Source organism: Tasmannia lanceolata, unplaced genomic scaffold (genome assembly GCF_043159265.1).
Source record: "Tasmannia lanceolata isolate RefF3 unplaced genomic scaffold, GAP_Taslan_0.1 ptg000018l, whole genome shotgun sequence".
In the NCBI taxonomy this organism is placed as follows: domain Eukaryota; kingdom Viridiplantae; phylum Streptophyta; class Magnoliopsida; order Canellales; family Winteraceae; genus Tasmannia; species Tasmannia lanceolata.
Genome location: NW_027518695.1, coordinates 2653810 through 2775098, shown reverse-complemented (window position 1 = coordinate 2775098; position 121289 = coordinate 2653810). Strand labels below are relative to the sequence as shown.

The 121289-nt window shown below is 39.3% G+C and overlaps 11 protein-coding genes across 15 annotated transcripts in view; 4 read left to right on the top strand and 7 right to left on the bottom strand.

Annotated features, from left to right (window-relative positions):
• Positions 1 to 1287: 1287 nt before the first annotated feature.
• On the top strand, positions 1288 to 13530 carry LOC143849469 (pyruvate dehydrogenase E1 component subunit alpha, mitochondrial-like). Its single transcript, XM_077358479.1, has 8 exons — positions 1288 to 2542; positions 2654 to 2733; positions 6614 to 6691; positions 11603 to 11698; positions 11796 to 11867; positions 12035 to 12088; positions 12223 to 12288; positions 13113 to 13530. Exons 1-8 carry the CDS (start codon positions 1834 to 1836, stop codon positions 13155 to 13157), a joined length of 1200 nt encoding a protein of 399 aa, XP_077214594.1. The 5' UTR covers positions 1288 to 1833; the 3' UTR covers positions 13158 to 13530.
• Positions 13531 to 14108: 578 nt separating this feature from the next.
• Positions 14109 to 14980, bottom strand: LOC143851465 (germin-like protein 3-1). Its single transcript, XM_077360916.1, has one exon. The coding sequence runs from the start codon at positions 14978 to 14980 to the stop codon at positions 14318 to 14320; it is 663 nt and encodes a 220-aa protein (XP_077217031.1). The 3' UTR covers positions 14109 to 14317.
• A 1819-nt stretch (positions 14981 to 16799) lies between these two features.
• Positions 16800 to 38145, bottom strand: LOC143851464 (ATP-dependent DNA helicase DDM1-like). Of its 4 annotated transcripts, XM_077360912.1 has the most exons (14): positions 37624 to 38145; positions 37445 to 37528; positions 34194 to 34540; positions 33922 to 34108; positions 33658 to 33833; positions 28387 to 28456; positions 27972 to 28161; positions 27685 to 27789; positions 27499 to 27593; positions 27297 to 27416; positions 25598 to 25717; positions 25414 to 25512; positions 25222 to 25323; positions 16800 to 17195 (listed from the first exon to the last, which is right to left on the bottom strand). In XM_077360912.1, the coding sequence occupies exons 1-14, from the start codon at positions 37801 to 37803 to the stop codon at positions 16917 to 16919; spliced, it is 2154 nt and encodes a 717-aa protein (XP_077217027.1). In that variant the 5' UTR covers positions 37804 to 38145; the 3' UTR covers positions 16800 to 16916. The 4 variants fall into 4 exon arrangements, with proteins under 4 accessions (XP_077217027.1, XP_077217028.1, XP_077217030.1 ...); XM_077360913.1 differs by lacking the exon at positions 25598 to 25717; XM_077360915.1 differs by lacking the exons at positions 37445 to 37528; positions 37624 to 38145 and adding an exon at positions 35596 to 36386 and having other exon boundaries at positions 34194 to 34465.
• Positions 38146 to 39667: 1522 nt separating this feature from the next.
• Positions 39668 to 52388, top strand: LOC143849634 (pyruvate dehydrogenase E1 component subunit alpha, mitochondrial-like). Its single transcript, XM_077358733.1, has 8 exons — positions 39668 to 40923; positions 41035 to 41114; positions 45425 to 45502; positions 50454 to 50549; positions 50647 to 50718; positions 50886 to 50939; positions 51084 to 51149; positions 51971 to 52388. The coding sequence occupies exons 1-8, from the start codon at positions 40215 to 40217 to the stop codon at positions 52013 to 52015; spliced, it is 1200 nt and encodes a 399-aa protein (XP_077214848.1). The 5' UTR covers positions 39668 to 40214; the 3' UTR covers positions 52016 to 52388.
• Positions 52389 to 52964: 576 nt separating this feature from the next.
• On the bottom strand, positions 52965 to 53830 carry LOC143852015 (germin-like protein 3-1). The gene has a single exon (XM_077361524.1). It carries the CDS (start codon positions 53828 to 53830, stop codon positions 53168 to 53170), a length of 663 nt encoding a protein of 220 aa, XP_077217639.1. The 3' UTR covers positions 52965 to 53167.
• Positions 53831 to 54516: 686 nt separating this feature from the next.
• Positions 54517 to 73328, bottom strand: LOC143851935 (ATP-dependent DNA helicase DDM1-like). 2 transcript variants are annotated; one of them, XM_077361444.1, is made up of 16 exons: positions 73196 to 73328; positions 72968 to 73044; positions 72220 to 72567; positions 72041 to 72124; positions 69913 to 70259; positions 69640 to 69826; positions 69376 to 69551; positions 62836 to 62905; positions 62419 to 62608; positions 62131 to 62235; positions 61945 to 62039; positions 61743 to 61862; positions 60052 to 60171; positions 59868 to 59966; positions 59676 to 59777; positions 54517 to 55137 (listed from the first exon to the last, which is right to left on the bottom strand). In XM_077361444.1, the coding sequence occupies exons 2-16, from the start codon at positions 73034 to 73036 to the stop codon at positions 54901 to 54903; spliced, it is 2349 nt and encodes a 782-aa protein (XP_077217559.1). In that variant the 5' UTR covers positions 73037 to 73044; positions 73196 to 73328; the 3' UTR covers positions 54517 to 54900. The 2 variants fall into 2 exon arrangements, with proteins under 2 accessions (XP_077217559.1, XP_077217560.1); XM_077361445.1 differs by having other exon boundaries at positions 72220 to 72564.
• Positions 73329 to 76776: 3448 nt separating this feature from the next.
• LOC143851936 (uncharacterized) lies at positions 76777 to 83344 on the bottom strand. The gene is made up of 5 exons (XM_077361447.1): positions 82769 to 83344; positions 82408 to 82669; positions 80382 to 80480; positions 80056 to 80264; positions 76777 to 77007 (listed from the first exon to the last, which is right to left on the bottom strand). Exons 1-5 carry the CDS (start codon positions 83212 to 83214, stop codon positions 76932 to 76934), a joined length of 1092 nt encoding a protein of 363 aa, XP_077217562.1. The 5' UTR covers positions 83215 to 83344; the 3' UTR covers positions 76777 to 76931.
• Positions 83345 to 86199: 2855 nt separating this feature from the next.
• Positions 86200 to 89792, bottom strand: LOC143851594 (two-component response regulator ORR3-like). The gene is made up of 5 exons (XM_077361062.1): positions 89494 to 89792; positions 89317 to 89393; positions 89125 to 89202; positions 88737 to 88807; positions 86200 to 86747 (listed from the first exon to the last, which is right to left on the bottom strand). Exons 1-5 carry the CDS (start codon positions 89642 to 89644, stop codon positions 86492 to 86494), a joined length of 633 nt encoding a protein of 210 aa, XP_077217177.1. The 5' UTR covers positions 89645 to 89792; the 3' UTR covers positions 86200 to 86491.
• A 3753-nt stretch (positions 89793 to 93545) lies between these two features.
• LOC143849812 (uncharacterized) lies at positions 93546 to 103822 on the bottom strand. Its single transcript, XM_077359015.1, has 4 exons — positions 103668 to 103822; positions 103260 to 103436; positions 94084 to 95211; positions 93546 to 93884 (listed from the first exon to the last, which is right to left on the bottom strand). Exons 1-4 carry the CDS (start codon positions 103680 to 103682, stop codon positions 93852 to 93854), a joined length of 1353 nt encoding a protein of 450 aa, XP_077215130.1. The 5' UTR covers positions 103683 to 103822; the 3' UTR covers positions 93546 to 93851.
• A 711-nt stretch (positions 103823 to 104533) lies between these two features.
• Positions 104534 to 113927, top strand: PTAC2 (plastid transcriptionally active 2). The gene is made up of 5 exons (XM_077359014.1): positions 104534 to 106106; positions 106214 to 106626; positions 112430 to 112744; positions 112834 to 112941; positions 113068 to 113927. Exons 1-5 carry the CDS (start codon positions 104652 to 104654, stop codon positions 113408 to 113410), a joined length of 2634 nt encoding a protein of 877 aa, XP_077215129.1. The 5' UTR covers positions 104534 to 104651; the 3' UTR covers positions 113411 to 113927.
• A 6697-nt stretch (positions 113928 to 120624) lies between these two features.
• Positions 120625 to 121289, top strand: part of LOC143851560 (transcription factor MYB1R1-like) — a 1249-nt gene continuing 584 nt past the window's right edge. Inside the window, exons 1-2 of the mRNA XM_077361027.1 lie at positions 120625 to 120956; positions 121053 to 121261. Of these exons, the coding sequence (XP_077217142.1) occupies positions 120680 to 120956; positions 121053 to 121261 (486 nt within the window). The 5' untranslated portion in view covers positions 120625 to 120679. The remainder of the gene's footprint in view (positions 120957 to 121052; positions 121262 to 121289) is intronic.

Below are 121289 nucleotides of genomic sequence, written 5' to 3'. Positions count from 1 at the left end.
TGCAACTACTGCTTCCAGTCAAACCGAGTACTCTAATTATTCGATGTGACAACTACTGCTTCCAGTCAAACCGAGTTGCTAGAGTTTGTGTCGAAATAACTGCCGAAAGCCCCCTTCCTGATGTTGTCCACATCCAAACTCCTACTGGAGATGAAACTCAGGTTGTAGAATATGAATGGAAGCCCAAACCTTGCAAAACCTGTCTTGATTTTAGTCATTCTTCTGAAGGATGCCCTAAGAACCAAATGCCTCCTCCCCTTCTCTCTCAGCCCATCTCGTTTCCTGTTCAAAACATAAAGGAATGGAGGCCAATCACTAAGGATAGTGATAAAGCTGTTCAGCTAAGTTCTGATTCTCCAATTGCTCATAATAGGATCAGCTTGGATCATCCTGAAACCCCTTCTACCAATAGTGCCTTATCTAGAAATAAATTCTCAGTCATTGGCTCTGATATCCCCGAGACATCTACAAAGCAGACCAAGCCTCCGGACCTTTCTCTCTCTTTATCGTCCCCATCGTCTGAAGGTCCTTGGAATTTAGTTAAGAGCAAGAAGAATAAAAAGGGAAAGTCAGCTGCTTCCCTCCTTAAGCCGCCATCCATATCCCCGATCCCCTCTACTGGAATAAGGTCCCCATTTCGTGGGCTCATTCCGGGAGGCTGATCATGAATTGGGGTCTGCTTTTGGTGCTGGTGTTTTTGGGTCTGCTGTTAGCTCTGGTGCTGTTTGTTTTTGTGGTAGCTGTTCGAATTTTGGCAGTGTTGTGGCTGTTGTTTTCATTTTGCTGAAGCGGTTAGGTTGTTCTCCTTTGTTTATCTTTGCCGTTTTGTTGGGTGGCCTTTGGCTCCCTTTTGATAGTTTGTTTGCCCTTCTTCTGATGTGCGAGGGGCTTGCTTTTCTGTTTTCTTGTAGTATCTTTATTGATCTTTCTTAATATATCTGGTCGGGGTCCGCCTAACCCCAGCTTACCTATTTCAAAAAAAAAACTACTGCTTCCAGTCAAACCGAGTACTCTAATTATTCGATTTGACTTGGCTTTACTATGCCGAAAGATAAAATATGAGCTACAGTGACTACAGTCTATGCGTGTAAGGAAAGTTTTTTCATTCACACAAATAAAATTGAATGTGCTCTGTAGTATTTTGAAAGTGAAATGATACATTCATTTTATTCACCCCTCTTTTTACTTGTGAGGGTGTAAAATAAACGAAAGGGGTGTCCCGGGTAATAAAAAGGGGGTGAATAAATTAAAACCTAAAAACTTAGGGTTTTTTTTTCTTTTCTGTTCACTTTATCTCACAAAAAAGAGAGCTAGGGTTTCTTCATCTTTACCCATATTCTTCATCACTTTATCTCACAAACCGATATAACTTCATCTCTACCCATATTCACCCTCAACCTCCATATCTGACCACCCCTACTCCCATTTTCACCACCATTGCAGATCCATCTCCCTGAAATTTGTTAGATCCCATACAACTCCCTTCCCAAATCTGTCAGATCTAAGGTATTACAGGAGCTTTTAAGGTTTACAAGGAGGAGCAAAGGAAAAGAGAAAGAGCTGATAGCCATTTCCTAATCCTCTCCTGTAATTTTATCATTTCTGAGAAAAGGGTTTGCTCGGGGCTCCAATAGAAGGAAGAAAGGGAGTCAACTACACCAATTTTAGATTTATTTATTTTTCCTTTTCATTTGATTAATTTGTTGGTGGTTTTTGGGAGCTCCAGCCTCCATCAGATTCATCTATTTTTCCTTTTCGTTATTCGGTTCCATCAGCTCCAGCTCTCTCTCTCCTCGTTTTCCAGACGAAGCGATCTTCAGTAGTTCCTCAACGATGGCCATGAATCGCATCGTATCGTCATCGTCTTCAATTTCCAATCTCCACCTTCTCAGATCTCTCTCCCAACCTCTCCTCCGCCGTCCATTCTCCTCCCACGCGGACGACGACAAAACAATCCTGACCGTCGAAACCAGTGTCCCCTTCACAGGCCACAGATGCGAACCCCCATCTCGATCCATCGAAACAACCCCAAAAGAACTCCTCAGCTTCTTCAAAGATATGGCTCTCATGCGTCGGATGGAAATAGCCGCCGATTCACTCTACAAAGCCAAGCTGATTCGCGGCTTCTGCCATCTCTATGACGGCCAAGAAGCCGTCTCTGTAGGTATGGAAGCCGCCATCACAAAAAAGGATTGCATCATAACCGCTTATCGTGATCACTGCATTTATTTGGGCCGGGGTGGAACCCTAGTTGAGGCTTTTGCCGAGCTCATGGGCCGGAAGGGTGGTTGTTCTAAAGGGAAGGGTGGATCTATGCATTTTTATAAGAAGGATAGTGGATTTTATGGTGGACATGGGATTGTTGGGGCTCAGATCCCTCTTGGTGTTGGCCTTGCTTTCGCGCAGAAGTACTCTAAGGATAATACTGTTACCTTTGCTCTATATGGTGATGGGGCTGCGAATCAGGGGCAGCTTTTTGAAGCTCTTAATATAGCTGCTCTTTGGGATCTTCCTGCGATCTTAGTCTGCGAGAATAATCACTGTAAGAAGATTTTTTCTTGAAGTGATTTATGCCAATTTAATTTATTTTATTTCTTTATTTTTTTGCATTTTTGCATTGCTGGGTTTGTGAGTTTGTCTTTGGATTTTGTAGATGGAATGGGAACGGCGGAATGGAGAGCAGCCAAGAGTCCAGCTTATTATAAGAGGGGAGATTATGTTCCGGGGTTAAAGGTGGAGTGATTTAATTAATTCTCTATGTCTTTGATTCGTTTCGGTGTCATTGATTTTTGAGTTAGGTTTGATTTGTTTTTTCTTATTTTCTTCTGTTAAATACGTGAATTATTAAAGTGTATATGTCATACACTGCAGTGTTTTGGAACTCATATTATATGTCTGATATCTTCTCGTTTAAAAATTTCGTATGTGGGTTTGATTTTGTGTTTAGTTATGTGGATTGGCATCAATGTTTTGCATGATATTATCCACTCCACTGACATTGGGAAGCTCAACATTATTGAAACTTTGCTAGACAGGTTTTTTAGCAGCCATAATTGCCGAAAATGAATGGGTGTTCTGCTTGTGGTGATAGTTCCATCTCATATCTGCATCTCTTTTAACTCATAGATTTGAAGAGATTCCTATTTGTGTTAACCCAAGGGCACAAGAAGCCATGGGAGGTTAAGTGGGTGGAATAAATATGCTCAGGCAATGAATTGGTTGCAGGTTTGGGGGATTATTTTTCTTACATGGGATATGTATTCAAGTGCCATCATTTGGATTTTGGAATCATTAGCAATGCCAAAGCAGCTAAAATTCCCGATGCAGAAAAGAAATACCTTATGTGGGCTGAACCATCTTGTGGTTTGATGTCTGGTTTCTTAGATGCTTTGACAATCAACATCTTGTTGTTTTTTTTTATTACTTGAAGCAAGTGTGCTTGGGCTAGCTCCTTGATAGCTAGTTGATATTTTGGGTTGGATTCAGGAGGCATCAGGCATGGTTTGTTAGTATGCTTCTATTAGGTCATGTAGCAGCTACATCATAAGCTTAGGTGAGTCAGGTGACCTCTTTCAATCATTTAGACTAGTGTAAAAGTTTTCAATTTTGTAAAGGACTACTTCCATGTCTTCACCACAGAGGGCTTCTTGCGGTTGATGGATGTATGTTGTTCAATACCCCATTCAATTCATTCTTTTGCTAGGTTTTTGCCTGCTCCTTGAAAGTTTTCACGTGCAGGTTTCATCGACTTTGGTGTGGTAGTCCAATTTCATGTGGTGCCATTTATCTAGCAATAGTTGGCTGAGCAATCGTGGCTTTTTATTGCCATGGGCATTTGGTTGACAGTTTATCAAGAAGGAAATTGTATTTTAGTTGGTTCAATGTCCAATCTGCTGGGGAGGTATGTTGCAAATAGCTCGTCATTCTCCCATAATGAATAGGAACTACTCTTTAACGGCTAATCAGGAAGTTGATTTCTGAAATTTATAACTAGTGATGCACACCCTAGATCTTTGGAGTCCTATTACATGTCTGTGATATTGTACAGTCTAGGCAGGCAGGTGGACACTGAACTTATGCTATGTTAATTTTATTTGATAGCCAAAATCTTTTAGAGTTGAGCCAAGCAGTTTTTTTTCTATTCTGACAGTCCACCAGTAGTAACAGTTCACCAGTAGTGGAATGTGATCATCCCTGGGTAACCAATAGTTACTAATCTGTTTTTCTTTGATCTTTCTCTTACAAAAGCTACCTTTCCATTGACCATCTGCAATGTCCTAATGATACACCCCTTATTTAACTCTTTAAGAGTTTCATTATTTACCCTCATTCTTTATCCAAAGAATGAGAGAATTCACTCCAAGTCAGTCACTCCTTCCAACTTTCCATGGCATTTTGTTGTTGCATTGTTCTCTCCATTTTTCTTTTAAAATTAAAACCTATTTGAATATGATGTGTTGATCTCCAATCGGCCAAGTTTGCAGAGTAGAATTTGTATGGATTTACATGTTTATTAGTGAGATTTATGGGATTGAGTTATTTACACGCACTCTCTCTTTCCAAAATCGTGACTTTATCCTACATATTTTAATAGTCAATTTCTTAGTTGCGGGAATCTGCGACCCAAGAAGACATTCTGAATCTAGAATCCTCCTCGTGCTTTCAAACATTCTGGAACACTCCAACTATCAACTACTGCTAACATGGCCTTATGAAATCACCTTTTACTCAGCCAATTTTGTACTGTGTGTAATTTTTATCATTTTCTGAATCAAGATATTCTATATGATAAAAACTGCAATTACTAGACAAGTTTTAACTGCTCGTGCTTTCAAACACTCTGGAACACTCCAACTTTCAACTACTGCTAACATGGCCTTATGAAATCACCTTTTACTCAGCCGATTTTGTATTGTGTGTAATTTTTATCATTTTCTGAATCAATATATTCTATATGATAAAAACTGCAATTACTAGACAAGTTTTAACTGCTCGTGCTTTCAAACACTATGGAACACTCCAACCTAAGAAGCACGGGTACTCTCCGGAGGCCCACGCACCCGTGTCGGGTGCGTGTCGGGTGCTCTTGGGTACTCTTTGGTACTCTTTGGTACTCTTTGGGTGCGTACCGGGTACGCACCCAAACAACAAACAAAACGAAAATCCAGTTTGGGGGTTTGGGTACGTATCGGGTGTGCTTGGGTGCGTACCCGTTTCGAATTAAATCCAAAATTACAGATTTACAATAGAGGGGCTGTCCCAATTAACAAAGGGGGTGAATATATCAAAAAATATAATATATATATATATATATATATATATATATATATATATATATAGAAATGATAACACTCCAATGTATAAATATCATGCTCTACTTGCTTGTCTTTTAGTATTTAAAAGGCTGTCCACAAGTTATTACAGTTCCCAAAAAGCTCTCACAAGCCCATTAAATACTAAAAGACAAGCAAGGAGAGAGTGGATATCGAAACAGGAAATGATAAATGCGCCCCTTCTCATCACTTGGGACACCCTTTTAATTTTTATAATTATATAATAAAATATAAAAATATATTATATTCAGCGTACCCCCAACGTACCCGTATCATATTTTTAAAAAAAATTACGTATCCACGTACCCGTATCGTGTCGTACCCGCACCACGTACCCGCATCCGTGCTTCATTCTCCAACTATCAACTACTGCTAACATGGCCTTATGAAATCACCTTTTACTCATCCAATTTTGTACTGTGTGTAATTTTTATCATTTTCTGAATCAAGATATTCTATATGATAAAAACTGCAATTACTAGACAAGTTTTAACTCCTCGTGCTTTCAAACACTCTGGAACACTCCAACTATCAACTACTGCTAACATGGCCTTATGAAATCACCTTTTATTCAGCCAATTTTGTACTGTGTAATTTTTATCATTTTCTGAATCAAGATATCCTATATGATAAAAATTGCAATTACTAGACAAGTTTTAATTCCTCTATTTTATTAAATTTACGGACATATTTGTTGGTTATTTGAAGGTAAGGACATATTTGTTGGTTATTTGAAGATATTTCTTAGATACATATTGCCTACTCGCAAAGGATGCTTTTGTTTCTGAAACTTGCCTCACTCCACACCCAAATCTACTCCCACTTCTGCTCCCGCTTCGTACAACTAAGGTGCATGTGCCACTCTAGGAATGCATATTAGGCACCTGAGAAAGTTTTCACTGAAGTTAACATTATAGAGAGATCAAGATGATCCACAGTTCTCTAGAACAGTTTGCTCTGTAATTAGATGATTGCTAAGTCCTTTACTTTGTCGGTCTTCATTTCATTTCAGCTAAGCAATGAATGTGGGTTGAGTAGTATGTGGTGTACTTTTCATTTCAAAAAAAAGTATGTGGCGTACTTTCTAAGCTAACACTCTTGGTAAACTAAAACTTCTGCCTTGAAATTACGGGTGCCACATGCTCATACATTATATTGGATGGCTCTGTGTAGAAGCAGAATACTGGGTCTAGGATAGAAAGAAATTTATGAGATTATATTCTGTTAATTATCCAGTGAAACTGGCCACAAATCCTCATATTTCTCATATTCTGTAACAGGTAGATGGAATGGATGCACTTGCTGTGAAACAAGCATGCAAATTCGCTAAGGAGCATGCTCTGAAGAATGGACCCATTGTGAGTATGTTTCATTGGTTATTATGTTGACTTAATTGTGAGTTTTTTTTTAAATTTTAAAACGACTTACAGTGAAGTTTGCTAGTAATGTTGCATCTTTGGTGTTACAATTTGAATGTCTTGTGAGCCTTGCTGTCAATTGGAAACTGTTAGAGAGGTTGATGTCGGTCCCATCATATTAATGTTTTGGTGTGACTCTTTAGTTGTTTTCTTAAATTTATTTGATGGGCCCATCATTGGATGGCCCCAAGGGCATTTTATGTAATTCGTGAAGTTTCACTTATATAAAAAACATGGGACATGAGGCTAGAGTAACAACAGTGTGATTTCTCTTCCTTTTTTCTCTTCTCCTTCTCTCTTATGCTTTCTCGTCCTTTCTCCATAGGAAGTGGGTGTATGGGTGATCCATCATGAACAATAAAATGGTATCAGATAATTTAGATATTCTCTTTCTCCATAGGAAGTTGATATGCGTTTCGATTTCATTGGAGATGGAAATAGAAACATTTTGGTCGTTTCGTATTGGTTTCGGTGGAAATTTAAAACCATAATTAGAACTACTGCATTGCCATGTGCGTTGTGCTGCCCATTTGGACTATGGAGTTGATGGGCTATCTTGGTCTATTGTATAGACTTCTTTGTGGACTATGGTATATTCGTGATGTGGGCTATTATGCATTCTTATAAATACTATTATGTCTTACTGTGGTTATGCCATTTGTGTGTTGTGTATGCCATCTGTATCGCTATTATGCTATTTTTTATGTCACGTAGAGGTCCTAAAAATTGATATCTACTTAGTAGTCAATATGAAAGATTCAAAGTCAATTAGAAGTTTTTGTTCCATGTTGGGCATGATGTCATCTATGCTCCAGCTTGAGGGGGACTGTTAGAGAGTTGAGTTAGTGTAGGTCCTATCATATTTATGTTTTAGTATATCTCTTTAGTTGTTTTCTTTAGTTTATTTGCTTTAGTAGGATGAGTCTCAAGCACAGGCCTATCCACTTTAGCACGGGCATGCTGGTCCACCTCTCCATTGGCCAACCTCCGAACATGCTGAAAGCGAATGGGGTTCCCCTCATCGCGGTCCAGAATCCCATCTGTCAATTCTGAGAATCTCCAGGGGTGCAGGTGACTCCCATTTAACCATATGACAACGTTAAGGGAGTCTCCTTCCACAATAAGATTATCCAAATCGCTGAAGGCCGTTAATCTGATGCTCCAAAGAATGGCCCGGAATCTCCTTCCACAATAAGATTATCCAAATCGCTGAAGGCCGTTAATCTGATGCTCCAAAGAATGGCCCTCTCTCTCTCTCTCTCTCTCTCTCCATACAAAGTGGGTATGTGGGTGGTCCATCGTGATGAACCCTAACAAAAACCATTATGCAGACTTGCTTCCTTGATTTCAGGTGTAGTACTTGTATGATGAAAATAAGGAATGGAACCATGACATCCCAAATGAGACTATAAAAGAACTTGATTTAGTTGATGTTGTAGCCGTGTAGGTAGGTCTCTGGAATCAGCTTCACTGAAAGTGAAATGGGTGGAAGGAAAAGTGTGATATTATTATTTGGGATAAAGGTCATAAAGAGAAGAAGAAATCCAAGTTGGCTCCTCCACCTCCCAAATCCCTAGAGTAATCCAATACTGGCAGGCATTGGAGGTGAGGTTAGAAATCAAATGAACAACATTTCACTCTACTTTTCCATGTCAATTGGTCGTATGGAATCCAAAGAGGTTGAGACTCATACCCCCTTCATGACTCTCCAACATCATATCAACAAATTTTGTAATTCTCTTCTTGTTGAAGGGGACTCGTCTAATGTTATCTTTTGGCCAAATCACACATGTATGGTTTTCCTTTCTGCATATTCCTCATAGTGATATCGTTTTTCTTTCTGTGAATATCAACATATTATAGACAGGTGTCGAAGGGGAGAGTGGTGGTTCAACTTTTCTGCACTTTGGAGTCATACTACATTCATCCGTATGGGATTGATAGGCAGGTGTCCAAGTTGTATCTTTGGGGGCTTAGTTTCAAAACTCCCCCATGTCATGGACTCCCCCAAGTCGACTACCTTTTTACTTTAGTTGAGTTCTTGTTTGAGTCCGCGTTTTACGCTACAAAGTCAATCAAAACTCCTTTGACTCTCCCGAGTTATTACTGCATCAACATCGTTCTCAGCCTTGTCAACCGAGTACTTGACCGCGTCATCCCGAGTCGACTAGGATTTGCTTTGGCCGCATTTGACCTGCATCCAAGTTTTGAAATACAGTTTGGGGGCAGTCTCGGTGAGCTCATTATACATTTTGATTTCCAAAACTGATAGTGCCTCAAGGCTATCCTCTGTATTGTGGATCACCTCCTTCATTGGCAACAGATCATTGTCAAACACTCCTCAATGTGTATGGCGGACGCAAAGGTGATTGATAACCTCTTGCTCCATTGTGCTTAGGCCATCATTTTTGGGCATTTGTCCTTAGGCTCTTCGGCATACAATGGGTCTTCCCTAGCACGATTATTGAGGTGATTGTGTGTTGGATTTTCTATCCAGGCTCAGTGAAAGGGAGTCTTATGGAAACACTTCTCTGCCATATCAATGATCCATATGGAAGGAGACGAATGTCGATGGTTGCTCTTGTCGTGACCCCGACGATGCTGGCATTGGAAGAATTTTTTGAGATTCGAAGGGTGGCATCATCGTTTCTTTTTTTGGTCTGATTGGTTTATCTGATTCGAGAAATGCCGAGGCTCATAGTCTCAATTTGGTATGCGTATCTTTCATGATAAGAAGGATGACAGACTAGAGTGGAAGGGGACTCCTTTAATGTCATTTCGTGCGTCAAGGGCAACAGTGATGGCATGTCGACATTAGTCAATTTTAATTTTTTTGATGAGATCATAGACTTGCAGAGGGAGAAATCTTATATTTGTTCATATTCCCAGAAATGCAATGGTTGATCGGCTTGCCAAATCGGGCATCTTGAGGGATTCCTTGTTTATTGGGCGTGCCCTACCTGTTGAAGTAAATTTGTAATCCTCTTCTCCTATTAATATTTGCTATCCTTTAAAAATAATGTGGAAGGGGATGGAAAAAAGGATGTTCCAAGGGGGTGACAAGGACAGGTAAGGGGATACACCCCTTGATCTTTGGTTTGGTGATCTCTTGGGTCACGTAGTCGAAGACCTTTGTGGGAGTGTCTGCAGTCTGGCTGAGGCATGCTTGGGAATTTTATAGGTGTAGTTTGCTTCATAAGGAGAGACCTGCTTCTAGATGGAGCCCTCCCCATATGGTCTCCTATAAGTTCTACTTCAATGGGTCCAATAGCTTATGTAACCTTGTGCTAGCTGCGGTGGGGGTCTCGTTCAGGACTACGATGGGAGGCCTAGAGTTGTTTACTCCAGGGAAGCCGAGATTACAGAATCTAACTCGGCTGAGCCTACGGCCCTTAACGTGGATTCCTCATGTGCTAGAACTCTTGGCTATGTTGCGAGATTTTAAGAAGAATGTCATATGGTTGAAGGGTCCTATTCCTCGACATGATTGATGATGTGCTCTGGATTATCTATCTGGGAAATATGTATTGTTCCTCCATGTTAGATGATCGGTGACTGTGAAGGCAGAGGGCTCCTCCTTGACTATCTTTGATTCCTTCTCCTTGCAGTAGGGTTTTTTTTTGCTGCGTTTCTTTTAGTTTTTGTGGGACCTCCTCCTTCCGTGTGTTAGGTGTTCCATTTCTTTTTTAATATATTTTTTTGGAAAATAGGTAACTTTATTGATTAAGAAAATCCATAGAGCCAGATGACGGGGAAGAAGGTGCCCCACCCACCACCACGACACACACACACAAGTAATAATAATAATAGTAAATGAAAAAAACACCCCACACACGAACAAATGCCTCCACCCTGAAACACGGCCTAGCACGACTGAGCAATAGAGGGTTGAATCACCTCCACTTGTAGTTTGTCCACACCGGCTTTTGCTGACTCATGGGCCTTCTCATCAACTTAAGCTTGGACACCCTCCTCTCTGAAGTAGTTGTGGCATTTCACTTTCTGTTACTTTTCAAGAAATTTACTGTGGCAGCTCACTGAAGAATGCCGAGTTTCTATCACCATTTCATGACTCATGACTCTGGCTACTGTTTTACTTTGATTCTTGTATTGCTTAATTCCTTGGGAGAGGAACATCCTCATCTGTAAGGGTTTTTTAATTGCTAACTGTTCTTTAATGTAACCGTGGCCTGTTTTTGGTTCATTGAGACCTTATTCCATTTCCTGATATTTTTTGTCACAAGTAGGTGCAGTCCCACAAGGGAGGGTCTGGTAGTACACACACTTACTTTTTCTTTTTCTTCTCTTTGTTGTTCTGGCCATCTCGGTCCCTTCTTTTCAATAAAATTTTTCCATCATTCAAAAAAAAAAGGGGGGGCAGTACCAGGTCAGGCCTTGAATAGCTTTTTGCTCCAACACTACCATAAATGTCAGAAGCCATAATCACATTAGCTCCAGCTGGGGAGGACAAATGTTTTCTTAGACTACAATCAGTATCCATGATGGCATTGTTTTGTTTGAATATATGTCAGATGCAATAATCACATTAGCTCCAGCTGGGGAGGACAAATGTTTTCTTAGACTACGGTCAGTTTCCATGACGGCATTGTTTTGTTTGAATATATTAGGAGAAAGCCCCACACAAATAATCTAGAATGACAAATACACCCCTGCACCTGTTATGACAATTTAATGTGACTTTGAGGTTTTTTAATTTCACAATGTCACTTGTCTAATTCTATGAGCAAGTTTTTTTATCCATTTTTAGCAGGCTGACTTCTTTATGTTTTCTCTGTGTAACCAAGGGCTAAATTACTGAACTGATATATTTCTCTTGATGTGGTTGTTCAGATTCTTGAAATGGATACTTACAGGTACCATGGGCACTCTATGTCAGATCCTGGGAGCACCTACCGCACACGTGATGAGATCACTGGTGTGAGACAGGTCAGATGATTCTGTGTAATCTGCTTGCTTAATTGTTTAGCCTTTTATTTTGTAAGTAGAGAACTGAGAATATTTTTGTGCCATGCGAGATTTGCAGGAGCGCGATCCACTTGAAAGAATAAGGAAGTTGGTCTTGTCTCATGACCTAGCCACTGCAGCTGAGCTCAAGGTATTCTGCTCAGATTTCCAATGGAATGATTTTAGATTGTCGGGCATTTATAGCTCGGGCTGGAAACTTGATATGCTTTGGTTGCTATTAGCTCAAATTTAAGAGACTCCATTTGTAGACCGGATTTAATAACATATTTCCGTGCTAACATGGAATTTTTTATGCAGGATATTGAGAAAATTTTCAGAAAACAAGTAGACGATGCCATTGCTGAAGCTAAGGTATGCACTTTGATATGTTGACAAATTACATGCTTCAACATTAAGCTTTGTGTTATTGGAGTATGGCCCAAGTATTGCCTGTCCCCATGCTTGTGTTGTTCTGCGATAAACATTTGACGCTTTTGTATTTTCAGGAGAGCCCGATGCCTGACCCTCCTGAACTCTTCACCAATGTATATGTGAAAGGTTTTGGAGTGGAGGTAAATTATTTTCCCTATGAATCTATCTCTTTCTCCATTCTCACGGGCTTGGCTTGTTTTGCACATTGTTATTAGTTGTTTCAATAATATTCTCATAAAATCTTGACAGAAAATATTCTTCAACTGATTTTTACTAATTTTGTGCCTGGCTTCATTTGGTGCCTCGGTCGATCAGGGCAAGTCCTAGTTAGCTCATTATTATTAGAAAACTTGCTCCTTTGACAATCACTGTTAGGAAAAATGCAAAACGACTGATCAATTGTTGCCACATCATTGACTGAATGGACTTTGAAAATCCCACAACACTATTCCCGGTTCTTTATGGTGTCGACACAAATGATTTGTACATTTTTGGTTCGTCTAGCATTAATCGTTATCTTAGTCCAACTTTTTTATTTATATTAGTTAATAATCTTGACTAGTGGACTTGTAATTCGGTGATTTTGCTTGCTGTACCATCTGAGGGAGTTGACTAAGGCCCTGTTTGTTTTTTTATTGTGAGATCTGATTGTCGGTCCAATACTGATTATTGGTCTCAAATTTATATTTAATTTTGAGTCCAATAATCAGTTTTGGACTCACAATTGTTTCTCAAAATCCAAAACAAACAGGATCTAAGACATACTCTTTGGAAATTGTGATACCAAGGAATGATGGTCGGGTCGATTTTGGCTAACAAAATTCGATGAATCACATCCTTAGAACTGTGGCGAGTGGTATGTTTTATCATTGGAAGAAGGAAAAAAGAACTTACTTTTGGTTTGTGTATGTTATCAGATAGGGTAGAATCTATTATACTGATGTTAAAGATTATATTGTTGCAGGCATACGGACCCGATAGGAAAGAGGTGAGAAGTATTCTTCCTTGAGGGATTCGCCGAAGTCCGTGGCAATAAATGTGGAAGTTAAAATTGTGATCGGATCGTGGCTTCCCTCCCTAATCCATTTCTCTGTAGAGGAAGCTATAGATTTTTTAGTTTCGAGTTGTGCAGAGATTTTGTTCTTTCATTTGGGTGACAAATTGCATGTTTGATCTTTTGATGGATTTAACACATTTTTCTTCTGTTTTTCCTACTCCTTAATAGCACTTTTGTCATCAATGGCCAGTAGTCCTTATGGGCTCCATCCACTTTGATTGATGGCTAAGGGTTTTAGAGTTTTGAGTTCTATTTTCGAGACAATAAGTCACTTTTACAATCAATGGTGAACTGCAATTTTCAGGGTCTCACTTTGAGACACAGAGATCAAGAGCATCATCGATCATATAGAATATCATGTGGCGACCCAGATGGTTTTGGTGGCATCCCCAAGGGACATCGATGTAGGACTGCAGAACTCATCTGTTTAACATTTCTATGGCTTGTGGCCGTGAAGTCGCTGTGATGATCTAAACTGTTAATTTGTTGGGCCACAACGTAAATAGGGTGTACCCTAAAAATCATTTCCATAATGTGCATTCCCTCTTTATATAAGTTTAGGATCATGGTTTGGATTATGGAATAGACTGAGCTGTCCTCATTGTATATAAAAAAAAGGAAAAAGAAAATTCGTGCATGTGGGTGTGGGTGTGGGTGTGGACACTCAACAAATGGGTTCTTATGAGTTTTTGTATAATCCGGGCGTTCATGAGCGTGATGGGAGATATTGGGAAGGGGTAGAAATCAGGGGTAAATAGCCACTTTGGGAGGGAAAAGTTTTGCCACGTCTCTGTACCATTATTCTATACCTTTTTTCTTATAATGCACTAAAAATCACTTTGATCAAACCATCTGATTTCTAGACTTTCTCGATAGAACTCAAATAGTAATTCCAAGCGTTGGTGATTGGCCATATTATTGCAAATAATGATGATGAAACCACAATCGGCACAAATCAAGAGGGTTAGGTTAGGCTAGAGATTTTCTAGGCATGGCCCACCCATAGTGGGGCCCAACAGATGAGGGTTAACTTTGGTAACATGGAAAGTCAATATAAATTTTGCCTTCCATAGTTCTTAATTGAAATTAGCTTATGCTAAACGAACATATAATCATCCACCAAGGTTCTTCCGAATCCTCTCAACATCTTTCGCGCTAATTTGAAATGATTTCTTCAAAACATCATAGATGATCATCGGCTTCGTCATGAAATTGGCGAGCGGAGAGAGCTGCGCACCGGGGTTTTGGCTACTAAGACCGGACACGGCAAGAGCCGGTGCCAGAGAATTTAGATTGTAAAGATAGTGTAGCATTCCTCTAGGGAACACGAAAGAATCACCAGCTCGAAGCTGTTGAGTGAAGAGACGGTTACTAGTATCTACGAATCCAACAAGAAGATTGCCACTAAGAAGAAGAGTTACCTCCGAGGCTCGTGGGTGCGAATGGGGTGGCACGAGCCCATTTGGGGCAATGTCGATCCGAGCCATGGTTAAGCCTTGGGTGTTAGAGCCAGGCAAGTTTTTGGCATTAGTTAAGGTAACATTGAAGCCAAAGGGGTTGGCTCCAGTGTCCCCGGCTTTCGATAGAATGGAGGTCGTGAAGTGCGAGGGAATGGCCAGAGCCGGGTCCAGGCAGGGTGCACCATTGAAGAAGAAAGGTTGGGTGGTGGCTACATCGGTGACACAAAAGTCTTGGAGGGGGTCAGGGTCCGATTGTGCTACTTGTATTAGTAAAATTAAGGGTAGTAAGATCTTCGGTAAGAAGGTGTTTCTCATTTTTCTTATTAAGAGAGTTTCAGGGTTTTCTCCTCCCCTTTTTCTCTATATAGTGTTGTTATATGAAGCTTGGGTAGCCGAGGATTTGGAGTGAAGTCACGAAGAGATGAGTAGCGTGTGGGAGTAGAAAATGTTGGGAAATAACGTAAGTTTGTAAATTGTAAAAGGGAGACTCGTTGCCTATCTTTACACGAATACATTGGTTTCTATGTTTTTATTTGTTGGGAGTCTCGGGGCAAAAGACGGTCAGATGTAGACCTGACAAAAGCAACCGGTGCCCGCGGGTCGACCCGACCCACCCGCAAATTTGCGGGCACGGGTCTGACTTTTAGTGACCCGTCAAATTTAACCCGCGGGTTAACCCGCAAAAACACAGGCCGGGTCAACCCGCGGGCACCCACATTTTTATAGGAATTTTTAAGAATTTCTTGGAGAATGTTATCAGCACTTGGGAAATCATCCTATAGAAATGATTTTTGGAGCATAACCTATTTAGGCTATTGCCCATCTAATGGACGGTTTGGATCATCTGATGGTGTGGGCCATACCATACTTTTAATAAAGTGAGAGTGCCCTTAGTAGTGTTGATAACATTTCGTTTTGTTTTTTTTTTAATAGGTGGGTTGTGCAAAGATGCGCACACGGCGAAGGTTTCTAGCAAAAGCAAAAAGCAAAAAAAAAAAGTAATCATTACGAAAAAAAAAAGTTAAATAACTGGCTTATAAAGTTTTAAATGAAAAATTACTTATAAATGGTTGTGAAGTTATAAAATTACGAGAAAAATACCAAGCAAAGAGTTATGACAATTACTGGAAAAACTTCTGCGGTGCAGTCAAATCATGAGAATTGGTCAAATCATGAGAATTACAATCCCATATTATATTTGCCATATTATATTTGGGGGTGACCCACGGGTTGACCCGGCCCACCCGCAGGCCGCGCGGGTCACCAAAATTCTGACCGCAAAAATGCGGGTCATCTCTTGACCCGACCCGTGTGACCCGCACCCGCATCACCCGCGGGTTTACCCGGCCCGGCCCACCTGTTTGCCAGGTCTAGTTAGATCTTTTAATACAATTAAATAAGAGCTGTCAAGGAGCCTATACAGTCCGACGGATCCTACCGGGATTGAATATGGATCCATATTTCAGGATCTGATTAGGTTTTATAAATTTTGAATCCAAATACATGATCCTTGGACTTGTCCAATTAGGGTCTGACAAATTACAAAAATGACGAATTAGTATAAATTATAAGGTTGTTATAGTAATTGAATTATAGAATGGCTTAATATAGATTAGGGCGATAATATTTTCACTCCCCCTGCGCTACGCATTCGCTCCCCTCATTACCGCTTTTTGACGTCAAATCACGTTAGAAGGGGAGCGAATACTTACATTAGGGGGGAGTGAAAATATCATCGCTCTATAGATTATAATGTTATTTTAGTATTTTTTTTCATAATATTTAAAATTTATATTTTTTTGGTCTAGATAATAATACCATAAATTGTATTAAATTCGTACTAGGGGTAGAATATTGTTTGATGTTTTAATTTGTATAAATTTTGTAATGGGGGTAGAATATTGTCCAAACCAGAGAGAGTTTGAAAGAACAATGCCAAACAATTTGATCAGTGGCCTCACAGTCCAACAGAAGTTAACCACAAGACCAGGGACTTCAAAGTCACCAAACCTATCAGACTCGATACATTAAACATCTTTAAAAAATCAGGCAACTTTACAACCTGATTTTTTCTCGTCCACCATGGAATAGAACCGGGGGGGGGGGGGGGGGGGGGGGGGTGGGGTGGGTGGGGGGGGGAGGGGGAACCGAAAGCCTCGATAGCTTTTTGAAGTACTGAATACAAAACAAGAGGCCAATGACTATTTTCCTCTCACAAAAAAACTCCCATGGAATTTGAAACCTCTTACCATCAAAACCAGCAGAAGGCCAATTTCTGCATTTCAATACTACCCCGCCAAAAAATAACCACCAAAATAAGTAAGTCTATACTTTCCAGTACTTCCAAATACTCAGCTAGTGACTGAGGAAGAGGATCAACTGTAGTGGCCTTCCTATTATCATCTGCAGTTGCCACAACTAGGTCGCTGCGGTCCATAACCCTGTCCAGCTCTCCGTCGCTTATATCAATCTGAATAAACTTCTCTTCTGCGTCTTCTTCATCACGAAGCAATGCAAGAAGCTCCAATTCCTGGACCAAGCCCAAAGACATGAATAAGAGACTACAATGGCATCATGTCTTTTCTTTAGCAAACGAAATGCACATATTGATAAAGACGAAAATACAGTCAATTACAGTGAGAAGAGAATGATAGTGGTCACCTCAAATTTTATACCAAAAGTAAAGAAATACAACATGAGTTCAGGCCTCTCTAAGATGCCTTCTTACTTTGAAAACAATATTACTTTAATTTAATCTTATTTACAAAGAGGGCTTTAAGGCCTCTTTGCAAGCCTTATTTGCAAATAAACATATTTACATTCAAAACCATATCAATATAAGATTATGAGAAATGATATTTCCACCTCCTTTTCCAGCACTTCCACCCACTTTTGTTCGCCTTGTTTTCTAAAAATGACTGCAATTCCACCACCTTCGTGTCTTTTCCTAAATATGAAATTGTTTTCAGAAAAAAAAAAACGACAAACAAATCAGGGTGGAAATGCTCGGAAAGTGGGTGGGAATGTCATTTCCCTAAATATTGTATGCAAAGAGTTTTTACAGTATCCAAAACGGCCCTTGTACTTTCTGCATGAACTAAAATTCTACATTTCTATTCTCTCCTTGTGGCTGATCTTGGTTACTAAAATTTGGTGCTTGTACTTTATTCAATGAATTTGACAAATTTGTCGACAGTAAATCAGATATAAATAATCTGTTTTGGATAAGGAAAGGCCTCTTCAATGGCATATACAAATGTATAATATTTCAGTTCATGCAAAAAGTATATGAAAAGAAGAGTTTCTGTTGTACATTGTGGAAATAAAGTACAACTTGGGTACTAAAGGATCTGAGCCAAATATGATTCATGGATGTCACTGGTATCTTCCAACATGGCAGTGGATTTGGGCTAAAGCAAAAACATACATATTAGCAAATAAGTTCCCAAATAAATCTTTTTTTTTTAATAATGTCCAATCAATCATTTCTGAAAGGAAATTATTGATAGCAATCCATTAATAATGTACACGCTATGGATACCATAAGTAACTAAAAAAGGAGCAGGAACTTTAAGAACGATAATTATTGGATAGCAATTAGTTGATAAATAATATAGAGCACCCTAACGACGATATTAGCAAAAGACGCAATTATAATCACAAGAGACTAAAGGCCTGTTTGTTTTAGATTATGACAACCAATTGTGGAGTCCCCAACCGATTATTGGACTCAAATTTAGTGCAATTTCCAGTCCAATAATCGGTTGAGGACTCCACAATCGCTTGTCATAATCTAAAACAAAGAGCGCCTAAATGGCAAAAGCTTTTATTGGAACAAATTGCCAAAAGAGAGGAAAAAAAAGAATGCCCAAACACCCTTCAAACTTTAAATGTGAAAAGAGTGAGTTAAACCTACAATTTGATCAGTTCAAACACTACGGTCAAACATTAAGTGTAACATGTGCATTGCACGCATTTGTAATTGAACCAATTGCAATGAAACCTGAGGGCTTGATTTGGTGAATTGTTTCATCAGGGGGTCCCAACGCACCACCTTAGCTAAAATGAATTTGAAGGAAAAATCCCAAAATTCGCTCAAGATTCCTAGGCGTTAGGAATGCATGTAGCTGGGATGTTTATTCCCATTTACGTAGTATTGCTCTTTATTTGCCTCTTATCTTTTGCACAGGCTCTTCCTGATATGACCTGGTGTGGACCCCAGATCCGGGACGGGCGTGAGGGGACGGGCCCCCGCGCGAGTCTCTCTAGATCGTCCACGTGAAGGAGAGCCCCACCAAGGAACTCTCGAAAGAGTGCCCCTCACAGCATGAGCGGCGATGTAAAGCGAGATACCTCTCGATTCGGGGACTAGCCCAGATTCGAGGCGTACCTTAAACAAAGAAGAGTCGCCATCCAAGGAAGTGGGCCCTGGATCCCATGCTGTGCTCTGTTGCAACGGATAACCAGAGATATAAAATAGGGTTCGTGCCTGATGACGAATGGGGAAGGGATTAGGCGCCCCCAATTCGCCCAAGTGCTAGCACCTGGTCTCTTATGCCATTTATTATTAATTTTGAAGAGTTTTGGGCGAAAATCATGCGAAATGGGAACGAATATCTCCGAGATAACGTCTAGCTAATCATGCATGTCTCGGAGATGAATAAGAAGCACACACAAAAGAAATGAAAGATATGTCGCCTAAGAATAGCTAGGTTATGAGTGCCATGCCTAATTGGTGTCTAAGTTCTGGTGGACAAGCACATGCATGTTACAGCTAAAGGTATAGGATCTGTACATAAAAATAAGAGAAACACAACAAAATACATAACACAAATAAACTATATATATAACAGGAAAACAAATCCTAACTCTAATGCAGGACTTGACTCGGACCAAGATGGCCATCCATCCTAGCTGCACTACGTATCCCGGCCTCGGGAAGAATCAGAGCCAACGTAGTTCGGTGCCCTATTCTAAACTACGATGCCTAAAACTCTAGGACCGCTATCCTAGACTCGATCCACTAGACTCGACTGATGTTTAAAGCTTTTTGTGCGATTGCTTAAATTCAAGTGGATTGTGATTTTTAGGACTCTCTATATGTCCTAACTAATGCAGGTTGTTTAGCCTTAAGCTAATGCAGGTGGGCCCTACATCCTATGTGTATCTAGGCTGTGCAACATAAAGAAAACCATGGGCTGACTATATGCTTCCTAGTCTAGCCATCGGTTCGACTAAGTGTCTGACCGATCGACTCGAGGCCTCCTAACTCTAGGGACACTCACACGACAGGACACACCACATCAATACAAATCAAGACCGACTCCTAACTCTAAAACACCCTAAATATCTAGGACAGACTCCTAACTCTAGGGGAAGATCTTTTTGAAAAGGTTTTGAAGTTTTTTGTATTTTTTGGAGGTTTTGAAGTTATGAAAAATGGTGAAAGTTGTGAGAAATATTTACAAAAAATGGTGACTGAAAATGGTGAAAGGGTGTAAAAATGGTGTCTAAAAATGGTGACTGAACTCAGGGTGCCAGCAGCACGCCTGAGCTGCCTACGTACCCCTCAGCTAGGGATCAAGCCATCCGTAGTTCGGACCAGAATTCCTAACTACTCTGCACATGACTCAAGATTTTTTGAGATTTTTGATTTTTAAAATGTTTTTGGATTTTGAATTGTTTTTGAGATGTTTTTGAATTTTCAAGTGTTTTTTGGAATGTTTTTGTTGTTTTCAAGTATTCAAAACTACTATTCATAATTACTATTTATAAGTACTATTCAAAACTACTATTCATAGTAGGACTCGTTGTTGTGGGACCCGCTGCGGGACCCGCCGATGTGGGACCCGCCGATGTGGGACCCGCCGATGTGGGACCCATTGATGTGGGACCCGCTGTGGGACCCACTGATGTGGGACCCGCTGTGGGACCCGCTGTGGGACCCGCTGTGGGACCCGCTGTTGTGGGACCCGCTGTGGGACCCGCTGTTGTGGGACCCTCTGTGGGACCTACTGATGTGGGACCCCGCTGTGGGACCCGCTGTGGGACCTGATGTGGGACCCGCTGTGGGACCCGCTGATGTGGGACCCGCTTGTGGGACCCGCTGTGGGACCCGCTTGTGGGACCTACTGATGTGGGACCCGCTGTGGGACCCGTGTAGTGCGAAGAATGAATAATTATAAAATAAAATAAAAAAATGAATTTACGCCAGCTATGGGAGGAACAAGAGATCCAGGAAGGTGTTGACAGAGTCGTGCTTGTGTGGGGCCCGCTGATGTGGGACCCTCTGATGTAGGACCCGCTGATGTAGGATCCGCTGGAGGTGGGGCCCGCTGGAGGTGGGGTGGAGGAGATGTGGATGCCGGTGGAGCTCCAGTGGTTGGTTGGGAGGATGCCGGAGAAGGTGGTGGTGATCGGTGGATGGCCGGTCGGAGATGGGTTTGGCCTCGCCGGATTCCGGCTGGATTGCCGGAGGAGAAGACTCTCTCTCTCTCTCTCTCTCCCTCTCTCTCTCTACAGATCTCTCCTCTCTCTCTCTCTCTCTCCCCTCTGCAGATCTCCCTCTCTCTCCCTCTCCCCTCTGGTTTTTCCTTCTTCTTTTTTTTTCTCTCTGGTTTTTTCTTCTTTTTTTTTTCTCTGGTTTCTCCTTCTTTTTTCTTTCTCTGGTTTCTTCTTCTTTTTCTTTTTTTTTCTTTTTTTTTTCTTTTTTTCTTTTCCTTGGTCTTTCTCTGGTTTTTTTCACTGTCCTCTCTCTCGTTCTCCCTTCTTTTCTTTTTTTTTTTTTTTTAGAAGGGTTTTGGAGGGAGGTTGAGGGTGGTGGTTGGGAGATTAATGGTGGCTGTGCCGGATTCCGGTGGTCGGATTCCGGTTGGGTTGCCGGAGATTGGAGGGTGGTGGGATTGGAGGTCGGCAGTGGGTTTGGTGGTGGATGGGGTAGATGGAGGTGGGTAGTGAGATAGGTGGTAGTGGTGGTGGAAGTCGGTTGGCCTCTCCCCTCCCCCTTTTCCTTTTTTTTTCTTCTGCTCTTTTTTTTTTTCCTCTCTGGTTTTTCCCTTGCTGTTTTCCCACCCGTTTTTTTTTCTTTTTTGTTTTCTTTCTTTCTCTGAGAGAGAGAGAGATCAGAAGACCCATGATGACGAGTCATCATGAGGGGAGAAAATGAGAGTCTTTTGTCCCCCTCTTGTCCCCCCTAATTCCCTTAAATTTTGCAAAAAAATAAATAAAAAAATAGAAAACAATTTTCAAATGGCATCGGATGCCATACGAAAACCAAAACTACTCATTACGCCCATTTTTAAAACCAAGGAAAATGATAACTGTCCTTATTCTCTCGTTGAATAAAGCGGATCCCACATCAGTGGACCCCACAACAGCGGGTCCCACATCAGCGGGCCCCACACAAATGGGTCCCACACAAGCGGGTCCCATATCAGCGGGCCCCACATTCATTCATTTTCCGCCTGACCTCGGGATTTCATTCGAATACGCGGGTTTAGGGTCCTGTCAAAATGGGGTGTTTACACTTAGCTCGTTCGCTAGGCAAACGTGGTCGGATCTTGACGAAATTTCACAGGGACCTCGGTGGGACCCTAAGCTAGCTCAGGGTGCAATTTGGGACCCCAACTCACTGATTTGACGAGACTCGCACAGACAACGCAAACTTGGGTCTGGTCAAAATGGGGTGTCTACACCTGGAGAGGGTCAGTGAGAGATGCCCGGACGAGATGGGAGAACTTGCACGTCAGAGCCCAGATGTATGTGCAGGGGACAGTATTAGACAAGGTGGTCCGCACAGATTCAGAGGGCTTAGGGGCAGGCTTTGTGTTGGCTCTGGCTGAGCGATGATGGGACACGACCCACTCTTTTCACTTCCAGTTCGGAGAGGTTGGGATGACTCCTGTGGCTTTCTCAGCGCTGACAGGACTTCGGATGGGAGGGATCCCCATCCAGCTGACTCCAGGTTACGGAGGCGGAGCTCAGAGAGACTCTGGGAGTGCCAGAGCATGATCCCTTGGACCGGCCTTGGGCGCCTCCATACGCTTCTTAGCCGAGGTTACGGATGTCTATACTAGATCACTAGCCAGTGAGACCAGCGGAGCCAGATGAGGGATACTATCGCCGATTAGCGATGAGTTTTGTGATGTACCTTCTGGGATGCACCCTGTTCAGTAGTACAGGGAACACCATCCACAGGGATTTTTTTAGTATAGTTCGCCACATCGACAGACTGGCGGACAATGATTGGGGAGGAGCAGCTTACGCCTTTCTGATCAGAGATATGGACGTTTTTGTCTCGAGGAGGGACGAGGTCCATGTGCGGGCTCTGGTACATCTGGGCGATACACTTCTTACCCTTCTCTCTTCAATTCTGAATTTGTTCTGCTTGCTCTTTTAATTCATTGCTTATGATATGAATTGTTTAAGCAAGTTTGAATTGATTTTGATGACTCTCGTACAGGCATGGGCCTATGAGTGCTTTGGTCTTCTTGCCCATATGCCTAGAGTGCCAGAGAGAGTTTACTTTCCAGCGCAGAGACGCGCTGGGCTTCCAAAGCCCAAACACCAGCAGTTTGTGGATAACATCGGTAAGCTCAGCTTGTAGAGCACTCCAGAGTCCAAATGATGGGAAGTATCCATGACAAAGATCACCAAGAGGGCTAAATATGATGACTGGGCCCATCATTAGTTCAATAGAGTATTAGAAGTAATTGAAGTCTTCAGGAGTATTCCAGTGACCTTGTCTCCTTTTTCCTTCAGGTCAATTTAATCACTTAAGTGATTTGATAGTGAAAGATGGGGTCCAATTCCCATGACATGTTTAAGTAGAGACAGCTTTAAGTCATATATTTTAGAGGAATGGGTTTTTATTTTGGTTGGGTTCTGCGTGGGAACGTTGTAGAATTAGGGGTCTAACTGTTTAAGTTAAAAAGGGGCCCACATGTTTTATGTTTTAGGTGTAGGAGAGTCTCTAGAACTGCGAGGAGAGGTCAACATATTTTAAAAGCCTTAGGGCCATCAAATTATGATATTCAAATGAATGAAAGAAAACCCATTTTGCCTTGTTCAACCTGGGATTCTGAATCCTCCTTGATCTTGGCCTGATGCCTTGATCAAATATAGCGGTGTGATGCTCTACGATACCTTGGTGTGATAGCTTGGTGACTATCTTCTTCTTCTTCCTATCTCTATATCTATGTGAATTATTCTTATTCTCTTATTCTCATCCTTGATACTCCCCTGTTTTTGTGATTCAAATATTTTAAAGTTCCCAAGAACTATTGTTTTTTATTACTCTTAGGGCCATCGAATTAGGATATGTTATCATTTTGCCTTGTTCAACCTGGGATTCTGAATCCTCCTTGATCTTGGCCTGATGCCTTGATCAAATATAGCGGTCAATGCTCTAGGATACCTTGGTGACTATCTTCTTCTTCTTCCTATCTCTATATCAAAGTGATTTATTCCTATTCTCTAATTCTCATCCTTGATACTCCCCTGTTTTTGTGATTCAAAAATTTTAAAGCTCCAAAGAACTATTGTTTTTTTATTTCGATCACTAAAGTAAAGACTGGAAATATACATTTGAAACTGAAGATCAATTTGATTTGAGTGAATCTCCCCTTCATCGAAAATCAGATCTCATTTCCTTCAAAGGTATCCTTCAATCTCTTGAACAGTCCCAATATCGCTAAAGTAAAAAAAAATGAAAGTTTGGAGAGATGAAAAGAGGAAACGCGGAGAAGAAAATTGAAGTTCAAAGGTAGCAGATATGAGCCTTGGATGTGATTTGAAATTCCTAGGTAGTTAAACTTGTCATTAAATTGATATTCACACCCAAATAGTCCTAATCAGTCCTATCGAAGTTCTCTACAAATTCCATTGGATTCCATCCAGTTCAAAACACTTCTAAAATGCGATCCCGTAAAGACATTGGTGAAAATGACCATTGATATGGTCATTTCACGTGATTTTTGCATTCCGTAGAGATGTGAGCTCACTTTCTTGTCTTATACGCATGTGTCACTTCAAAGGACTTCATTTTTTTCCTCAAACGGGATCCCGTTTTGCTAGCAGCACTCATCCACTAAATAAGTCCCATTGTTTTTTTTTGTTTTTTTTTAAATCCTTCCAAAGACCCATCCTACGTCAGCAGACATCTTCAGCTTACGAGACCCACAGGCATAGCTGACAGTGATAGGCATGCAAGACCCTTCATCAGACATGCTTTGAAAAGGACAAGTTTGGAAACAAATAACCTGAATTTATAAAAAGTTATGGCACTCACGATCGGATTGATAAATAGATAGTAAACAATAAATGGCCTATCTTGGGAAGGGGGAACCACGGCTAGACAAGTTGTTAAACCAGAGCAAATAAGACACTTGGTTCCTTTCCCTCACTCCCCTCCCAAGCACATTTGCTAGCAAGTCACTCTTGCATTACTAACAGAAAGCAAAATAGTACCATGAAATAACTATAAAAAAACCTTTCAAAAAAAAAAAAGCTATAAAAAAAGACATGTCAAATTAGCAAAATCTACACAAGAAATTCACCTCTGCGGCATTAGATTTGGTTCTCTCTTGCTGGAATTGTCCTTTCCCAATAACCAGGTGCTCAAGCTTCAATTTACTAAAAGCTCTCTTCAACATGCGGCCCTGTTGAAGATATTGCTTTGTCAGAATCTTTCAAATAACCAAAAAGTAAATAAAGATAACCACCACAAAAAAATCTGATTCATGGCGCACTTCAACAAAATGAGATGTTGCGAGCCTGTAAACATGAACAGGGCGGGTTTGCCCTATCCGGTGGCATCTATCCATGGCCTGCAAGTCCATTTGAGGGTTCTGGATTTCACAAGCAATAAAATGATTCAGTTGAATATTACAAGGATTCTCCTGCATCTAGAGTTAGAGAAAAAAATTGAATTACACAATCACTGTCATATGGAATACATGTATCGGCGGCAGTGAGGTTGATACCCAGGCCACCAGCACGAGTGCTGAGAAGAAATATTCTAACATCGCTGTTTATGTCATTAAATTCCTTTATCTGGTTAAAATGTAAGCAATTTTAGTGTTAGCTACTTAGGTGCAATTGCCCATTACATGAACAAATCAAAACAAACAAAGGAAAAGGTAAAAGGAAAGGATAGAGGAAAAAGGAAAGAAGCTTGCTGAAATAGAAATCTCAAACTTGTACTTAGGGCCCGTTTGGATACCTCATATTTTGTATTTGGATTTGGAATTGAGTTTTGTATATGTTAAAGTATAAAAGATAAATAACGCCTTTCTCCAACAGCTTAAGCTTTTGGAGAAGTTGGTTAGTTAACATGGTATCAAAGCCAAAGGTCTCGAGTTCAAACCTCCCAGATAGCAAAAATTCACATGTGATGGTCGGCCCAAAGTGGGACCACATGTGCCACGTGTTTGCAGAGTGGGCCACACGTGTGGGGGAGTGTTAAAGTATAAAAGATAAATAACGCCTTTCTCCAACAGCTTAAGCTTTTGGAGAGGTTGGTTAGTTAACGGTATACAAAATGAATAGATCTGCCAGCTCATGCTAATGGAGACAGAAGGGAAGGGGGTACTTCCTACAGGAGGGGAGAGGTTGAGGAGCAAAGAGGCCAAGAGGGTGAAGGAAACTGCCACATCTGTGGATTTCCAATTACTTATTTCCACAGCATATTTGTAAATCTGATTTTTTCCACTGTCAGTCGCTGAATTGGAAATCCAAGAATTTGATCCGGATCCAATTTACAATGCAAAAAGAGCTGAAAATGTGAGAAATCCAAAACAAAATCTTCTCGGCATCCAAACAGGCCCTTAATATATTTTAGAACGAAATTTTGGATGAGCTAAAATGAATGACAGACACTATTCCCTGTATAATCACTGTCCACTTGGGAAGTCGGAAGCTTTTATATAAGTGTACTGCAACAAAATCAACGTTCTTAAACAGAACAAAATGAGTGCTTACCAACAAACAGCTAATTAATTCAATGAGAATCCATTTTTTCAACTATGACCTTATAAGCAAAACACTCTAACCTTGAAAAAGAAAAAAATGAATAGCTTTCATGCTGTGAATAAAAGAAATCTTAGGATGATAAAAAACATGTTAGTAATAAAACAATATTCGTCTAAGAAAAATTTGGGCAAAAAGGTCCAGAGTTCAACAAAGATGATACAAGAGGGGAAGGATTGGCACAAACCTGAGAACGAAGCATCATGATAATGCCAATAGTAGGTCCTATAAGGTGAATTCCTAGTAGAGCAGTAGTTTGCTCGCATCAAATACATACCAAGCTAATGATACAATAAGAAATCTTTAGCTAAAGTGAATGTATCGAGGCTGGAGTTGAGCATTGTTGATCAAGATCCAAAAAAAGACGAAGGAAGTTTCTGTTCACAATAAATAATTCTGAAAACATGTGCAACAATGCGCAAAAATCAAAGTTAATCAAAACCATCATTACTGTGTTAAAATGTATTATATTGAGGATAACACCATCACATTATTTAATTAATAAAAGGAAGCACTTGGTCGTAAATTAGAAAAGAGAAACAAATATTTTGCTAGGAAAGACAGCAACGCGACCAGAAATATTTCTCCAGCAAAATTCACCTACCTGTCTTTTTCTTTCATCGAGTTTGACACTGCCATCAATTCGACAAACTTCAAGCCCTTTCTCACTAAAATAGTAATCGATTATGTCCAAAACCTTAGTCCACTGTGAGAAAACCAGGACCTGGAAATCACACAATTTGCAATTTTGAGTGGATGGAACAATGATATTTTTTTTCAAATAAACTAACAGATCATGAGCATACTTTATGCTTCCGGGAAAGAAGTTTCGCCAATAGTCTGTCTAGCAAGCGAAATTTGCCACATTGTTCCACTAACTGTTCAACAGGTGGATACGAGACTGTAGTGCAACATGAGCAAGTAGAAAATATTAGGATGATAGTGTATCCTACTTACTAAAATTAAAGTTACTCGGATTGCAAGGAGCATACATGACCCATCAAAATCAGATTCTAGAAGGTCGGGATGGTTGCAGTTCTTCCTAAGCTGAATTACCAAATTATTCAGCTTTCCTTTCATGCCAGGCCGTCCAATTACTGCAATAAAACTTAACATTAGTACAGAAAATACGACAGAATAAAGGGCTGCAAACTCAATTTTAATATATATTTCTTTTCTGAGAGCTTTTGATTGAATCGGGAGAATGCTACTTTTTATTATAAATGATAGTTCCCTCTTATGCAGATATATTTCAATTAAACAAAGATATCATTCTTACTATTGTCTGGTCTCTCCCGTAAATAATCCTCCAATGTCCTGTTAACTAATAAATCCTGAAATTGCTTTTGGTGCTCGGTCATATTAGCATATAAAATGATTTCCTTTTTCCGAGGAAGCATATGCTCAACATCCTCCTTCAATCTTCGTAGGAGAAATGGACGTAATATTAAATGGAGCTTTGATATCACCTGCAAATAGCTGTTTTCCTCTGAGCATAAATGGAATGGCTAAAGCACAAGATGTAAACAGGGTTTCAAATTTCAGATTTCGGCCGGCACCAATCTGAAATTTATACCGAAATTACCAAGATTTACACCGAAATTTTAATAAATTTTGTTTTCGGCTGAGGCCGAAACAGAAACTGAAATTTCAAACCTTGGATACAAATACGGATATACAAAAAGGGCCCATACCTGAGCCCTTCTTTTTTCTTTTGTCTCTTCCTGCGAGACCTCACTGTTGCACTTCCCTGACAGATCAAACCTGTGCGATGAAAATTCATGTTATAAAATAAGGCAAAAGCAGTACTAAATTCACTCACCCACTACATAAGTTTTCGATACACAAACATTTTGTAGGACCACCAATTGATAAATAGAAAAAAAAGCGCAAATATAAAGTAACTTCATTTGGAGACTCCTTGGATCAACGAAACTCCAAGCCATATGAAAGTTGTAGTGAACCATAGACTACCAAACTTTTGGCAACAAAATAAAAATCTATTCGGTAATTAGTCGCTTTTGACCATGTATTGCCTCTATATTTTTTAATCTCAGACCCTAGCTTTTATCATCTTCCCCATATTATAATTCCCAAAGAACTACCATTCAGTACTCTTGAATCATAATTATTGCACTGCCTAGCTTTTCCCAATTCTAAAACATGTGAAAATCCTAACAATGATGTTTCTGAGAACTGAAAAAAACTTCAATCAAGTCACTCAAATCAATTTGAGGCATATGAGCAAGTGAAACAACTAACACATGGGGATTAAGCAAAAGTAAATCCCATTGTGCTCCACGAACTCCTGGAGTATATGATGAAAGAGCATTCTAGATTCAAAGTGCTTCACCAGATGGAAAAAGTGGAGAAGCAAAGCCGATACCATGATTAGTGAGCTGCATACCGTAAGGAATCAGATATGATGAATAAAACAAAATCGAAGCAGGAAAAATCAGAGAGCCAGATTTAAGCTAATCAATTAGCTAAAATCACATATATCTCAATCCCAAATGACAAGGAGAGGAAACAAGGCTGCACAAGCGAGCAAAGGCTTCAAAATCCATATCTGATTACTCTATTACAGGAATGGACAATTTTAATATAAGAGCAATAGGGTTGCCCGACAAAAACAGATCGTGGGCCTCTTTTTCATTTCTAATCTTAGGACTTCAAATAAGAATCAAAACAAAATGGCTAAAATTAACTAAAATACCCTTAGTGTTAGTGAAGTCACACGCTTCACTTAAGTCACATGACCTGAAAATAAAACGAAGAATAAGAATAAAACGAAGAATAAAAATTGATTAACATCTGATTTATATTCATTTTGAAGCAGTACGAAACTAGACAAACCTGGCAAATTGCTTTAAACTAATCAAAGCTTTTTCTATTTGTGTAATTTACAGTTACAGGCTTACAGCAACAGCAACAGCAACAGCAACAACAACAACGACGACGACGACGACGACAAAAAATCCCCAATCCTGCTTCAACCCATCCATTCGCATCACTCGTGATCATCCAAATCTGTCTTGCAGCTTCAATTGCCTTCTCGTGATTGGCGAAGGAAGAGAAATGAGGTTTTCTCTCATAGAGAAAGGGGCTTCCTCTCGTCCAAAATCTTGTAGAAACAGGGATGCATACAAAGAGGCAAGAGGGTTTTGAGAGAGAGGAGAGAAGTGGCAAGAGCAAGGGTTCCCATGTTGCAATTGGGGGAGGGAATAAGGATCCCACTCCTTTCTTGGATTTTCTGGGATTCTTTGTTTGCAGAGATGTATACATTGGAAACTTTGAAAAGTTCTGACTTCGGAAGATTTCATGCCGAGAATGATGAAAGGATGATCGTAATGAATATAGGAGAGCAACTAAATTTCAGACTGCGGTAAGGAAGCGTGTGGGAAGCGTGCATCCCCTAACTTTGGAAAGCGAGAAGAACTTAGGCTCCGAAGCAAGCTTCTCATTCAACTAGGAAGTTTCTAGTAACTATGGTTTTGAGTTTGATTCGTAAGTAATTGACCCGCCTGCACCAACACACAATGGATCACATCACGTTTTAATTCGAGGTAAGAGTAACTATGTTCCACGGAGGCAATAGTCTTGGCTTGCCCAAAATAGCATGCTTACCCTCTACTAAGACGCAAAAAACCCTCTACTAAGATGTTCGGGGATAAGGCTCCCGCGTAGAGTATCCTAAGGGATACACAAGCGAGTACGATAAATCGAGAAATCATCCTGATCAAGATGTAGCGTTGTAGGACCGGAAAATTGATATGTAGGATAGTTATCCTGAAGAGATTCAAAATTAGACATGTTGCAAGTGACCTCAAATTTATACTGACTCATAAATAATGGTAACGCCATTTCTTTGAGCTAACATTTTCTCTCCAGAGATTTGAGCTAATATTACTCGTTATCAGCAAAGATGTCGACACATCCTATGACGGCCTAGGGGCCTACCTTACAAGGTTTTACTTAACTTTCATGTCGTATTTTATACCCATCATGGCTGGTCTTACGATCATATTGCCTTGGACGGCCTAATAAAATACGACAAACCTCGAGTTGAGTGACAACACACAAAACCATGTCTTTATAAGCATCCCAAATCACAAGGTATCGGGTTTTAACCAAAACTTTGCCCACACCTTTGATCCACGTGATGTTATATGGCCGAGCTAGTGTGTGTATCAGTTTCCAGCTTCAACTTATCCATCATCATATGCGAGAACAAATTCTCAGTACTTCCACCATCAATGATATTAGAGCAAAATGGAGTGAAAAATGGTGCCCCTCAACCATTTATTTGTCCTTGGGTTCTTAGAGAATATGACGCTACGACGGATCATACAGACTGCCCCCTCATGATCCCTATCCAGTATGGCCAAATATCACATTGCGACGGATCATACAAGCAGCCCCCTCATGATCCCCATCCAATATGAGCTCTGAAATGATTTCAATATTGGACCTTGGACATATTGTAATGCTTGTCCAAGCTTGCTCACCACTCCCATTATGCGGAACACTACTAACTTGTTTGTGTGTGAGTGTGTGTGGTTGGGGGGGGGGGGGGGGGGGGGGGGGGAGCGCTATTTGCTTCAACACTAGTTCCATACTCATCATCTATTGGTTATGCTAAGGCATGGCAAGTATGATTGGTCTGGCATTATACACCTACGATCGTGCCTTCCATCCCTGTTTGGGATTGGAATACGATTGAAATCAACAAACATTTGAATGTAGTACTTTGTGGTTTGAGTCCTAGAAGTCCACGACTAGTGTTCGCCTCACCTGGAGGTGGCCTCATCGCAGTGCTCTCAGGAGGAAGAGTGGGGTTCAGGCGGCTAACCATGGGACCTATGTTGGTTGAGCTCAAGAGGCTTCTGCAAGTGTCCCTTCATAGAACACTATGTCATTTTTTTTATTTTCAGTGCCAGAAAGATATCATCAACCGTGAGAAGAGTGTGAAGGGAGACTAAGTTATAGAATCACAACCAGTTAATAAATATAGCAATAGGTTGTCCTATGTCTTCAATGATAGAATTATGAGCGATCAAGAGATGAAATTCTTCAATGCATTCCCTCATGGGTCTAGCCCCTTGTTAAGGCCCAAAAGTCTCTGGTAAAGAAATGCCCTACAGCCAGGATGGTAAGTATTTACTTTTAGTATTTCCTTCATCTTGGCCCTTCTCAGTCTTGGACTTCTTTGAGTTCTCCCAGTTTGAATTTGTTTCCACCAAATAAGGGCAGCACCCTTTATTTCATAGTAATAAATTAGACTTTCTTGAAGCTCTTTCCACTCAAATGAACAATTTGTGTTGTCCGCTCACTCAAGGGATCAACCAGGGTCGAGATGACGCTTCAAATCCCTAACATCTACTCTAACTCTGAAATCTCTAGACCTTCCTAAAGATCGCACTAGTCTACCTACCAAATGATGCCCGGGCTTGTCATAGAAACATCTTGGCTCGTCATAATGTACAAATTCCTCATCATGTTCTGACCCGCCTCCAAAGAATTCATGCAGACCAAAACCTCGACTACTCAATTTGCCTTGCACTGTGGATAGGGTGACTATGTATGATGTATTCCAAGGGGTCTTGGCATTCCTGGGAGACTAAAGCTTAATATGTTCACAAGTGAGGTTTAGAACGATTGTAATCTCAACCAACATGTCCAAGTGTTGGTTCAATGTGGCCTGAGTGCTTTGCTACTATGTCGCTCGGGATTGGCCTCAACCTTGCCCTTTGTGTGGAACATTGGCCCTATTAGACATGAATCAAATGTGAATCATCGATGTGTAAGACAAATCTACAAACTTCGGAGAGATAATAAGACACCTAAAAAATAATGGAAGGATGAAAAAATAGGTAACAGGCACTCCTAGAATGCCCGGCATATTCCCCGTAGACTGACTGGAACAGTACAGACCATGGTTTCAAATTTCGGTTTTGGAATGCGTTTCGTTCCTCACCGAAACCGAAATTTCGGACGAAATCTAACGAAATCAAATAAAATAATATTTAATCTCGTACAAAATTGCGAAAAAAAATTACCAAAATTTCTGTAAAATATTAAATAAAGAATAAAATCCAGATTTTTTGGAGATTTTCCTTAAATTTCAGACCGAATTTTCAGGGAAAACGAAGTTTCGACCGAAATTTTGTGACGTTTCTAGTTTACCCAACTTCAGTTTCGGGGTTGACGGAAACCTGAAATTTCGGAATTTGGTCGAAATTTAGAACCTTGGTACAGACTACCCTTAAATTTTTTGTTTAAAAAAAGTACAAACCACCCTTAAATTATATTGCAAACTTATAAAAGTACCATGTTCCATGGTTACTTTTCAAATGTGTGACCCCGATTACATTGATGGTTTTCGATCACAACATGAGGCTGGTGTCAACCCAAGTCTGACCACTTAATACAACTCTGAAGGACAATTTGGCTGGCCAAATGAGGTCCACGGTCAACCGGGAAACCTCTCCCCTCTCATGAGGTAAAAGATGCAAGGGTAAATCATCTTTTTCACTTTTCCTTTTCAAAATCACTTACCGGTTTTATGGTTCACTCAGTTCAACTAACATGTGGCAAGTATAGGAGCCATGTTTTCAACATAGGGAACACAGCCATCTTCATATCACTTTTTCATGGCTATAGACATAACTTGTGATTTTGCGTATCACAATTAATGAAACTACAATCCTTTCTCCAGATCCAACTTGCAGAGACAAAACATCAGCAAGCAGCCCACATATGTTTTTAGCATAAAAACTAAGGATACATCTAGCCAGATAGCAAATTCATTGAGTCAATTTCATCGAAAGAAACATAAAAATGTACAAACTATACAAAATCACATGGCGGTCAGCAAGGAAAACAAAAAAATGAAAAGGACAAGCCATAAAAAAAAAAAATTCAATTATCAAATAATAAAATGGATAAGCAAGAAAAATACTTACCATGACTCAAATTCTTCATGGGACGAGAAGATGTCTGGCAAAAGAAAGTTCAGCAACGACCAAAGCTCAGCCAAATTGTTTTGCAAAGGTGTTCCAGTGAGCAGAAGCTTATTCTCAATATGCAAGCGTTTCAGTTCTCTCAATAGTTTGCAATTTGCATTTTTAAGTCGGTGACCCTTGAACCAAATGATATCAATATGTAAGCTCGTGCTTCAGTAGAATAAAAAATGAAAAAATAAATTTATAATTCCACTTGATTATTACCTCATCAACAACAACATATTTCCAACTATAAAGGGACAATGGTTTTGCATCATTCATTGCAATCTCATAGGAAGTAACAAAAACTGGAAATTTAGGACCGATAGCCTTATGCTTGAACTTCTGCCTTATCTCATTCCTCTCTTTTCTCCCTCCATGGTAAAGAACAACATTTATTGACGGAGCAAACCTGAAAATCAGACTGCCCGAAATTAAAAAAGGTTGACATGTGGTAACTAATAGGAAAGTTAGAAAGTGCATAGTGGAAATTATACCTTGAGAACTCATTTACCCAATTTGAAAGAGTTGATAGAGGAGCTACAATTAAATAAGGGCCGTCTAAACCCTTCCCTTTCAAATGTGCAAGAAAACCAATCGTCTGAACTGTCTTGCCAAGCCCCATTTGATCTGCTAGAATCCCATTAAGTCCATTTTGCCATAATGAGATAAGCCACTTCACACCTTTAATTTGATAGGGCTTCAATTTTCCACCAGTCAACAACGGCATCAGTTCAGCCTGTTCTTTTTCAGCTTTCTCTTCCACAGTAAGGGCAGCATCTTCAGGAGCTGTGCCTTCTTGGGATCTTGTTAACATGGCTTCCACAGCTGTTTTCGCCTTCCTCTATAGAAGAAGAGGACACAGATACATGTTAGAACAAAAGAGTAGAAAAAGACAGAAAGAAATGTGAGTGCACGAACAACATATCAGTGCAGAACCCAAGTATAATGAAGAAAGGCAAAAGGTTTTTTGGGTAGGTAAGCTACGATTGAGCCTCTGAACTCAAGGTTGCAGAACAGAACCTTGACCAATTGAGCTAGAGGCTCAATCCCAGAATGACAAAAGATAACATAACATGAAGTGAAAAATAGTTAACAGACACAAATAAACCGCATGCAATTCCAACTGTAGCAAGGAGCGATAATTATGAAGAGATTAAAAAAATCAAAAGAATTAGGAAGTACATGCTGCCCAAATTTAGAGATCTCAGATCGCATCTTATTCAGAAAAATGCAATACCAGAAATTAAATATCATTAAGGTCCTACCATGGCCCATGCGTTGTTGAGTGTACTAGGGCTGGTGGAAAGCAAGGACAACATTGAAAAATTTTCCTAGGATGCTGACACAAAGATATCCTATAATTTGGCTTTCAATAGTCAGGTCACACTAGTAAACAACACAGCAATGAAATTACAGTCTTGTAGTGTATTTTACTAGAGTATATCAAATGATGAATTCTGTATGCATCTATGCTCTGATTGATACTGGCAACGGATCTGTGTTTCTGGAAGTCACTCACATATCAAGTTCCACTCTCAATTTTAATTTAACAGAAAAAATAAGTACATGTCATCAAGATTTCCTAGGTTAACTGCCATGTGTGTATTAAAGTTCATGGGAAACATCAGTTTAGTTCCTTACCAATAAATCCAGTAGATTGTGGCAAACATCACAAGGAATTAGATAAACAAGACCTGAGATGTGTAATTTCACCCAGATAAAATTGGCAAAACATTCAACATGGGCAAAAATATGAATGTGGAAGTTGTAACTTCGGTTGTTGTTTTTTTTTTGGAATAGGAATCTCTTCCAAAGAGAAAAAAAAAAAAAAAAAAAAACCCTTACATTTTTCAAGGACAAGATGAACATGTGAAAAAAATGCATGAAGGCCCCAGTCGACTTGGATGTTAAACCCAGTCGCGTTATAATGACTGCATTTTACATAAAAATTACACTAAAAATGCAACTGGGTTGCAAATCCAAACTGACCACAAATTCCGATGAAGTTACTTCCATTCAAGGTCAATCCCTGATAAACTTTTCAATTTGCCTAGAGCTGTAACATGTCTCACCCACAAGGACTCAATAAAGGTACCTGCTCTGACCCTCAATGTCACAACCAGAACCTTTGAAACGTTTACTCTGTACAAGCACATTACCCAAAAGTCACTCCCCTGTCGACTTGGATGTTAAACCCAGTCGCGTTATAATGACTGCATTTTACATAAAAATTACACTAAAAATGCAACTGGGTTGCAAATCCAAACTGACCACAAATTCCGATGAAGTTACTTCCATTCAAGGTCAATCCCTGATAAACTTTTCAATTTGCCTAGAGCTGTAACATGTCTCACCCACAAGGACTCAATAAAGGTACCTGCTCTGACCCTCAATGTCACAACCAGAACCTTTGAAACGTTTACTCTGTACAAGCACATTACCCAAAAGTCACTCCCCTGTCGACTTGGATGTTAAACCCAGTCGCGTTATAATGACTGCATTTTACATAAAAATTACACTAAAAATGCAACTGGGTTGCAAATCCAAACTGACCACAAATTCCGATGAAGTTACTTCCATTCAAGGTCAATCCCTGATAAACTTTTCAATTTGCCTAGAGCTGTAACATGTCTCACCCACAAGGACTCAATAAAGGTACCTGCTCTGACCCTCAATGTCACAACCAGAACCTTTGAAGCGTTTACTCTGTACAAGCACATTACCCAAAAGTCACTCCCCTGTCGACTTGGATGTTAAACCCAGTCGCGTTATAATGACTGCATTTTACATAAAAATTACACTAAAAATGCAACTGGGTTGCAAATCCAAACTGACCACAAATTCCGATGAAGTTACTTCCATTCAAGGTCAATCCCTGATAAACTTTTCAATTTGCCTAGAGCTGTAACATGTCTCACCCACAAGGACTCAATAAAGGTACCTGCTCTGACCCTCAATGTCACAACCAGAACCTTTGAAACGTTTACTCTGTACAAGCACATTACCCAAAAGTCACTCCCCTGTCGACTTGGATGTTAAACCCAGTCGCGTTATAATAACTGCATTTTACATAAAAATTACACTAAAAATGCAACTGGGTTGCAAATCCAAACTGACCACAAATTCCGATGAAGTTACTTCCATTCAAGGTCAATCCCTGATAAACTTTTCAATTTGCCTAGAGCTGTAACATGTCTCACCCACAAGGACTCAATAAAGGTACCTGCTCTGACCCTCAATGTCACAACCAGAACCTTTGAAACGTTTACTCTGTACAAGCACATTACCCAAAAGTCACTCCCCTGCCGACAACCATACCAGGAAGTATCGTCCCAAGACAGCTGTCGATGGACGATGAGTATAATGAATGTGGATTTCGTAAGTTGATACCCAAACCGACAAATTTACTCAATACTTTAAAATATGACTATCTCCTCGTCATACAGGGATATGCATGACTAGTGTAGCCCACACCAGCATATAATGACCATATGATGTGAAGGATTCAACTGGCTACCAACCACACTTCCCGCAAAGCAACAAAGTGTCCTTCAAAATGAAATGACAAACCAACAATTTTATTTCTTGAAGTAGCTACATTTGATATTTTTTTTCTTTTTTCTAAAATCCACGTACCAGGATATTCATAAAATGCAGCTTTTTCAATAACAACCACAGGGTTATATATCTCCCAAATTACCAAGAGGAAAGAAAAGGCATTCAAAAAGACTAAATAAAGACCTACAGTGTTATAATGAAAAGCCGCCTTCCTCTTTCGACCCTTTTTCTTCGCGGTCCCAGTCTCTTCCTTCTGGGTTTCTATTCCGTCCTAGAAAATACGAACCCGCATTAGATAATCAGACAGAATGAAAACTAATCTACTAACGAAAAAGTGCAATCGTATAAAAGAGTCCCAGGTATTACAAATGTGATGTCATCCATCTTTTCAAGAAGAAACTCTGAGTACAGCTGAGTCTGTGTCAGTAGCTCGTCTAATTTACTGAACCGATCCCCGTCCAGAATAGGCACCTTGCCTTCCTCGCTTTTAACCCTGGACTCCTCCTCCTCTCGAGCCGCATGCAATCTCTCCTCTTCTTCAGTCATAGCTTTTGAAATAAGAGAAGAATCCCCATTCTTCGCATCAAGTGACAGAGGAATGTCATCATTTGAAACTTCCGATTTTGGAACAATAAGATGATCATTGTTCTTCGCATCCAACGAGAGAACTCTTCCTCATGAATGCCACTAACTTCCACCTTGCAGATCCCCTGCTATTAAAATACAGTACCAAATGTTTCAAAATAAGAGGAAAACAATGAAAGCAAAAATAAAGGGAAATGATATCCCCCCAACCCTAAACGGATAAAATCCCCCCTTTAACGGTTTCTGTGAGAATGGTTCACTGCTTGAGGATAAATTCACCCCCTTTAACGTTTTTCTTTGCCTTTAAAACTTAACGAATAACGTTAAAAGGGGATTTTATCCGTCAGAGGGGGGAATATCATTCCCCAAAATAAATCGAAAACCCTAAGATGGAAAATAAATACTCTGAGGAGAAAATATAAAAACCCTAGAAACTCAAAAGGTGTATATGTAGGGGTGTGCATTAATCGGTTTAAACCGAAATAACCGACCGAACCGAATTTGATCGGTTATTTCGGTTCGGTTAAAAAACATATCGGTTCGGTTTTTGTCCAAATTTTTTTCGGTTAACCGAATAACCGAACGACAGGTTTGATGAAAACTCTTATTTGTATATTTGATACGTAAAAGGAATCCTTGTTATTCTCGAGAAGAATACCCTTTTATTTGTTTTACAGATGGATACATATCAAGAACAGGGTCAACTGCTCGAGCCTTACCTGGAAAGAGTACTGTAATTATTACAATACTAGTTTTCCTGGAATTGATTAACGTTACTTTTGATGTGACTTGGCTTAGCTCCGCCGAAAGGTAGAATGTGAGCGTCAGAGGCTACCGTGACTACAGTCTATGCGTGTAAGGAAAGTTTGTTGATTCATCCAAAAAAATAATAAATAAATGGGCTCTATGCTTTGTTGCTTCGTCCAGAAAATAATAGGGGTGCAACTTGGGTTGGGTTGAACCCGAATTTGGGTTGGGTTGGGTTGGGTTTTTTTCAAAATCGGGTTGGGTTGGGTTGAGAAATATCAACCCGAATTGGAAATCGGGTTGGGTCGGGTTGGGGTGTCGGGCAACCCGACCCGACCCGGAACCCGATTTCCAATTCCGATATATGCTTAAAGCCCGATTTCAACTGAACACATTTCCCATTGAAGCTAGAAATGTGCTTAAATTTCAACATAAATTTATCCTTCAGTTCAGTTACAGAGTTTTTATATGGTGGATGCCTCTGTGGGAATGTGAGCAAAAAAAAAAAAAACAGTAGTGCCCACAAAAAACATGTGCATAAAATTGGAAATCGGGTTGGGTCGGGTTGGGTCCAGCCGGGTTAGAAATCGGGTTGGGTCGGGTCGGGTTGGCAAAATGGGTTCCTCGGGTTGGCCTCAACCCGACCCAACCCGACCGAGTTGCACCCCTAGAAAATAAACGTTCTCCTATTACTCTTTCACTAATCACTATCTATCTGAACTACTGCTTCCAGTCAAACCCGAGTACTCTAATTATTCGATGTGACAACTACTGCTTCCAGTCAAACCGAGTACTCTAATTATTCGATGTGACTTGGCTTTACTATGCCGAAAGATAAAATATGAGCTACAGTGACTACAGTGACTACAGTCTATGCGTGTAAGGAAAGTTTTTTCATTCATTCAAATAAAATTTAATGTGCTCTGTAGTATTTTGAAAGTGAAATGATACATTCATTTTATTCACCCCTCTTTTTACTTGTGAGGGTGTAAAATAAACGAAAGGGGTGTCCCGGGTAATAAAAAGGGGGTGAATAAATTAAAACCTAAAAACTTAGGGTTTTTTTTTCTTTTCTGTTCACTTTATCTCACAAAAAAGAGAGCTAGGGTTTCTTCATCTTTACCCATATTCTTCATCACTTTATCTCACAAACCGATATAACTTCATCTCTACCCATATTCACCCTCAACCTCCATATCTGACCACCCCTACTCCCATTTTCACCACCATTGCAGATCCATCTCCCTGAAATTTGTTAGATCCCATACAACTCCCTTCCCCAATCTGTCAGATCTAAGGTATTACAGGAGCTTTTAAGGTTTACAAGGAGGAGCAAAGGAAAAGAGAAAGAGCTGATAGCCATTTCCTAATCCTCTCCTGTAATTTTATCATTTCTGAGAAAAGGGTTTGCTCGGGGCTCCAATAGAAGGAAGAAAGGGAGTCAACTACACCAATTTTAGATTTATTTATTTTTCCTTTTCATTTGATTAATTTGTTGGTGGTTTTTGGGAGCTCCAGCCTCCATCAGATTCATCTATTTTTCCTTTTCGTTATTCGGTTCCATCAGCTCCAGCTCTCTCTCTCCTCGTTTTCCAGACGAAGCGATCTTCAGTAGTTCCTCATCGATGGCCATGAATCGCATCGTATCGTCATCGTCTTCAATTTCCAATCTCCACCTTCTCAGATCTCTCTCCCAACCTCTCCTCCGCCGTCCATTCTCCTCCCACGCGGACGACGACAAAACAATCCTTACCGTCGAAACCAGTGTCCCCTTCACAGGCCACAGATGCGAACCCCCATCTCGATCCATCGAAACAACCCCAAAAGAACTCCTCAGCTTCTTCAAAGATATGGCTCTCATGCGTCGGATGGAAATAGCCGCCGATTCCCTCTACAAAGCCAAGCTGATTCGCGGCTTCTGCCATCTCTATGACGGCCAAGAAGCCGTCTCTGTAGGTATGGAAGCCGCCATCACAAAAAAGGATTGCATCATAACCGCTTATCGTGATCACTGCATTTATTTGGGCCGGGGTGGAACCCTAGTTGAGGCTTTTGCCGAGCTCATGGGCCGGAAGGGTGGTTGTTCTAAAGGGAAGGGTGGATCTATGCATTTTTATAAGAAGGATAGTGGATTTTATGGTGGACATGGGATTGTTGGGGCTCAGATCCCTCTTGGTGTTGGCCTTGCTTTCGCGCAGAAGTACTCTAAGGATAATACTGTTACCTTTGCTCTATATGGTGATGGGGCTGCGAATCAGGGGCAGCTTTTTGAAGCTCTTAATATAGCTGCCCTTTGGGATCTTCCTGCGATCTTAGTCTGCGAGAATAATCACTGTAAGAAGATTTTTTCTTGAAGTGATTTATGCCAATTTAATTTATTTTATTTCTTTATTTTTTTGCATTTTTGCATTGTTGGGTTTGTGAGTTTGTCTTTGGATTTTGTAGATGGAATGGGAACGGCGGAATGGAGAGCAGCCAAGAGTCCAGCTTATTATAAGAGGGGAGATTATGTTCCGGGGTTAAAGGTGGAGTGATTTAATTAATTCTCTATGTCTTTGATTCGTTTCGGTGTCATTGATTTTTGAGTTAGGTTTGATTTGTTTTTTCTTATTTTCTTCTGTTAAATACGTGAATTATTAAAGTGTATATGTCATACACTGCAGTGTTTTGGAACTCATATTATATGTCTGATATCTTCTCGTTTAAAAATTTCGTATGTGGGTTTGATTTTGTGTTTAGTTATGTGGATTGGCATCAATGTTTTGCATGATATTATCCACTCCACTGACATTGGGAAGCTCAACATTATTGAAACTTTGCTAGACAGGTTTTTTAGCAGCCATAATTGCCGAAAATGAATGGGTGTTCTGCTTGTGGTGATAGTTCCATCTCATATCTGCATCTCTTTTAACTCATAGATTTGAAGAGATTCCTATTTGTGTTAACCCAAGGGCACAAGAAGCCATGGGAGGTTAAGTGGGTGGAATAAATATGCTCAGGCAATGAATTGGTTGCAGGTTTGGGGGATTATTTTTCTTACATGGGATATGTATTCAAGTGCCATCATTTGGATTTTGGAATCATTAGCAATGCCAAAGCAGCTAAAATTCCCGATGCAGAAAAGAAATACCTTATGTGGGCTGAACCATCTTGTGGTTTGATGTCTGGTTTCTTAGATGCTTTGACAATCAACATCTTGTTGTTTTTTTTTATTACTTGAAGCAAGTGTGCTTGGGCTAGCTCCTTGATAGCTAGTTGATATTTTGGGTTGGATTCAGGAGGCATCAGGCATGGTTTGTTAGTATGCTTCTATTAGGTCATGTAGCAGCTACATCATAAGCTTAGGTGAGTCAGGTGACCTCTTTCAATCATTTAGACTAGTGTAAAAGTTTTCAATTTTGTAAAGGACTACTTCCATGTCTTCACCACAGAGGGCTTCTTGCGGTTGATGGATGTATGTTGTTCAATACCCCATTCAATTCATTCTTTTGCTAGGTTTTTGCCTGCTCCTTGAAAGTTTTCACGTGCAGGTTTCATCGACTTTGGTGTGGTAGTCCAATTTCATGTGGTGCCATTTATCTAGGCTTTTTATTGCCATGGGCATTTGGTTGACAGTTTATCAAGAAGGAAATTGTATTTTAGTTGGTTCAATGTCCAATCTGCTGGGGAGGTATGTTGCAAATAGCTCGTCATTCTCCCATAATGAATAGGAACTACTCTTTAACGGCTAATCAGGAAGTTGATTTCTGAAATTTATAACTAGTGATGCACACCCTAGATCTTTGGAGTCCTATTACATGTCTGTGATATTGTACAGTCTAGGCAGGCAGGTGGACACTGAACTTATGCTATGTTAATTTTATTTGATAGCCAAAATCTTTTAGAGTTGAGCCAAGCAGTTTTTTTTCTATTCTGACAGTCCACCAGTAGTAACAGTTCACCAGTAGTGGAATGTGATCATCCCTGGGTAACCAATAGTTACTAATCTGTTTTTCTTTGATCTTTCTCTTACAAAAGCTACCTTTCCATTGACCATCTGCAATGTCCTAATGATACACCCCTTATTTAACTCTTTAAGAGTTTCATTATTTACCCTCATTCTTTATCCAAAGAATGAGAGAATTCACTCCAAGTCAGTCACTCCTTCCAACTTTCCATGGCATTTTGTTGTTGCATTGTTCTCTCCATTTTTCTTTTAAAATTAAAACCTATTTGAATATGATGTGTTGATCTCCAATCGGCCAAGTTTGCAGAGTAGAATTTGTATGGATTTACATGTTTATTAGTGAGATTTATGGGATTGAGTTATTTACACGCACTCTCTCTTTCCAAAATCGTGACTTTATCCTACATATTTTAATAGTCAATTTCTTAGTTGCGGGAATCTGCGACCCAAGAAGACATTCTGAATCTAGAATCCTCCTCGTGCTTTCAAACATTCTGGAACACTCCAACTATCAACTACTGCTAACATGGCCTTATGAAATCACCTTTTACTCAGCCAATTTTGTACTGTGTGTAATTTTTATCATTTTCTGAATCAAGATATTCTATATGATAAAAACTGCAATTACTAGACAAGTTTTAACTGCTCGTGCTTTCAAACACTCTGGAACACTCCAACTTTCAACTACTGCTAACATGGCCTTATGAAATCACCTTTTACTCAGCCAATTTTGTATTGTGTGTAATTTTTATCATTTTCTGAATCAATATATTCTATATGATAAAAACTGCAATTACTAGACAAGTTTTAACTGCTCGTGCTTTCAAACACTATGGAACACTCCAACCTAAGAAGCACGGGTACTCTCCGGAGGCCCACGCACCCGTGTCGGGTGCGTGTCGGGTGCTCTTGGGTACTCTTTGGTACTCTTTGGGTGCGTACCGGGTACGCACCCAAACAACAAACAAAACGAAAATCCAGTTTGGGGGTTTGGGTACGTATCGGGTGTGCTTGGGTGCGTACCCGTTTCGAATTAAATCCAAAATTACAGATTTACAATAGAGGGGCTGTCCCAATTAACAAAGGGGGTGAATATATCAAAAAATATAATATATATATATATATATATATATATATATATATATATATATATATATATATATATATATATATATATATATATATATATATGGGAAAGGTGTGTGTACTCGGTCGAGTAGATAAGCTTATCTACTCGGTCGGGTTAAAACAGAGGGGGCCCACATTTTTGGGGTGATCCAAACCATTCATTTGAAAGGCCCTTACCTAGATAGGGTGTCCACAAAAAATCAGCCCCATAGGATCATCCTAACCCATCCAACAGTGGAGGGAAAAATGGGCAGATTTGTGGACAAGCTGTGTTTGTCCATTTTTCCCTCCACTGTTGCATGGGTTAGGATGATCCTATGGGGCTGATTTTTTGTGGACACCCTATCTAGGTAAGGGCCTTTCAAATGAATAGTTTGGATCACCCAAAAAATGTGGGCCCCCACTGTTTTTAACCCGACCGAGTAGATAAGCTTATCTACTCGACCGAGTACGCACACCTTTCCCTATATATATATATATATATAGAAATGATAACACTCCAATGTATAAATATCATGCTCTACTAGCTTGTCTTTTAGTATTTAAAAGGCTGTCCACAAGTTATTACAGTTCCCAAAAAGCTCTCACAAGCCCATTAAATACTAAAAGACAAGCAAGGAGAGAGTGGATATCGAAACAGGAAATGATAAATGCGCCCCTTCTCATCACTTGGGACACCCTTTTAATTTTTATAATTATATAATAAAATATAAAAATATATTATATTCAGCGTACCCCCAACGTACCCGTATCCTATTTTTTTTAAAAATTACGTATCCACGTACCCGTATCGTGTCGTACCCGCACCCCGTACCCGTATCCGTGCTTCATTCTCCAACTATCAACTACTGCTAACATGGCCTTATGAAATCACCTTTTACTCATCCAATTTTGTACTGTGTGTAATTTTTATCATTTTCTGAATCAAGATATTCTATATGATAAAAACTGCAATTACTAGACAAGTTTTAACTCCTCGTGCTTTCAAACACTCTGGAACACTCCAACTATCAACTACTGCTAACATGGCCTTATGAAATCACCTTTTATTCAGCCAATTTTGTACTGTGTGTAATTTTTATCATTTTCTGAATCAAGATATCCTATATGATAAAAATTGCAATTACTAGACAAGTTTTAATTCCTCTATTTTATTAAATTTAAGGACATATTTGTTGGTTATTTGAAGGTAAGGACATATTTGTTGGTTATTTGAAGATATTTCTTAGATACATATTGCCTACTCGCAAAGTCTGCTTTTGTTTCTGAAACTTGCCTCACTCCACACCCAAATCTACTCCCACTTCTGCTCCCGCTTCGTACAACTAAGGTGCATGTGTCACTCTAGGAATGCATATTAGGCACCTGAGAAAGTTTTCACTGAAGTTAACATTATAGAGAGATCAAGATGATCCACAGTTCTCTAGAACAGTTTGCTCTGTAATTAGATGATTGCTAAGTCCTTTACTTTGTCGGTCTTCATTTCATTTCAGCTAAGCAATGAATGTGGGTTGAGTAGTATGTGGTGTACTTTTCATTTCAAAAAAAAGTATGTGGCGTACTTTCTAAGCTAACACTCTTGGTAAACTAAAACTTCTGCCTTGAAATTACGGGTGCCACATGCTCATACATTATATTGGATGGCTCTGTGTAGAAGCAGAATACTGGGTCTAGGATAGAAAGAAATTTATGAGATTATATTCTGTTAATTATCCAGTGAAACTGGCCACAAATCCTCATATTTCTCATATTCTGTAACAGGTAGATGGAATGGATGCACTTGCTGTGAAACAAGCATGCAAATTCGCTAAGGAGCATGCTCTGAAGAATGGACCCATTGTGAGTATGTTTCATTGGTTATTATGTTTACTTAATTGTGAGTTTTTTTTTTTTTTTTTTGAACGACTTACAGTGAAGTTTGCTAGTAATGTTGCATCTTTGGTGTTACAATTTGAATGTCTTGTGAGCCTTGCTGTCAATTGGAAACTGTTAGAGAGGTTGGTGTCGGTCCCATCATATTAATGTTTTGGTGTGACTCTTTAGTTGTTTTCTTAAATTTATTTGATGGGCCCATCATTGGATGGCCCCAAGGGCATTTTATGTAATTCGTGAAGTTTCACTTATATAAAAAACATGGGACATGAGGCTAGAGTAACAACAGTGCGATTTCTCTTCCTTTTTTCTCTTCTCCTTCTCTCTTATGCTTTCTCGTCCTTTCTCCATAGGAAGTGGGTGTGTGGGTGATCCATCATGAACAATAAAATGGTATCAGATAATTTAGATATTCTCTTTCTCCATAGGAAGTTGATATGCGTTTCGATTTCATTGGAGATGGAAATAGAAACATTTTGGTCGTTTCGTATTGGTTTCGGTGGAAATTTAAAACCATAATTAGAACTACTGCATTGCCATGTGCGTTGTGCTGCCCATTTGGACTATGGAGTTGAGTTATGTGGGCTATCTTGGTCTATTGTATAGACTTCTTTGTGGACTATGGTATATTCGTGATGTGGGCTATTATGCATTCTTATAAATACTGTTATGTCTTACTGTGGTTATGCCATTTGTGTGTTGTGTATGCCATCTGTATGGCTATTATGCTATTTTTTATGTCACGTAGAGGTCCTAAAAATTGATATCTACTTAGTAGTCAATATGAAAGATCCAAAGTCAATTAGAAGTTTTTGTTCCATGTTGGGCATGATGTCATCTATGCTCCAGCTTGAGGGGGACTGTTAGAGAGTTGAGTTAGTGTAGGTCCTATCATATTTATGTTTTAGTATATCTCTTTAGTTTGTTTTCTTTAGTTTATTTGCTTTAGTAGGATGAGTCTCAAGCACAGCCCTATCCACTTTAGCACGGGCATGCTGGTCCACCTCTCCATTGGCCAACCTCCGAACATGCTGAAAGCGAATGGGGTTCCCCTCATCGCGGTCCAGAATCCCATCTGTCAATTCTGAGAATCTCCAGGGGTGCAGGTGACTCCCATTTAACCATATGACAACGTTAAGGGAGTCTCCTTCCACAATAAGATTATCCAAATCGCTGAAGGCCGTTAATCTGATGCTCCAAAGAATGGCCCGGAATCTCCTTCCACAATAAGATTATCCAAATCGCTGAAGGCCGTTAATCTGATGCTCCAAAGAATGGCCCTCTCTCTCTCTCTCTCTCTCTCTCTCTCTCTCTCTCTCTCCATACAAAGTGGGTATGTGGGTGGTCCATCGTGATGAACCCTAACAAAAACCATTATGCAGACTTGCTTCCTTGATTTCAGGTGTAGTACTTGTATGATGAAAATAAGGAATGGAACCATGACATCCCAAATGAGACTATAAAAGAACTTGATTTAGTTGATGTTGTAGCCGTGTAGGTAGGTCTCTGGAATCAGCTTCACTGAAAGTGAAATGGGTGGAAGGAAAAGTGTGATATTATTATTTGGGATAAAGGTCATAAAGAGAAGAAGAAATCCAAGTTGGCTCCTCCACCTCCCAAATCCCTAGAGTAATCCAATACTGGCAGGCATTGGAGGTGAGGTTAGAAATCAAATGAACAACATTTCACTCTCCTTTTCCATGTCAATTGGTCGTATGGAATCCAAAGAGGTTGAGACTCATACCCCCTTCATGACTCTCCAACATCATATCAACAAATTTTGTAATTCTCTTCTTGTTGAAGGGGACTCGTCTAATGTTATCTTTTGGCCAAATCACACATGTATGGTTTTCCTTTCTGCATATTCCTCATAGTGATATCGTTTTTCTTTCTGTGAATATCAACATATTATAGACAGGTGTCGAAGGGGAGAGTGGTGGTTCAACTTTTCTGCACTTTGGAGTCATACTACATTCATCCGTATGGGATTGATAGGCAGGTGTCCAAGTTGTATCTTTGGGGGCTTAGTTTCAAAACTCCCCCATGTCATGGACTCCCCCAAGTCGACTACCTTTTTACTTTAGTTGAGTTCTTGTTTGAGTCCGCGTTTTACGCTACAAAGTCAATCAAAACTCCTTTGACTCTCCCGAGTTATTACTGCATCAACATAGTTCTCAGCCTTGTCAACCGAGTACTTGACCGCGTCATCCCGAGTCGACTAGGATTTGCTTTGGCCGCATTTGACCTGCATCCAAGTTTTGAAATACAGTTTGGGGGCAGTCTCGGTGAGCTCATTATACATTTTGATTTCCAAAACTGATAGTGCCTCAAGGCTATCCTCTGTATTGTGGATCACCTCCTTCATTGGCAACAGATCATTGTCAAACACTCCTCAATGTGTATGGCGGACGCAAAGGTGATTGATAACCTCTTGCTCCATTGTGCTTAGGCCATCATTTTTGGGCATTTGTCCTTAGGCTCTTCGGCATACAATGGGTCTTCCCTAGCACGATTATTGAGGTGATTGTGTGTTGGATTTTCTATCCAGGCTCAGTGAAAGGGAGTCTTATGGAAACACTTCTCTGCCATATCAATGATCCATATGGAAGGAGACGAATGTCGATGGTTGCTCTTGTCGTGACCCCGACGATGCTGGCATTGGAAGAATTTTTTGAGATTCGAAGGGTGGCATCATCGTTTCTTTTTTTGGTCTGATTGGTTTATCTGATTCGAGAAATGCCGAGGCTCATACTCTCAATTTGGTATGCGTATCTTTCATGATAAGAAGGATGACAGACTAGAGTGGAAGGGGACTCCTTTAATGTCATTTCGTGCGTCAAGGGCAACAGTGATGGCATGTCGACATTAGTCAATTTTAATTTTTTTGATGAGATCATAGACTTGCAGAGGAGGGAGAAATCTTATATTTGTTCATATTCCCAGAAATGCAATGGTTGATCGGCTTGCCAAATCGGGCATCTTGAGGGATTCCTTGTTTATTGGGCGTGCCCTACCTGTTGAAGTAAATTTGTAATCCTCTTCTCCTATTAATATTTGCTATCCTTTAAAAATAATGTGGAAGGGGATGGAAAAAAGGATGTTCCAAGGGGGTGACAAGGACAGGTAAGGGGATACACCCCTTGATCTTTGGTTTGGTGATCTCTTGGGTCACGTAGTCGAAGACCTTTGTGGGAGTGTCTGCAGTCTGGCTGAGGCATGCTTGGGAATTTTATAGGTGTAGTTTGCTTCATAAGGAGAGACCTGCTTCTAGATGGAGCCCTCCCCATATGGTCTCCTATAAGTTCTACTTCAATGGGTCCAATAGCTTATGTAACCTTGTGCTAGCTGCGGTGGGGGTCTCGTTCAGGACTACGATGGGAGGCCTAGAGTTGTTTACTCCAGGGAAGCCGAGATTACAGAATCTAACTCGGCTGAGCCTACGGCCCTTAACGTGGATTCCTCATGTGCTAGAACTCTTGGCTATGTTGCGAGATTTTAAGAAGAATGTCATATGGTTGAAGGGTCCTATTCCACGACATGATTGATGATGTGCTCTGGATTATCTATCTGGGAAATATGTATTGTTCCTCCATGTTAGATGATCGGTGACTGTGAAGGCAGAGGGCTCCTCCTTGACTATCTTTGATTCCTTCTCCTTGCAGTAGGGTTTTTTTTTGCTGCGTTTCTTTTAGTTTTTGTGGGACCTCCTCCTTCCGTGTGTTAGGTGTTCCATTTCTTTTTTAATATATTTTTTTGGAAAATAGGTAACTTTATTGATTAAGAAAATCCATAGAGCCAGATGACGGGGAAGAAGGTGCCCCACCCACCACCACGACACACACACACAAATAATAATAATAATAGTAAATGAAAAAAACACCCCACACACGAACAAATGCCTCCACCCTGAAACACGGCCTAGCACGACTGAGCAATAGAGGGTTGAATCACCTCCACTTGTAGTTTGTCCACACCGGCTTTTGCTGACTCATGGGCCTTCTCATCAACTTAAGCTTGGACACCCTCCTCTCTGAAGTAGTTGTGGCATTTCACTTTCTGTTACTTTTCAAGAAATTTACTGTGGCAGCTCACTGAAGAATGCCGAGTTTCTATCACCATTTCATGACTCATGACTCTGGCTACTGTTTTACTTTGATTCTTTTATTGCTTAATTCCTTGGGAGAGGAACATCCTCATCTGTAAGGGTTTTAAAATTGCTAACTGTTCTTGAATGTAACCGTGGCCTGTTTTTAGTTCATTGAGACCTTATTCCATTTCCTGATATTTTTTGTCACAAATAGGTGCAGTCCCACAAGGGAGGGTCTGGTAGTACACACACTTACTTTTTCTTTTTCTTCTCTTTGTTGTTCTGGCCATCTCGGTCCCTTCTTTTCAATAAAATTTTTCCATCATTCAAAAAAAAAGGGGGGGGGGGGGGGGGGGGGCAGTACCAGGTCAGGCCTTGAATGGCTTTTTGCTCCAACACTACCATAAATGTCAGAAGCCATAATCACATTAGCTCCAGCTGGGGAGGACAAATGTTTTCTTAGACTACAATCAGTATCCATGATGGCATTGTTTTGTTTGAATATATGTCAGATGCCATAATCACATTAGCTCCAGCTGGGGAGGACAAATGTTTTCTTAGACTACCGTCAGTTTCCATGACGGCATTGTTTTGTTTGAATATATTAGGAGAAAGCCCCACACAAATAATCTAGAATGATAAATACACCCCTGCACCTGTTATGACAATTAAATGTGACTTTGAGGTTTTTTAATTTCACAATGTCACTTGTCTAATTCTATGAGCAAGTTATTTTATCCATTTTTAGCAGGCTGACTTCTTTATGTTTTCTCTGTGTAACCAAGGGCTAAATTACTGAACTGATATATTTCTCTTGATGTGGTTGTTCAGATTCTTGAAATGGATACTTACAGGTACCATGGGCACTCTATGTCAGATCCTGGGAGCACCTACCGCACACGTGATGAGATCACTGGTGTGAGACAGGTCAGATGATTCTGTGTAATCTGCTTGCTTAATTGTTTAGCCTTTTATTTTGTAAGTAGAGAACTGAGAATATTTTTGTGCCATGCGAGATTTGCAGGAGCGCGATCCACTTGAAAGAATAAGGAAGTTGGTCTTGTCTCATGACCTAGCCACTGCAGCTGAGCTCAAGGTATTCTGCTCAGATTTCCAATGGAATGCTTTTAGATTGTCGGGCATTTATAGCTCGGGCTGAAAACTTGATATGCTTTGGTTGCTATTAGCTCAAATTTAAGAGACTCCATTTGAAGACCGGATTTAATAACATATTTCCGTGCTAACATGGAATTTTTTATGCAGGATATTGAGAAAATTTTCAGAAAAGAAGTAGACGATGCCATTGCTGAAGCTAAGGTATGCACTTTGATATTGAGTAATTTGTTGACAAATTACATGCTTCAACATTAAGCTTTGTGTTATTGGAGTATGGCCCAAGTATTGCCTGTCCCCATGCTTGTGTTGTTCTGCGATAAACATTTGACGCTTTTGTATTTTCAGGAGAGCCCGATGCCTGACCCTCCTGAACTCTTCACCAATGTATATGTGAAAGGTTTTGGAGTGGAGGTAAATTATTTTCCCTATGAATTTATCTCATTCTCCATTCTCACGTGCTTGGCTTGTTTTGCACATTGTTATTAGTTGTTTCAATAATATTCTCATAAAATCTTGACAGAAAATATTCTTCAACTGATTTTTACTAATTTTGTGCCTGGCTTCATTTGGTGCCTCGGTCGATCAGGGCAAGTCCTAGTTAGCTCATTATTAGAAAACTTGCTCCTTTGACAATCACTGTTAGGAAAAATGCAAAACGACTGATCAATTGTTTCCACATCATTGACTGAATGGACTTTGAAAATTCCACAACACTATTCCCGGTTCTTTATGGTGTCGACACAAATGATTTGTACATTTTTGGTTCGTCTAGCATTAATCGTTATCATAGTCCAACTTTTTTATTTATATTAGTTAATAATCTTGACTAGTGGACTTGGAATTCGGTGATTTTGCTTGCTGTACCATCTGAGGGAGTTGACTAAGGCCCTGTTTGTTTTTTTATTGTGAGATCTGATTGTCAGTCCAATACTGATTATTGGTCTCAAATTTATATTTAATTTTGAGTCCAATAATCAGTTTTGGACTCACAATTGTTTCTCAAAATCCAAAACAAACAGGATCTAAGACATACTCTTTGGAAATTGTGATACCAAGGAATGATGGTCGGGTCGATTTTGGCTAACAAAATTCGATGAATCACATCCTTAGAACTGTGGCGAGTGGTATGTTTTATCATTGGAAGAAGGAAAAAAGAACTTACTTTTGGTTTGTGTATGTTATCAGATAGGGTAGAATCTATTATACTGATGTTAAAGATTATATTGTTGCAGGCATACGGACCCGATAGGAAAGAGGTGAGAAGTATTCTTCCTTGAGGGATTCGCCGAAGTCCGTGGCAATAAATGTGGAAGTTAAAATTGTGATCGGATCGTGGCTTCCCTCCCTAATCCATTTCTCTGTAGAGGAAGCTATAGATTTTTTAGTTTCGAGTTGTGCAGAGATTTTGTTCTTTCATTTGGGTGACAAATTGCATGTTTGATCTTTTGATGGATTTAACACATTTTTCTTCTGTTTTTCCTACTCCTTAATAGCACTTTTGTCATCAATGGCCAGTAGTCCTTATGGGCTCCATCCACTTTGATTGATGGCTAAGGGTTTTAGAGTTTTGAGTTCTATTTTCGAGACAGTAAGTCACTTTTACAATCAATGGTGAACTGCAATTTTCAGGGTCTCACTTTGAGACACAGAGATCAAGAGCATCATCGATCATATAGAATATCATGTGGCGACCCAGATGGTTTTGGTGGCATCCCCAAGGGACATCGATGTAGGACTGCAGAACTCATCTGTTTAACATTTCTATGGCTTGTGGCCGTGAAGTCGCTGTGATGATCTAAACTGTTAATTTGTTGGGCCACAACGTAAATAGGGTGTACCCTAAAAATCATTTCCCATAATGTGCATTCCCTCTTTATATAAGTTTAGGATCATGGTTTGGATTATGGAATAGACTGAGCTGTCCTCATTGTATATAAAAAAGGAAAAAGAAAATACGTGCATGTGGGTGTGGGTGTGGACACTCAACAAATGGGTTCTTATGAGTTTTTGTATAATCCGGGCGTTCATGAGCGTGATGGGAGATCTTGGGAAGGGGTAAAAATCAGGGGTAAATACCCACTTTGGGAGGGAAAAGTTTTGCCACGTCTCTCTACCATTATTCTACACCTTTTTTTTCTTATAATGCACTAAAAATCACTTTGATCAAACCATCTGATTTCTAGACTTTCTCGATAGAACTCAAATAGTAATTCCAAGCGTTGGTGATTGGCCATATTATTACAAATAATGATGATGAAACCACAATCGGCACAAATCAAGAGAGGGTTAGGCTAGAGATTTTCTAGGCATGGCCCACCCATAGTGGGGCCCAACCGATGAGGGTTAACTTTGGTAACATGGAAAGTCAATATAAATTTTGCCTTCCATAGTTCTTAATTGAAATTAGCTTATGCTAAACGAACATATAATCATCCACCAAGGTTCTTTCGAATCCTCTCAACATCTTTCGCGCTAATTTGAAATGATTTCTTCAAAACATCATCGATGATCATCGGCTTCGTCACGAAATTGGCGAGAGGAGAGAGCTGCGCACCGGGGTTTTGGCTACTAAGACCGGACACGGCAAGAGCCGGTGCCAGAGAATTGAGATTGTAAAGATAGTGTAGCATTCCTCTAGGGAACACGAAAGAATCACCAGCTCGAAGCTGTTGAGTGAACAGACGGTTACTAGCATCTACGAATCCAACAAGAAGATTGCCACTAAGAAGAAGAGTTACCTCCGAGGCTCGTGGGTGCGAATGGGGTGGCACGAGCCCATTTGGGGCAATGTCGATCCGAGCCATGGCTAAGCCTTGGGTGTTAGAGCCAGGCAAGTTTTTGGCATTAGTTAAGGTAACATTGAAGCCAAAGGGGTTGGCTCCAGTGTTCCCGGCTTTCGATAGAATGGAGGTCGTGAAGTGCGAGGGAATGGCCAGAGCCGGGTCCAGGCAGGGTGCACCATTGAAGAAGAAAGGTTGGGTGGTGGCTACATCGGTGACACAAAAGTCTTGGAGGGGGTCAGGGTCCGATTGTGCTACTTGTATTAGTAAAATTAAGGGTAGTAAGATCTTCGGTAAGAAGGTGTTTCTCATTTTTCTTATTAAGAGAGTTTCAGGGTTTTCTCCTCCCCTTTTTCTCTATATAGTGTTGTTATATGAAGCTTGGGTAGCCGAGGATTTGGAGTGAAGTCACGAAGATATGAGTAGCGTGTGGTAGTAGAAAATGTTGGGAAATAACGTAAGTTTGTAAATTGTAAAAGGGAGACTCATTGCCTATCTTTACACGAATACATTGGTTTCTATTTTTTATTTGTTGGGAGGGAGCTGTCAAGGAGCCTATACAGTCCGACGGATCCGACCGGGATTGAATATGGATCCATATTTCAGGATCTGATTAGGTTTTATAAATTTTGAATCCTTGGACTTGTCCAATTAGGGTCTGACAAATTACAAAAATGAAGAATTAGTATAAATTATAAGGTCGTTATAGTAATTGAATTTGTATAGATTAGGGCGATGATATTTTCACTCCCCCTGCGCTCCCCTCATTACCGCATTTTTACATCAAATCACATCAAAAGGGGAGCGAATGCTTACATTAGGGGGGAGTTAAAATATCATCACCCTATAGATTATAATGTTAAAAATTTATATTTTTTTGGTCTAGATAATAATAACATAAATTGTATTAAATTCGTAATGGGGGTAGAATATTGTTTGATGTTTTAATTTGTATAAATTTTGTAATGGGGGAAGAATATTGTCCAAACCAGAGAGAGTTTGAAAGAACAATGCCAAACAATTTGATCAGTGGCCTCACAGTCCAACAGAAGTTAACCACAAGACCAGGGACTTCAAAGTCACCAAACCTGTCAGACTCGATACATTAAACATCTAAAAAAAATCAGGCAACTTTACAACCTGATTTTTTCTCTTCCACCATGGAATAGAACCGGGGGGGAACCGAAAGCCTCCATAGCTTTTTGAAGTACTGAATACAAAATAAGAGGCCAATGACTATTTTCCTCTCACAAAAAAACTCCCATGGAATTTGAAACCTCTTACCATCAAAACCAGCAGAAGGCCAATTTCTGCATTTCAATACTACCCCGCCAAAAAATAACCACCAAAACAAGTCTATACTTTCCAGTACTTCCAAATACTCAGCTAGTGACTGAGGAGAGCATCCCTCCACTTTTGACTGGTATCACCACCTCCCAACCAGGTCCTTTCAGAGGAAGAGGATCAGCTGTAGTGGCCTTCCTATTATCATCTGCAGTTGCCACAACTAGGTCGCTGCGGTCCATAACCCTGTCCAGCTCTCCGTCACTTATATCAATCTGAATAAACTTCTCTTCTGCGTCTTCTTCGTCACGAAGCAATGCAAGAAGCTCCAATTCCTGGACCAAGCCCAAAAGACATGAATGAGAGACTACAATGGCATCATGTCTTTTCTTTAGCAAACGAAATGCACATATTGATAAAGACGAAAATACAGTCAATTACAGTGAGAAGAGAATGACAGTGGTCACCTCAAATTTTATACCAAAAGTAAAGAAATACAACATGAGTTCAGGCCTCTCTAAGATGCCTTCTTACTTTGAAAACAATATTACTTTAATTTAATCTTATTTACAAAGAGGGCTTTAAGGCCTCTTTGCAAGCCTTATTTGCAAATAAACATATTTACATTCAAAACCATATCAATATAAGATTATGAGAAATGATATTTCCACCTCCTTTTCCAGCACTTCTACCCACTTTTGTTCGCCATTTTTTCTAAAAATGACTGCAATTCCACCACCTTTGTGTCTTTTCCTAAATATGAAATTGTTTTCAGAAAAAAACGACAAACAAATCAGGGTGGAAATGCTCGGAAAGTGGGTGGGAATGTCATTTCCCTAAATATTGTATGCAATGAGTTTTTACAGTATCCAAAACGGCCCTTGTACTTTCTGCATGAACTAAAATTCTACATTTCTATTCTCTCCTTGTGGCTGATCTTGGTTACTAAAATTTGGTGCTTGTACTTTATTCAATGAATTTGACAAATTTGTCGACAGTAAATCAGATATAAATAATCTGTTTTGGATAAGGAAAGGCCTCTTCAATGGCATATACAAATGTATAATATTTCAGTTCATGCAAAAAGTATATGAAAAGAAGAGTTTCTGTTGTACATTGTGGAAATAAAGTACAACTTGGGTACTAAAGGATCTGAGCCAAATATGATTCATGGATGTCACTGGTATCTTCCAACATGGCAGTGGATTTGGGCTAAAGCAAAAACATATTAGCAAATAAGTTCCCAAATAAATCTTTTTTTTTTAATAATGTCCAATCAATCATTTCTGAAAGGAAATTATTGATAGCAATCCATTAATAATGTACACGCTATGGATACCATAAGTAACTAAAAAAGGAGCAGGAACTTTAAAAACGATAATTATTGGATAGCAATTAGTTGATAAATAATATAGAGCACCCTAACGACGATATTAGCAAAAGACGCAATTATAATCACAAGAGACTAAAGGCCTGTTTGTTTTAGATTATGACAACCAATTGTGGAGTCCCCAACCGATTATTGGACTCAAATTTAGTGCAATTTCCAGTCCAATAATCGGTTGAGGACTCCACAATCGCTTGTCATAATCTAAAACAAAGAGCGCCTAAATGGCAAAAGCTTTTATTGGAACAAATTGCCAAAAGAGAGGAAAAAAAAGAATGCCCAAACACCCTTCAAACTTTAAATGTGGAAAGAGTGAGTTAAACCTACAATTTGATCAGTTCAAACACTACGGTCAAACATTAAGTGTAACATGTGCATTGCACGCATTCGTAACTGAACCAATTGCAGTGAAACCTGAGGGCTTGCTTTGGTGAATTGTTTCATCAGGGGGTCCCAACGCACCACCTTAGCTAAAATGAATTTGAAGGAACAATCCCAAAATTCGCTCAAGATTCCTAGGCGTTAGGAATGCATTTAGCTGGGATGTTTATTCCTATTTAGGTAGTATTGCTCTTTATTTGCCTCTTATCTTTTGCACAGGCTCTTCCTGATATGACCTGGAGAGGGTCAGTGAGAGATGCCTGGACGAGATGGGAGAACTTGCACGTCAGAGCCCAGATGTACGTGCAAGGGACAGTATTAGACAAGGTCGTCCGCACAGATTCAGAGGGCTTGGGGGCAGGCTTTGTGTTGGCTCTGGCTGAGCGATGATGGGACACGACCCACTCTTTTCACTTCCAGTTCGGAGAGGTTGGGATGACCCCTGTGGCTTTCTCAGCGCTGACAAGACTTCGGATGGGAGGGATCCCCATCCAGCTGACTCCAGGTTACGGAGGCGGAGCTCAGAGAGACTCTGGGAGTGCCAGAGCATGATCCCTTGGACCGGCCTTGGGCGCCTCCATACGCTTCTTAGCCGAGGTTACGGATGTCTATACTAGATCACTGGCCAGTGAGACCAGCGGAGCCAGATGAGGGATACTATCGCCGATTAGCGATGAGTTTTGTGATGTACCTTCTGGGATGCACCCTGTTCAGTAGTACAGGGAACACCATCCACAGGGATTTTTTGAGTATAGTTCGCCACATCAACAGACTGGCGGACAATGATTGGGGAGGAGCAGCTTACGCCTTTCTGATCAGAGATATGGCCGTTTTGTCTCGAGGAGGGACGAGGTCCATGTGCGGGCTCTGGTACATCTGGGCGATACACTTCTTACCCTTCTCTCTTCAATTCTGAATTTGTTCTGCTTGCTCTTTTAATTCATTGCTTATGATATGAATTGTTTAAGCAAGTTTGAATTGATTTTGATGACTCTCGTACAGGCATGGGCCTATGAGTGCTTTGGTCTTCTTGCCCATATGCCTAGAGAGCCAGAGAGAGTTTACTTTCCAGCGCAGAGGCGCGTTGGGCTTCCAAAGCCCAAACACCAGCAGTTTGGGGATAACAACGGTAAGCTCAGCTTGTAGAGTACTCCAGAGTCCAAATGATGGGAAGTATCCATGACAAAGATCACCAAGAGGGCTAAATATGATGACTGGGCCCATCATTAGTTCAATAGAGTATTAGAAGTAATTGAAGTCTTTAGGAGTATTCCAGTGACCTTGTCTCCTTTTTCCTTCAGGTCAATTTAATCACTTAAGTGATTTGATAGTGAAAGATGGGGTCCAATTCCCATGACATGTTTAAGTAGAGACAACTTTAAGTCATATATTTTAGAGGAATGGGTTTTTATTTTGGTTGGGTTTTGCGTGGGAACGTTGTAGAATTAGGGGTCTAACTGTTTAAGTTAAAAAGGGGCCCACATGTTTTATGTTTTAGGTGTAGGAAAGTCTCTAGAACTGCGAGGAGAGGTCAACATATTTTAAAAGCCTTAGGGCCATCAAATTATGATATTCAAATGAATGAAAGAAAACCCATTTTGCCTTGTTCAACCTGGGATTCTGAATCCTCCTTGATCTTGGCCTGATGCCTTGATCAAATATAGCGGTGTGATGCTCTACGATACCTTGGTGTGATAGCTTGGTGACTATCTTCTTCTTCTTCCTATCTCTATATCTATGTGAATTATTCTTATTCTCTTATTCTCATCCTTGATACTCCCCTGTTTTTGTGATTCAAATATTTTAAAGTTCCCAAGAACTATTGTTTTTTATTACTCTTAGGGCCATCGAATTAGGATATGTTATCATTTTGCCTTGTTCAACCTGGGATTCTGAATCCTCCTTGATCTTGGCCTGATGCCTTGATCAAATATAGCGGTCAATGCTCTAGGATACCTTGGTGTGATACCTTGGTGACTATCTTCTTCTTCTTCCTATCTCTATATCAAAGTGATTTATTCCTATTCTCTAATTCTCATCCTTGATATTCCCCTGTTTTTGTGATTCAAAAATTTTAAAGCTCCAAAGAACTATTGTTTTTTTATTTCGATCACTAAAGTAAAGACTGGAAATATACATTTGAAACTGAAGATCAATTTGATTTGAGTGAATCTCCACTTCATCGAAAATCAGATCTCATTTCCTTGAAAGGTATCCTTCAATCTCTTGAACAGTCCCAATATCGCTATAGTAAAAAAAAAATGAAAGTTTGGAGAGATGAAAAGAGGAAACGCGGAGAAGAAAATTGAAGTTCAAAGGTAGCAGATATGAGCCTTGGATGTGATTTGAAATTCGTAGGTAGTTAAACTTGTCATTAAATTGATATTCACACCCAAATAGTCCTAATCAGTCCTATCGAAGTTCTCTACAAATTCCATTGGATTCCATCCAGTTCATCATTTTTACTGTGTTTATCCACTAAGGAAAACACTTCTAAAATGCGATCCCGTAAAGACATTGGTGAAAATGACCATTGATATGGTCATTTCACGTGATTTTTGCATTCCGTAGAGATGTGAGCTCACTTTCTTGTCTTAAACGCATGTGGTCATTTCACGGGATCTCGTTTTGCTAGCAGCACTCATCCACTAAATAAGTCCCATTGTTTTTTTTTGTTTTTTTTTTTAATCCTTCCAAAGACCCATCCTACGTCAGCAGACATCTTCAGCTTTCGAGACCCACAGGCATAGCTGACGGTGATAGGCATGCAAGACCCTTCCTCAGACATGCTTTGAAAAGGACAAGTTTGGAAACAAATAACCTGAATTTATAAAAAGTTATGGCACTCACGATCGGATTGATAAATAGATACTAAACAATAAATGGCCTATCTTGGGAAGGGGGAACCACGGCTAGACAAGTTGTTAAACCAGAGCAAATAAGACACTTGGTTCCTTTCCCTCACTCCAGACCCAAGCACATTTGCTAGCAAGTCACTCTTGCATTACTAACAGAAAGCAAAATAGTACCATGAAATAACTATAAAAAAACCTTTCAAAAAAAAAAACATGTCAAATTAGCAAAATCTAGACAAAAGAAACACACCTCTGCGGCATTAGATTTGGTTCTCTCTTGCTGGAATTGTCCTTTCCCAATAACCAGGTGCTCAAGCTTCAATTTACTAAAAGCTCTCTTCAACATGCGGCCCTGTTGAAGATATTGCTTTGTCAGAATCTTTCAAATAACCAAAAAGTAAATAAAAATAACCACCACAAAAAAATCTGATTCGTGGCGCACTTCAACAGAATGAGATGTTGCGAGCCTGTAAACATGAACAGGGCGGGTTTGCCCTATCCGGTGGCATCTATCCATGGCTTGCAAGTCCATTTGAGGGTTCTGGATTTCACAAGCAATAAAATGATTCAGTTGAATAATACAAGGATTCTCCTGCATCTAGAGTTAGAGAAAAAAATTGAATTACCCAATCACTGTCATATAGAATACATGTATCGGCGGCAGTGAGGTTGATACCCAGGCCACCAGCACGAGTGCTGAGAAGAAATATTCTAACATCGCTGTTTATGTCATTAAATTCCTTTATCTGGTTAAAATGTAAGCAATTTTAGTGTTAGCTACTTAGGTGCAATTGCCCATTACATGAACAAATCAAAACAAACAAAGGAAAAGGTAAAAGGAAAGGATAGAGGAAAAAGGAAAGAAACTTTCTGAAATAGGAGTCTCAAACTTGTACTTAGGGCCCGTTTGGATACCTCATATTTTGTATTTGGATTTGGAATTGAGTTTTGTATATGTTAAAGTATAAAAGATAAATAACGCCTTTCTCCAACAGCTTAAGCTTTTGGAGAAGTTTGTTGGTTAACATGGTATCAAAGCCAAAGGTCTCGAGTTCAAACCTCCCAGATAGCAAATATTCACATGTGATGGTCGGCCCAAAGTGGGACCACATGTGCCACGTGTTTGCAGAGTGGGCCACATGTGCGGGGGAGTGTTAAAGTATAAAAGATAAATAACGCCTTTCTCCAACAGCTTAAGCTTTTGGAGAAGTTGGTTAGTTAACGGTATACAAAATGAATAGATCTGCCAGCTCATGCTAATGGAGACAGAAGGGAAGGGGGTACTTCCTACAGGAGGGGAGAGGTTGAGGAGCAAAGAGGGTGAAGGAAACTGCCACATCTGTGGATTTCCAATTACTTATTTCCACAGCATATTTGTAAATCTGATTTTTTCCACTGTCAGTCGCTGAATTGGAAATCCAAGAATTTGATCCGGATCCAATTTACAATGCAAAAAGAGCTGAAAATGTGAGAAATCCAAAACAAAATCTTCTCGGCATCCAAACGGGCCCTTAATATATTTTAGAACGAAATTTTGGATGAGCTAAAATGAATGACAGACACTATTCCCTGTATAATCACTGTCCACTTGGGAAGTCGGAAGCTTTTATATAAGTGTACTGCAACAAAATCAACGTTCTTAAACAGAACAAAATGAGTGCTTACCAACAAACAGCTAATTAATTCAATGAGAATCCATTTTTTCAACTATGACCTTATAAGCAAAACACTCTAACCTTGAAAAAGAAAAAAATGAATAGCTTTCATGCTGTGAATAAAAGAAATCTTGGGATGATAAAAAACATGTTAGTAATAAAACAATATTCGTCTAAGAAAAGTTTGGGCAAAAAGGTCCAGAGTTCAACAAAGATGATACAAGAGGGGAAGGATTCGCACAAACCTGAGAAGGAAGCATCATGATAATGCCAATAGTAGGTCCTATAAGGTGAATTCCTAGTAGAGCAGTAGTTTGCTCGCATCAAATACATACCAAGCTAATGATACAATAAGAAATCTTTAGCTAAAGTGAATGTATCGAGGCTGGAGTTGAGCATTGTTGATCAAGATCCAAAAAAAGACGAAGGAAGTTTCTGTTCACAATAAATAATTCTGAAAACATGTGCAACAATGCGCAAAAATCAAAGTTAATCAAAACCATCATTACTGTGTTAAAATGTATTATATTGAGGATAACACCATCACATTATTTAATTAATAAAAGGAAGCACTTGGTCGTAAATTAGAAAAGAGAAACAAATATTTTGCTAGGAAAGACAGCAACGCGACCAGAAATATTTCTCCTGCAAAATTCGCCTACCTGTCTTTTTCTTTCATCGAGTTTGACACTGCCATCAATTCGACAAACTTCAAGCCCTTTCTCACTAAAATAGTAATCGATTATGTCCAAAACCTTAGTCCACTGTGAGAAAACCAGGACCTGGAAATCACACAATTTGCAATTTTGAGAGGATGGAACAATGATATTTTTTTTCAAATAAACTAACAGATCATGAGCATACTTTATGCTTCCGGGAAAGAAGTTTCGCCAATAGTCTGTCTAGCAAGCGAAATTTGCCACATTGTTCCACTAACTGTTCAACAGGTGGATACGAGACTGTAGTGCAACATGAGCAAGTAGAAAATATTAGGATGATAGTGTATCCTACTTACTAAAATTAAAGTTACTCGGATTGCAAGGAGCATACATGACCCATCAAAATCAGATTCTAGAAGGTCGGGATGGTTGCAGTTCTTCCTAAGCTGAATTACCAAATTATTCAGCTTTCCTTTCATGCCAGGCCGTCCAATTACTGCAATACAAACTTAACATTAGTACAGAAAATACGACAGAATAAAGGGCTGCAAACTCAATTTTAATATATATTTGTTTTCTGAGAGCTTTTGATTGAATCGGGAGAGTGCTAATTTTTATTATAAATGATAGTTCCCTCCTATGCAGATATATTTCAATTAAACAAAGATATCATTCTTACTATTGTCTGGTCTCTCCCGTAAATAATCCTCCAATGTCCTGTTAACTAATAAATCCTGAAATTGCTTTTGGTGCTCGGTCATATTCGCATATAAAATGATTTCCTTTTTCCGAGGAAGCATATGCTCAACATCCTCCTTCAATCTTCGTAGGAGAAATGGACGTAATATTAAATGGAGCTTTGATATCACCTGCAAATAGCTGTTTTCCTCTGAGAGCATAAATGGAATGGCTAAAGCACAAGATGTAAACAGGGTTTCAAATTTCAGATTTCGGCCGGCACCAATCTTAAATTTATACCGAAATTACCAACATTTACACCGAAATTTTAATAAATTTTGTTTTCGGCTGAGGCCGAAACAGAAACCGAAATTTCAAACCTTGGATACAAATACGGATATACAGAAAGGGCCCATACCTGAGCCCTTCTTTTTTCTTCTGTCTCTTCCTGCGAGACCTCACTGTTGCACTTCCCTGACAGATCAAACCTGTGCGATGAAAATTTATGTTATAAAATAAGGCAAAAGAAGTACTAAATTCACTCACCCACTACATAAGTTTTCGATACACAAACATTTTGTCGGACCACCAATTGATAAATAGAAAAAAAAGCGCAAATATAAAGTAACTTCATTTGGAGACTCCTTGGATCAACGAAACTCCAAGCCATATGAAAGTTGTAGTGAACCATAGACTACCAAACTTTTGGCAACAAAATAAAAATCTATTCGGTAATTAGTCGCTTTTGACCATGTATTGCCTCTATATTTTTTAATCTCAGACCCTAGCTTTTATCATCTTCCCCATATTATAATTCCCAAAGAACTACCATTCAGTACTCTTGAATCATAATTATTGCACTTCCTAGCTTTTCCCAATTCTAACACATGTGAAAATCCTAACAATGATGTTTCTGAGAACTGAAAAAAACTTCAATCAAGTCACTCAAATCAATTTGAGGCATATGAGCAAGTGAAACAACTAACACATGGGGATTAAGCAAAAGTAAATCCCATTGTGCTCCACGAACTCCTGAAGTATATGATGAAAGAGCATTCTAGATTCAAAGTGCTTCACCAGATGGAAAAAGTGGAGAAGCAAAGCCGATACCATGATTAGTGAGCTGCATACCGTAAGGAATCAGATATGATGAATAAAACAAAATCGAAGCAGGAAAAATCAGAGAGCCAGATTTAAGCTAATCAATTAGCTAAAATCACATATATCTCAATCCCAAATGACAAGGAGAGGAAACAAGGCTGCACAAGCAAGCAAAGGCTTCAAAATCCATATCTGATTACTCTATTACAGGAATGGGCAATTTTAATATCAGAGCAATAGGGTTGCCCGACAAAAACAGATCGTGGGCCTCTTTTTCATTTCTAATCTTAGGACTTCAAATAAGAATCAAAACAAAATGGCTAAAATTAACTAAAATACCCTTAGTGTTAGTGAAGTCACACGCTTCACTTAAGTCACATGACCTGAAAATAAAACGAAGAATAAGAATAAAACGAAGAATAAAATTTGATTAACATCTGATTTATATTCATTTTGAAGCAGTACGAAACTAGACAAACCTGGCAAATTGCTTTAAACTAATCAAAGCTTTTTCTATTTGTGTAATTTACAGTTACAGGCTTACAGCAACAGCAACAGCAACAACAACAACAACGACGACGACGACGACGACAAAAAATCCCCAATCCTGCTTCAACCCATCCATTCGCATCACTCGTGATCATCCAAATCTGTCTTGCAGCTTCAATTGCCTTCTCGTGACTGGCGAAGGAAGAGAAATGAGGTTTTCTCTCATAGAGAAAGGGGGCTTCCTCTCGTCCAAATGTTGTAGAAACAGGGATGCATACAAAGAGGCAAGAGGGTTTTGAGAGAGAGGAGAGAAGTGGCAAGAGCAAGGGTTCCCATGTTGCAATTGGGGGAGGGAATAAGGATCCCACTCCTTTCTTGGGTTTTCTGGGATTCTTTGTTTGCAGAGATGTATACATTGGAAACTTTGAAAAGTTCTGACTTCGGAAGATTTCATGCCGAGAATGATGAAAGGATGATCGTAATGAATATAGGAGAGCAACTAAATTTCAGACTGCGGTAAGGAAGCGTGTGGGAAGCGTGCATCCCCTAACTTTGGAAAGCGAGAAGAACTTAGGCTCCGAAGCAAGCTTCTCATTCAACTAGGAAGTTTCTAGTAACTATGGTTTTGAGTTTGATTCGTAAGTAATTGACCCGCCTGCACCAACACACAATGGATCACATCACGTTTTAATTCGGGGTAAGAGTAACGATGTTCCACGGAGGCAATAGTCTTGGCTTGCCCAAAATAGCATGCTTACCCTCTACTAAGACGCAAAAAACCCTCTACTAAGATGTTCGGGGATAAGGCTCCCGCGTAGAGTATCCTAAGGGATACACAAGCGAGTACGATAAATCGAGAAATCATCCTGATCAAGATGTAGCGTTGTAGGACCAGAAAATTGATATGTAGGATAGTTATCCTCAAGAGATTCAAAATTAGACATGTTGCAAGTGACCTCAAATTTATACTGACTCATAAATAATGGTAACGCCATTTCTTTGAGCTAACATTTTCTCTCCAGAGATTTGAGCTAATATTACTCGTTATCAGCAAAGATGTCGACACATCCTATGACGGCCTAGGGGCCTACCTTACAAGGTTTTACTTAACTTTCATGTCATATTTTATACCCATCATGGCTGGTCTTACGATCATATTGCCTTGGACGGCCTAATAAAATACGACAAACCTCGAGTTGAGTGACAACACACAAAACCATGTCTTTATAAGCGTCCCAAATCACAAGGTATCGGGTTTTAACCAAAACTTTGCCCACACCTTTGATCCACGTGATGTTATATGGCCGAGCTAGTGTGTGTATTAGTTTCCAGCTTCAACTTATCCATCATCATATGCGAGAACAAATTCTCAGTACTTCCACCATCAATGATATTAGAGCAAAGCTTCCCACCTGTCGTGAAAATGGAGTGAAAAATGGTGCCCCTCAACCATTTATTTGTCCTTGGGTTCTTAGAGAATATGACGCTATGACGGATCATACAGACTGCCCCCTCATGATCCCCATCCAGTATGGCCAAATATCACATTGCGACGGATCATACAAGCAGCCCCCTCATGATCCCCTTCCAATATGAGCTCTGAAATGATTTCAATATTGGACCTTGGACATATTGTAATGCTTGTCCAAGCTTGCTCACCCCTCCCATTATGTGGAGCACTACTAACTTGTTTGTGTGTGAGTGGTGGTTGTGTGTGTGTGTGTGTGTGGGTGTGTGTGTGGGTGGGGGGGTGGAGCGCTATTTGCTTCAACACTAGTTCCATACTCATCATCTATTGGCTATGCTAAGGCATGGCACGTATGATTGGTCTGGCATTATACACCTACGATCGTGCCTTCCAAACCTGTTTGAAATTGGAATACGATTGAAATCAACAAACATTTGAATGTAGTACTTTGTGGTTTGAGTCCTAGAAGTCCACGACTAGTGTTCGTCTCACCTGGAGGTGGCCTCATGGCAGTGCTCTCAGGAGGAAGAGTGGAGTTCAGGCGGCTAACCATGGGACCTATATTGGTTGAGCTCAAGAGGCTTCTGCAAGTGTCCCTTCATAGAACACTAGGTCATTTTTTTTATTTTCAGTGCCAGGAAGATATCATCAACCGTGAGAAGAGTGTGAAGGGAGACTAAGTTATAGAATCACAACCAGTTAATAAATATAGCAATAGGTTGTCCTATGTCTTCAATGATAGAATTATGAGCGATCAAGAGATGAAATTCTTCAATGCATTCCCTCATGGGTCTAGCCCCTTGTTAAGGCCCAAAAGTCTCTGGTAAAGAAATGCCCTACAGCCAGGATGGTAAGTATTTACTTTTAGTATTTTCCTTCATCTTGGCCCTTCTCAGTCTTGGACTTCTTTGAGTTCTCCCAGTTTGAATTTGTTTCCACCAAATAAGGGCAGCACCCTTTATTTCATAGTAATAAATAAGACTTTCTTGAAGCTCTTTCCACTCAAATGAACAATTTGTGTTGTCTGCTCACTCAAGGGATCAACCAGGGTCGAGATGACGCTTCAAATCCCTAACATCTACTCTAACTCTGAAATCTCTAGACCTTCCTAAAGATCGCACTGGTCTACCTACCAAATGATGCCCGGGCTTGTCATAGAAACATCTTGGCTCCTCATAATGTTCAAATTCCTCTTCATGTTCTGACCCGCCTCCAAAGAATTCATGCAGACCAAAACCTCGACTACTCAATTTGCCTTGCACTGTGGATAGGGTGACTATGTATGATGTATTCCAAGGGGTCTTGGCATTCCTAGGAGACTAAAGCTTAATATGTTCACAAGTGAGGTTTAGAACGATTGTAATCTCAACCAACATGTCCAAGTGTTGGTTCAATGTGGCCTGAGTGCTTTGCTACTATGTCGCTCGGGATTGGCCTCAACCTTGCCCTTTGTGTGGAACATTGGCCCTATTAGACATGAGTCAAACTTCGGAGAGATAATAAGACACCTAAAAAATAATGGAAGGATGAAAAAATAGGTAACAGGCACTCCTAGAATGCCCGGCATATTCCCCGTAGACTGACTGGAACAGTACAGACCATGGTTTCAAATTTCGGTTTTGGAATGCGTTTCGTTCCTCACCGAAACCGAAATTTCGGACTGAAATTCCAAGGGTGGTCCCGAATTGGCAACAATGAGGAGTGAGAAAATTAGGTTCTAACAAGTTTTAATTCTTTCGAAAAAAACTCAAACCCAATTTTGGAAATTAAGAGATCAAATTAAAATTCAAGCACACAAGTTAAATCCTAAGTGCAATTTGCAAATATAGAGCAAAAGATAAGAGAAGAATGCACCCGAGATTTAAAGTGGTTCGGTCCTCAGAACGCGAGGCCTACTCCACTCCACCAACAAAAACCCGTTGATGGCTTCACTATGTGATCTTCTTAACTTCGGCGAAGATCGGTGCCGATTACAAATTCCAACCGACTTTAACCTTGGTGGCGATCTTCACCACGGAGAGTGGGCTACGCTTCTCCGAACACTCGCCCGAATACAATCTTGAATGACGAAGGAAAGAACAAAAAACAATCCCTCACAAGGGTTTACAAACATGTAGAAGATGTACAAATAAGCCTATGATCCAAATCCCAAACTTAGAAGATGAGAGGCATAGAAAAGCTTTGATTCACTCTTTGAATGTTCAAGTGTAGTTTAAGAGTGTTAGGATTGATAGTTAGAGTGTTTAGAATACCCATATTTATAGGAAAAACCAAATATGACCGTTCAGTGGCATTGTCGTAATTCTGGCGAAAATTCCCAACGGCTAGAAATCAGACCGTTATAGGGTTCTCGGAATTCCGAGAACATTTCTCGGAGTTCCGAGAAAATTCTCGGAGTTCCGAGAAAAATCTCGGAGTTCCGGGAATACACACAGAAGTTGGAAAATGTCTACTGGACCATTTCTCGGAGCTCCGAGGAATCTCTCGGAGTTCCGAGAAGCCTATGAAAAACAGATTTTCAAATAATGATTTTGGGCTTCCAACTCTACATTAACTTGGGATTGTTATGAGGGTTCCAAAGTGTTGGAACACCACAATGTCAATCACTTAAGCATTTAGGGTGTGTGTGTGATTACTTATTTATGCCTTTTAAAATCTAAATCTAGGTATGGACCAGTACAATCTAAAATGACTTGATCTACAATGGAATTCTTCAAGTCTTCATTTGTCTTGGATATTGATGTCTTTGGCCTTCATGATGTGGTCCAATGAGATCTTCTTGGCCTCAATCCAAGCAATGTTGCCTTAGCACCAATGTGATCTACAACTTAAACAATCAAACACATTAGTGATCATAAATCACTTGTGTATTGGAATCATCAAAATAAGATGGGAATGCCAAGGTGGAAACCATTGGGCTTACACGGACGAAATCTAACGAAATCAAATAAAATAATATTTTATCTCGTACAAAATTGCGAAAAAAAATTACCAAAATTTCTGTAAAATATTAAATAAAGAATAAAATCCAGATTTTTTGGAGATTTTCCTTAAATTTTAGACCGAATTTTCAGGGAAAACGAAGTTTCGACCGAAATTTTGTGACGTTTCGAGTTTACCCAACTTCGGTTTCGGGGTTGACCGAAACCTGAAATTTCGGAATTTGGTCGAAATTTAGAACCTTGGTACAGACTACCCTTAAATTTTTTGTTTAAAAAAAGTACAAACCACCCTTAAATTATATTGCAAACTTAGAAAAGTACCATGTTCCATGGTTACTTTTCAAATGTGTGACCCCAATTACATTGATGGTTTTCGATCACAACATGAGGCTGGTGTCAACCCAAGTCTGACCACTTAATACAACTCTGAAGGACAATTTGGCTGGCCAAATGCGGTCCACGGTCAACCGGGAAACCTCTCCCCTCTCATGAGGTAAAAGATGCAAGGGTAAATCATCTTTTTCACTTTTCCTTTTCAAAATCACTTACCGGTTTTATGGTTCACTCAGTTCAACTAACATTGGGCAAGTATAGGAGCCATGTTTTCAACATAGGGAACACAGCCATCTTCATATCACTTTTTCATGGCTATAGACATAACTTGTGATTTTGCGTATCACAATTAATGAAACTACAATCCTTTCTCCAGATCCAACTTGCAGAGACAAAACATCAGCAAGCAGCCCACATATGTTTTTAGCATAAAAACTAAGGATACATCTAGCCAGATAGCAAATTCATTGAGTCAATTTCATCGAAAGAAACATAAAAATGTACAAACTATACAAAATCACATGGCGGTCAGCAAGGAAAACAAAAAAATGAAAAGGACAAGCCATAAAAAAAAAACAATTTCAATTATCAAATAATAAAATGGATAAGCAAGAAAAATACTTACCATGACTCAAATTCTTCATGGGACGAGAAGATGTCTGGCAAAAGAAAGTTCAGCAACGACCAAAGCTCAGCCAAATTGTTTTGCAAAGGTGTTCCAGTGAGCAGAAGCTTATTCTCAACATGCAAGCGTTTCAGTTCTCTCAATAGTTTGCAATTTGCATTTTTAAGTCGGTGACCCTTGAACCAAATGATATCAATATGTAAGCTCGTGCTTCAGTAGAATAAAAAATGAAAAAATAAATTTATAATTCCACTTGATTATTACCTCATCAACAACAACATATTTCCAACTATAAAGGGACAATGGTTTTGCATCATTCATTGCAATCTCATAGGAAGTAACAAAAACTGGAAATTTAGGACCGATAGCCTTATGCTTAAACTTCTGCCTTATCTCATTCCTCTCTTTTCTTCCTCCATGGTAAAGAACAACATTTATTGACGGAGCAAACCTGAAAATCAGACTGCCCGAAATTAAAAAAAGGTTGACATGTGGTAACTAATAGGAAAGTTAGAAAGTGGATAGTGGAAATTATACCTTGAGAACTCATTTACCCAATTTGAAAGAGTTGATAGAGGAGCTACAATTAAATAAGGGCCGTCTAAACCCTTCCCTTTCAAATGTGCAAGGAAACCAATCGTCTGAACTGTCTTGCCAAGCCCCATTTGATCTGCTAGAATCCCATTAAGCCCATTTTGCCATAATGAGATAAGCCACTTCACACCTTTAATTTGATAGGGCTTCAATTTTCCACCAGTCAACAACGGCATCAGTTCAGCCTGTTCTTTTTCAGCTTTCTCTTCCACAGTAAGGGCAGCATCTTCAGGAGCTGTGCCTTCTTGGGATCTTGTTAACATGGCTTCCACAGCTGTTTTCGCCTTCCTCTATAGAAGAAGAGGACACAGATACATGTTAGAACAAAAGAGTAGAAAAAGACAGAAAGAAATGTGAGTGCACGAACAACATATCAGTGCAGAACCCAAGTATAATGAAGAAAGGCAAAAGGTTTTTTGGGTAGGTAAGCTACGATTGAGCCTCTGAACTCAAGGTTGCAGAACAGAACCTTGACCAATTGAGCTAGAGGCTCAATCCCAGAATGACAAAAGATAACATAACATGAAGTGAAAAATAGTTAACAGACACAAATAAACCGCATGCAATTCCAACTGTAGCAAGGAGCGATAATTATGAAGAGATTAAAAAAATCAAAAGAATTAGGAAGTACATGCTGCCCAAATTTAGAGATCTCAGATCGCATCTTATTCAGAAAAATGCAATACCAGAAATTAAATATCATTAAGGTCCTACCATGGCCCATGCGTTGTTGAGTGTACTAGGGCTGGTGGAAAGCAAGGACAACATTGAAAAATTTGTCCTAGGATGCTGACACAAAGATATCCTATAATTTGGCTTTCCATAGTCAGGTCACACTAGTAAACAACACAGCAATGAAATTACAGTCTTGTAGTGTATTTTACTAGAGTATATCAAATGATGAATTCTGTATGCATCTATGCTCTGATTGATACTGGCAACGGATCTGTGTTTCTGGAAGTCACTCACATATCAAGTTCCACTGGCAATTTTAATTTAACAGAAAAAATAAGTACATGTCATCAAGATTTCCTACGTTAACTGCCATGTGTGTATTAAAGTTCATGGGAAACATCAGTTTAGTTCCTTACCAATAAATCCAGTAGATTGTGGCAAACATCACAAGGAATTAGATAAACAAGACCTGAGATGTGTAATTTCACCCAGATAAAATTGGCAAAACATTCAACATGGGCAAAAATATGAATGTGGAAGTTGTAACTTCGGTTGTTGTTTTTTTTTGGAATAGGAATCTCTAACTTCTTCCAAAGAGAAAAAAAAAAAAAAAAAACCCTTACATTTTTCAAGGACAAGATGAACATGTGAAAAAAATGCATGAAGGCCCCAGTCGACTTGGATGTTAAACCCAGTCGCGTTATAATGACTGCATTTTACATAAAAATTACACTCAAAATGCAACTGGGTTGCAAATCCAAACTGACCACAAATTCCGATGAAGTTACTTCCATTCAAGGTCAATCCCTGATAAACTTTTCAATTTGCCTAGAGCTGTAACATGTCTCACCCACAAGGACTCAATAAAGGTACCTGCTCTGACCCTCAATGTCACAACCAGAACCTTTGAAACGTTTACTCTGTACAAGCACATTACCCAAAAGTCACTCCCCTGTCGACAATCATACCAGGAAGTATCGTCCCAAGACAGCTGTCGATGGACGATGAGTATAATGAATGTGGATTTCGTAAGTTGATACCCAAACCGACAAATTTACTCAATACTTTAAAATATGACTATCTCCTCGTCATACAGGGATATGCATGACTACTGTAGCCCACACCAGCATATAATGACCATATGATGTGAAGGATTCAACTGGCTACCAACCACACTTCCCGCAAAGCAACAAAGTGTCCTTCAAAATGAAATGACAAACCAACAATTTTATTTCTTGAAGTAGCTACATTTGATTTTTTTTTTCTTTTTTCAAAAATCCACGTACCAGGATATTCATATAGTGCAGCTTTTTCAATAAGAACCACAGGGTTATATATCACCCAAATTATCAAGAGGAAAGAAAAGGCATTCAAAAAGACTAAAATAAAGACCTACAGTGTTATAATGAAAAGCCGCCTTCCTCTTTCGACCCTTTTTCTTCGCGGTCCCAGTCTCTTCCTTCTGGGTTTCCATTCCATCCTAGAAAATACGAACCCGCATTAGATAATCAGACAGAATGAAAACTAATCTACTAACGAAAAAGTGCAATCGTATAAAAGAGTCCCAGGTATTACAAATGTGATGTCATCCATCTTTTCAAGAAGAAACTCTGAGTACAGCTGAGTCTGTGTCAGTAGCTCGTCTAATTTACTGAACCGATCCCCGTCCAGAATAGGCACCTTGCCTTCCTCGCTTTTAACCCTGGACGACTCCTCCTCTCGAGCCGCATGCAATCTCTCCTCTTCTTCAGTCATAGCTTTTGATATAAGAGAAGAATCCCCATTCTTCGCATCAAGTGACAGAGGAATGTCATCATTTGAAACTTCGGATTTTGGAACAATAAGATGATCATTGTTCTTCGCATCCAACGAGAGAACCTCTTCCTCATGAATGCCACTAACTTCCACTTTGCAGATCCCCTGCTATTAAAATACAGTACCAAATATTTCAAAATAAGAGGAAAACAATGAAAGCAAAAATAAAGGGAAATGATATCCCCCCAACCCTAAACGGATAAAATCCCTCCTTTAACGGTTTCTGTGAGAATGGTTCACTGCTTGAGGATAAATTCACCCCTTTAACGTTTTTCTTTGCCTTTAAAACTTAACGAATAACGTTAAAAGGGGATTTTATCCGTCAGAGGGGGGAATATCATTCCCCAAAATAAATCGAACACCCTAAGATGGAAAATAAATACTCTGAGGATAAAATATAAAAACCCTAGAAACTCAAAAGGTGTATAAGTGGGGACAAAATAGAGATGAGCAACACCAACACCGTATTAAAAAAGCACAAATGAAAAATAAAAATGTAGAAGGAAACCTCGTCCTCCAGTACAGAGGTTGGCGAATCTGCAGTTCCTTCAGTCTTTGGCCCGTTCTCAGCCTCCATCTCTCGTACTGCCAAATGGAAAAAAAAAAAAACCAGAAAACCCTAAAACATGAAATCGGTGCTCGCAAGACATCAAAAGAAAAAATAGCATAGAAATAAAATAAACAAAATAGAAATCGCTTGAGAGTTGAGATGGTACGAAATCGAGGGATTTTCTACCTCTGCTTTAGGGTTTTTGGATTCCCTGCAACTACGAAGAGAAACCCTCGATTGAGCCCAACAGACAAAAACGAGAGAGAGAGAGAGAGAATAGCAGAGTGTCTGAAATGAATTGAAAGAGGAGACTTGGACGACCTAAAAAGAAGAGGACGTTTGGGCGGGAAATTGGGCCGTTCGTGCGATGCTGCTTTAGGTAAATGAACACTGATCTTCGTGTAATTACTAAGATACCATTTTTAAAAGTACTCTGCGTCACCGTTTTCCTTCGAATCTCAACCGACATGGATTTTTTACATAGTTAGGGCATTTTTGTCTTTTCATTATGAAAGATGGGTTGCAAGTATTTGAAAATGACCCGGGGCCCACATGGGTTTCATGATCCAAACCATTCTTTTTTTTGGGAGCCGACTTAGATACCTGTGCCACAAAAACCATCTCCATAGGATCGAAGGGTTAGATCACCCAACAGATATTGTTATTGGTCCGCTAAGTCGGGTCCAGCAAATGAATGGTTTGGATCATCACATGATCCTTGGACATGTCCAAATCTAAAGGGTCTGACAAATTACCATTGGAAAATGATTTTAACACTCCACTGTAAAGGACCTTTTGACAACCCTTTGAACACTAAAACACAAGAAACTTTAGTATAAACTCTCTGTTTGGTTGCCGGGTTTTTTTTGTTCCTGGGAGTTATGTGGGAGAGTTAGTTAAATTTTGGTCCCATCCCATGTTTGGTTGCCTTTTAGCACTAGGTTTATTATAATCCTACTCTTGTAATGATTATTTGTAGGGTGAATTTTTTAATCCCACTTTTGTAATGATCGACTTTTCATCCCATCCCAAGATAACCCCAGGAACAAACATAAACTCAGGAACCAAAAATAAGCTTGAGAAGAATTTTTTTTCTACCCAACAGTTCAAGCAACCAAACAAAGGTTTTTTTTTTCCCCACCATAATCCGGTCAACCAAACATGGGATTTTTATTTCACCAGGATACTTCTAGGACTTTTTTTTTCCCACCTATCTCCCAGGGTATTTTTTTCTCCCACATAACTCCCATGAAAAAAAAAAACCCAGCAACCTAAAATCAAAAGTGGGGAGGGCTAAAATCATTTCCCTTTCAGTTTTCGTAAAAACTATAAGGAGATGATAAATCCGCGCCCAGGATAATTCACATCCCTTGGCAGAGGGAAGAATCTGATTGCCCATTGGAGTGTCCATTCTAAACACTTACTGAGGGAAGAATCTCAGACAAGAGAGGAGAATCTTTGTCAAACTAAAAGTAGGAAAGGGAAATGATTCCCCTCCCACGCCCACTCACACTCTCTCTCTCTCTCTCTCTAACGGATAAAATCACCCCCTTTAACATCATCCGTTAAGTTTTTAAGGCAAAGAAAAACGTTAGAGGGGGTGAATTTATCCTCAAGCAGTGAACCATTCTCTCAGGAACAGTTAGAGGGGGGGATTTTATCCGTTTCGGGGGATGCTGTCTGGTCTTGTATAGGGTTTTTAGGGATTTGCTAGGGACAATCGCAGAAGGCATTTCACGGGGGTTTGTTGCATGAGTACATCCATCTTAGATGTATTTAATGAGTAAGACAACATCTGTTGACAAGTGAGCTTATGTGGTTCCTCTCTCATCCAACAGCCGGCCCACGAAATGCCTTCTGTGATGGTCCGCAGCAAATCCTGGATTTTAAAGTCACCGTTTGGATATGTGGATTTTAGAATCCAGGTTTTAGTTTGAAAGCGGTGTAGAGTTCTACATTTTACAATCTATTCTCCTGGATTTTAAGTAAGAAATCCATGTTTTAGAAATCTCTCTCCAACCTTGAGATTTCTAAAACCTGGAAACACGGGATGATCTCCTACCCTCTTGCTCGACCGATTGAAAGGCAAGAAATGAAATAACAACAGACGGTCTCCTTCACCATTTCAAAAAAAAAAAACAGACGGTCTCCTTCTCTAGTCTCCCATATAGGATTTTGAGGAAATCCAAGATTCTAAAATCCGTGTATCCAAACGCCCCTTATGTTTAAAAAATATTCTCATGAATAGACATAAATGAATAAAAGGACACTCCTTTGAATTATGTCACTACAACTTCTGGGTCACAATCCAAAATAATTTGGGACCTTAGGATGTGGATCCGATAGACACGGTCGGGTCCACATGTTGTGCCCAAATCCTATTAGGGCCCGTTTGGATGCCGAGAAGATTTTGATTTGGATTTCTCACATTTGCATCCCTTTTTGCATTGTAATTTGGATCGGATCAAGTCCTTGGATTTCTAATTCAGTAGCTGACAGTGAAAAAAATCAGATTTCTAAATTTGCTGTGTAGAAATTTCCAGATCTGGCAATTTCCTTCAGCCTCTTTGCTCCTCAACCTCTCCCCTCCACTAGGAAGAACCCCCTTCCCTATCTGTCTCCCTCTACATGAGCTGCCAGATCTATTCAGTTTGTATTCAAAACTCAATTCTAAATCCAAATACAAAATGGTGGGCATCCAAACCAAATGGGCCCTTAATTAATGTTTGAATCCTTTGGGATCCACCTGTTGTGCCAAATCCTATCACTTATTGTTTGAATCCTTTGGAACCATAGGCGGACCAGATTTTTACCGCCATTAAAAAATCAAATGGGGGCACATCAAGTGGATGGTCCGAATCAGTTCAAGGGAGACCCAACGTATGAGATATAAGGTATGCCTCATTGTATAAATGGGGTGGCATCTCACTATAAACTGCAAGCTATAAACTAGGGGTGGAAGTGGGTCGGGTTGGGGTCTGTCCAAACCCAGCTCAAGAACTAGTGGGTAAGGATCCAACCCAAATCGAATCGTTACGGGTCTTAACTCTGTTACATAGTGTTTGAACTTTATCAGTTTTGGGTGCAAAGCAATTGTATTTTGGATTAATTTCTGTGAACTACAATATCAGATTTTACAATCAGAGCAAGTTCTTAGATTGCAATTTATACTTCAGGTGCTTCTGGTGAAGTTCAGTCGTTGCTCCATAATCGCGCTCTAGGGGCGAAGAACAACAAAACTTAGCTTTGCAAAGTAGACCAACCTTCTGTACGGCACAGCCCAACATCCTAAGAAAGGTTCGAGGACCAAGGCACGTGACCGAGATCAAGAGGCTGGGGTCTGCCCCTGTGCCCTTTCAAGCACAGAAAGGCACTGGTCCAGTCTCATTAGTGTTGATGGCAGATGCAACTTCAGAAACAACTTCAGAACTGATCCTCACGCAAATGTACATTAGTTTGGAGCTAAAAAGCACAATTCGTAGGGATGATAACATTCCCATTGGCTAATTGGATCCAAAATTTACCTCACAATCGAATTGGATTAAGGATCACGACTAGACATTTGGCCAAAGTTGTGATTTAAGTCCAGCCCACGAAACTCCTACAAGTTCAATACTAACAAAAGGAGGTAAATGATGGTGAAGGGCCTCAGAAGATGAGTAGCCAGCAGTGCAGGGGAAGCTCAAGAAAAGGTACTCAAATGCCAGCAACAGGATGATAGAAATGCGGGAAAGATCCATGATTATCACAGACCTTAAGAGGAACAATTTCCAAAGAAGCTTCTATTGAATGACTTATAAAATTGCCAGTCGCATGGTATATGTCGACAAAAATAATGAATTATTTGGAGAAAGAGGGGAATTTATACCATAAAAACAGATTACTGAAGTTGATGAAGGATATACACACATCTTATGATTTTCTACAATAATCCAACAACGCAACTTAGATGCAATCTGTACTCCAAGCCTCTCATGTGATGACCCAATAGCATGCACCTGCAACAAGGAGCAACAGAGAAAGCAGCATTAGTAATTTACTTCAGCATTAGTAATTTACTTCAAACTGCATTCAGTACAGAAACATCCACAAAAGGACAGTACAGTACTATCTGAAAATGAGATCTTCAACAAAAATATGCATGTGACAGAAAAAAGGTTGAAATAGGTTGTGGGTCGATCAAATTCAATCCTTTCTTGGAGTAAATCCATTACACAATTGCTAAACTAGTCTCTCCCTCCATAGGTCAAAATGGACATCAAATCCATTTCCGTCAGAATGAACAACTGAACATCATTCTATACCACAAAGCATAACTTGGCATGAAGGAACAATAAATATCATAAGCATAACACTGGCCATAAAACCTGATAATTGCTTGTTGATTCATGCATACAGTATGCAAGATTAGACAACTACCATAGTATTTGGGTTTTGTCAGATACAACTCCAAGTCAATTTTATTCACTGTGGAGTGTAGCAGCAGTACGATTGACAATCCTTTGTGTGGTTGCTTCTGCCTAACTATAATCGCGCTCTAGAGGAAGTGAACAGCAACAAAAATAACGTGTTCCCTATTCTCTTTCTCTGATCCAGCAGGGACTTGGGACTCCAATAACGTAAATGAATCCTCTTTAACATGTTTTCGATAGATCTATGGAATACTTGAGGTGTATACTCATATGAAACAATAACGTGTTTTTTGATAGATCTATGGAATATTTGAGGTGTATGCTATTCTCAAGATACCCGTGATATGGCATATTTGGAGAGAGAGAGAGAGAGAGAGAGAGAGAGAGAGAGAGAGAGAGAGAGAGAGAGATATGCGAATATTTGAGGAGAAGAAAAGAAACATGTCGAATCACTCTGGAGATAAAAATAGATCAAGTATCTGGGGGAAGGGAGACCTCTACTCTAGTCTCATACTCAATTGATATCTTGAGACACTGGAAGACAGTCATTTGGGTTCGAGTGAAGATGCCTAAGATGGCCCCAAAACGGCGACCGCCTTCCCATGGGTGGGTGGTATTTTGAAGCGAAGTCAAGCTAGTTTGGGAGGGTCCGGCCCAATCAATTAAGGCAAGGTTGTATACATTTCAATTTAGAATGGGCCTTACTCTCGGTAGGCAACCCTGGGCAGATAGGAATAAGAGGGCTAATAAGGGACAATAAAGAAGCTATGCGGTTGGCAATTGAGGCGGCGGATAACCTGGCAAATGCTGGTGTCTTCAAGGATGAAATGTTGATTGTATCATCTTTGTAACTTCTACATGTTTTGGGGTCCTGGATCTTTGATCTACTCCTTGTAATTGGGAAGGGACAACTTGTCCCGTCCTTCATATTTGAAGTTTAATAAATTGTCACTTTTCAAAAAAAAGAAAGAATGGGCCTTACTATTCCATACATGTGCGCGACAACGCATTCCATGGTTTATGAGTGTGTATTTTGCTTATTCCAGCATTTCCTAAAGTTTAATCCTAAATTTCAATCCATAGTTTTAAATTTCCACGAAATGACCGAAATGTTTCCATCTCTATCCTCGCTTAAAAACATACCAAAACCGAAATGCATAATGAAACCAAAACCGTAAGTGTATTAGTGGTATACTATATTAGTATGTGCTACATAAATTATATCTATAAGAACTGCATGTGAAATATGGTATATATATTATGTATACATATTAGTATGAATTATATATCAAATGTCAAATGTGATATATACTAAATTATCGGACATGAGCGACAACGAATGCCACTAGGTGTTCGATGTTGTTAAACCATTATGGATAGTTGCCTTGCTTATGTGATGGTTTCTATGTGTATCTATGTCTAGCATTTCCTAAAGTTTTATAAAAAAATTCTATCATTTTTTTGACAGCTAATAACTAAAAAAAATACAAAGGCAAATCATCGGGCAGAGGTTGCCCAATGCATAAAACATCAAGAACACTTTTAGCAAGTCTAGCCACCAACTCATTAGCATTCCTAGGAATGCGCTGGGGAGAAATTTCCGTCTCTACGCCCCTCCACAATTTCGTCAATATAAGAGCCAAATTTCCATGGGCCATTTCTTTTTTTCCCTGGGAATGATGTTCACCGAATCACCTTCCAATAACCCCCCACCCCATCCCACCCATCCACATAGACACATTGTTTCTTGGAAAAATGTGCAAACTCATAAGCAACTCACACACCTCCGCCTCAGTCAATTCTCCCAATTCCAATTGGACCAGAATAAGAAAGGATAATGCCACCTTTCAAATCTCTTAAAATGCCTCAAATAAGAAAGGATAATGTCACCAGTGAACAACAAATTGATGACTTATTTATGGAATCCATGAATTGGTATTGGTTAACAAATGTTACTTTCTTGCATGTATGCTGCAGTCACCAAAAAGGAACTAAGTAATGGATTTTACACATTTTGCCTCACTATGACAAACTAGCCCTTTTCTATCCTGCTTTCTTTATCATACACAGGTGGTTTTTTTTTTTTTTTGAGAAATGGTAACAGATTTTATTCATAAAAAACTGATAACAATAAGGAATGGGACATCATAAAAACATGAAACACATCTATTTGAGTCATCCGCTCAACAACTCTCCCCTCTAGCAGACATCATATGTTGCTTCTGGCACTGCACCAGCTACCATTTACCCTCTTCATGTATTTGCATCCGGTGGATTTTAATTTTTGTCACTTAGTGCATATGTTTAGATTCAATCCTCCCATGATTCAACAAATCCATTTTCTCACCCAAAATCACATCTGCTACAGAATATGTATACAAATGCATGAATGCACATTCTTAAGTGCATGCAAAAATCTTCCTTATGCATGCATGTTTGTTGTGCATGTGTATGATTCTAGGCGGGAGGGCGCTGTGTTTATAAGGCTGAATCTAAAGTGCCTAAACATGGCTACCAGTAATAAATATGAAGACAGTTTATTTGATACACGTGTAATAATAGCATAGGTACTCACATGGAATGCCAGTAATAAAACAATATGGAAAAGAAAGGAAATAATCACATAATACATACCAGAAAAGTAGTTTTGCAAGGTAATCCCGGGAAGTCCCTATGGCATCACAATGCTCCGCATCATTGTTAGACTTCTCTGTTTTTTCTATGATTGTCTCTTCCAAGAAAGCAGTAGTATCGTCTTTAAAGAATCTCCGCAGTAGATTCTGAACAAGTTGCTGAATAATTTCCTCCACCTCTGATGACGACGGTCGAGACAATTCAGTGACCTGTGTAAAGCATTCAGGTACAGTAAGCAGGAGATCGATAATACTGATCACTTTGCATTGAAAACAAACTAGCTTCCGATGAAAATATGAATATAAATTAAGATTCTTATATGGTACCATATCAGGTTCCAAGGACCTCAAGTACTCTAACAAATCATTGTTCTCTTCTCTGTTAGATTCCATATGCAGATTTTCCTGCTTCTGAGCATTCAGTTTCTGAGACAACGTAAACCTGGTTAGTTTAAAAGTAACAACCAGATACATCGTTTTGAAGGAAAATAAAATCTAAAAAAAGAAGAGAATAGACATGTGTGTGTGCAGGAAATAGAATCTTCGATTGAGGGGTTCTACTAGAGAGGCTGTCTGTTATCATCCAATAATTCATAATAAAAAAAAAAGTCTAATGGCCCATTTACATTGTGTCTGTTACCATCCATAAATACATAAAAAAGTCTAACGGTCCATTTACATTGTGTTCCAGGTCAAGGGTGGATAGCCTTTTACCCAACCCTTTAAATTACCACTGGTTTGTGGGGCTGTCGCGCATGAAACGCGGATGGAGAGAGACATAGCTAGTTGCAGACCTATTATTTTGGAGGTTCGGTAAAGGCTTGTCCGATTTATTCATGTGTTTGCTCAACAAACTAGATGGAATTTTAGATTGTTGGTCATTCCGTATATGGAAAAAATGGAAGGCCCTGATAATTTTACGAATAAATTTAAAAATAAATAATGAAGAAAGATGGATGAGCGTGGGGTAAACCTTTTTTCATTGTAAATAAGTATAAAAAATAGAATCATTATAAGAAAAACAGAGACAAAAGGCCAGCAGAGAATGAGATAGTCCTATCCTTGTAAACAACTGGCAGTTTTCAGTTCTTGTATGTAAGCCAAATCCGCAGGAGGAAAGTCCCGTAGACATTGACAAATACTTCACCGTTCTCCCAATCACCTGATTCTTTAAGGTCTTAATCTATGTATGTTTACTTCAAAAAATTCACTCGGTCCTCCCCAACCATACAGTCCACAAAGTGACGAGCCAACATAGTTCTCATAATGTTTTTCCTCTGGTCGACCAAGCTGGGGCCTTCCATGTTGCAATAAAGGATTCAATTGAATTTGGCACCACCCACTTACAGCCAAATATAGAGAAGATAAAACTCAACATTTCAACAACAGTCGGGCAACGGATAAGGAGATGATTTACTGATTCTTCTCCACTCAGACACATGCGATGCAGGAAGAATTGTGTACATTCCGTTTCCTGTTAATGAGGTGGTTGATGGTAAGGATTTCACTATGGCCTGCTATCCATCCCTTGCAGCGCTATCGATGTTGTGGACACACATGATGAGGGGGTAATTCTTAGACAGTTATTGTGAAAGGGCTATCTCTATCCTTGATGTAAATTTTTTGGTTCTAATAAGTTCATTTTACTGTTTCCCTTTCCTCCATAACCATGAATTTCTTGCAAGAAACATCATTTTCCCTGTCATAAGCCCTGTTTTCTGCCAATCTCTCTCCTCATCTTCCATGCCACACCCAGAATCTCTTACTTGCTTCACCAAACCAAAGCATTAACCGAAATCAAAACATTCCCACAAAGACTGAACTTTCTATTACTTCCTCTTCTCCTCTCTTCTTCTTGTTCTCTTTCTCCTTCTCTTCCTCTTCTTCTGATTTTACCCTCAAAGAGGCAGTGCAAGATGAAGCTCATAAAAGAATCTTCAAACTTGTGAGTAGGGGGGTATTCCCATCACATACAGGTGTGCCGATATCAGCTCTCAAGAAACCACATGTTCTTATGTTTTTCAGTTCATTTAAAATCGTCCTATGAGATGAGGCTGTAGTTGTGCTTTCCTCATATGAGAATCTAAAACCATTTACTCATAACACCAGCTCTGCTGCATGGTTCTTGTGGCAGATTGATCTCCTCCTCCTATTCGTCATAACTACCGCCCTCTGTCAAGGGTGGCATCAGTATGAAAACCTTCTACACAAATGATAAAACTTTAATGGAACAAGTATGATTCATTGCATAGCCAAAAATTAAGTAACACGCAACACATGCAAATTTACAAATAAAAATTGATATGCAATAGTAGAACCTAAAAAGAAGGATAGAATAAGACAGTCCTCTCACCTGCTCAACAATTGCTAATTCCGATTTCAGCTCTTGAATGTAATTCAAAGCTTCAGGGGACAAATTCCCAAGACATTGAGGAATTTCTCTTCCACCATCTTCATCGCACAGACTACCATTAACCCTAACCCCACCTCCTCTATCCTCACATTCAGACACCTCACACCCACCATCAGAAACCAACGACAAAACTTCGTTCCCCACAGAGATATCAAAGTTCCGCATCAAAGAAACTCTATACTCCGCATTCCACAGCGTATACCTAACAAAATCCCAATCAAAGAAGAAACAAAAAAAAAAATCCAATTCAAGCTAATTTCCCCAATTTCTCGAAGCATTTAGAAGCAACCTAAGTACCTACCCGGTGATGATTGACGAGGCTAGTAAGCGATCGAGAGGCTGCTTGGAAACCCTAATTGTAACGTCGAACTGATCAGAAGGGAGCAATCCGAGCATGGTAGATATGGTTCGTTTCATAGAATCCTTGGCGGGGTTGGAAATTCCTTTTGCTATGATAGAGGTGTCGAGGGGTTCGATCTGTTTTAGCATGTTGGCGAGGACGGTGAATTCTCGCCGGAATCCGGATTTTTGGGTGTCGGCGACGCCTCCTCCGTCGACGCCGGAGACGAGGCAATTGAGGACTGGAGATTGCTGTTGTTGTTGTTTTAGGGTTTGGGGTTTTTTGGGGAAGAGGGGTTGGATAAAAGGGCGAGGAGAGAGAAATGAAGGTTGGGGTTTGATTGAGAGTCTGAGGAGATCGAGGTCGTTAAAACGGGATAGAAGGAGAGCCCTTGAAGAGGCTGCCATGGCCGGAGATATACCGGCGGCAGCTGTTCTGATGATGTCTTCGTTACTCCACACGCGCTGCTTCTCCTCCTTTTTTTCTCTCTCCTTACGCTTTCTTGTACCTCACCCAACCAAAAGGGGTGGCCCTGGGAAGAAGTTGGGGTGAATAAATAATTTCTTATATTATTTAGGACTTAGGAGGAAAAGCCACAGAAACTGTGGCCCACTGTTCGATGGTTAGAGTAGTGGGCCCATATTTAAGTGTAATCCCAAATTGCAATATGGTGCGTGACTAAACACATCGCAGTAGCAAACTCTCACTATTAAGAGGGCTGCTAAGCACGAACTTACCCAGGCCCTGTTCGTTTTAGGGTGAGACAAATGATTGTGGGCCCCAAACCTATTATTTATTGGACTTAAATTTAATTTAAGCCCAATAACAGGTTTGGGACTAATAATCTAAAACGAATAGGGTCTTAAGATTATAACCGATTGTGACTGCCAAACCGATTGTTGGACTCAAAATTAGGTTTAAATTTGAGTTCAATAATCAGTTTAGCATTATATAATCGGTTTTCATAGTTTTAAAGAAGTAGGGCCTAAGTAAATTAACGCATTGTTAGTTTATGGTTAATGAGAACCGATTGTGAGTGCTAAACCAGTTATTGGACTCAAATTTAAACGTAATTTTGTCTCCAATAATCGGTTTGGCACCCACAATCGGTTGACATAATCTTAAACAAATAGAGCTTAAAGGAAATGATATTTTCATCTCTTATTGCTTGTCTTTCAATTCCTTGAAATTGACTTTATTTTCAGGGAAAGATAAACAAGAGCAAGTTGGAATACAACTATTTTTACCGAAAAACAAACATGAGGGGTGAAAGGGTGGAAAAGTGGGTTGAAATGTCATTTTCCCTAAGGCCGTGATTGAATTGCATGGATTTTTTTTATTTTTTTTTGTAAGAGATTGGAAAGGAAAAATATTTCTAAATTTATAATAAAAAATTTCTAAATTTTACACCCTATTCATTTTTTACTTAGATGGCCCTTTAATTTATAATAATATCTAGGGCTGCAACTCGGGTCGGGCGGGTCGGGTTTTGGAGAACCCAACCCTACCCGAGAAATATCTCGGGTCGGGTCGGGTCGGGTTTTTTTTGGAAAACCCACGATTCCCAAACCCGGCTCGACTCGAGATTCATGCGGGCTTTTGAATGCTCAACCCGAAACCCATGAAACCTGAACCCAACCCAGGCTATTTTCGGGTCGGGTAAAACCCGGCTCGAGTTGCAGCCCTAATAATATCCCTCTAAATTAACCAAAATCAAAACATTTCCATCTAAATTGTTGAAAATAAAAATTTTCCCAAGATAAAAAAATTCCATTAGAAATGTTTTTCTTGAAATCCAAATAGGGCCTAAGGGTTTATTTCATTTTATTTATGAATGGGCGCGTAAAATGCATTTTATGCCCATTTTTACATGGAAAATTGGGTGTAAAAATTGTTTCACCCTAATTTTACTTCCAACGAAACGGAGCCTAAGTAAATAATTAATCAAGTACTTGCCTTTCATGCCATATCAATATCAATTACTTTAAATGACCAAGATCTAGATTGTTGCAAATTGCATCTTACTTTACATTATATTCTTTTATAACGGGCATGTGGTGTGTATGTTTGGCGTGTCACATGATGCACGACATGGGAGAGTGCGCACATGTATTTTCTTAAGAAATACATTGCCTGACAAATACCACCTATTCAATTGACTTAAGAATCCAGAAAAAAAAAATTCCACTTATTCAATGGCACATATGACCCCTCTTTTAGGTTGGCCTTACGCGTGGATTTTTAATATCAAGGAATTGTTGGGTTTTGGACCAAGGACCTATCCTGAGGCAACAGCTCTGATACCAAATGAAACAACCAATTACTCCAAAAGTTTAAGTTAAAAATGGTGTTATTTAATCATTTATACTTCAACACTCCCCTCGTATTTTTGGGTTGACCATACACGTGACACATGCTTTATATCATGTCCTCAAACAAAAGAAGAAGAAGAAGAAGATCCTTACATGCTTTATATCATGTCCTCAAACAAAACAAGTTTAATTTCAGCAGTTGAAGAGTTCCAACTCCTTCCCTTCTGCATCCCTCTTTCATTTCTTTCACCTGATTTGCAGAGGAAGAGGAAATCTCGATCCTTCTCTTTAAGCACATTTAATATTCACTCGCACTAGTAGCCCATATTTAACGGCAGTGTTTAAAATTCATACTTCAACAAGATCTCATGTGAGACACGACTTGGTAGGGTCATTATTGAGCCAACTTGGGTGAGTCAATGATTGACTTGAGGACTTTATAAGCAATGTCTCGAGCAGGACATGACGGTTCTAGGCGGTAAACGCCGTGGCAATGCATTCAGATTGCTGAGTAAATGTGTAATCAAGTCAATAGCTGCTTAGGCCCGGTTTGCTTTGGATTTCAAGTATCAATTTTGAGCCCAAAACTTATTATTGGCCTCAAATTCAAGGTTACTGATGTCCGCCGAAATATGTTTTGATAATAGGGGGAACTCACATCTTTTTACATTGTTTAAACAGAATGTATTGTATGTGAGTGGCCATATCCCCCTTAATTCTACATGATATAGGGGAGTTGATATATGGACTCATCTGCTTCAATGATGGCATTCCAATCTTTATCTCCCCCTTATTTCTAGATGATACGAAAGGAGAGTTGATATATGGACTCATCTGTTTCAATAATGGCATTCCAATCTTTATCTTCTACATTTCTAATTACCTTTGCAGTCTCTTACAATTCCAATATACTCTCAAGTCTCAACAACAAATGGTGTTAAGTACCGTTATCAAAACAAGGGAGTGCAAAAATCATTTTCCTACATAACACCACGCAAGTGTTTCGGCTTCTTATTCTGATCTCGATATTTTTTCACCCTCAATAAATAAAAAAGAAAAAAGAAAAAAGAAGAAGAGAAATAACCCATCAAACTAACCTCAGATTTAATTTTAGGAGTTCCATAAAGACCAATATCATAAAAAAAAAACTATATTAAATGGCATTTGCTCTCTGGTGTGGAATTCTAAAAACAAAAGATGTAATGAATCCCACGAAGTGGGATTTGAATACAAGGGAATAGTATTTCTTTCCTACTCTGGCTATATGTCATTCAAGATGCAACAAAATGGAATAGTAGAAAGAACGTAAATGCGTTCTCAATTCGCACCCATCTTTCTTCCCGTATCATCTCTTTCCAAATTAAAGATGAGATTAGTCGACCTCGACCGTTCTGGATCGCCTTAAAAGACATTCTGATGAAGGAGAAGATGGTGACGATGAAGAAGCGGATAAGGAGAGATCGGACTCTTGTAAAGATGTAGATAACTTTCTTTTGTGGGTTCCTATCTCTTCCTCTCCCTCTCCCTCTCCCTCTTGCTCTCCTATCTTTATATAACTTTTCAAACGTTTCACGTCTGATAGCTTTACTGGTTTCATTATAAATTCCTCGGCTCCTTCCTCCAGACATCTGTTTTCATGCAATCTCAACTCAGTTACAGAAAAAAGGAGATTCATAATGGGAAAAAAGGAGATTCATAACTTTTCGTGGATCTTAAACCCATATCTCTACAGTATAAATAAAGGGGATGGATATCGGCACTACCATATCTTGATAACGACAGTAAAAACTCTGTTCTACACTTTTTTAATTAGTTTTTTCACGAGGGTTGTTACAGTATATCAACATCCAATCATAAAAGGGTAAAACAGAGTGAGCAGTGCCATTTCCAAAATGTGTTAGTGCTGACATCAGTCCCCTACATAAAATCTCTATAATGGGAACCTTGGATGCTCTTTTCTTACATCACTAGTCAACTTTCCTTCTTTAGGAAGAGGAGAAAAGTTGCCTGGCCGTGAAGTGTTATATACTCAAGAATGAAATATTTACAGGGGATTCGAAGGTCCCACACCTGCTGACACCCATATTTTCTCAAAGATTTCTCACCCAAGGAAATAACTAAGAAAGTGCCTAAAGTGCCTGTCACATTCCTTCCTAAAAAAAGACAATTATCGGGCCCACCACTGCCTGGTGTGCGTGATCAGATCAGTTGACCCAAACAGCAACAGTGAGTCCAGCCAAGTGCCGTTGAGAAATCTTTGATAGGATGACCCTAGGCCGCTGATCTCCGTTTGGTTGCCGGGTAAAGGTAGGAGACAAAGGAGGGGACAAGGATTAATTAGAGAAAGATATTATGATGAGTGCAGAGTGGGTAAAGGTAGGAGACAAAGGAGGGGATAAGCATTAATTAGAGAAAGATATTATGATGAGTGGAGAGAGAGGGCAGAGAGAGAAAGAGAGACCACCATTTTTAAGACAGGATTTTACTGATGTTACCGAGAAAAAGCTGATGTGACCACTAAATACTCTCCCACATAAATCCTAGGGAAAAAAAAACCAAGCAACCAAACGGAGAGGGGCCAAGAATAGTTAAACCATTAATTTTTGTAGCCCTGTCATTCCCCTCATCGTAGGGGATTGCTAAGAACACTCAAGCCCCTTCCCACAACGGAACCGCCCTGATCAAACTACACCTTACGTATACGATGAGGCCCCTAGCCATGGTTTTAAATTTCAGTTTCCGTATAAATTTCGGCCGAAATTAGGTAAAGTTCTGGAATGTCGGTTTTTTGGGCTGAAATTTCGACCAAAATTCTGTAAAAAAAAAAAAAAAAAAATTCTTGAAATTTTGGCCGAATTTTGGTCAATTTCGGTTCAGATTTTGGTCGAAATTTAAAACCATGCCCACAACTAGGAAACTAGATCCAATTTTGTTTTAATAGAACGCTAGTAAATATTCAATCATATGACTGTAAATATCAATTCACAATAGCAAATAGGATATATAATGACAGTTGTACATACAGAGAAAAATATTATGGCCCTTCTCGTGATTCATCTAATATGTATATAAGAAAAAGGTATCAGCCCAGCCATGTTTAAATAATTGCACAAACTTAGCTCGTCTTTTGTTTCTTATTCGGGAGAAATTATATGATGCCTGACGGTCAAGTCCCGTGAAGGTGGCACTTCAAAAGACCACGCTTGATATTTGATCCAACATCGGCCTCTTAAAGAGTGGGCAGTTGTTGGATCAAATATCAAGTGGGGTACCGTTTTGGCGGTACTTGATGGTCGGGCACCATATAAAAACTCTTTATTCGGGAGACAAGAGAGTAGCAGATCCGATCATATTTTCAGGTTTTAGAAATCATAGAATGTGGGAGAGATTTTTAAAACCTGATTTTCTTGCTTAAAATCCAAGAAACGCTGCCAGGACAGCATCCGGCACCTTGAATCATAGCCTCTTTTACACTGTTTTCAAACTAAAAACCTGAATTCTAAAATCCGCTTATCCAAACGCCCCGTAGTGAAATTATTAGATTATGGTTGTGCTGATATCATATCCCAACAAAAAAATCTGTAATAATAAAATCAAGAAGAAAAAGACTCGATTACCTGTCGATTCGGGCCGATACGTTTTCCGACGACATGATCACAACCGGTATCTCTTTGAAAGCAGAGGATTCCTGATACGAAAAAAAAAGTAAAAGAAAATTTAACTTTCCCCTTAGTATAATGACTAAATTATCCTTCACCGGGTGCCTCTTTTACGCCAGCTTGTTCGTTTTTTCTCAACTAATCAGGGGTATTTCAGTAATTACGGATGCAAAAGACAGTCGCCTTTTTATTTTGGTTCATGGCAAATTCGCACCCCCTGTAGAATAATTCGCACCACTCTAAACGTCAAAAAAGGTTAGAGTCTGGCAGATACGCTCCTTTACAGGGGGTGCGAATTTATCATTGCCATTAATTAATTTTGTTATGTTTTTGAAGAAGAAAGGACCTTGATCTTCTTGAGCAGCTCATATCCAGTCATCCCAGGCATACAGTAATCCGTAACAATCATGTTTACCTTCAAACCCTAAAAATAAACCCAAAAGGAAAAAAAAAGAAAAAAAAAAAACAGAACAAATCCGTGAGAATTTCAAAGAAAAATGAATAAAAACTCGATATTAAAATTGCAACAAGATCTTACATCGAATCCAACGGAGCTATTTTCTCCATCTAATCCCAGAAATTGCAGAGCTCTCGTTCCGCTATCTACCGTAGTCACTATAAAAAGGTAAAAAACACATACAAGATTCATAAAAAAAAAGGCATAAAGAATGAGAAATTGAGAGAAAGAAAGAAAGAAAAAAGACAAAATAGCAACCTTTATATGCAGAGATCTTCAGTAATCGTTCGATCACCTTCCGATCGATGGCACTATCATCTACCGCAAGAACGTGGAGTACTTGTGAAGCAGAACATTCTTCTGCTGTCTCAGGCCTCTGTCGCCGGAAAAACACGCCGTTTCTCGTCATTCCGGTGAGATGATACCCTAGGTTTGTCTGTTTTGTTTAAAACTAAGGATGAGGAGATGCCTTTCTTTTTATATGGACTTTCTCTGATCTTGTCTTTGTTTGTAAGAAAAAGAAATGTGGAAATCCGCCTTTTCAATCTCCACGAGATTCTGACCCCACCATCCGACGATCCGCAAATCCAACCGAATTTTTCTCGCGCCCCTGTCTCTTTCACCCCAGACCATTTTTCAATTCCAGCCAAGCATATATATATATGTCGCTATTTTTCGAAATCAGTATCCGATAATACCCACTCTTTTTTTTTTTTTTTTTACTTTGGAATTATTGGGACAGCTGCCTCTAGTTTATTTATGGGTCCTTTTTTACTTGGGACAGCTCCCTCTAGTGTATTTATGAGATGACTATGAGTCTTATGACCAAGGTTTCGAATTTCAGTTCCGGGGGTAATTTCGTTCCTCACTGAAACGAAATTTTAACCGAAATTTTGGCAGAAATTTGGTTGATGAGCTCGAAATGTCGGATTTTTGGGTTGAAATTTTGGTATTTTTGGCTGAAATTTTGTAAACAATTAAACAATTAATATTTTATTAAAAATTTCTCCGAAGTTACTGAAATTTTGATTAAAATTACCTAAATTTTGGCAATTTCGGTTTGGGAACATTTTGGTTTTGGTCCTAACCAAAATCCGAAAATTCGGTTCGAATTTAAAACCTTGGCTATGACTGCTCTTTTACACTATATAGGGCTGTCCCTAATAAAGAAAAGGGGGCCATTATATCATTTCCCTAATATTACCTGTCTTGATTTTGAAACATGAGTTGTTTATATATGGTGTAAGCTCTTATAGTCGAGTTTTTTTTTTTTTTTTTTAAATGCTGTAAGGCCCACTTTATGGGATGATCCAAACCGTTCATTTGTTGGCCCAACAAATGAACCTCAGTACTTTTCAAAAAATACAATACTAGGCTTACAAAATATATAAAATCTCTTCAATTTTGATATATATATATATATATATATTTGGGAACGAAGGGTGTCTCCACCCCCGAAGACTATTTCCCTATGGAGGTGCGCAATCACCCGGAAACCACGCGCATCGGGTAAGCAAGGGGGGGTTCGAACGCTTGTCACTGGGGAGCAAATCCATGACTTTACGCCAAAGAGTCACACCCTTCCGGGTTAGATTTTGATATTTGAACACACCCCGCTGCCTATTATTCTTTAATTAACTTGTAGGAGCTTTTTAATGTATGATGGGTTAGGAAAAGTATCAAAATAGAGTTGTGGTGATATCATTTCCCAAAATCTCCTACTGACATATCTTGGTTTTCTAGGCGCTGTGACCCGTAATATACTCACATCCCAAAATTAAGAAACGACACGAAATATCATGTAGTAGCTTGATAGGAAAGAAAGAGCTGGTTTTGATTATGTCAAAAACACACGGTGCGGGATTTCGATTTTCGGTATCTTTCCGAGACAAAGGAGGGGAAAATATCAGTTAAGATTTTGCGTGAATTTCGGATTCGCTGTCGTATCTTAATCGCGAGTCTTGACCGATACACATGGCTCGAAGAAAGTTCTTAAATTAGTGTGAATCAAAGCGGATAATTATTAGTGGGATTTGGATTCCCCACACCAAATCTTTGGTGGGACCCATTGCTTGTATATTGGGACCATCGTAGCTTCTTTCGTTTCCGCGTCCTCTCTCCTCTCTCCTCTCTCCTCTCTCCTATAAAAAGCTTCTCGTTATTCTTGACTGAATTTCTCATTCTATTGCTGATGTAATGGGACCCACTCTCGTCTGACGAAATGACGTCTTCCAACATCTTTCAAACATAGCACGTGATATTGTGGATTTGGTTCTACAAAATTTCACAACATTCACACTTTCCTTCCGGGTGCATCACGTTCTTAGGAAAGAAGGTGGAAAGTGGGCGAGAAATCTGGTGGAATGGCAGGCACGCTTCTGGGCCCACATGTTATGGTTATTAGGACCACTGATTTGGTGGACCCACATGATAATACTGTCCTAGCAACTCCTAGACCTGGCAAACGAGTGGGTCGGGCCGGGTCGACTCGCGGGTCACCCGCAAATTCAAACAGTTGCTTATTTTGGGAAATGTTATCACTGGATTTTGATGAGGGCAGTATGGCCGGCACCGTGGGATGATCCAAACCGTCCATTAGATGGCCCACAGGCTAACTAAGTGTCGCCCCAAAAATCATTTCAATAGGTTGATCCTAACCCTCCGATCTATAGAGGGCTAGGATCAAGTGACCAACCCTCTAACATTCAAATTGGTGGGTTGGGATCAACCTATGGTGCTAGCCATAACCTCAAACCCTTAAAAAATAGATTAGCATGACAAAATCACCATCCTTGACATTTGAAAAAAAAGCCATCTAACTAGATTAGCATAACAAAATCACCACCCTTAAAAAAGCGGGTGCCCGCGGGTTGACCCGACCCAACCCGTGTTTTTGCGGGTTGGGTCACCCGCAGGTTAGTTTTGACGGGTCGCTAAAACTCAGACCCGTGTCCGCAAATTTGCGACCTGCGGGGCACGGGTCGCTTTTGCCAGGTCTAGCAACTCCCATGGCTAATTTCAAACCATGCGACTGATTGAGGCTCCTAACGTAACCGGTCTTTTCAGTACTCTGTGAGACGGTCACATGCAATGCACGTGAAAGGTTAGATGGTCACGGCCGGAATTACTCTCTCGGACAAATCCTCCATCAAAACTAAACATAGCTCATAAAACTAAGATGTTTGCTATTGCAATTGGATTCACCATTTTGTAGAATTACATTTACAGCAATAGAGGCCCCGTAAAACTGGGATATTGGGCTCCAAAAGGGGTTTTGGGAACTCGTTTTATTTAACAAGGATAGTCATCAGTCAGAATACAAAGAGAGTGGAACCCACTATAATAAATGAGCACCGATTGAGTACCATCCCATTTTGACTCTTCCTCCTTTCAAAATAAGACTAAAAATACTGTGTTTATAATGCCGGAATTTGGTATTTGAATTGGCATCCTATTCCGATTCTACCCAATTTCGACATTAGATGGTGTCCTGTTCAAGAGGTGGTATTCTAAGTCCGTTGGAGTTGGAATAGGGATGCCGATTCCAATTCTTGATTCTGATGATCCAAAGGCATATGTTATGTTTCTTGTGTTGAGAAATCCGAGTTTTTATGTGGTTCTGCCAAGATGATACATCCAACTCAAAGAGAAAAACACCTCTCAAGTTTTTATCACATGAGAAATTTCCAAGATAGTTACTCCTAGTCAAAGTAGGAAACACCGAGGACACCCAACTTGCATTAGGAAACCCAACTCTCCCCTCTTTCTCTATCATATACTCATGTTAGGAAATAGGAAGCCTAATGTCGTCTTCCTACTTTCACACACGAAACAAGACACCTAAACCCAAAACTTTCTACCCTTCATTAAATTTAATGAGGACAATTTCATCTTTTGATTAAAACAAATTTCAAAGAAAATGCTTTAGCAAGGTGTGATCTTATTATGTAATTACAATAGTGGGTTCTACCTCTGATAGATCTTAACAGTCGAATATAAGCCCTTGCTTTGGATCTCATTTACCCAAAATGCTGAAGGGCTTTTGAATCCTGCCACTCCTGTTTTGGTGGGCATTTCTAGCTCCCTATGGGTCTTCTTAGTCTATTTACATACAGGAAAACAGGAAACAGAACGAATTCATCATAGGTTGACAAAGGAGAGGCTACTGAATGCAATGGTCTGAAAGCCAGTTTCCACACGAATTACATATAAGATTACTTAACAAAATCACATTCTAATATGTTTTTTTAATAAAACAACAGCACAATTAACTTTGATGAAAAATATATAATATGGGGAAAGAAAAAAGAACACAGCAATTACCTCAGCCTATTGGAGATGGATAATACCCTAGCATAATTTCTCAAGACGCGACAAACAAGCTCTATGCAGTATTCCATGGACACAATTTTTTAAAAAAAAAAAAAAAACAGTACAATTTTGATGATACTACAGATAATATGGGGAAAGAAGAAAGAAAAAAGAATACAACAATGACTTCAGCTTATTGGAGATATTACCCAAGCATAATTTCTGACGACGCAAAACCCAAGCTCTCATATTGCTGTCCCTCGAGGTCAACTTCATTTACTGTTGGATGTAAGAAACAAGCAACTCTACGACCATCTTTTCCCGGACAAAGAAATGAGCTGCAAGTAAGAAAAAAATGTATAAAATAAATTCAGAAAGAAACTAACCAATAATTTCATACATGTCAGCTCAAAAAGGCCACATACATATAAATTATAATTGTTACTTGTATTAAAGAAACAACGAACTAATATTATCCCAGTTCCATAATCATTTATAGACTAGTATCCGAGATTGGAATAAGGAAAATTCACCAACCTGCCGAGCAACCTGAACCAGCCGCCGACTATCTCGAGATGACTCAATTACAAGGCTGGACTTTGGGAGCTCTGGTTTGGCACTTTGCTTATTACATGTCTTCCTCTTTGAAGTGATTTTCTTTTCAATGACAGTATCATCTTTATGGCTGCTCAAAGGCTCCCTCTTGCGCTTCCTCCGAAATGTATACTTGAAAGGTCTATCATTTACAGTTTTACTTGGAGCTTCAATTGCTTTGCATGTTTTTTCATCTTTATAATCAGAATTTGCCAACGGAATATCAACTGTCACATGGTTCAATTTACAAATAGAAGCATCTGAAGTGTGATCTGCAACTTTATATTCCTGTCTCATCAATGTCAATTGACTCACATGATTTTCATCCTTAGAAGATATGTCAAGGTTATCTTTTGAATTTTTATCACTTTCAGTAGATGTTGGAACAAAACAGGAATTCAAGTCCTTTTCTGAATCTTCCCCAGTCGTCTCTAATAGGTTTTCATCAGATTCAATCATGTTGGCACATGTGGGAGTCTTGATGTGCGTACATCTTCCTATTTTCCTTGAAGACAATCTGCGAAAGAACTTAACAACTGGACCTTTGTCACAACTGCCATCCTTATGCACTTTTTCTTTCAACCCAGTCATGTTCTCAGCCTGAATAACCATATTATCAACCTTGGGAGATGCTAAAGTACAAGCTTTTTTGGCTGTTTCACCCTCTCTGACAATCAATTCATTCTTTAAATGTGAGTATCCATCATTAGTTTGACCAGGAAGAGGTAGGTTTCCAGTCAGCAGATTTTGTTCGAATGCACGGATTCGCTGAGTACATCCATTTCTATACAACTCAGGCTCTTTGTTTATTATTATGGAGGCTAAATCAGGTTTGCTAGCACAACAGTTCTCTGCTGACAAATAATTCAATGGTTCAGAGGTAGGTTTCCCATTTACAGTTTGCTCATTCAATGGTTCCATTAGTTTAACTTTCATCTTGTCCAATGCATCATTCACTCTTCTCAACTCTGCTCTAAGGTCATTTATTGTACCCTTTGCTTCATTGAGCTGAGCTTCAAGCTCTTGAACCTTTCTTTTCTGATCTAAGGATGTCTTTTCAGCTTCAGAAATCTGAAATAATAGCCAAACAGATCAATTTCACATTTGCATGCACTATCTTAGCAAATGAAATGGGGATCAGGGAACTTAAAGCTGAACCAAATTAAATAATAGAAGGTATGCTGCACACATTAGACATGACAGATAGAATATTGTTCTAATTATATCACTTATTTTGCCTTTACAAATTGTGCACGACACGCCAACAAATTATTTACCCAATTCTGAATGTAGGATGCTTTCCAGAAACTCTCACAACAGGCCTCCAGCCATGCTGAATTGTAGATATGGGTTTATAATTGTTTCCAGTACCACAGAAAACTTTAAGAAATTATAAGTACCAAATTTGAAATTTAAATACATAATGTACTACGAAAACTGTACAATTTTCAAAAGAAACTGCATCCATGCTCACATAATGAACACAACAGAAACTGTACCATTCACAAAGGTAGCCGCATCAGTACTCAGATAATGAGTGTACCGCACTAAACTTAAAATTTGCTTCATGGCTATGAAATGATATATGCATTCTCATTTGGGTTAAATAATATATTATATTAATTATGGACATTAAAAATCAACATTAGACTATTATTTCATAGGAATTATAATAGTGAGTATTTCCTGAGTAAAAGCTATAATTCAGAGAACTATCAAACCAAAATGGGGCCTCATTAGATGCAAGCATGCACATAACTATTCAAACATGAATGTGTACGCATAATATGTATATCCACGCGCGCGCAGACACACAAACTGGAAATAACTGATTTTTTTTTTTTTTTTTGTAGGTAAGTTGGTTTAAAGCCATAACCTCATGGTTGCAATACAAAATATCATTGCAAGCAACAGAAAAGGAAAAAAAAAATTATTGAACCCTTCCGTATCACTGCCCACAGTAACAAAAAGCAGGATTATGAAGCAAGTACAAGAGGTTCTTGAGCTAGCTTCTATACGATTTCCATTAGTCATCCATTGTAGAAACTCCATAAATATATACTATGACAATACATTTATTTAATCAATGTCCAACAAGATAATGCTGGTTATCATTTCCTACATTGAATGTTTAATACTATCACTTTTGGTTGAATATGGTAATATCAACGAGTGATATTTCAGGAAGCTACGAAAGCAATTCCACTGTTGTTTATTACAATCAATACAATCTCAATATTGAACATGAAAATATATTTTATTCATTATAAATACTTTTAAACTCAAAGTCTTTTGGTTACATTTTGTCTGGCTTATAAAAGTCAGCTATGAAAGCACCTCAATTGTTGTTTATTACAATTAATATAATCTCAATATTTTATTCCAACCAAAATGTCACAATGCTAGAAGCCAACTCAAAAGAGAGTCTAATGGTCATAGAGAAGTTCATTACATTTTGGGGTGTGACTAATGTCCCTCACGGAACTGGTTTTTCTCAAAGCTTGGTCACTGTCCAGGTTCTATGGGACTTGTCCTCTAGGTTTGAGTTGAGAAGTCCAGCAGAGGCAGTTTTGCAACATCAGAAACTAACGAGATTTTCAGTAGTGGACTTTTTCAGGATAAGATTGTAGATTTCTAGTTAACAAGTACGAAACTTTCTCAACTGAATATATTGGTCCTAACTCCTAAATATAAAACTCTAAATATGTATCACATGCTCCTTTGAACTCTTAGCATTTAGCACTGATGCAAAGCTTCTTCTAAACCTACTCATTCACACTACTCAGTTTTCATCCAGCATTTCACTTCCTCAACGAGTGGTTCAAGTCTCAGGATTGCTCCTTCCTCCTTGATCTGTACATCATGTCTCGTCTTTTGCAAACCGTCTATTTGGTTTTTAAGATTCTCAATGTTGCATCTGTAATAAACGACATAACAGTTTTGGCGCTTAACAATAGTAAACAAATACTTTTCAGATTCTACAATAATCATAGACAAGGCTTGCACCTTGTTTCTCAAACAAATGGAAGAAGCAGGCACCAAGCGACACAACAACGAAGACAAGAACACTAAACTTCTCTCATGGTTAATGGGGCCTCTGACCCTAGAAATGAAGAATGTGGGAGCTAGATGACTTACCTCTTTGATCCCCACTTCCAACAAATTGTTGTTGCATTCTATATAAGTTTTACATGTTTTCTGTAGGTCTGTTCCCCTGCAGTTTAAGACTTATTTTTTTTCCCCAGTAGTAATCCTTTCTCAAAGAAAAAATAAAGAAAACAAGAGATTTTTTTTTCCCGGTGTGTGGTGGTGGACTGGTGGTGGTAGTGGTGGGGGGATTGGGGTTCAATGAAAACATAAATGCATCATCTCCCACACCATTGATAGAATATACAATAATATTTTTTTAAAAAACTTACCTAGAAATCACATGTTTTGTTTTTTTTATCATTGACAATCTCAACTATTTTTATTATTCAAAAAAGAAATGAAAGCATATCCGAACTCTTTTCCATTCTATAAAGGGGACCGGTGTGTCTATTTCCTTCATATTTTCATAATCTAGACCTACAAACTAGAAAAAAAAGAAGCATTGGTCTTCACCAGGATAACAAGCATCAGCTAACGGCGACAATAGCTACATCGACCGACAACTACACATTCCTGGCATTACTGTGACCTCTTCCACTCACCATGGCAGATGAAAAACAATAGAGCAAAAATAACTATTCTTACCTACAATTCAAAAAAAAGAAAAAAAATTCTCACTTGGCAAGTTAAAAAATTGGCCTAAAAAGTGCTTTGGGAGAGGGATTGATTCTCAGTCTTTTTCTTTTCTTCTGAAGCAACACAATGTGTAAATAATACGAATGAAAACAAAGATTTAATCATCAAATAATAATAAATGGAAGACCACTGTGAAGAAAAAGAGAACAAAATTTATTTATTTTTTCCGTTTTGGTTTTATTTTTTGTTGCTGTTATAGCCTTCGCGTGAAGGGACCGGCCACAACTTTGGCTAGACAAAAAGATAGTGGATAACAACATTATCAGTCTCATGGAATATGTGACTGAAAATATACCAGATCTCACATATAGACCGTTCAAGTGATATTCATGGAAGAGATTGCAAATTTCATTCTATTTCTTTCTCTCAATGCGGCTCTCTATTCTGTTGGGAGGAGATGGCGATTCTCGAAACGGCTTCCTCGTTATTTTTTGGAGGATTAAATGAAGATGGGGTGTTTGAGTCATCGGAATGATTGGAGCTGATGGTCCAATAAGAAAAGCCAACTTATTTTACAGACAAGGAGGGTAAGGAGAGAAGAACGCTAAAAAGGAATGAGAAAGGTCACATTTATGGAGCACAATTTTGATCTACTACCAATGAACATTTTTGATAGATTGTTACCATTCCAAGTAATTTGATCCAATGAATCTGAAGTTCATGATCTGGACTCCTGTGTAGTCCATCTGACTACTTCCCTGGGTCCAAGGAGAGGTTGAAATGGTCATAGAATTGCTCGAAATCTACTTTCAGGCATCATATTTTTTTTTTTGAATGGTCTACTTTTAGGCATCTTCTAGTCTCAAATATTCAATTAAACATACACAAGCTTGCTGGCTTTAACTATCATTTAGTTTCCCAACAAATCTTTGAAAAATATCTTCAAATAAATTGTTCCCGCGCATTTAATGTTGATCGGAATGGAGTCACATTCCTTCCATTCTCTAACCACATAAAAAATGGAGGGGGCACTAGAATCCCTTCTAAAAATGTTTTCAATGCTTGAAACTGGATGAAAGACTCCAAATCTTGCCTCTAGTGTTTTAGAAAATTGGAAATAAAAAAAACTTCACATATACTCCTCAAAAACCAGCAAAAGCTTCTAGAAAAAAATGCTCAAAATACCTCAAGAAGGATCTTCATCAGACCATGGTTCATTTTTAATAGATACGAGAGGTATGTGGAACATGATTCTCCTCTTTTTATCAAGCCTTTGAATCTCCTTCACCCTGTTGTGTCTTGATTAGGGTTGGATCAGATCTCCTTTCCAATCTTGATCTCAACTTGTTCTGGCACCATGCAGTTTCTAGTTGAAATCAATGAAAGAAGAGGGAAAGAGGAGAAAGCCATCGTGGAATAGGGTTATGCTCCATCGCAGGACATTCAGTTCAATTCAAAATAACAAAAAGGACAAAAATACCACTAACCTAAGTTTTCAAAGAATAACTGGAATAAACATATATGTTTTAATAGAAAGGACTCTCGATTGATGGCAAACAAGTCGATGGCGGACAGTTTGACTAAGTTAAAAAAAGTAATGGGCTGGCTTTCCTTTAAACAATGTTCCACCCGTGTGTCCTCTTGATACCCTTTCAAGATCTAGTGGATGGTCCCTGTCGGCCCCACTTCCCCATGTCTTTGATCACCATAGATCGAGCCTCCTCTTCTTGCTGGTTTTGATCCCCATCAGCACCTCCAAGCATGATCCTAGCCCATGGAAATTAGTTTCCACCAGAAACAACATCAAAGGCATTTGGTGTGACTGCCTAGCAAGGCAGATGTGATTGTGGATGAGCTCTCTGAGCCACTTTTGAGTAACATCTTTCCTTTACAGAGGACCTTTTTGTAATTCTTATTTTTCTAATTTCTAAGGCTATCACAGATCCATTGTTTCTTCATTGATTTTTGCCTTTTGCTAAATAAATTCACCATTTATAAAAAGAATGGGAAAAATTGCATAAAAAGGAGGCAACTGATGAATTGTGCTCATACATGTAATTTTTTTAGGATGTTCCTTTCTTTACTGAAGAAGGGAGATATCTGAATCCCTCCCACCTCATTCTGTGTGTGTGTGTGTGGGTGGGTGGGTGTGGGTGGGGGGGTGTACAGGACAATGCATGTTGGAGTGTTCCTCTAGACTATGAGCCAATTGTGCCAACTGATCCTCAAGGAGAAGCCTATCCCAGAGATATAGGAATTGATGAAGAATGTAAGACAAATGGAGAAGGTATGATCCACAAAGCTTTACGATCCAAGTAACTGTTGTCTTTCACCTTATTTTCTTTTGCTTCATTTCCTCTAAATAGTTCAAATCTTGAATTCTACCCATTGCACTGACAAAATGAAAACGATCTTTCACTTGTCACCCAATTACTTAATGTGTCATGAAGCTTTATCTACATCCTACGGGGTGTTTGTTTCAACAAGTTATTTAATCAAAGAAGATTATAGTCTAGGAAAGTTTGTTATATAGAGGAAAGCATTAAAAGAAAGATTGGAGATAAAGAATTAATAGGAGTTTTGAAAAGAATAGGAAGGGAAATTATAATTTTGCTATAAGAATATTCCAGGAGAGGAATTTTCATCTCTCAATGCAATATGTTGTAGAATCAGAATCATCACCTTTAATCAGACCGCCGCGGGGGGGGGGGGGGTGTGGGTGTGGCGGCATTAGATGACATAGGAGTATATTAAAGGTTGGTGGAAAAGCCAATTAGCTCACCAAAACTAGAACACATCTAGTATATGAAACAGGTGTGCTTAGTAAGTTCACGCAAATGCCTGGTGTTTTTCATCTCGAAGTTGTTAAACAGATCTTGAGGTGTCTATGCAGCTGAAGACAAATCCAGATGGTTCAGCCTATCCAGATGAAGATTGGCCAAGGTCTCCCATGGATAAAGCTCCTACCTCGAGATATTGCGCACTTGTTGGTGGGAGCCTCAGGGCATGGAAAACAGTAAAGCACATTGTGGTGGTTTGAGCCGATTTTGAAGCCCAATATGGAGTGTGGGTCGATGCAGATGTGAACAATTTGGTTCAACACCTTGATCACTGATGTGGGCACAGAAGCTAGCCTTTTGCTGAGGATGCATTCTGACAACTAGAATGAAATCCATATTTCTTCTAAATAGAGAAAAAAGGACAAATCCCATTTCATTAGAGGGTAATAGTGTAGGAGATATGTACCCTATTCATGAATCCACAATGCCAAGTAGTAGATGAATTTATAAAGGGTGTCGATAGAAGAAAATGTTGGTGAATTTCGTATGACTGGCACGCGCGCGCCTGCACACCAACTTGAGGGAACTTTTGTAAGATGTGAATTTATGTTTCATTTATTCTCACAATCTCTTGTGGCTAGATTAATCTCTTTACATCATATTGACGAAATTAGATTAGTTAGATTTTCCTCAAGGGATATCGCTTTATTTCTTTCTTAGTCTTTCTTATTAATGAAACAATCCAAGAGGGATGGCTAATTTTCTATCCTCAAAATCTCTCTCATTGCCTCCTCAGCCCTCGATGATTTAGATAAAGTTAAAAACAACATAGGTAACTAGAGCACATACATATTACTCATCGTGACTAAGAATAAAGTTTAGGTAAGCCAAGTGCACCACACATAAGAGAAGATGTTCCATATTTATGGCCACAAGATACAAGCAATTCACCGAGGGATGTCAATCAACTGAGATACACTATATTAGTGACATTAATTTTGACCCCACAACTATGTTCATACCACACATCCAAGCCTATAATTAAATGATCCAAGCACATTAGCTCAACAGTATTATAAAGTATTATAAATGCAGGACTACAGATCTAACATGATACGAGCCTAGAAAAAAAATGGCAGCTTCATAGAGGAATCAAATTTTGAAGTAAAAGAAGTCCACGGAGATATAGAGCTAAACTCAACAACATTTACTCAGATGGTTGTAATTAATATTGACAAAGGATCCAAAAGCAAAAAATGATCCTTCTGTATATTGCAGACTTGTGCTCTTGAGATCAACTAAAAATGTTTCGGAGTCAACAGAAAGTGGAAGTAGGAAACTACAGTCTTAATAGTGTCGAGAAGTATAATAGAAGAACAAAAGAAAATACCAAGATGGTAATCCGGGCCCAATTGGAGTAGGAGGAGTTTTCAAGGATAAGGATGGGGTGAATTGTGGGTGTTTTCGGGTCCAATTGGTGTTGCATACTCCAATGAGGCGGAGGTAAAAGCTGCGGTCCAGGTCATCAGGCTCCTAGAAGGTGATCTTATGGATGGGGGCAGATGTGGAAGGAGACTCACTTAACGTCATCAGGTGGTTGAAGGGGAGTCACACATTGGCTTGGAGATTTTTCCGATGGTTTGATGTGATACAGGACCGAGTGGCGTCCTCATCTATTTCCTTCCACCATGTTAGAAGGTCAACAAACATGGAGGCTGATAGACTGGCAAGGGTAGGGGTATATAATGTGAATTTAGAACTGTATGATTATCTTCCTCCTTGAACTATGGGTTCTTCTTGTAATTGATTATAATATAGTTTTATGTAATGACCATCTTGGTCACGGGATTCCCCACTTTTTCTCTTTAATACAATCAACTGTCATTCAATAAAGTAATAATAATAATAATAAAAATACCAAGATGTGTATACTTCAAAAGGCTTCATCGATATTTTCATCTTTTGAATAGGTATGGCCAAGTTACCTCATTGTTGGAACTAAGCAAAATACAATGCATAGGCTCTAGTACAAGGATCCAGATAGTGATAGCAAAGAAGATCACTTCAATGTCACAATAACCGAACTATAAAGATGACTCCAGAAAGAATAAACATCTCACTCACATCATCATCAACGAATAAAGCATATACCAACAATGTTGGGCAGCAGTCCCTTTTCTGAGTAATCAACATCAAATTACCAGAATCAACTAATACAGAGACAAAAAAAAGAAGCATGAAAACATTTTGGGTCTTTTTGCAAATCATCTTGTTAAAATACAGGAATAAATAAGTAACTCATTCAACAACCTCTAATTACATTGCAGTAATAGATAACTAATTAGCTCCAAAAGGATAACTAAGTCCGAACTACAAATCATATTCAAAACAATCCACACACATCAACTGGAAAAACAGAGGATTTGCAATTCCATCCAGACCTAGACTACTATTACTAATGTCAAAAGGAATCTAAAAATGATATATCAATTCAACCACAAAGAACCCACACTTAATAAGTGGATTATTAAGAATCTTAATTGACGAACGCAAAAAAAATCTAATCCCCAACAAATAATTAGAATCATTAGAGAGACTTTAGATGTTAGTCACCTTGGTATCCATGATTTGCTTGAGGTGAAGGAGAATGTTAAGAGCCTCTTCCTTGGAATATAAGATGTCTTGCTCAAATCTTAGAGCCTTGCGCTCCGATACCAGAATACGAGCGGCCGCCTCCTTTGCGGTGTTGAGGATTATTTCTGCATAAGCCCTTTTCAGGGCTACCATTTTCTGCAAAGAAAAAAAAAATCAACTTTTAGTAACCCAAATGAAACAAAACCAAACCAATATGAAGAAATTTAGAAACGTTTCGTTTCGAGAAGAGTAAAGAGCAGAAACGGCGGTTGAGAGAAAGAGAAGTATGGGAGAAAAGGGTGAGATTGAGAGATGGGGATAGGGTTTTGGGAGTCAAGGAGAGGTTTTTTCGTAATTTAATCTCATTTGGATGGCTTATTTATTTACCTCTGCTTCCTCCATGTCAAGTAGGAGAAGAAGGGGAAGTTGGGGAGGAGCGTTTTCGGTTCAGACCAGACTATGGAAGATGGTTGTGGTGGTTTGGTTTTTCCTTTCCCTTGCACTGTCTGTTATGAACTGAAAATTTTTTTTGTTGAAATTACGCGATTGCCTTTCTACATCTCCTGAATGACGAACTTGCCACCACAAATTCCCTTGTGCTGTCCTGTTTTGAATTTTTGAGAAGTGCTTGTGAGTCCAAAACTGATTATTGGACTCAAGTTTACATTTAATTGAAATGATATCAGTACAGCAATGTTTTGATATTCGCACTAACCCATCTTGTCTTTTATTACTTAAAGAGCTATCAAAGGTAATTACAGTTCCCAAAAAGCTCTCACAAGCCAATTAAATAGAAATGACAAGATGTCTTTGTGGAATTATCAAAATATGGTGGTACTGATATCATTTTATTTAATTTTGAGTCTAATAACCAGTTTTGGACTCACCATCGGTTCTCAAAATCCAAACCAGCAGAGGCTTCCCTTCAATTGGTGTTCACATTAGAGAACTAGAGAAGTCAAGTGTTGTTTGGTTTTTTTTAAAGCTACTGATATTTGCACTACCGTGTTTTGATAAAGACACAACTATAATAGCCACTAACAGCTCGTTAAATAATAAAAGACAAGCTGAGTTTCCGCATGTTTGTTCTTCTGGATATATTCCAACACCAGTACAAGATTAACGGTCTTGATTTCACATACATTGCCTCAGTACTCCAAACTTTTACCATTGATTGTAAAAGTGAGATTAATCATTAATCTGGTCCGTTAAGCGCGATTTGACCGTTTAAAGTCTAATTCAGTCTACAGCCAGTGTTTCAAACCACCTTCATTTGTTATCCTCATCTCCCTCCAAACGTCTACACACTGAGAGACAAAACCCATTTTGAGCTCGACAAGAGAGAGATAGAGATAGAGAGAGATGTAAAAGATGGCCCTAATTTCCTTCTCTTTCCCAACTCCAATCCCTTGTCCTACTTGTACTACTACTACTACTTCTTCTTCTTCTTCTTCTACCTTCTCAACAAGAGCAGATAAGAAGCAAAGCCATTTTCCATGGAATTTTCTCTCCTCCTCCCAAAGCAAACGTCTCTCATCCACTTTCCTAAAACCCATCAGAGCCAAACACAGAGAGCTAATCCTCGGAAACCCCTCTGTCTCCGTCGAGAAAGGCAAATACTCCTACGACGTCGAAACCCTAATCAACAAGCTCAGTAGCCTCCCTCCTCGCGGCAGTATCGCTCGCTGCCTCGACGTATTCAAAAACAAACTCTCCCTCAATGATTTCGCCCTTGTCTTCAAGGAATTCGCCCAGCGTGGCGACTGGCAAAGATCCCTCCGCCTCTTCAAATATATGCAGAGACAGCTCTGGTGCAAGCCCAATGAACACATCTACGCCATTATGATTGGTGTACTTGGCCGCGAATCCCTCTTAGATAAAGCACAAGAGGTGTTCGACGAAATGCCTACTCACTCGATCGCTCGCTCGGTACTCTCTTTTACTGCTCTTGTCAATGCTTATGGCCGAAATGGCCATTACCAAACCTCACTAGACCTCCTACATCATATGAAGAGTCAGAGAATTGCACCCACTATACTTACTTACAATACTGTTATCAATGCCTGTGCCCGCGGTGGGCTTGATTGGGAAGGATTGTTGGGGCTTTTCGCGGAGATGAGGCATCAGGGAATTCAGCCTGATATTGTCACTTACAATACTCTACTCTCTGCTTGTGCCGCCCGTGGCCTCGCTGATGAGGCTGAGATGGTTTTTCGGACCATGAACGAGGCGGGTGTTGTACCAGATATCACCACTCACACTTACCTAGTTGATACTTTTAGGAAATTGGGTGAGCTTGGGAAGGTCTCTGTTCTTCTCAGAGAGATGGAATCTGATGGTAATCTCCCTGACATTACTTCTTACAATGTGCTTTTGGAGGCGCATTCTGAATCAGGTTCGATCAAAGAGGCAATGGGTGTTTTTAGACAGATGCAAACCGCCGGGTGTTCGCCGAATGCTGCGACGTATAGTATATTGTTGGATTTGTATGGGAGAGAGGGACGGTATGATGATGTACGAGATCTGTTTTTGGAAATGAAACTTAGCAGCACGGAGCCGGACGCTGGGACTTACAATATCCTGATACAGGTTTTTGGTGAGGGTGGGTATTTTAAAGAGGTGGTTACTCTGTTCCATGACATGGTGGAGGAGAATATTGAACCCAATATGGAAACCTACGAGGGGCTGATATTTGCTTGTGGGAAGGGTGGTCTTCACAATGACGCCAAACAGATTCTCTCCCACATGAACAGTAGAGGAGTCGTGCCGAGCTCTAAGGCTTACACTGGTGTAGTTGAAGCCTACGGACAAGCTGCCCTTTATGAGGTAATAAAATTTCTTCTTTGTTGGGTTTTTTGTGTTTTTGTATTATATGGAAGTATAATTCCAACACCAATGTGGGGTCTTCTTGGTCCTTCCATTTGTCGTTTCAGGAAGCTCTTGTTGCATTTAATACTATGAATGAGGTTGAGAGTATGCCAACTGTTGAGACCTACAATTCGCTGCTCCACACATTTGCTAGAGGTGGACTTTATAAGGAGTCCCAAGCAATATCGTGGCGAATGAATGAATCGGGAGTTCAACGGAATGAAGATTCGTTCAATGGCCTGATAGAGGCTTTCAGCCAAGGGGGCCAGTTTGAAGATGCTTTGAAAGCTTATTTAGAAATGGAGAAGGCAAGATGCAACCCCAATGAGCGGACCCTCGAGGCACTTTTAAATGTGTACTGTTCTGTGGGTCTTGTGGATGAGAGTAGACAGCGGTTCCTTGAAATTAAGGAATCAGGAATCCTGCCTAGCATCCTGTCCTACTGCATGTTGCTATCAGCTTATGCAAAGAGTGACAGGTCAGCATTTTAACTGCTATTCTGTTTAATGATTTTCATTTTTGTAGCGTTGTAGTTTCATATTTATAGTTTTTGCAAAGAGTGACAGACCCCGCAATGGCGGGAGCCTCGTGCACTGGGCTGCCCTTCTCTCTGTTTTTTTTTTTTTTTCATATTTCCAATGCTAACGGTCTTTTATCATCTATCAAAAAAAATGTTAATTGTCCTTTATCTACATTTCTGAAACTCCATAGAAAGTAGAGATGAAATTGAGGACCATCATTGATTCAGTTATTCATAGAATAAAAGTGAACTACCTGGAGTTAGGAACTGTTCATACTAAACATTTAAAAAAAAAGGAACTGTTGATACTTGAGTCAATTTCAATAAACCGAGTTTCATTTAACTTGGACCCTCGTAAAAACATTTTCCATTCTATAAAGTAGATGAGGGTGATTGGCTGAGCCATTAAAGGGAACTGGCAATACATGAATTTGAATAAAACTCTGTTCAGCTGCATTCTTGGAATCACAATAGTTATGCTACTGATATATCTACGAGGTAATGTTGGAAAATTAGCAGAGTGAACTGACAGCTTGTAGCTTCTTACCTGCTTTTATTGCGGGCTGATCCTTCCACTCTACTTTTACCTATAAGTCTTGTAGTGTCCTTTCTTGCCAAAACCCGCAATTGCGGGAGGAATATCATGTATAGGCATGTTAGTCACATTCTTTTGACCTTCAAAAAAACACAGCAACAATTAATCAAGGAGGCCAGTGAGAATCCATATTTTGCTTGATTCAGCACACCGGAGCCATTTGAGAACATGTGATTGGAAGCCTCGGATTTTAATGAATTGGTAAGTTGTGGCAGTCTTTGAGTTGTTAGGCTAGGTCATTCAAAAGTTTCTTTTGGAATAAAAATATTATTTAAATGATTTATATTGTAAAATAAAATAAAAAAGATGTTGTCGTGAGAATTAAAGATAAATTTCTCCAAGTTCTCAATTGCAGTTATGCAGCCAGAAGTTGTGATGAATCATGCAACGACCCTAGGGTGCAGAAGAGACGAAATCCTTATAACTCACCTTGGGCTTCCGTTGGGATTTGGAATTCCCAACCTTATGGTGGGATCCCGTTGTGGAGAGATTCTAAAGAAAGCTTGCTTCTTGGAAGAAGAATACTTATCCCTTGGCAGTAGAATCACTCTCATTAAGGCGGTTTTGGCAAATCTACCTGTATATTATACGTCTCTTTACAAAATTCTGGCCAAGATGAAAAAAAAAATGTATATAAAAGTTGCCAAGGGATTTCTATGAGAAAGAGGAAAATCCAACAAAAGACTCAAGCATCTCATGAATTGAAAAAAACTTCGTAGATTGAAGAAATATGGTGGCATAGGTATTGGGAAAATAAGATTGAGAAGCAAGGCGTTGTTGGGGAAATGGTTGTGGAGATATGGTGGACAGGACAATGCTTTCTGGCATAAGATCATTAGGAATGAGCATGGGGAGGTGGGGGGATTGGGAGAGTGGGAAAGGTTCGGGTGCATGGAAGTCTATTTGTGTCCCTAGAGTCCTGTATGAGTCCCTTGTTAGATTTAGAGTGGGGAGGGGAAATGGAACAAGATTTTGGGTAGATCTTTTGCTAGGCGAGTCTCGTTTGTGCCATGCATTTCTGAACTTTGTGATTTTGATGCACGAGTTAGGTGGGGAATGTATTATGTCCTTCATGGAGTGATGACCTGCTTACTCTTATTTGCAAGGTGATTTTGTGGATTTGCGGAAAATTTTGGATGGTATTCTGGTGATCAAAGGGTGTGTTGTTGCTAGATGTAAGGTCAATGTCCAAGAGATTATGTGTTGAGAAAGCCTATGAGGATGAGATTTGGGGACCTGCAGAGGGGTGGATAAGAGCACCCATTTCATTGCCGTGTTCTTTTGGGTTGGTGAATAGGTCTTATAGCCTTTATTTTAAGGGTCAAGTCTCAAGACATGGTGATCCCCTCCATTTTTTTCCTTATTGTATTTGAGCCATGGAGTAGATTCATCAGAAGACATCATAGTTGGAGTCAATTAGAGAGTCCAGAAATGATAAACTTGGTCTTTAGACTTCTCAACCTTTAAATTGATTATGGCATGCTTTAAGTTTATTGTGTTTCATTGTTGGCTATCTTAGATGCTAGTAGGTAGTTTCTTGATTGAGGGTGATTGTGGGAAAGTATATTCATGCAAGTTAAGGTAGAGGAAAGTATTACAAATGAAATAGAGGATGTATTTGGATGTCTGAAGGGTTCTTTACCTCTTTAGTACATTAACCATCCCTTAGCTATTGGATAGAGAAGAAATGGACCATGTTATAGTTGAAGGGACTCATTGAATGTAATCCAATGGCTTAAGAGATCTCATCCATACCCATGGAGGTTTGCCCCATATTCTGATGAGATCCATGATCTTGTGGTAGAATCAAATATTGCCTATTATCATGTAAAGAGGTTGGCCAATGGGCTAGAGCTCTATGATCATATTCCGCCTTGAACACCCTTTATCCTGTGTTTTTTTTTTTCTCTTTCTGTATGTTCCACTTGTATGCTTTAATTATTTGATGTTTTCCCTTGCTGTATTGACCATCTTGGTCTCCGGTTTTCTCGGTTTTTTATTCATAAAATCTTTCTACCATTAAAAAAAAAAACCATCCCTTACTACGCAAAGCTTTGGACTCTGAGCACGAGAGGTGGCACAGATGACTGGTGGTAGATGGAGAGAGGAATTAGATGGGGATATGAGGATTGCACTTGGGCGGAATTCAGACAGGCATTCTTTGATAAGTATTTTCCGGAAAGTGTGAAGATTTGGAAGGAAAACGAATTCTTTAATCTCAAGCAAGAAAGCAAGACACTAACGGAATATGAGGCTCAATATAGTAGGTTGGAGAGCATAGTTATCAAGTTCGGATAAAAATTACCTCACTATAAATGATAACAAATATCGTGATAAGTTCACTAATGAACAGTAGAAATTGAACCTATAACCTTTACAGATCGTATGATTTTTACTGGAATTGCACATGAGGAGAATATTAAGCCACAAGTGCTGATCCAGATGCATACCCCTTATTATCCCTCATGTACACCCCGTTGCTGTTCCGCATGCACATACCTACTGAGTCCTTCTTGACCATCTATGCTGGACACATAAATAGTTGATCACTGAGACTTGCTTTACCATAGGCATAGAATGCTAGGGTGCTTCATAGTATTGACACAACGCAAGATAATTAGTGTCTTCATGGTATTCGTGACACACAGTGGTGTGTTATCTGGGTCTTAAGTACCAGCAAATAGGAGTTTCAGAAAACTAGATTCATACCTTTATATTGATGCTTACTATTCTGGGAAAACTGCCAAGCCAACTAGAAAATGTGAAGTTTGTCCCGAGATTTTTTTTACTGTTTTACTCCTAGACTAGAACGATGCATTCTCGAAGAAGGAACCACAGTAGACATAACTTTAGAACACATTATGTCACAGACCCTAGGATTTTTCGCAATACGCAAAAATGTGAAGCCTCCTAAAAACATTAGGCAGAAGACAAAAGGATTGAGCGAGAGTCCTTTTCTTATAGTTCACCTAGTTGTTGCCAGTGAATTTATTATTCGTAGGTCATTTCCATGATTTGATTCATTGCCATCCCCAGACAGATCTCCTAGGCATGCAAGGCAACAGCCATATTTCATTGGAATTTTAGATGAAACCATGCTTCATTGTAGTTGCCAAAGCATTGTGCACGATAATAGACATTGCCAATTAGGCATCTCAGTGTATAGTTGGAAGCCTGGAACTATGTGTTGCTTGGAGGCCGACTTCCAATATTTGGGTGTGCCTAACTTCATCTTGAGTATCGATATGGGAAACCCACTCGACCATGACCTTTTAAGGGACCATTTAGTTTGGATTTTGGAACAAGGTTTTTTTGGTAGGTGACCTGATGTTAGGCAGGATCCCTATCAGATATGTTAAATAACGACAATCTAGTATAAACCACCTCATTACAATCATGCAAGAATATTCGTAGAAGATCTGAAGGTATAGAGGATAGAAGAAAAGAGGTTTGGAACAAGTTGAGAGGTGGAAAATTTTATCTATCGGCTTCAACAAAGAGAACCTGGTTGGGACAGAAAGGCTCCAGATTTCTGACATCCAGACTTTTGCAGGTAGTTCTCCTCGTGCTTATTACTCAATTCTGTTGAAGACTGTTGCTCTCCATATACATTATTGTTTTTTTTCTGCTTTTGATATTTCATAGCCTCTTTCCTTATTATTTACAGTTTTGAGAATGTTTTGTTCAACAAAAATCAAACATATGTTTTGGAAATAAGGGATAGAAGTTCTTATTTGCTGGGAAACCATGTTCCTATTCACCTTTGTGGTTAACGGTTATATTTGATAAGATTATTAACATACTAGTGTGAATAGCTTATTTTATACGGATTTATTGTATACCAAGTGAATTGTGGGCTGTGACCTGTGATGAAACAACAGTGTTTGTTTGCGTGTTTGGAAGTAATATGTGGTCTCAGTAGTCTGATCCTGAAAGTCAGGATTTTGGGACTAATATCGGGTTTCTCTACTGGACAAATGGCATTGAGATCTACTATCTCCAATTTTCGGATGATACTATCATCTTTTGTGATGCTTCCGAAGAATAAGTGCAGAATCTTTGGGGTATTTTCTGGTGGTTTGAGGAGGTTTCCGAGACGAAGATTATTGGAGCAAAAAGCTTTATGGCGGGTGTGAATAAATGACCTCCTATTTCTCCAAGTAGTTCAATTTTTTACCTTCCTCTATTCCTCCCCACAAAAGATCCCGTTGAAGCATTTCGATTTTCTTAGCCATGGTACTGAAATGCGAAAATGTACAGTCGGTAGAAAGATTAGATAGCATCTCTTTGATGAGAGTAATTCACCCTCCAAAAGGTAAAATTCTTCCAATGAGACAATTTCTTCTCCTTTCTCTCAATTGCCTGATTCCAAAATCCAAAGCGCTTTGGAAGGGATTCCAAAGTCAAGGGGAAAGCCAAGGTAAGAGAAGGAAGTTTTTCAATTTCACATCAAAACGTTTTCACCAAAATTGAGGCAGGAGGTCTTGGGATTGGAATATTAGAATGTGGAATGTCTCTCTCCTTGAAAAGTGGCTTTGGAGATTAAGGAGGAAAAAAAGCCCTTTTGGAGGAGGGCCTATTATGCCCCTATGACTTAAGAGTGAAAACCATTTGTGTCAAATTGTCCTTCAATGAAGTGGGCCCATCTGTGTCAGAACTGGGCTCTAATCCTCAGTCACAACCAATAGTTTCTCCACCTGTCTTTGACTCATGTGTTGGTTTCAATCTTGGATTAAATTCTGAGTAAAAATCTAGGCTGCAATCAATCTCCTTCCTTAGATCAAAATCTGGGTTGCAATCATTCTTCTTCATGCGATCAAAATCTGGCTGTGAAGATCTACCATATCAGTGATTTGAGAGGAGAGAAACCAACGAAATTGATGAATACATGGTCCACTTCGAATAGAGTACTTGGGGAGATCAAAAGCACTCTGTTGTCCGTCCTTCACAAGACAGGAATTCAGGGGTTATACTATTCGACACTTAATTCTTCGTGTAATGTTTGTGAAATGTGCTTTTATACTCCTATGTTATGATTTGGGAGATTTCCCTCATTTGTCATCATTTTCTAACCCTTTTCTCTCCAGCATAATCTAAAATTATCTTCTTCTTGAGTGTTTCCTTTGTGGTAAATTACCTTACAGGCATAAGTTCATAATTTTTCAGGTGGATTGATGCCTATGAGCTTCTCGAAGAAATGAAAACAAATAGAGTTTCCAACACGCATCAAGTAATTGGATCAATGATTAAAGGGGATTATGATGATGACTCTAACTGGCAAATGGTTGAGTATGTCTTTGACAAATTTAACTCACAAGGTTGTGGTTGGGGAATAAGGTTCTATAATGCACTCCTGGATACACTTTGGTGGTTTGGCCAGAAGGCACGGGCTGCAAGAGTGCTCCACGAAGCAACAAAGCGGGGCCTTTTTCCTGAGCTATATCGTCAAAGCAAGCTCGTGTGGGCTGTTGATGTGCACAGGTAATGTGTCACCATATATTGTTCTAGTGCGCTCATTCTGGAAGCGCGGCCCTTTCAAATTTACAGTATTGAATTTGTTCTCTCATCAGGATGTCAGTTGGTGGTGCTCTTACAGCCATTTCGGCGTGGCTAAATGAGATACATGACATGTTTAAAAATGGCGACTCTCTTCCTAATCTGGCAACTGTTGTAGTAGTGTAAGCCATTTCACATTCTTTGTTCTGCCATGGTTAAAATATTTTGTTCTACAGTGTGGAGGGTCCAGGTTGAAGGGCACTTTGTTTGAATATCTATACTGATCATGCTATCTTTCTGTTAATCAGACGCGGAAATATGGAGAGACGCTCCATAACAAGAGGGTTTCCAATAGCGAAGGCAGCTTATTCATTCCTAAAGGATAATGTATCAGAATCATTTGTCTTTCCTGGGTGGAACAAGGGCCGAATCATCTGCCTCCGGCCTCAGCTGAAACGGCTTCTATCAGGTTCGAACCCATCTGCAGATGGGCCTATGAAGGAGAAGCTGGTTACTATCACAGACATGGATTTTCCGCTTCCTGGGACAAGAATATTCACAAAAGAGATTGACAGTGGTGAACACATTGGTACAAATTCTGAAACAGGCATCAGAATAAGAGAAGAGCTTCTGGCGTCTACGGCAATCTGAATGAATTTTGGTGACTTTCTACCCTCTTTTTTTTCAGATACATGAAAATGGGAATCGACAGCCAAGAACTTTAAATCAATCCCATCTCAGCAGAAATTGAATCTTGTGGCATTGAAGTATCAGTTTCGAGTGGCGTTCCTCTTTGGGATGCATCAATGGCAAGTCTTGAGGTTGCCTCCCGAGGCTCAGGTAGATTGATGAACCGCGGTTTGTGCCAAGGCTGTGTAACTAGTCTAGTGTAGTCTTAGAGCCCTGCCTACAAAATGGAAGAGTGAAAGGAAGAAAGAAAAGGCTTTACTTGTGTTCTTTGCTGGAGGAAGAAATGTGATGTCTTCAGCATGGTATTTGTACAGTATATTTATCAGCAATTTTTCGGAATTTTGTTGAGAATCATAAATTGTGAAGCATTTGCTTGCGCCTGTTTTTACGATTTTTTATTTTTTTTTGAATCATATATTGCGCCACCAAATTTGGTCCTTATTTGCTAATCAGATTATTATAAGATTATTATAGGCTACTGATATTGGCACTGCCATGTTTTAATAATTGCACTAACTCAGCTTGTCTCTCTTTTTTAATTTTTAATTGGTTTTTGAGAGCTTTTTGGGAATTGTAATAGCCTTTGACACCTGGTTAAATAATAATAGACAGTCTGAGTTAATGCAATGATCAAAACATGGCAGTGCCAATATCAGTTGCCTTATTTTAGAAAAATGATTTATTTGTCCCCTTTTCTTCCCTGTGCCAGCCCCTTCTAGTGTAAAAAGGGTAGCCATAAATAGGCCCAGTAAAATAAGGGGGCGGATATATTAATGTAATCGTATTTGCAAATGTGACATTAAAGCCATTACCTATATTACTATTATCTGTTTTTCAAAAAAAAAAAAAAAAAAGGTTTCAGTGAGAATGGTTCACTGCTTGAGGATAAATTCACCCCTTGTAACGTTTTTCTTTGCCTTTAAAACATAACCAATAATATTTAGGGGGGGATTTTATCCCTCGGGGAATATCATTTCCTAACACACTATTATTAATCCCTAAATTATGGTCTGTTTGGTTGCCAGTAAAAATTTTATCCTAGGAGCTTTTTAATCCCAACAGTGAAGTAAACGGGATTTGCTAGGTTTTTTTTTCCTACAATTCCTAAAATTCCCGCCAAAATTTAGGAGTGTCATTACCAAATATGGGAAGGGAGGAGAGAGAGGGAGGAAAGAGAAAGAGAGAGGACATCATTCCCAAGGAGAGAAAAATAGGGGACAAGGAGTCCATGTCATACTCATAAGCAATCATTACAAGAGTGGGATTAAAAAAATTCTACTGCTAAAAGGCAACAAAACATGGGATGGGACGAAAATTCTACTAAAAACTTCCTAGGTTTTAAGTTTTACTGGCAACCAAACAGACTTAAGAAATGCCATCATGGCGTGGCAATGTCTGAAAAAAAAACGAAAAGAGGGGGGAGGGCGGCGTAGGGATGATAATGGTCCGATGGATTAGTAAGGATGCTAGTGGGCCTCAGATGGCCATATGGATACAAACGTCATATACAAGATTTGGATACAGCAGTTGAAGACGATAAAATCTAATCTAATCTAACTACTATATATAAAGGCAAAATGATGGGTTAATGTCTTCCACCCTTTGCCAAAACTTCCATCTATATCCCAGTTGTATTATGCCTATTTTCTTGAATAAGACGTTATGATATTACTTACTTTCTTTAGGGTAAAATCGTAATCTACATACAAAAAGTACCGACACAGGGTACCTGTCTATGACAATTACAGAAAAAAGTACCAAGAAGAGGTAAAGACATATGATAATGATGAAAGAACTACTTAATATTACTCATGAAGGACACTCACAAAATATTGACGGATTCCGGACACCTTAAGAGGAACAACAATTATGGAAACCTCTATCGATTGGAGGGCTAGGATCAACCTATGGAAATGATTTTATGGGCACAACCGATTGATGTTGTGTTCCATCACATGGACGGTTTGGATCAACCTATAACCCTCTATAGATCGGAGGGTTCGGATCAACCTATGAAAAATATTTTTTGGGGCACCACTTATGCAGGTAGTGGCCCATCTAATGGACGGTTTGGATCATCCTATGGTACGGGTCATACAGTACATTTTAATAAAGTGAGGAGTGCGATCATCAAAATACGGTGAGTAGTGTCATTACAAAATATGGTAGTGAGGACATTAACACTATATATAATTTGAAACCTTCGTTGTTACTTGGATGTTCCCACGCGGGTCGGGTTCAACCTGAATTTGGGTTTTGTCAGGTTAAGCTTTTTCGCAAATCGGGTTGGGTTGGGTTGGAAAAATCAACCCGAATTAGAAATCGGGTTGGGTCGGGTTGGGCTGTCGGGCCACCCGACCCGACCCGAAACCCGAATTTGGGTTCAATTTAAAGAAGTTCTGTATATGTGTTTTTCTTTTGCAACATTGAAATAGTTTCCACGGTCCACAATAGATGGTTTGGATAATCTTATCCTATGGTGCGGGCCATACCGTACTTTAATACCGTGAGGAGTGTGATCATCAAGATATAGTAGTGCAGATAACATTTCCCTTTGTTAATTGTTTGTCCCTGTTTGGTTTGGATTTTGAGAACCGATTGTGAGTTACAAACTAATTATTGGTGACTCACTATTGCTTCTTAAAATCCAAAACAACCCGGCTTGAGTTGAGGTGGTCAACAATTGGTATCATATCTCAGTGACATAGATGCAGGCCAATCTCTGCCAAAGGGGATAAAAAATCGGTCAATGCATAGGAAATGAATGATTGTGAAACTCTACTTTTTGGCAAAACTAAGAAGGTATATTTTATAGTTTACATTTACTTTCTTCTTAATTTGTCATCTTCATATTAAAACATCATTTAGTTATTTAGTGACTTACAAATTTATGTCTCTCATACTTCTTATTTTTTTCTTTTGAAAATTTTACTTTTATTTATTTATACCCCAATACTGACATTTTATCTTCTATTTGTTTATTTTTCTTTTATTTATATGCATTCATCTAAGAAATAAGCTCTCAACTTTATTGGAGGTTAATTAATATAAATTTCCTTTGTGAAGTATTCTTAATCACATTGTCTTAGGATTTACTTATGCTAAATGTTTGTACCAATTCACATGCGAAATCGTCTTTATCATAAAAAAATTTCATTTCTGCTTATGCCTATCTAAATGCAGAGAGTTCACTTCTGTAGGTTTCACACGAAATGCATTTTTACTAGTATAAAAAAAGAACAAAATTATATTTTGGCTCATACAAAGCCCTTATTGGGTTAATAATATAAGTCATTTCAGCTACTTTTTAATAATGGGAATTGCTAGCAACTTTTGTCTCCTTTCAAGAGGTGGCTGGTGTGAATTGCGACAGACCAGCCGCCCTGAAAAGCCTTTTGCCTTCTATAATAACATAACATCGTTTCTACATAGGATTTGCGCAATTTTGGAGAAAGCCATTTGGCGGCCCACTTTTTCATGAAAGAACAGCCACACAGGCTCACTTTTTAGCATATTTTTTCTTTAATTCATCTAAGATGGCTATTCTCTCCTGCAAAAGTGAGCCGTGAAATGGCTTTCCAACAAATTGCCTATCAAATTCCTTTTTACATAAACGAAAATGTTTATCCATTAAAAATACAAAACTAAAAAAGGAGGAGGCTTCGCATGGCAAAAAATAAATCTCATTGAATATTATAATAGTAATTAAAAAATAAGCTTGGACTCAGGATTTGGGCGAGATGGAAAGGAGGGTAAGCGATTTAGATGCTTTTATGGGTATTTTGGTCATTTTCAAAAAGATCGGCTATATGAAACTGGCTACTTTCTTTACCCGGTGAAAAGGTTTGAAATCGGGTGTCCACAGAATTGAAAAGGGCGTAAATATCGGCTCCTTAATGCTCTGTTTGGTTGCCGGGTTTTTTTTGTTCCCGGGAGTTATGTGGGAGAAAAAAATACCCTGGGAGATAGGTGGGAAAAAAAAAAGTCCTGGAAGTATCCTGGTAAAATAAAAATCCCTTGTTTGGTTATGTGGGAGAAAAAAATACCCTGGGAGATATGGTGGGAGAAAAAAAAACCTTTGTTTGGTTGCTTGAACTGTTGGGTAGAAAAAAATTCTTCTCAAGCTTATTTTTGGTTCCTAAGTTTATTTTGGTTCCTGGGGTTATCTTGGGATGGGATGAAAAGGCAATCATTACAAAAGTGGGATTAAAAAATTCACCCCACAAGTAATCATTACAAGAGTGGGATTAAAATAAACCTAGTGCTAAAAGGCAACCAAACATGGGATGGGACCAAAATTTAACTTACTCTCCCACAAAACTCCCAGGCACAAAAAAAACCCGGCAACCAAACAGAGCATAAAAGGAAAAATTACAATATTCAGCTTAGATATGGGGCATAGGAGATCTTGCTTGTTTATATGGTGACATCTTGTTATTTTCCTTTTGTCATTTTTATCATTAATTAATAAAATTAATTTATTAGTAATTTGATTTTTTTAATATTTATATGCAACATCAAATGAAGTTATAATATTATGAGATTTTTATATGCCTAACGGGTGGACAAGCTCGTATTTAGCGTACGTCAGATGTACGGCCCTTGATATTTGATCCGACAGCAGCATCTTAAAAAGTGTGCTACTGTGTGGGATCAGAGATATCAAGGGCTGGATGATGAATAAGAACATGTCCACTCTTTCATCGTATGAGTCCTCATAATATTATGGGATTTGCTAAGGTTGTCTCCATTCACGAGGTGGCTGGTCTGACGTGCGACAGACCAACCGAGAAAAGCCTTTTGCGATGGACGCTACCCATTCCCAAATATTATATGGTTCAAAATCTCAAGTTAAACACAATTATTGAGGGTAGATAGAGTGATAACTTTGTTTTATCATACTTGAATGCAAGTTGATTGTGGAAGCAGGTGAGGCTGAGCCTATGTCACGGGAAACGTTCCTTCAGCTAATAATGAGAATTGAAGTGTCTACGTAGAGGCCTTAGCCTGCCATTCGATTGGTGGAATCAGGAAATTGCTAGAATCAGAAATCGGGATCCACATCATATTCCAATCCTATTCCGATTCTCTGTCAAACGGACTGAGAAGAAAATAAAAATAAATTTTTTAACAAAAACATCTAATTATAATTTAATTCCGCCCGGGGGAATCAGAATATCAATTCTCGGGGCGGGTAACAGATTCTAGCATTTCCCCCCTCTAATTCCATCCTGGTGTCAATTCTACCCCCTTGATTCTATTCTACCAAGCAGAATTAGAATCAGGTCCTGATTCCAAGGCCTGATTACGCCAATCCAAATGCATCCTTAAAGCGATCTGGTCCTTATTTGCAAATAGGGCCTTTTATGTGCAAATAAGATTATTTTATAGATGACAACTAATGAGATTTAGTTCTTCTTCATAGATAATATTATTTTAATATTTTAATAGTCCCACATCGGAAGCGGAGAGAGAAAGTTCCTTGGTTATATGTTGTAAACCCCCATTCCATATGTAGATGTGTTTTCAGCATCTCCAAGGGGCGGGCCCTGTGGAGTGGGTCGGGCACGGTTACTGCTGCTGGAAAATAAAACCGGGAGGGTAGATGACCCAGAACCGGACAATATCTACACAGTGGGGTCAGGGCGTGACATAATGATATGAGAGCGGGACCTCCCATCCAGTAATCTACACAGTGGGGTCGGGCCGTGACAAATATTATCTTAACAATTATTATCTTATTTGCAAAAATATTCTGTCTGCTATTAGTATCCAAGCAGTTTATTGAGTTGAATTAGTCTCTTATTTGTGACTAATCTAAACTTTTAAATAAGTAAAATATTTTTTTGAAACAAAAAAAAAATCTGAATTGCATACATGTATTTAGCCTCTGGAGTTAGGTCTATGCATATTTAGATAGGGGTTAGGGTGAGGGGAAGAAGCGATAGAGAATAAATAAATAGGAGAATGGGCTTGAGAGTTTGTTTGTTCAAAAGGAGAGAGAATAATATTGATTATGAAATAATAGTTTCATACATCAGCAAACATAAATATGGATTATGTGGATATGTTTTAATCAAATTTAGAATACTTAGGAACCATAAAATATGAATCTGAACCATTGTGACCGAGTCCTGTCCAATTAAGTTTGGATCGGTCAGATGATTTGGGTCCACTGACAATAACTCCTAAGTGGGATGTGATATTAGGTCTATGAATGGCGACATAACAATAACTTTCGTCCCCACCAATTTGATCACCTTCTTCGAGATTATAATTAAGCCATGAATGGCTACATAAACAATAACTCCCGTCCCTACCGAATGGATCACATTCTTCGTGATTATAATTTTTAAAAAAATATAACGGTGGAATCGACTCCAACCCATCAAATCATAGTGCCACCAAAACCAATGGGGCCCGATTCCACCCGCGGAGGGAAGAAAGTTTCTGGAAAGCAATGGAAGAGAAGTAGACACACATGCTCTCCATAATAAAAAGAAGAGGAATGCTACATTGAAGGGTGCCCCATTGGATCATAGGAACAAATTGCATTTTTAAGTTTGGTAATTGATATCAGCACAGCCATATTTTGATATTTACGCCGACGCATCTTCTCTTCTAGTCTTTAAAAAGCTGTCAAAAAACAACTATGGCGAGGCAATTAAGACAGATGGGTGTGTGCAAATATCAAAATATGATTGTGCTTATATACTTTTGTGTGGTCCAATTGGAGTGATCTTCCAAGGGGCGTCTTTTAGTTTAGCATTCCTCGAAAAACAAAGATAGAAAGAAAGTGCAGCACACATGGGACGGAAGGAAGGTCGGAAAGAAAGAGAGAGAAAGGCAAAAAGAGTGGAGTGGGACCCATTTTTCTTATCCTTCCTAACCACGCCAACAAACAGCGATTAAAAGACAGGACAGGAAGTCGCGACAAGAAAATCCTTCACTCAGAGAGAGATAAAACCGAATATGCTATCCCAACGGTGGAGCTCCACTCTCCTTTCCTTTCCTTTTTCTTTTTTTACGGACACAATTTCCACCAATAATATACCAAAAATATCCCCACATTGGATGATAGATAGACCAGATAATATAAAAAAATAGACCGACAAAACGACAAAAATTAATAATTCCCCTCTTCTATATTAATCCAACCCTCCTCCCCAATCTCAATTTCCAACCCCTCTTTTTTTTTCTCTCCTCCTTCTTCTTCTTCTTCTTCTTTCTATGAGCAGAGACGAGATGTCGCGGAGCTGCTCGCAGTGTGGAAACAACGGTCATAACTCTCGCACGTGTGGAGAGACCAACTCTCGTTCGTGTGGAGATAGCCCGGGGTTTATGCTGTTCGGGGTTAGGGTTACTGAGGGATCTATTAGAAAGAGTGTGAGTATGAACAATCTCTCACAATACGAACAGCCCAAAGAGAACCAGGCTGACGTGGCTTCTGGATATGCGTCCGATGATGTTGTTCATGCCTCAGCCGGTAATCGCGAGCGAAAGAGAGGTCTGTGCCTCAGATCTAATCTCTCTCTTTATATATCTATTTTTATGATCTAGTTTTTTTTGTTAATAGATTTTGGTTTTTTGGGGGTGGGCCCAGGGGTACCATGGACGGAGGAAGAGCATCGCCTTTTTCTGGTGGGTTTACAGAAGGTGGGAAAAGGAGATTGGAGAGGAATTTCTAGAAACTTCGTTAAAACTCGTACCCCTACTCAAGTTGCGAGTCACGCTCAGAAGTATTTCCTCCGCAGAAGTAATCTCAACCGTAGACGACGCAGATCTAGCCTCTTCGATATCACCACTGACACGGTACAAAATTAAATCAGATTGATTAATT

Bases quoted from the DNA above. Each gene is read 5' to 3' on its own strand.
- LOC143849469 (XM_077358479.1), top strand. From the start codon at position 1,834: ATGGCCATGAATCGCATCGTATCGTCATCGTCTTCAATTTCCAATCTC. The intron at 11,868-12,034 runs GTATTCTGCTCA...TTTTTTATGCAG, and splicing joins CCACTGCAGCTGAGCTCAAG to GATATTGAGAAAATTTTCAG. The intron at 12,089-12,222 runs GTATGCACTTTG...TTGTATTTTCAG, and splicing joins ATGCCATTGCTGAAGCTAAG to GAGAGCCCGATGCCTGACCC.
- LOC143851465 (XM_077360916.1), bottom strand. From the start codon at position 14,980: ATGAGAAACACCTTCTTACCGAAGATCTTACTACCCTTAATTTTACTA.
- LOC143851464 (XM_077360912.1), bottom strand. From the start codon at position 37,803: ATGACTGAAGAAGAGGAGAGATTGCATGCGGCTCGAGAGGAGGAGGAG. The intron at 33,834-33,921 runs GTAATAATCAAG...ATTTGGTTCAAG, and splicing joins AATATGTTGTTGTTGATGAG to GGTCACCGACTTAAAAATGC. The intron at 27,594-27,684 runs GTATGCTCCTTG...GTTGCACTACAG, and splicing joins ATCTGATTTTGATGGGTCAT to TCTCGTATCCACCTGTTGAA.
- LOC143849634 (XM_077358733.1), top strand. From the start codon at position 40,215: ATGGCCATGAATCGCATCGTATCGTCATCGTCTTCAATTTCCAATCTC. The intron at 50,719-50,885 runs GTATTCTGCTCA...TTTTTTATGCAG, and splicing joins CCACTGCAGCTGAGCTCAAG to GATATTGAGAAAATTTTCAG. The intron at 51,150-51,970 runs GTAAATTATTTT...ATATTGTTGCAG, and splicing joins TGAAAGGTTTTGGAGTGGAG to GCATACGGACCCGATAGGAA.
- LOC143852015 (XM_077361524.1), bottom strand. From the start codon at position 53,830: ATGAGAAACACCTTCTTACCGAAGATCTTACTACCCTTAATTTTACTA.
- LOC143851935 (XM_077361444.1), bottom strand. From the start codon at position 73,036: ATGGAGGCTGAGAACGGGCCAAAGACTGAAGGAACTGCAGATTCGCCA. The intron at 69,552-69,639 runs GTAATAATCAAG...ATTTGGTTCAAG, and splicing joins AATATGTTGTTGTTGATGAG to GGTCACCGACTTAAAAATGC. The intron at 62,040-62,130 runs GTATGCTCCTTG...GTTGCACTACAG, and splicing joins ATCTGATTTTGATGGGTCAT to TCTCGTATCCACCTGTTGAA.
- LOC143851936 (XM_077361447.1), bottom strand. From the start codon at position 83,214: ATGGCAGCCTCTTCAAGGGCTCTCCTTCTATCCCGTTTTAACGACCTC. The intron at 82,670-82,768 runs GTAGGTACTTAG...GGATTTTGTTAG, and splicing joins GCCTCGTCAATCATCACCGG to GTATACGCTGTGGAATGCGG. The intron at 80,265-80,381 runs GTACCATATAAG...TGCTTTACACAG, and splicing joins GGTCCTTGGAACCTGATATG to GTCACTGAATTGTCTCGACC.
- LOC143851594 (XM_077361062.1), bottom strand. From the start codon at position 89,644: ATGACGAGAAACGGCGTGTTTTTCCGGCGACAGAGGCCTGAGACAGCA. The intron at 89,203-89,316 runs GTAAGATCTTGT...GTTTATTTTTAG, and splicing joins ATAGCTCCGTTGGATTCGAT to GGTTTGAAGGTAAACATGAT. The intron at 88,808-89,124 runs GTCCTTTCTTCT...TTTTCGTATCAG, and splicing joins AGCTGCTCAAGAAGATCAAG to GAATCCTCTGCTTTCAAAGA.
- LOC143849812 (XM_077359015.1), bottom strand. The intron at 95,212-103,259 runs GTGACTAACATC...CTATTATTTCAG, and splicing joins AGCAAATCATGGATACCAAG to ATTTCTGAAGCTGAAAAGAC. The intron at 93,885-94,083 runs GTTGGTGAATTT...TCTTACTTGCAG, and splicing joins TGGTTCAGGTTGCTCGGCAG to CTCATTTCTTTGTCCGGGAA.
- PTAC2 (XM_077359014.1), top strand. From the start codon at position 104,652: ATGGCCCTAATTTCCTTCTCTTTCCCAACTCCAATCCCTTGTCCTACT. The intron at 106,107-106,213 runs GTAATAAAATTT...TTGTCGTTTCAG, and splicing joins GACAAGCTGCCCTTTATGAG to GAAGCTCTTGTTGCATTTAA. The intron at 112,745-112,833 runs GTAATGTGTCAC...TTCTCTCATCAG, and splicing joins TGGGCTGTTGATGTGCACAG to GATGTCAGTTGGTGGTGCTC.